General features: G+C 45.2%; 1 protein-coding gene across 1 annotated transcript; it reads right to left on the reverse strand.

Moving 5' to 3' along the window:
• Positions 1-973: 973 nt before the first annotated feature.
• On the reverse strand, positions 974-117,109 carry SDC3 (syndecan 3). Its single transcript, XM_083750891.1, has 5 exons — positions 116,478-117,109; positions 22,213-22,339; positions 20,995-21,593; positions 12,145-12,412; positions 974-9,758 (listed from the first exon to the last, which is right to left on the reverse strand). Exons 1-5 carry the CDS (start codon positions 116,577-116,579, stop codon positions 9,592-9,594), a joined length of 1,263 nt encoding a protein of 420 aa, XP_083607017.1. The 5' UTR covers positions 116,580-117,109; the 3' UTR covers positions 974-9,591.
• Positions 117,110-121,865: the final 4,756 nt, after the last annotated feature.

Consider the following 121,865-nt stretch of genomic DNA (forward strand, 5'->3'; position numbering starts at 1 on the left):
CATCTCAGAGCTGCTTTTTTTTGCAGGGTGGGGGGACTTTTTAGAAGGTATTACTTCAATTCACATCAAAACTTGATAAGCCAGCCCTGCTGTGTTTTGGGGGACCTTCTGCTCACCCTGAGTGGGACTCTGGTAGGGATGGGGGAGGAATTTGGTTGAATTTGGGTTTCAGTGTGAGCCTACCTAGGTTGGACTTTCAAAAACAATATGCAAACTGAAACACAGTTGTTCTTCAATACCTCTCAGATTTTGTGCAGCCATCCTCCTGTCAAATAATGCATGCAAAAGTGTTTATTGGGGGAAAGTGTGCCAAAAAGATTGTGCAATATACATTGTTGGAAATGACATACATCGCAGTATATGAAGTCAACTATCCATTGTCCTTGGATAGAGACGGGGGAGAAATATAATTCAGATTGCATTTAAAGGTGAACCTCTCCAATTCACACTTTTCCGAACCGTTCACAAACAAAAACACAGCCATTCATTGAAATCTGCCCTTCTCTGAATTTTGCAGAGCAGTTCTCCGGCCAAGTAATGGATACAACAGTGCATGTGTTAGGGTATATTGTGCATATAAATGCATATATTTGTGAAAATGGCATGGAAAGAGGCTTTATGTTAGGAGAAATGGCTTGCCCAAATGTGTACACAAGGCAAGAATTGCATGCAAAAATGTGTATATTAGGAGAATATTGCACTAAAATTCCTACAAGCTTTGTTGAGGACTTTTTATTTAAATAAAAATAAAAATGGCAGAGCGGTGCAGAAATGTTGAGAATTCAACTTAAGGTGGGGAGGGATGAGAAACCATGAAAAATAGACTGATCTGTCCATTCTTAGACATGTGCCCTGAAATCCCACCCTAATGGCACCACTGCCCAGAATAGCAGTCCACTCTACAATGGAGAAACCGCACATCTTTTGTCTTGCTCCCCAAATCATTACACAAACACTCAAGGAAAGACTCCAATGTGAACATTTGTGTTTATTTTGTTCCTTTTTATAAATGGGCACAACACATGAGTAATAAAAAAAATAGACATTACCATTACAGTGCTACATTGGCAAAGATTATTTTTTAATATTTTTTTTAAGGTTTTGGCCATCGACTCTGGACAAAAACAATTAAATGTTTTTATTATTTTTATTATTATTTGTTTCCCCACCCTCCATTCATAAAACAGACACTAAATAGCAATTTCAGTACTAAACTCTAGAAGAGTTATGTACATACAAAAAAAAATGATTTTAAGACATGTTTTACCTTTAAAAATATTTACATGCATTGCTCCCCCGTGTTAGCAGAATAGTACACAACTTGGTATTTTGCCTAACGTTAAAACTTTTCCATTATCCCGTGATTTGTAGCTCCCATAAGAGACTTGCGGAGGTATCTATTTGCTTGTCAAAACACTCCAGGAGGCAATTTTTTTTGGGGGGGGTGGATATCAATGCTTTGTTTTTATCTATTTATTGAAATTTTATACACGGGTTCCTATTTACAAGACAAGTGGGGCGGATTTTGTCTTTGAAGACACAGAAAACAATGAGGTTGTTCTAGCAAGCAGGCTGTTGCACTGGCAATTATTTTAAAAAAGCAGTTTTATAAAACAGTGTACAGAAAAGGAGTTGTAGCTGACTTCAGGATGCAATCCTAGCCAAGTCTACCCAGAAGTAAGTCTTAGTGAATTCAATGACTTACACCCAGGTTAAGTGATTCTAGGATTGCAGCTTGTCATACTCAAAGTAGGCCCATTAAAATGAATGGACACGACTAGCTGAAGTCCATTCATTTCGGTAGCTCTACTCTGAGTGTAACTTAGTCAGATACCACCCTCTCTTTTTTTGCTTTTAGTCTGATTTGATTGTCAATTGTAAAGATATTATATTCGATCCCAGCCACAAACACAACTACCAACGCTGCATCTGTGGCACTCCAGCTCTGAAGGCCTTGGGGAAAGAATCAAGGAAACTCCCACAGACATCACTAAATCTTGGGGCAATGACAATGTATTCAAAGTTGAACACTAAGGGCTTGCACCTGTTATGACCTTCTGGATAAGCTTGGTGGATTCCAACTCTCATGAGCTCCAGCCAACATGCCCAATGATCAGAGATGATGGGAGTCCAATAACACCTTGAGGGCATCAGATTGAGGAAGACTTCTTTAATCAGATGTATCAGGAGAACCTTTCACCTTCCACTGGATTCCAACCCAGACCAGCTCCAGCCATGCATGATGGAATTTGTAGTCCAGCAACATCTGAAGGGCCACAGATTTGGCTCCTATATAGTGTTCATTGTGTGGCCTGGCCATGAGGCATATTTAGGCTGCTGTCCTGCACCTACATTAAACTCAGTGGGATTTATTTACCAATAGACATGAGTAGGATTGCACTTTAAGGAAGATGCTTCAAACAGAGACTTGTGTATCATTAAAAGGTCCACAAATGATCTTTATTTTTAGAGATATTATGAAGTTGGAGGTACCATTTCTAAAAAATTGCCTCATGTTCCAAACTTTATTGATTTAGATCTAGGAACACAAGATGAACATTAACTGAGCCAACCAGGTGAGGTGGGGAATCCCCAAAGTTTGAGGAAGTACAAAGAAATATTTAGGGAAGGGGAACACAAATGGAGAAATGATATGAGCGAGAAAGACTGAACATTGCTGGCTAACAGTCAGAGAGCTGGAAAAGGAAAAATGGAAGTATGGAAGAAGTGGGCATAGCTGTCTGGCCAGAACCCTGAACAGAAAGACTCCACACTGCAACATTTTGTTACAGGTCCTTGTGCATCTTAATAGTGATTTTGACCTCCTGGAAAAGGAACTGGAGCTTCATCTACCCTTGTCAGTCATCTGCTCGGCTGGGCGTCTTTGAAAAATTTAGATGTCCTGGTGCCCACCAATATACACAGGGTTCTTCCTTGCTTATGTACACATTTTAAATTAATATTGTGTGTGTATCTATATGTACATACAAAAACATGTACATATATACATTAACTACATACATATACATACACACATATGCATACACACACCGTAACATATTCACATCATCCCCACAGTCAAACCTCTGCCAACTGGAGGTGGTTGGTATCCATTCAGTAGGGTTGTAGCAAAGCCCCTTGGTAAGACTCAAGCAAAATGTTATGTAATAGGAGTGCAGTGACCTTTCCAAAGAAACTGAAGGCCTTTTGAAGTCTTCAAGCTAGGAGAAGAGAGCATCCCATTAATCTTTTAAGTGGAGCAAAATTGCCAATTAACTTTGGTTGGTGGGATGAAAGGAGATCATGCTTTGTTGCAGAGATCATTTTTGAGTGGGAAATTTCAGCCAGTATCTAGAGGATCAAGATAAAGGATCAAGAGGGGAGAAGGCAAAAAGCACACAAGAGCTGGCAACACTGGCTGTCGCGCAACCATCAACCTTCATCATAGAAAGTCAATGGATTTGCAGGAGAAGAATATTTTACGTTTCCAGTAAGAACATTATTTAGATATTTGATTGCTAGGGAAATACAATTGCTTTGCAATAGAACTGAGGTGGGTAAGTTTTGGCCCTCCAGATGTTGCTAGACTACAACTCCCATTATCCTTGACTCTTAACCATGCTGTCTGGAGCTGATGTGGCTTATAGTTTAACGACACATGGAAGGAAGCAGGTTCCCAGTCTTTGCAATAAATGCATGCTTTGAGAAAGAGCATCTAAATTGTGGAGAACGGATCCGTTTTTCTCCACATTGCAAAGGCACCAGAACACTGCAGACCACTATTTCAAAGCCAGAAGAATCTCAGAAAGAATTCAGGATGTTGGACTGGCTTAATTCCAGTTTCCCTTTGCCTGTTCACTTTGGCCCTTAGAAAAAGGCTAACAGCATAATCAGTAGTCCCAGGACAGACCAAAGTGTTCAATGAGCTGTGTATGCTTTGGTCATTAAAACTGCTCAGATGTTATATAAACAACTTTTGAGAAGCACTTCCAGGTATATGTGAGTTGCTTCTGCTGATGTTTATTCCATTTTTAATGTACCTATCGGGATCACATAGAACTAAGGTAGGCAAAGTGGTGCATCTCCAGTTGTTGTTGGACTCCCAACTTCCATTAGCTCCAGCCAATGCTCAGGAATGATGGGAGATGGAGTCCAACAATATTGGCATGACACCCTGTTGCCTACCCCTACAGTAGAATGTTTGTGAAGAAGACATTTCCTGGTATCCACTTTTTGTCTTTGATGAGCCAGGGAGTGCAAGCTTTAGCTGCTCAAGGAACTGATTACAATATACACCCTCCTTTGTTCAAGGAGAAAGGTCCTCGTCAATATACAAAGCACTTGAGATCAGCATTCTTCATTTCAGGAAAGGAAGTCATCCCTGTTTGAATGAGTATATTGGAATGAATGAGGACTACTGTGTGGCTCTCTAGGCAGAATGGCATGCTTCACAGCATGCTGTATTTGGATTGCCTTCCTTTATCTTTTAATGCCTTCCCCCAACCAGGTAGCTTTCAGGCTAACATCCTCCCTGACCATTGGCCATGCTGGCACAGTGGCACACTCAGAAAAAGGACATCTTTGCGTAACAAATCACTTTTGTTTCAATTTCCTCATTTCACTGAGCTGAGTTTTCACGGTGTTGTAGAATCAATCAATCAATCAATCAATCAATCAATCACAGAGATTGATGAAGTTCCTTCCTCCAATTTAATCAGCCATGTTTCTATATTTACAAAGAATCCCCTTTTCTAATGTAGTAAAGGAGTCGACACCTGTAGAAAATTATTTTTAGAACTTTGTGTTGGAACATTTCCATTAACTCTGCCACAGCAAATAGGCCTGTTGTGTTGTCGGATAACAACAGCAATAGCAAAGTTTGGTGACCAAAGTGTGTCTTTGATTGCTACCTGCGTTAAAAGGCATCCTTATTTTTAAACATGCACTGTTTCTCTGGGATTAAACACATAAGGGCATCTCCCCTGCCGCTTAAAAAGTAACTAACTGTTGTAATGCTCACCTTCTGTCACTAGGTGTCGCTAAAGTGCAGCTGTGTTCAGCCTTAGCTTCTTATGGAAACAACACTACAGTGGCACCTAATAGAATGTGCATACTCTTAGAAAGAAGGACAATACCTTGGAAACAGCTGCTGCTTCATTGGCTTTTAGGAGGACCTAATAAACCTCTCCAGTTTTCCAAGAGACGCTAGATTTTTTACAAAGAAAAACAACTACAGGAAAAGCTGCATCAGACTGCAAGTGACTACTGATGAGAATTGCTACTCCAGAGTTATGGCAATATGTCCTTTTCATGAGTGTGAGTACCAATAATCAAAACTCACATGGAACAAAGTTAAACTCAGATCCATCAGTGCATAAACTCACCCAGAGTCTCAAAGTGTCACAGATACAGCAAAAGCATTGCCTAGTTTCTGCATTTATAAAAAAAGAACTCCATAATAAAATCAAGATATTAAAGAGAATTTTTTTAATCCCCCCCCCCCCGACGCATGAAATTTCTGGCTTTTACTGCCAGTTACTTAGACTTTGTCTCCTTTTCTGCACGCAAACCAGTAGGACCTTGCAGTGCTTTAGATATATTACAAAGGCTGAAGTCTTTAGGCACAATTATCTGGGAGTAAGCCCCATTTGAATGTAGTGAGGCTTATTTCTGAGTCAGCATGCATGGAATTACATTGGAAATCAGTGTAAAAACCATTAGAAACCAGACACAAAGATGCTTCTCAAGAGTTTCTAATCTGCATGCATGAGGATAATTGGTGTAAAGCTGGAAGAATTTTAAAGACACCCAGGAGTTCAAAGGAAAAGTGACAAGATTAATAGTCATGGAAGCGTTGGGTTGGATCCAACTCACTTCTACTCAGAGTACATCCAATGAAATTAATGGACCGAAATTTGTCATACCCATTAATTTCAGTGAGTCTACTCTAAGAATGATTGACATTGGATACAACCACTGAAATTAATGGGGGTTGGAACTAACTCAAGAGTAGCCAATGTGGTTCCCACCAAATGTTGAATTCCAACTCCCATCGGCCTCTGCCAGCATCGACAATGGTTTGTGATGATGGGAGCTGGAGTCCAATAATATCTGGAATGTACCAAATTGGCTACCGCTGGGCTAAACTGATTTAGTAGTTTCAATCACAAAAGCTCAATGATGCTGCTTTCATTTCCTTTGAGATATTAACATTCAGCAGGAAATATAACCTACAGGTAACCAATGCTGTTGGACTACAACACCCATTATCCCTGACCATTGGCTATGCCGACTGGGGCCGATGGGAGTTATAGTCAGGCAGCATTTGGAGAGCACTGTATTGGCTAGTGCTAAGCTGACCAGAAGAAACATGAACAATGAGATTTGTAGCTGTAATAGAATAATAGGATCGGAAGGTTATTGCCAAGATCTGCTGGTTCAGCTAGGCTGGAATGAATTATGGTTATTCATTGCACAACCTGAGAATCTACCATGAAGCCAGTTCCTTCAGCACATGGGCGACATTTTCAAAGTTTTCTGAATGGGAGACCAGCCCCCCCCTTATTCACACGCACCAAGGCAGCACAGTGCTGGCTACAAGTAAGCAAGACAGGCAACTCGACTCTTTGGAACCAATTCCTACATGAAGGCAAACTGCCAACCTCATTCCCCTCCCATTGTTGATTAGTGTAATGGCAATATTGATGGTGGGTTGGGGTTGACATATCTGCATTTGTTCAGCATTACCACCTTGGGATTCCAATGTACTCTTTCCCCCTTTTTTGCCTTAACACAGAAAACAAAAATATTGTTGGGTCAACTTTGCTCTCACTGTGGTTTGCTGGGGGGGGGGGGTATGATCTGTTTGCTGTTGTTCATAGATGTGCATGCACACTTCTCCATCAAAACTTCCAGAAACAGACAGCTACACAGCTTCCCATCCTCAAAAACCCCTAATTATTTCTAGAATTTTTTTCCCCTCCTTGGAGTATATCATCCTGCATACTTACCTGGGAATTGGTCCCGCTGAACTGAGTAGGCGCTCTTAAGATTGCAGCAGTTCTCTTCAGATATTCAAAATAGCATGTGAAGGTTTAAACCAGGCATAGGCAAACTCGGCTCTCCAGCTGTTTTGTGACTGCAATTCCCATCATCCCTGACCACTGGTCCTGTTAGCTAGGGATCATGGGAGTTGTAGTCCCAAATATCTGGAGGGCTGAGTTTGCCTATGCCTGGCTTAAACTATGCAGCAAATTGCAGGTACTACACCCCACATCCCCAGTGTGCTCCGCTCCCACATCCCCCTCTCCCAACTTTTGCACACTGAGCATGAGGTTTTGCTTGAACATACCTTACACAGAGTCGGACGGTTGGTACATCCAGTTCAGTATTGTCTATGATGGCAGCCAGCAGCTTTCAGGGGTTTCAGATGGGAGTCCTCCTCATCCCTACCCAGAAATGCCAGGGGTTGAACCTGGGACTTTCTTTCTGCATGCAAGTAAGGTGCTCTACCACAAAGCCATGGCCCTTCCCCAATAGTTAGAATCCTCAAAGGTTAGAATCCCCTACACACATCTCAGTTGCGTATCCTGATTGCACTAAATGTGTAAAAATCAGAGGTATATCCAATACTCATGGGAACATTGTGGGCAGGACCTGCATGCATGCCCCATTCTAATCCCAAATCCTATACATATGGACTCAGAAGTAGGTCCCATTGGCTTAAAGGGGGCATATTCCCAGGGAAGTGTTGATATGATCACAGCCTAAGTTAAATGTATTTTGCTGCTATAAGTCAGCTGTCTTAAACAACAGCTCCCATCATCCCCACCCAGCCAATGAGAATTGTTGTCCAAAACACCTGGAGGGCACCAGGTTAGCAAAGGCTGCCATATGTTCATTCTGCTACTTCCTTTACTGGTTTTGCCAGCCTGCTTTTTGAAAAGTTAAACAGAGTTGCCAGCTTTCCTTTCTATATCCAGTGTGCCAAGCTCAGTAGCAACTTTGTGGCTCAACTCTGAATCTTCCTCTGTTTACTTATATATCTCTGAACTGTGACCATCTGGCCTGCTGCTTCAGCCAAGGTGTGTATACAGCATTCAGTCAATGCAATTTGAATGGGCATTTGCCAATACATATTGGCACCTTGCAATAGCATCCTATTAGTGATGCATAATTTAAAACACCCTTATCACCCATTGGTGGTTTTCAATTGCATTTTCCCCGCCCATATTGGTTTTTTTTATTATTTATTTTTTAGTACCCTTGGCTTTCTGATATGTAAGAGTGAACATTCGTCTTTACTTGCCTTCATTTTTATTGCATACAGTTCAATCGCCAATTTATCCATTTGGTCCCTCTGTGGCATTTGGGCCATAGGTCATCTGCCAATCTGTGGGTCGGCACTATTCCCTCGCCTACGTTGCCAGTGAAAATGTGACATCTGCTTTAACAGGGAAGGTTTGGGTGAAATGTCACACTCCCCAGTTTGATGCTGACCTACAAATTCCTGCTTTGGAGATGCAGGTTTCACCCCAACAGTTGAGCACTGGTGTTTATTAACTTTTTACCACTTCCATTTATTTACAGAGTTATATGGAACCAAATATCTGCTGCAGCAGATCATGGACTCATGTTGTCCTCCTCCCTTCCCCCATATTCCCCCATACCCTTATAAAGAAGGAAAGGACCCACACCACTTTTTGAGAAGTATGACACATTATCTATTTCCTACAGTCTTCAGAAAAAAGCTTGCCTTTTCCACACGTATCCCTGTTTTCCCACAAATAATGTCTTAGAAAAGTGTTTCTTGGTCATCTGCCTGAGCTTGCAATACCATGCAAGTTGAGTCTTCAAGGTCACAGTGAAAGCCAGCTGAATGAATCTGGGCATAAGGTTTAACCGGAAACCTCTGCAAGCCTAGGATGGTCCTTCTGTAGGGAGATAGTTTCAAAGTGGTGGTTGTGAGTAGGGATGGGAGGAAGGGAGGTGCTCTCAGCAAGGAAACAATGCACAGCTGGGAAAAGGTGCTCTCTGTGGACCATGTGAGATCTCCAATGAAGCAATTAAAATGTCCACTGCAACTGACCGATTGCAGGAGGGAGCTGTGAGCAGCCCGGATGATCAGATGTTGCGTCTCCTTGCACTTGTAGTCGAGCGGAGTCAGCGAGTCAAAAAAGATCTCGTCTTGAAGAGTGCTGCAAAGTGCCAGAAACCAAAACGGACCACCTCATTCGAAACAAAAGAAGTCAAGGCTCTAGACCTGAGGGAGGTGTGAATCGAGACCGTTCCCGGCAGAGGTGCTAACTCAAGCGTTCATCCAGCCAGGAGTTCACTGTTTGCTCCACGCTCTGATGCTTTCTGATTCAACCTTCCCCTTTCCTTCTTAAAAGCAAAGAACATACATGATACTTTTTAAAAAAAAAACTGTCGGTTTCTTCTAGGCTTCTTTGTTAAAATTCACAGACTTGATTAGAAAGAGAGAGAAAAGAGGCTGGGTGAATAATAAGAGAGATTTTGTTTGTTTGTTTGTTTCTGTTTCTTAAAAAAAGGACGGCATCGGGACAGAAAAAGAGGTGGCGAGGCACTGATTTATGCATAGAATTCCTCCTGCTTGTCGGGTTTTTGGTACGTGACACTCGCCTGCTTTGGCTCCTCCAAGGTGTAGCTCCCCTCGTCCTTCTTTTTCATCCGGTAGATTAGCAGCATTACCAGGAAGGCAGCAAAGAGAGCTCCAACGACCCCGCCCACAATCACGGCTGTAAAGAAGACAGCAGAAGATGCAGAGTCAGTAATATCTCAGAAGGATGTGCCCCTCCTCCTCCAGGACAGGGGTGGAGCAGCTCAGGTCCAGGAAGCTCAGACTCTCCTGAGGCCATGCCCCTCTTCCCCCAGGGCCACACTCCTCACCAGCCTTGTTTTGCACCTGCCTTGGGCCCTTTTGTCAGGTTGAAATGAAATGCGTCCTTGAACATGGACCATTACTCTCTCGCTTGCCTGGATAGCAGGATGGAGATGGGTGTGGGTGGGTGTAGAAACTACAAAGGTAACATTTACAGTCCTTTTTCAAAACTGGAAATGGCTGGGATTGAATGGGGAACCTTCTGTGTGAATATTGGTCCCTCGCTATCTGAGGCAGCACCATTTCAGGGGGGAAAAGTGGGGGGTCCTATTCCAGAATGCTCCCCTGGTATACCTTGATTCTTGGTGAATTCGAGACCACCTCCTGCATGCTATTTTCTATTTACATGGAGAGTGTTTTGTTTTGTTTTGTTTTGTTTTGTTTGTTTTAAAAAAGTGGACAGGGGAGCAGCATTCAAAATGGCAACACACACACTGCAATCAGTAGTGGTACAATCCATTCTAGCATGTCAAAGCCCTCTCTACTGCATTTGTAAGTTATATTCAGATGTGGGAAATATTGCTTTAGTTTTGCTGATCTTAATGCTGACACTTCCAGTGTTCCTTTTCCAATGCAGTACCTGTTATGGAACGGTGGTTTTTTTTATCAATATACCAGCATGTTATACTAAATTTCATTTGCCACTCACCCTTCTTTACCTTCTGTTCCCCCGTGAAGACAACAGAAAAGAACTATAAACCAATATACCACCCCAAATTCTGTCCCTTTACTCCTGTGATTTTTCTGGACGAATGTTTTATTTGTTTTATCCCCCTAGAAGTTATTAACCTGGAAATGAATGCTAAACTTTTGCTATATTCCACTATATTTCCAGAAGCGGCTTTTATGTCTCTGGAAAGCTCAACTACAATGCAAAAATTAACAGTTCAGGAAATGTCAGGGAAACAGAATAAACTGTCCTATGAATGCAGTCATAGACTAGATTGTAAAGAAACCTATGGAGGGGAAGATACCTATTAGCTGCTATTAGCTGTGGTTGTTAAATGGAACCTTCAAGTCCAGCGGCAGCATGACAATCCCTTCATTCCAATTGCGCACACACACACACACACACACACACACACAAAATGCAATTGGAAGCAGTGCAGGGGTTTGCAAACAGTGAGGAAGGGATATCGCCTTTATGCCCTGCTTCTGGGCTTCCTAGAATAATCTGATTGGCTGCTGCAGGGAACAGAATGCTAGACTGGAAAGGCCATGTGAACTCACCCAGCAAGGCTCTTCTTAACGTCCTTCATTTTGTCATCCAAAAGACCGAATTGAAATAAGCCAAGTAATGAATTGGTAAGCAAGCAAGCAGTTGGGGACATGTGGTGGGCATATGGTCTGAAGGAATGTGGGGCCACCACCTTGCTGAAGCTAAACAGGTCTGGGTCTGCTCAGTACTTATTTGACTGACCACCAGGAAACCACATCTACATTGTCTTGGGTTCCACCATGGCATAAAGGTGGGATAAAGGTAAAGGTAAAGGTACCCCTGCCCGTTCAGGCCAGTCTTGACAGACTCTAGGGTTGTGCGCTCATCTCACTCTATAGGCCAGGAGCCAGCGCTGTCTGCAGACACTTCTGGGTCACGTGGCCAGCGTGACAAGCTGCATCTGGTGAGCCAGCGCAGCACACAGAACGCCGTTTACCTTCCTGCTAGTAAGCGGTCCCTATTTATCTGCTTGCACCCGGAGGTGCTTTTGAACTGCTAGGTTGGCAGGCGCTGGGACCAAGCGACGGGAGCGCACCCCGCCGTGGGGATTCGAACCGCCGACCTTTCAATTGGCAAGTCCTAGGCGCTGAGGCTTTTACCCACAGCGCCACCCGCGTCCCTTAAAGGTGGGATAGAAAACATCAAAAGACAACTAACCTGCTTTTAAAAAACAAAAAACCTCTGCTCAAAGACTATATATATATATATATATATATATATATATATTTGCTTTCGTAGATTTTCACGGGTACAGGAATGCAGGTTTTGGTGTCCTCGGGTGTATATATATATATATATATGCATAACAAGACAGAATCAGTAAAATGTAATTATAAAGCCATTTTAAACAGGTATGGGGAACCTTTGGTCCTCCAGATTTTGCTGGATTAAAACACCCGTCATCCTTGCCCGTTGACCATGCTTGTTGGGGATGATGGCAGCTGAAGTTCAGCAACATCTGGAGGGCCAAAAGTTCCCCAGGCCTGATTTAAAACACCCATTTCACCTCAGAATAAGTACCTACCTATGAGGACCTCTTTCCTTTCCAGGATGTTTTTCTGGGGGAGCTGCGCAGCCGAGTTCCCGGATTCTATTGTATTGTCTACAAGCCCCGGCTCAGCATTCTTCCTCAGCACCGGCCCGGCTGCTGGGGTAACCAGGGCAACCACTTCATTGCTGAGCTCCGTCTGAGCTGCCACCTCCTCCTCCTCACGGATTTCAAAGTCCCCGCTGACGGGAACTTCCAGTTCGTTATTCATTGACGTGGAAGGGGTCGCATCCAGAGGCTCTCCCTGTGAGAGAGAGAACAGAGAGGACTGAGAGAGGAAAGGAGGGAGAAAGGATGCTCCGTTGCCTTCATGGAGCAAGAAAGAAGACACATCTGTGGCAGGAATGGGGAGGCAAAGGTCCTCCAGATGCTGCTGGACTCCAACTCCCATGAGTTATCTCTCGCTTGGACTACTGCAATGTGTTCTGTGTGTGGCTACCTTTGAAGGTGACTTGGAAACTACAACTAATCCAGAATGCGGCAGCTAGACTGCTGACTGGGAGCGGCTGCCAAGACCACATAACACTGTTCTTGAAAGACCTACATTGGGTCCCAGTACATTTCCGAGGCACAATTCAAAATGTTGGTGTTGACCTTTAAAGCCCTAAGTGGCCTCGGCCCAGGATACCTGAAGGAGCATCTCCACCCCCATAGTTCTGCCCGGACATTGAGGTCCAGTGCCGAGGGCCTTCTGGTGGTTTCCTGGCTGCGAGAAGCCACGTTACAGGGAACCAGGCAGAGGGCCTTCTCAGTAGTGGCACCCGCCCTGTGGAACGCCCTCCCACCAGATGTCAAAGAAATAAACAACTATCTGACTTTTAGAAGACATCTGAAGGCAGCCCTGTTTAGGGAAGCTCTTAATGTTTAATAGATTATTGTTTTTAAATATTTTGTTGGAAGCCGCCCAGAGTGTCTGGGGAAACCCAGCCAGATGTTTGCCTATGCCTGGTTTATGCTAATATGTTACTGTTTGGCTACAATCTGTACTTGGTTGCCTTATTAATAAATCTGAAATTTGTTTGCTTATTGATTATTTAGAAGCGTTTCCAAACCACTGAATATTTTGTTTAATGATGTCTAAGCAGTGTACGCTACGTACAATAGAAGCACAATATCCGTTAAAAGAACCTAAGAGCATAAAAGCCATGGTATAAAATCATACAAAAGCAAATAAAATGAGATAGGAAGGATCCGTGCACATAGAACAGGTTGCAATCTGGTGGGTCAGGGAAAGTCTGGGTCAAAAGAGGTCTTCATAAGAAGAAGAGAAGAAGAAGAGTTTGGATTTGATATTCCGCTTTATCACTACCCAAAGGAGTCTCAAAGTGGCTAACATTCTCCTTCCCTTCCTCCCCTACAACAAATACTCTGTGAGGTGAGTGGGGCTGAGAGACTTCAGAGAAGTGTGACTAGCCCAAGATCACCCAGCAGCTGCATGTGGAGGAGCAGGGACACGAACCCGGTTCACCAGATTACGAGACTACAGCTCTTAACCACTACACCACACTGGCTCTCTGCTGAGGCAGCAGTAATAGAGAAAGGACCATAGCTCCATGGGGAAGAATCTGCTTTGCATGCAGAGGGTCTCAAGCTCAGTCCCTGGCATCTACAGCTTAGGCTAGGAAAGACCCTGTCAGAAATCCTGGACAGCCACAATGGTATGACTCAGAAGAAGCAGGCTTCCTGTTTTGCATTCCTCTTACATGAAACCGCAAAATCTAGGGCAGAGGCCAATTCAATGGGCACCTCTAGCAGAGGCCAATTCAATGGGCACCTCTATGTGGGAACAACCCCCAAAACGACAGAGAATGAATTAGAAAACTTTTTTTAAAATAATAACTTCACCTTCAACCATCATCATTCAGTGGTTCTTTAACATAAGAAGATTCTACCACCCACACTGCTTTTTCTGAGTCAGACTCAGACTTTTATGAGAAAATGGTTGGAATCCTCTTCCAAAGCTGCTCTCATGCTCTTCTGATTTATTATTATCGTGGACAAATAAGAAGAGGCAAAGTTGAGGGATCTTCACAGGGAGCATTTTTTTGAATGGCGTGGAACTGCCTGTTACAGACATTGGCCGGCAGGGGGAGGCAGAGACTAATGGCTTCTGGACACACCCACCCCTGAAATAAGGCTTTGCATGTCAGGAATCCAGGGCATCTGATGAGAGAGAGACAGAGAGAGAGAAGTTGTCCTGTGAACATAATGACCCAAGAAAAGTGAACCCTGATAGTTGAAAAGTCAACTATCTCAGGTGCAGGAGACAGGATATTTCAAAGCAAGAGTGGCATTTTAACAAATATATTTTTGGAAAAATGAAGAAGGGAAGGGAAGGGAAGGGAAGGGAAGGGAAGGGAAGGGAAGGGAAGGGAAGGGAAGGGAAGGGAAGGGAAGGGAAGGGAAGGGAAGGGAAGGGAAGGGAAGGGAAGGGAAGGGAAGGGAAGGGAAGGGAAGGGAAGGGAAGGGAAGGGAAGGGAAGGGAAGGGAAGGGAAGGGAAGGGAAGGGAAGGGAAGGGAAGGGAAGGGAAGGGAAGGGAAGGGAAGGGAAGGGAAGGGAAGGGAAGGGAAGGGAAGGGAAGGGAAGGGAAGGGAAGGGAAGGGAAGGGAAGGGAAGGGAAGGGAAGGGAAGGGAAGGGAAGGGAAGGGAAGGGAAGGGAAGGGAAGGGAAGGGAAGGGAAGGGAAGGGAAGGGAAGGGAAGGGAAGGGAAGGGAAGGGAAGGGAAGGGAAGGGAAGGGAAGGGAAGGGAAGGGAAGGGAAGGGAAGGGAAGGGAAGGGAAGGGAAGGGAAGGGAAGGGAAGGGAAGGGAAGGGAAGGGAAGGGAAGGGAAGGGAAGGGAAGGGAAGGGAAGGGAAGGGAAGGGAAGGGAAGGGAAGGGAAGGGAAGGGAAGGGAAGGGAAGGGAAGGGAAGGGAAGGGAAGGGAAGGGAAGGGAAGGGAAGGGAAGGGAAGGGAAGGGAAGGGAAGGGAAGGGAAGGGAAGGGAAGGGAAGGGAAGGGAAGGGAAGGGAAGGGAAGGGAAGGGAAGGGAAGGGAAGGGAAGGGAAGGGAAGGGAAGGGAAGGGAAGGGAAGGGAGATGCCTCTATGCAGAGGAACCACTTCAAGCCAAAGAGTGGGGGCTCAGTGGCATGTGCAATGTCACACACGTGGCGTGCAGTGCACTTCTGCGACATTGCATGCACGACACGCATTGCGCACCTGTGATGTCACACAAACAATGCGCTTATCACTGGGAGGAGGCGTGTCATCATGAGGAGGCCTTGACCAGTGCCACACAGCTTCAATGGCCATAGCTCCTTCTCATGCGCACTCAGGAAGAGCCTGCATTCGATGCTGCGCTTGGCTCAGCAGTTTGGCCTCTTCCACCCCCTCAATATTTTGGGGGATGGGGTGGAGCCCCCTGCTAAGGAATATTGAGGGGGCTGAAGATGCCTCTGCCCCCTAGAGTAGGCACACCTGCCTCTGTGTAAGATTGGGGTAGGAAGCCCTCCAGATATTGCTGGACTACAACTCCCATCATCCGTGGCCAACAGCCATGCTGACTGGGGCTGATGGGAAATGGAGTCCAACAACAACAGCAATTAATAATAATATTATGCATGTGTGAATGGAAAATGGCGCTAAGGGTTAAGATAAGGCTCGTGTGAGTCATGTGCCACATCTGCTGTGGATCCACTCCTTTTTTTGAAAGGCAGGCCAGCCTTCAAAATGAATTGTGCTTAAGAGCAATGATTCCTTCTCATTTTCAGGAAAAACAGAGCGCAGTCTGCTCATCCCTTCTGCAAATTGTGGAGGTGATACTGCCTCCATTTTCCAGGAACAATGTTTCAAGTTTGTTGTTTTGGTTTTTTTTAATAAAAAAAGATAAAGTTTAGTAAAGAAAGCACTAGGAGAGCTTTCTACAGCTGTCCCCAAAGAATCTATGGTGGTGGGTGGATGTGGGTGGGTTGGTGGGTGTGAAAATCCGCACCCTTTTGTGACAAGTACATGTGTGTAAGCTAGGTTGCTGTAGTGTAGAGGGTGGGGAACAATTGACCCTCCAAATGTTGTTGGACAACAACTCCCACGATCCTGGACCATTCGTCTTTCTGGTTGGGGCTGATGGGACTTGGAAGTCCAGCAACATCCCCACCACGGATGTAGCAGCAAGAGGGCTAGACCAGGAGTGGAGAGAGCCAGGATGAAATCCCCACTGAGCCATAAAGCAGGCTGAATGGCTCTGGACCACATAGCCTACCTCACAGGGCTGCTGTGAGGACGAAACTGCAGCGCCATATGACCCTCTGTGAGCTTCTCGGGAGCGAAGTCTGGACAAAATGATAATCAGCGAAATAACAAAACCACACCCAGCACTTTCAATCCGGCTCCTGGGATTCTTTGTGCTTTGGCACAATACATCCCAGCCATGACCAACCAAAATAGCCTCTTTCTTCATATTTAACAAGAGCAAAGAAATGCCGTCATCCCTATTTTGCAGATTGGGAGCCCAGACAAAGAGAAGGATTAGATTTCTCTGCGGCACCTGTTGTGTCTCTAACTGCCAGATTGTTAGAAAGAGGATAATGTGCTACGCACCAGGAGGGCTTTGAAACCCAGAAGATCCACCCAAAAACCAGCACATCAAAGAAAACTGCCATGCGCTGAGTCAGGCCACTGGTCCATCTACCTCAGCATTGTCTACACTGACTGGCAGCAGCTCTCCAGAGCTTCAGATATTATATGAATCATAGAGCTGGAAGAGACCCCCAGGGTCATCTAGTCCAACGCCCTGCAATGCAGGAATCTCAGTAGATGAAGAGCAGATGCTCTACTCCTGAGTCACAGCCCTCTAGCCATAGATCAGGGTTATTTCTCATCTCCTGCCCTCCTCTAAATGTTACAGTCACAATGCTGGAATCACATCTGCAGCCCAGCAGCCAACTGGTGGCATGACTTTGGGGAAGAAGTCCAGCCTGACTGAAAAGAAGTAGACTAAGAAGGAGGTCTCCAAACACAGCAGAGCTGGCTTACCACAAACAAGTCAAGTAATACACATTACTACTGAGGTAAAGGTAAAAGTGAAGGACGCCTGGACGGTTAAGTCCAGGCAAAGGTGACTATGGGGTTGCGGTGCTCATCTCGCTTTCAGGCCAAGGGAGCTGGTGTTTGTCCACAGACAGATTTCCAGATCATGTAGTCAGCATGACTAAACCACTTCTGGCACAACGGGACGTTGTGACGGAAACCAGAGCGCACGGAAAAGCCGTTTACCTCCCCCCCCCACAGCGGTACCTTTTTATCTACTTGCACTGGTGTGCTTTCGAACTGCTAGGTTGGCAGGAGGTGGGACAGAGCAACGGGAGCTCAACCCATCTGACCTTCTGATCAGCAAGCCCAAGAGGATCAGTGGTTTAGACCACAGTGCCACCCGCATCCCTTACATTACTATTAGAAGTAGGACACACACCAGCATGGTGCCTTTGAGGGCAGATGTGGCCAAAGCAGCCTTCCTTGATGCCTACGTGGTTCATTTTCTCTGGTGAAATAAGGCTTAAGAGAGGCATTCTATTGCCACTCATAGAATAGGGAGCAGCATTTGCTTGGTTGCAGTGGGTGTGTGGCACCTATAAGTTTCTCCAACTTGCAAATCTTTTTGACCTGTGGGTCAAAAAAAGTTTGGCAAACCCAGATCTGTTATTAGTATTAACTGCCCTTCACTACCAGGTTACAAATCTAAACTCATGGTCATCCAAAGAAATGAATGATGGAAGATTCGGGACAAGCAAAAGGAAGTCCTTTGTAGGTCAGCTATAGAATTCGCTCCCACAAGAGGCAGCGATGGTCACTTTAAAAGAGTATTAATGGAACTCATGGAGGATAAGGCTGCTAGTTGTGATGTCTATATTCTGCTCCATAGTTGGAGGCAGTGGCCATCTGAATACCACTTGCTGGGAATTGCAGGTGAGGCGAGTGATGTTGAACTCAGTTCCTGCTTGCTGGCTTCCCATGGGCATCTTGTTGGCCACTGTGAGAACAGGAAGGTGATTATATGGGCCACAGACCTTATCTGGCAAGCTCGTTTTCTTCTCCTGCCCTTTGCTTCAGAGAGGAAAATGTATTGGGCTGGCCCTGTTTCTGTTCCTAGGAGTCACTTCTTGGATTCTGTGCGCTTCCATCTAGGCATAGGATTGGTCTTTTCAATTGTGCCACCCCATAATTTTCAAATTTCCTCACCAGATCCTTATCTAGCACCTACTTCAAGATTCCAGGTGACAAAGGTGTTATTCTTTTCAAGTTTCAGCACCATTTAACCGGGATCTGTTGTTTTGGGGTTGGCCGGTTGGTTGGTTTCTAATGCTGGAGCTGTTGTTGTTTTTTGTGATCTAGCTAAATTGGCTTGTGTTCCACCCGTACTACTTTTGATTTCTGCTGGAAGCCTCCTTGGTGCCCATTGGCAGAGACGTGGGATACAAATTCCCCACCTAAATAAATTATTGGTTGGCTTAATTAAAAACTACAGTAGTACCTCGGGTTACATACACTTCAGGTTACATATGCTTCAGGTTACAGACTCCGCTAACCCAGAAATAGTACCTCAGGTTAAGAACTTTGCTTCAGAATGAGAACAGAAATCGCACAGAGGTGGCGCGGCAGCAGCGGGAGGCCCCATTAGCTAAAGTGGTGCTTCAGGTTAAGAACAGTTTCAGGTTAAGAACGGACCTCCAGAATGAATTAAGTATGTAACCAGAGGTACCACTGTATTTGATGGTGACAGCAGATCTCACACTATATGTCTGTATTTTTTAAAAAATCAAATTAACCTAAGCACTTACTCTGCCATTCTCCCACTGCTATTTCTATCTCCACAGTCGAGCCTCAAACTTGGCCCTCAAGAGTGTGGAGGGCACAGAGAAGGTGTTAAGAAACCAAATCAACTGGAATAAAAAGGTGCTGTGCTCTCAGTGGAAGGTAGGGAAAACGGCATCATCCACAACCCTTCAGAAAAAGAACCTTGGGTTGTATCCAATGCTAGACCCACTGAAATGAATGAGCATGACTAAGGATGTGTTCAAACAGGAGGAATGTTACATTAGTTTTCCTGATTATAATGCTAGGGCTTCTGCCTGTTTCTAATGTTCTTTACAGACTGCAGGACCTGTTGAGCTATGGAACTGTGGCTTTTTGACTGGCATGACACACTAAGTTTCATTCACACCAGTGGGCGTGGTGTGACACAACAATGAACATCACTGGGCATCGCTACTCCCCCATCCCTTCTGCACATGTGTGCTTCTGTTCCTCCATGAAAAGGGCAGGAAAGAATTGCAAACATTATGCCACCCCCAAATCCGTCAATTTACTCCCACAATTTACATGAACCAGGGTTAAAGTCTGATGTGCAACAAAAGATGATATTTGAAATTAACAATGCCGGCTTGTTCTTAAAACAAAGAAGTGTACTTCTCCCCCTTTCAAGAACCGTTATTTATATTTCTCCGCAAATTTAGTCAACTGGTTTACAATTCAGGTGGTAGCCCTAATACACGTCTGCAGTGTTTGCTGAACCCCTCACACCATGCCATTTCCCGGTTAATATTACAACCCCAAGCTTTTCTGGGTTAAAATTTTAAAAGGCAGTGCGCAGTGCCCGTCCTCCCTCCCTAACAAGGCTAGGATCATTTTTAGGGAAGAGATTTCGTCAGGAAAATGACATGCAGAGGGAAAAGTCATTTACCAGGACTGCTGCCCTGAACCCATTTGCCCCCACCATCCTGCAAATTCCTTTAACTTTATTTAAACATTTAAATAAACATAAGATGAGAAGAACCAATTACAGACTATCTGCGCCTTGTGCTGTTTAGCCCTGCTCCCTGTCCTGCATGTCTTTTTCCACCTGGCCTGGGAGGGTGGGGCCCTGACTGACTCCAGCTACAAACACCGAAGCTGAACAGACTCTTGGGATGGAGTATTGCTTAAGGGCTTTGGGGGGGGGGATGGTTGCTGTTATTGATATTATATTTTTGTATATTTTTAGATCTTATGATTTAATGTGGAAATTTTTGCTTTGCTTGTCACTTTGACAAAGTTTCGGGGGGGGGAATTAAACGCCCCCATCTATTGCCTCCTTGCAACTTGCCCTTTTGAACCTGAGGGATGATCAAACGGCAAGTTTCTGATCTAAGGAACTCCTTATGCGGATGCTGACTGCAGCAATAACTTCTTTGGCCCATAAATCAAAGGGCTTAAGCCTCTCATTTTGGCATGAGAATATGTGGACTCTGGCTAACGTCAAGAAAATAACTCACAAATTACATACTTCTAAGCGTAAGGAAGACCCAAAACCTTTCTGTGTTGTTTGGTGTGTGATAAATTCAGAAAACTCTCTTCCCCGGCCAAATTGTGCAGTTTGACTTCCATGATGTGTTCTACTGCTTTTATTTTTCTGCATTATTCGTTCTCTATTTCTTTGGGAAAATACCTCTGTGCTGCTCCTATGTTTTGTAACTTTGGTGTTATATATTTGTATTTTTGTTGCTTTGTTTGCATTTTGTATTTTATGTTCATAGAATCATAGAATGGTAGAGTTGGAAGGGATCCCGAGGGTCATCCAATCCAAAGGAATATCAACTACAGTATCCATGATAGAGGGCTATCCAACCTCTGCTTAAATACCTCCAAGGAAGGAGAGTCCACCACTTTCTGTTCCACTGTCAAACAACTCTTACCATCAAAAAGTTCTTCCTGATGTTCAGTCAGAATCCCTTTCTTCTAATTTGAAGCTTGCTCCCTCTTCCATGGGACATCCCTTTACTTAAGTTAATAAATCACAAGAACAACAAGCCATACCTGGACTGGTTTTGTCGGTGCTGTAGAACCTGAGGGTTGGGGCAGTGTGGTAGTCCTCTCACTGCGGTCTGGCTCCCGAGAAGTGCTTGGCTTTGGCACAGCCCTGCTCTTCGTCACACCGGTGGTCACCAGCGGAGCTGTGTTCAGTTCCGTCCTGGTGACTTCGGTGGCTGTGGTTGGCGTTTCAAGTGTGATCGACTGCGTCGTGGCTACAATGGTGATAAAAGGGGGCAGGACTCTCAGGACAGTCGTTGGCTTGGACATGGGCATCGTAGCAGAGGTGGTGGTGGTGGTGGCAGCAGTTGTGGTGGTGGTGGTAGCAATAGTACTAGCGGTAGCAGAGGCATCAAGGGCTGCGGTGCTAGCAGTGGTACCAAGCGCTTTCCGGATGGTGACCGCCGGTGCTTCGGTCACCCTGGGGATGTAGAGGCTGCTTGTTACTGGATCAGAGGTGGCTTCCTCCGCAGGGAATGGCGCAAAGGGGGTGGCTACTGGCTGCACAGAGGTGGCGGGCAACACAGGGGAAGTTGTAGGTAGGGTGAGGGGTGCATCTGTGTTGAGCCGCACAATGGTCTTGATCCCAGAGTCCTGCTCAAAATCTGTAAGGGAAGTAAAGGTTAGGATCTGACTGTTCAGTCACTGTAGGGACACAGGAAGCTGCTGTCTACAAAGTCAGCCATCTAACTGAGTGTTTCCTACACTGACTCAGTCTCCAGGGATCCAGGCTGGAGTCTTTTTCAGCCCTACCTGGAGGTGCCAAGGATTGAACATGGGGCCTTCTGGATGCAAAGCATGTGTCCTACCACTGAGCTAATGGTCCACCCCATTAATAATTTTATCTACACTGTCCTTGAGGCTTCCCACCACTGTTTTATTTGCAAGCTACCTTAATAGGGTTTTTGGCCTTTAAAAGTAAGCCTATAAGCATTTTAAATAAATGAGCCAGACATTCAGTAGGATGAGGAGAATAAATGCATTCAATGTTCTTTACAATGTTTGCTTCTGGAAGGCTAACCAGCTGTCTGCTTCTGAATTCCAAAAAAATTACATTCAACCTCTGGGCTTTTTTCTCCCCACCACCACCACCAAAACCCCCCACAAATTTTCCGTAATAACTCTGCCACCAATATAAATGGAGGAGGAAGAGTGATGTCTTCTATCCAGCCACACTCAGCAGAGCGACGTGCCTCCTTTTAAGGGTCTTAAATATGTACTCACATCCAGAGCCAGAGCCTGAGTAGAGTTCCTCGATTTCATCAATTTCTTCATCCTCAAAGGAGTCATCATCTCCAGAGCCTTCCAGGTCAATGGGCCGCTCATAATTTTCATTCCGCCAGTGCTGGGCCTGGGTTCAAACATCAAAAAAACAGACTTAATACTTTCCAGTGCAGCAACGTGTGCAGAGAATAAGAGTCAGCATAGGCAATAATTTTGGGGGCAGTGTTTTTGGAGCCCAGGGGCGTAGGCAAGCTGTCTTATATTGAGCTAGACCATTGGTCCATTTAGTTAAGCACTATCTACACAGACTGGCAGTGGCTCTCCATGGTTTCAGACTGGGGCTCACTCCCAGACCTACATGGAGATGCCAATGAATGACTCTGGGGAGCTTCTGCATGCAAAGTAGAAGCTCCACCACTTAGTAAGAGAGGAAACATACAAGGAGCTGCCATCATGCCTTACCAAAAGGGTGGAAACCTGTTGTCCTTCAGATGCTGTAGGACTCCTGACTTCCATCAGCTCCCTGCCAGCCTGATTAATGGTTAAGGATGGTGGGAACTGGAGGGCTCTAACCTCTAGAGAGCCACAGATCCCCCCCCCCCCTGGTCTTGACAGTCAGTTGGTGGTTTACAAATTCCATGTTAGCAGCATACGAAACTCCCATTGTTATAGGAGCATTTTGCAACAAGGAATTTCATTAGCACAAGCAGTTTCTGAGCTCTGGGCACAATGCCGTGCCTAAGATTTCAGATTAAAATGGCAGAGTGGAAGGAAAGGAGGGCGTTTTTCTGCCTCCCCACTTCCAACCACTCTCCGAAGATTGGAGAAAAGACCTTAAGAATACTAGCGGGACGGGCAGTTGAAGGACTAGACCATGTGAAAAATGAACATGATATTTTAGCTGTAGTTCATTCATTTCCAGCTTTGTATTCTTGTTATTTAAAAAGTGTGCCTAGACATTCCATTGTTGCTCCCATTACCTAGGTTTAAGGTGCCATTTAGCTCCTAGTGTTCATATCTCAGGTTCTAACACTGCATTTTAGTATATTACAAAACAGGAGGCAGGTAAAACCACAGAGTTTGTAGAAAGAAGAAAAATGTCACAACAGAAAAACAGTACCTAAGAACGCTGTTGTTGTTAATGATTACATTTATTACTTGCCCTTCATCAGCAGAGTCCAGGTCAGTTATAACAATTAATAATAATAAATAATAATAATAAATTTTATTTATATCCCGCCCTCCCCAGCTGAAGCCAGGCTCAGGGCGGCTAACCACAATAAAATAATACATCATTCTAAAATCATTTCATTAAAATTAATTCAACTCAAATTGATGGCAACTATTAGGCTAAAGTTCTGTGGAGATTGCCAAAGGAGGGAGTCAGGCTGTGCCCTGACCAAAGACCTGGTGGAACAGCTCTGTCTTGCAGGCCCTGCGGAAAGATGTCAAGTCCCGCAGGAAAGATGTCAAGTCCCACAGGGCCCTAGTCTCTTGTGACAGAGCGTTTCACCAGATTGGAGCCAAAGCTGAAAAATCCCTGGCTCTAGTTGAGGCCAGCCTAACTTCTCTGTGGCCTGGGACCTTCAGGATGTTTTTGTTTGAAGACCGTAAGTTCCTCTGTGGGACAATTAAAAACTGAAAACGGTTTAAACAGAGCCACAGAAATAAGGTAGGCCCTGAAAATACACGTCTCAAGCATCAAAATAAGTGAGCCTTCAAAACATAAGGAGAACCCTGTTGGATCTAGCCAATGGCCCATCTAGTCCAGAATCCTGTACTCACAGCGGCCAATGTGGGAAACCAGCAAGTAGGACCCGAGCACAAGAACACTCTCCCCTCTTGTGGCTTCCAGCAACTGGTATTCAGAAGCATCACTGCCTCCATCTTAAGTCCTACAGTATGTCCAAACAAAACACTTTGGCTTTCTGCTCCCCTTCCTCTCCCTGGATTGAGCTTATAGCATGGCCACCAATCTTTCAGCAAAAACCACTGCTTGGGTTTTACCGTACAGCAGGGGATAATGCCCTTTTAAACACTGTACTGTGAAATTCAGCCATGTGGCTTCCAGCTGTAGCTTTGCTGAGATTGCAGAAGAAGCAGAAGCCTGGGCAGTCCAGCTGCCACCCATTTATCACATGGAGATGTGAGGAAGTGGGAAGGAGTCCATGTTTAAGCAGCGAGGTTCCCCTCCCGGGTCCTGTCAGCGCTATTGTCAAATCAGCAGTCAGCCACCTGGATGGTGGCAACGAGATCCCAACTTCCTCCTCAGAGGAGAGCATGCTCAACTTAAGCCAAGGAAGCAGAAAGTTGGGGGGAGAGAAACCAGCAGAGAGGAGAAACTACGGTGGTGGCTTGTAGACATGCCTTGAAAATGTGTTCTCCTTTTTTTAATTCCAGAAGGATTTTTATAATTGATTTCTGCTGTTTTGAATTGCAGCTGGTTGAACTGTGCTGAGTTTTATAGCTGGAATTTTTTGAACTGTATTTGCAACAAAGTGGTGGCTTTGCACTAGTGCAGAGGCGGCAAAACGTCAGAGGGCCAAATGAAACCCTCTGGATCTCTCTATCTGCCCCTCGGGACACTTGCCAGGTCACACAGCCTCTCCTGAGGCCACACACCTGCCAGCCATTATTCACAAGGCCTTTGAGGGCTTCTGCTTGGCTTGAATGGTTCCTTCAGAGAAGGGCAACCAAAAGGATCAAGGGGATGGAGGGACTCCCCTGTGAGGTAAGGTTGCAGCGTCTGGGACACTTTAGCTTAGTTAAAAGGTGAGTGAGAGATGACACGGTAGACGTGTATAAAATCATGCATGGCATACAGAAAGTGGGGAGAGAAATGCTTTTCTCCCTATCTTAACACTAGAACTCTTGACCATGCAATGAAGCTGAAAGTTGAAAGATTCAGGACAGATGAAAGGAAATAGTTTTGCACTCTGTGCAGTTAAACGATGAACATTTACTCCCACTAGAGGCAGTGATGGCCACCAACTTAGATGGCTTGGACAAATTCATGGAGAATACAGCTATCAGTGGCTACGAGTAGCCACCAAGACCATATAACACTGGTCCTGAAAGACCTACATTGGCTGCCAGTACGTTTCTGAGCACAATTCAAAGTGTTGGTGCTGACCTTTAAAGCCCTAAACGGCCTCGGCACAGGATACCTGAAGGAGCGTCTCCACCCACAATTCTCAACCCGGATACTAAGGTCCAGCTCTGAGGGCCTTCTGGCGGTTCCCTCACTGCGAGAAGTGAGGTTACAGGGAACCAGGCAGAGGGCCTTCTCGGTAGTGGCGCCTGCCCTGTGGAATGCCCTCCTATCAGATGTCAAAGAGATAAAAAAAAACTACCTGACATTTAGAAGACATCTGAAGGCAGCCCTGTTCAGGGAAGTTTTTAATGTATGGTGTTTTATCATGTTTTTAATATTCTGTTGAGAGCCACCCAGAGTGGCTGGGGAAACCCAGCCAGCTGGGTGTGGGGTATAAATTATTATTATTATTATTATTATTATTATTATTATTATTATTATTACTATGTCATAATGGTTTTGGTCTGTATGCACAGTTGGAGGCAATATGCTTCTGAATCCAATTGATGGGAAGGAAAAGGAAGGAAAAGGGGTAGAGGCAGAAGTGTGAGTGTGAGTGTGTGAGAGAGATGGGAAGAGCGTAGGATGGTGAGCAAAGGAGGGAAGAAGTGTGTACATATGTGTGTAAGAGAGAGGGGAGGGGATGTATGAGAGAAGGTGAGCATGTGTGAGAGAGAAGGAAAGAGAAGGCTCTTAATCAATTCAAAATGCATTATTGTCAATTACAAGGACAAAGATAACAAAAGGTGGGATGGAGTGACCTCTTCCAGCTGGAAGGGTGGTTGAGAACAATCAATCAAACGAAAAGTGAGCAAGTTCCACACACACAAATGCAGACAGGGCTAAATTTGATTAGTGTGGAACGAGGCAGTTTTTCAAGAATTCTGCACATAAACGGACCAATGCTTGATAGGCAATCGTCCCTGGGTTGTGACAGAAAACATGATGGTAACCAGCACAGACAGAACAAAACTAGCATTGTATGTTCCACAAAGTAGGCTCCAGATACAACTATTTATCAGGCTGGAAATCTTATTTTGCATGAATTAAGGCCCTTGAACATTTTTCAGTGGTAGCCCCACATGCGATGCATACCAATAGTTCAGCCTAGAGGCAACAAAGGCGAGTGTGACAGCAGACAATTCTGCTTTCTCGAGGATGTCAAACACAAAATCAAGTCACATCACAGTGGTACCTTGGTTTTTAGAACAATGGCTATCATAACAGCACATAAGGGGAAAAAAAATTATTTATTATTTATTATTATATATTATTTATTATTATTTTCATCATCTACAATAGTGTCTTATTCATTTTACGGTACAGTGCAGTACATTGATTATTGCTTTCATTTTATGGATCAATGGCCTTGTTAGTAAAATTCATGTTAATTTGATGTTTTAGGGGTTGTTTTTAAAAGTCTGGAATGGATTAATCCATTTTGCATTACTCTCTATGGGAAAGCATGCCTTGGTTTTAGAACGCTTTGGTTTTGGAACAGACTTCTGGAACGGATTAAGTTCGGGAACCAATGAACTACTGTACTGTGTCCACATAGGTAGTTAAGAAAAGGGGGAGAGATTGCAGGAGTGGGGGTGCAAACAGAAGAGGATCTTTCCAAAGAGATCATGTTCCTATGCAGAAGAAACAGTAAATCAGCAGTATGCATCCCTTAGAACACCTTTCCTTCACCTGGTGCTCTCCCAAGTGTTTTAGACCCCAGCTCCCATCAGCCCTAGCCTGCATCACCAATAGTCAGGGGTGATGGGAGCTGTAGTCCAGCAAATAAATCTGGAGGGGGAGTAGGCTGATCTTCTACCACCTAACCACAGTATGCACTTTTTCCATTAATATTCCTTTCTAAATAAAAATAAATAATAGCAATTTAATTAGTACAAAGGCATCCATTTTCAGTTTATCATCCTAGCCAGCGAAGACAGGAATTGCAAGATTTGGGATATTGCAGTTGACCTTACATAAACCCTAACAGTATTCTGGGGTGTAGCTTTTTCGCCACTGAAAACAAAGAGAGGAAATGAACCACTTGAATGTCAACAAACCAGACCATCACACTCCCTTCAAACATTCTAACCTAGCCACCCACCAGGAAAGCCATTGGGATTGGCAGAGACTACAGTTGTGCTAAAATATTCATGGTCTAGAAGCATGTGAACTGGAAGATGTGCTGTTTGCATGCTCACAGAGAAGGAAATAAATGATCTGCGGGAGGAGAAGGACAGCAGTTTTCAGAGAAGATCTGGAGTCTGTGCAACACAGAGCTTCTCCTCTTACCTAGGGTACATGGAGATGTCATTTAGTGACACATGGGAAAGCTTTTCTTCCACGATGAATAGCAGGCATGGGGAGAGGGATTTGGATTGGAACATAGAATTATTGAATTGTAGAGTTGGAAGGAACCCCGAAGGTCACCCAGTCCAACCTCTTGCAATGCAGGAATATCAGCTAAATCAAGGGTCAGCAACCTTTTTCAGCCATGGGCTGGTCCACCATCCCTCAGACCATGTGGTGGGCCGGACTATATTTTGGAGAGAAAAAATGAACGAATTCCTATGCCCCACAAATAACCCAGAGATGTATTTTAAATACAGTGGTACCTTGCAAGACGAATGCCTCGTAAGACGAAAAGCTCGCAAGACGAAAGAGTTTTTCGTTTTTTGAGTTGCTTCGCAAGACGAATTTCCCTATGGAAAACGTCTTGCAAGTTTGATTTTCAATGCCTTCCTATGGGAATCCGTGCTTTGCAAGACGAAAAATTCGCAAGACGAAAAAACTCGCAGAACGAATTAATTTCGTCTTGCGAGGTACCACTGTAAAAGCACACATTCTACTCATGTAAAAACACACTGATTCCTGGACCATCCGTGGGCCGTATTTAGAAGGCGATTGGGCCGCATCTGGCCCCTGGGCCTTAGTTTGCCTACCCCCTGAGCTAAAGCATGCAGGACAGAGGGCCAGAATCTCCTTTCTTGTAACTTGAATCCATTTGTTTGAGTCCTGCCATCCAGAACAGGAGAAATCAAGCTTGCTCCATCTTCAACATGACATCCATTTAGATATTTGAAGATGGCTGTCATATCTGCTCTCAGTCTCCTCTTTTCCAAGCTAAACATACCCAGCTCCTTCAACCATTCCTCATAAGATTTGGTTTCCAGACCCCTGACCATCTTGGTTGCCCTCTTCTGCACACATTCCAGCTTGTCAACATCCTTCTTAAATTGTGGCGCCCAGAGCTGGACACAACACTCCAGGTGTGGTCTGTCCAAGGCAGAATACAGTGGTGCTACTACTTCTCTTGATTGGGACCCTAAACTTCTGTTGATATAGCATAAAATAGCATTAGCCTTTTTTTGCTGCCACATCACGCTGTTGAGTCATGTTAAGCTTGTGATCCACTAAGACCCCTAGATTCTTTTCACACTCTACTACTTCTGCTGATGCACCCTTGTGCCTTCCCCTTGTGCCACTAAATGACATCTCTATGTATGCCATGTACCCATGAATTAAAGCCACCCTACGCCCTTTGACACCCCCAGTTTGACTTGCATCCCCCTGTGCTGACTGTGAAAGAAAACTCAACTGTGCAGGGACAGGTGATGTGGGAAATGTCACATCTTGCCTGGCCTTAGACTTGCTCTCTGCTTGGATGCAGATATGCGGGCAATTCTCCCCCTGTTCCATTCAGAGCTGTTTGAGAGTCTAAACTTTGACTCCTGCCCCTGTACTCTTCTGCAAGCTTGAAGTCCAGTCTGGCCTACAGACTCCATTTGGAACAAGATAGAGAAATCCTTTTAGTCTCAAAAATACATTTCTGGATGGACCGGTGGAGGCCAAGGCACGTAAGAGACCTAATATGGAAGCCAATTGGCCTAAATATGGGGAAATTATTGAAAAGATTGGAGACAATTGGAGGTTGCAGAGCTTGGAAAAACTAAAAAACAAGGTGCGAGATTGGTTGCATTATGCACAAATTCAAGAGGTCTTTAAAGTAGATAAGAAGGTTGGATTCCAGGTGGAAAAATCGAAACTAGAGACAGAATTGTTAGAACCAAAAAGTAAACTACTTTCGAGAATGTATAACCTGCTGCTTAAATGGAATACTCAGGATGAGACAGTCAAATCCGCAATGATAAAGTGGGCGCAGGACTTGGGGCATAACATTATGTTTGAAGACTGGGAAAGGTTATGGAACACCGGGATGAAATTTACGGCATGTAGTGCCTTGAAGGAAAACATTATGAAAATGATATACCGGTGGTACATGACCCCAGTCAAGCTTGCTAAGATATATCACCTGTCTGATAATAAATGTTGGAAATGTAAGGAGGCGAAAGGGACATTCTTTCACCTCTGGTGGACCTGCCCGAAGGTGAAGGCCTTTTGGGAAATGATTCATAATGAACTAAAAAAGGTACTTAGATTTACCTTACCTAAGAAACCAGAGGCCTTCCTCTTGGGCATGGTGGACCAGAGGGTGTTTAAGAAGGATAGAACTTTTTTTATGTACGCCACCACAGCAGCAAGGATTTTGATTGCAAAATATTGGAAGTCACAAGATTTACCCACACTGGAGGAATGGCAAACGCAGTTGATGGACTATATGGAGCTGGCCGAAATGACTGGCAGAATCCGAGACTTGGGAGAAGAAACAATTGAGGAGGACTGGAAAAAATTTAAGGACTATCTGGAAAAACATTATAAGTTGTATGAATGTTAAAAAACGCACCTTTTAGGAAATTCTAGCTTCAGTAATGTTAAACTAAAGAAATGGAAATTAAGGTACAAGAAGTCAGAGATAGAATAATGAAACAACTTTATTGTGTTAAAATGAAAACGTACAGGATTTGGGTTATAATATATTTGAAATTGGGTAACATGATAAAATGAAAGATATAACAAGTATTGAAACAAGTTAACAAATTGCTGATGTTATGTATCACAGAGAATGCAGGGTTGGGAGGACGCGGGGAAGTCCAGTAGATTTGGAAAAAAGAACAAGAAAATTTGTAACTTTCTTTCTCTACTTTTATAATATGCTCTTTATTCTTTTTTCTGTATTTCATAAAACTAATAAAAAATATTATAAAAAAAATACATTTCTGGATGCGAGGTATCTTAACATTTCTCCAGTTGTCTCCCATTCCTCACCATAAACATTCAGAACATAAGAGCCCTGGTAGATCACATCCAAAGTCCATCTAGCCCAACATTCTGTTCTTGCTGTGGCCAACACAGGAGCCAACTCCTAGGGGCTGTGGGGGCTTTGGCCCCACAATAAAATATTTGAGGGAGTCTGGCCCCCACAAAGTTGATGGGCATTCCCATTCAAATAGTGGGTGTGCACTGCATCATGTGGTCGATTACATGGGGCGGGGCTTACCTGGGCTCCACAATATTTTAGTCAAGTTGGCACCCCTGGTGGCCAACTAGATGCCTCTGAGAAGCTTGAAGAAGCAGGACCTGAGGGCAATAGTGCTCTCCTCACTTGCAGTTCCTAGCATGTGAGGCAGAAACTAGCCATCATGGCTAGCAGTCATTAATAGCCTTCTCCTCTGTGAAGGAGTCTGATCCTATTTTAAATCTGACCAGGTTGGTGGCCATCACTACCATATTGCTAGGTGAATAACATAGTTTTAACCATGTGCTGTGTGAACATGGGAAGCTGCCCTATACTAAGGCAGATCCTCAGTCCGTCTAGTTGAGTACTGTCTACACTGACTCGGCAGGATTCAGGTATGATTCTCTCCCAGCCCTACCGGGACATGTTGGGGAATGAACATGGGACTTTCTGTATGCAAGCAGATGCTCCACTGCTGAACCACAGCCCTTCCTTGGACTTCTGTCTCTGCTGTAATTTCTCTCCTTGCATGAATACCCCACCCCAAAAATCTATCTGTGTATTTGTAAGAAGAAAAGGGTGTGATGCCAATCTATCCCTCGCAAACTCGGAGGGAGAAGGAGCTCATCACTGCAAGGATAAGTGTGCGGATGTAGCAAAGCACTGGAAATCCAGAGAGGGAGGATATCAATAAGGCCAGGTTTTAAAATACAGATAGATGGACTGGAGAATCCCACCGGGATACCATCCTAATAGTCACTTACATGACAACAGTAACCATAGAAACCAATTCCTCCATCCTAATGGCTGTGCTCTGATCTCCTTTTCAGACTTCAGAGAAAGACGAGGGAGAATGAACATCATTTTGAAGTCAAGAGATATTCTTGAACACTTTGATGTCTAGCTCCGCTTCTACGTACCAATAGGATGACCTTGGCTATCCCTGCTTAGCTCCTCTAGGAAAGTCAGTTCAAGCTGAGTTGGTTTGATGGAAAGCAAACCCATAAATGCTTCACGGGAGGATTGTGCTTTTTTAACTGCAATGGCAGAGTCAAATCAACATTAAGAGGGGGAGAAACCTCTAAGTCAGTTAGCCTATATAGCCTAACAATTAGTTTTTGACAGCAATCACATTCAGACACTTTGAGACATTTTAACAGCACAAAGCACTCACAGAGTAGCCTTCGTTTGCAATTCATTCTCTGTTTCTGGCTGACTAAGAAAATAAGGAATCCACAACACCCTTAGCATTCAAATAATTTCCAGTTACAGATAGGTAGCCGTGTTGGTCTGCCATTGGTATCTGAAGAAGTGTGCATGCACACGAAAGCTCATACCAAGAACTAACTTAGTTGGTCTTTAAGGTGCTACTGGAAGGAATCTTTTTTGTTTTGAAATAATTTCCAGGTTACTGGAGCAGCCTTTGCCAATCTGGAGTTGTTAGGAGACCCCCTATCCCCCTCGGAGCAACAATTCCCAGAATTCACTGGGAAGTCAGATCAACTGTTAAACCCCTCTGGGAAATGTAGCCCTGTGAGAGGAATAGAGGTTCCTTCACAACTCTCAGCGCACCCTCAACAAACTACAGTTCCCAGGAAGACATGACGGTTTAATATTGTATGGCATGATACTGTATTGGTATGATATTGCATTGAATGTACAGTGCAGATGAGGACAAAATCAATTCAAATCCAAAACAGATTCCAACTGGGATAAATATTTTAGAAGGCTTGTTGGAAAAGGAACATCTTTAGCAGGCATCAAAAATGCATTGGAGAAGGCACCTATCTGATATGCAGTGGGAAGGAATTCCAAAGGGTAGGTGTCACCACACTAAAAGCCTGATTCTGACATTGGGCAGAACAGGCCTCCTGATAGATCCCAACTCCATTCAGCCATGGTGGTTACAAGAGATGGTCTCCCCCTGGACTGCTGCAATCTCCTTTACCCCACAAGCTGCACCACAGAAGCAAAGGGCTCTTATCAAATTTGCATGTGATGATGATCTACATACAGGCTGCATGCTAATTCCTACACAGGCATCTCTTAACATGCAAAGCATGTCTTTCACTATGGGACCCTGAGCGGTAAGAGCTTAGTGACAGAAGACATGTTTTGCATAAACAAACGCAGCAGTTTAAACCCTAAGTATTTCGTTTTATTAATTTATCTACAGCACTCTTTGACCACCCCGATCAAGAAAGACGTCTGGACCACCCAGTCAACAAAGTTCCTAATCAGTTCAATTTCCTGCCTAAAACCCAGAACAAGTAGCAAAATAAGGTTTAAAACCCAGCAGAAATAATCTGTTCCAAGGGCAAAAATAGAAAAGGTTTAGGAGAATTGAAAGGTATTCATCTGAAAGGATTTTAATATAGGCACCAGTTGAGCTTTATGAGGGAGGGTATTTTGTCATTACAAAAAAGGTTCTTTCCTTTGCAACCCCCCACCTTGCCTCTTTAGGTGGGAGGACCTCTAATGACGCTCTCAAGGTCCAGCCAGTTATATCTGGGATGATCTTTCAGGTAACCTGATTATCTCTCCAGTTGAAAGCTCTGAGACAGCCCGGCTAAGAATGCCGTGTTTGATTCAGTGCTAGTCAGAGCATGGTACTGCTCTAAGCAGAGCAATGATCTGGCTCAGTATAAAGGTAGCTCTTTATTAGAGGAACGGGACACAGCTTGGCGATGCACCAGATGATGCTCAATGATGCAAACAAACTGCCAGCTCCCAAACTTATTCTGGATCACTGCAGGGCTGCTACTAAAAATATCGGCACAAATAGATAGGTGTAACATGATGGCCACGAGTGGCACTCACACCCTCCTCTGCTGAGAACAGGGGAATCTCACACCACCTCGGGATGAACTTAGAATAGAATGAAAATAATTAACATTTGGGCAGCACAGTTGTGCAACTTAGGTCTGAACAGAACAAGTCAATGAGAAACATCACCTCTGCGAGACATGCAGGCAGCAGAGTGCCACTCAATAGCATTGGTACTGTCTTTTGAACAAGAAAGTGTAAAATATAGGATTTACCACCATGGTGGGCTAGTAGTGGTCCTTCCAGATGTTGTTGGACTCCAACTCCCATCAGCCCCAGCCAGCATGGCCAATGCTCAAGGATGAAAGGAGTTGTAGTTAAGCAATGTCTGGGGCCCCTCAAGAGTCCAATGTTGCATACATCATTGGGGTGAATCAGGGGAAGGGTCTAGCATCAAGTTCTGTGGAACTACCCATAGAGTAGGGTTTCCAGATGTCCCCATTTCCCGGGACAGTGCCCAGATTTGCAAATAAGTCCCCGGACAAATTCCATCCCCAGAATGTCCCCGGATTTCATCTAATGTCCCCAGGAAACGCTACAGCAGCAGTCTCAGTAGCCCGGGGCAGTTGGCTCTGGCTGGCTTCAGGAGCTGCTCGGAAGTCCCCATATGATGGTGGTGCAGGGGCTCTAAGATGCAGCTTCTGGGCTGCCTCCATCTTCCCTGACCCCAGCAACTAAGCTGTGAAGGGTGCCTACATGCTGCCTATCAGAGCAGCCTCCTAACTCCTACTTGCATGCAAGCAGAAGCGGGGCGGGGATCTCTCAGCTGTGAAGGGAGGCTTCACACTGCCTATCAGAGCTTGCGTGCAAGCAGGAGGAGGCAGGGATCTCCCAGTTAGGCAATGGGAAGCCTCCATTAGAAGCTGAGGGATCCCCACCCCCTCCTGCTTGCATGAAACTAGGAATGGGATTGGGGCTGCTCCGATGGGGAGGGAGGCATCACCCTGCATCCTCCTGCTTCCACACAAGTAGGAGTTGGGATGGGGCTGCTCCGAAAGGCAGTGTGAAGCCTCACTTCCCAGCTGAGGGATCCCCACCCCCTCCTGCTTGCACGCAAGTAGGAATGGGATTGGGGCTGCTCCAATGGGAAGGGAGGCATCACACTGCCCGAGCCTCGCTGCCGCCGCCGCTCTCAGCCCTCCTTTTCCGCCTTCCATGCCTGACCCACTGCACACCGCTTCCCCACCACCACCGAAGAACCAACAACCCAGGGGCTGCCCAGGTTCATCGAGAAAGGAGATAGAAGCTTCAGAGGAAGAGGAAATGTGGCGGTTGAGGTCAAGGCGGTGGCCGCCCCTCTGCCACCGCCATTGCTGCAGCATCAATGTTCCGAACGTGTAGTAATTAATTAATTAATTAATGTGTCCCTGGATTCATTAAAAAAAAATCTGGTAACCTTACCATATAGCTCAACTTGAAGCAGGCTTGAATAGCACACACAGAGGCCTCCTTAGGGCAAGGGTTCAAATCCCTCTGAGAGCAAAACCCATTTAAGGGGCAGAGGGAAGCTTGGCGAAGTCAGTGGTAAAACTTCCATGAAAAAGTTCCCTGGTTCAAGTCATCTAAATCCTGGCAGCTCCAGGTAAAGGCTGGGACAGACTCTGGTTTGAGACTCTGGAAAGCTGCTGCTACAGACCAGCCTTTCCCAACCATATGTTTTAGACTGCAAATCCCCTCATCCTTGACCACTGGCTATGCTGGCTGGGGCTGATGGGAGCTGTGGTCCAAAATATCAGCTTGAAGAAGACCAATAAATATATAGCTGGACCAATGATCTAATTGGCCTTAAAGCAGTTTTCTCTGCTGTTCCTGCAGGGCAGTCATAAGGCAACAGATTCAACAAAAAGAAATGTCTGCTAATCTTAACACTTTTCTGATGAGGTACTAACTTTCACTGCAAGACACCCAGAACCAGCTAAATGGAACAGGACATGCAGATAACTGTGGACTATACAAGCTGTTTGCAGTATTTTCAGGTACAAATCATATTAAAATCTGCTGGGGGGAAATGTCCATATGGTAAAAATTAGTCTGCAACGAGTGTGCTTTAGGGGAAAATATATATCTTCTATGGCATGTTGAATTAAAAAAAAAATGTTAGGCAAATCCTAAATTGGTATGTAATACAATGGATATAAATAGATAAAATTGGCTTTATACACTCCCAAATTTATCAGGATTTATACACACACACACACACACACACACACACACACACACACACACCTATAAAATGCTGGTCACATGCCTGTTAACACCACATTATTTCCAAACTTGCTCTGTTCTCTCTCCTGGGAGGAGATGTGAAGAAGTCATCCACTGCCCCCCTGGCGTTAAAGTGAGATGAGGAATGACAAATGAGCAACCTGACTGTTGGCACAAATTGCATCAGACCGGCTCTGAGATTTATTCTCGGCTCCGAGGTTGGAATATAAGATTGCCACGAACAATTCATTTCCCCAAGGATCTAGTTCTCTGGGAGTGTTTTAAAATAAAATAAAAATCTCCCTGCCCAACCCTTTACAGTCAAGTCGCAGATTTCAAACACACAGAGTTTTGCTACTTAGACTTATTCATAGAGAAATAGGAGAATTCGTTTTATTTTGAAGGTTTACATTTCCTTTTTATTTATTTCTGGTAAATAACATTACAGTAGTACCTCGGGTTACATATGCTTCAGGTTACATACGCTTCAGGTTACAGACTTCACTAACCCAGAAATAGAGCTTCAGGTTAAGAACTTTGCTTCAGGATGAGAACAGAAATCATGCTCTGGCAGCACAGTGGCAGTGGGAAGCCCCGATAGCTAAAGTGGTGCTTCAGGTTAAGAACAGTTTCAGGTTAAGAACAGACCTCCGGAACAAATTAAGCACTTAACCCAAGGTACCCCTGTATTAGGGCCAAAAGCATACAAAAAACTATGCCCAAACATTATAGCCCCTGAGGCTGCACCTGGCTCAGTATTCTGTCTGTTCTGGCAGGCAGTGGCTCTCTAGGGCAGAGGTGGGCAAGGGCCACATTGCCTCATAGGAACCTTCTGAGGGCCATATGCCAGTGATAGGCAGGCAAAAGTGGCTGGCGAAACCTACAGGACTTTCATCTTCGTACAGTAAATAGGTGTTTCTAATCCAGGCATAGGCAAATGCATGCCCTTCAGATGTTTGGGACTACAATTCCCATCATCCCTGACTACTGGTCCTGTTAGCTAGGGATGATGGGAATTGTAGTCCCAAACATCTGGAGGGCCAGAGTTTGCCTATGCCTGTTCTAATCCAACAATTTCTGGAGGGTCACAGGTTCCCCTTGCTACATGAACCCTTTGCTCATCCAGCAGGGCTCATTTTGTGAAAGCTCGTGTTTGAAAGAAAACTGGTGAACTGAACATATTAGCAACCTGTTCCATCACTTTCTGGTTGATGAGAAACTTCTGAGCAATGACAGAAACGACATAGTGTTGATTATTGCATTCATTACTCACCCATGCATTCATTTCAGATGGAAGTCGGGCAAATCAGCCCTCGCAATCTCACGGTGCCAATTGCTCTCAAAATTAGCCTATGCCGTGACTGTTAAACAAAACTTGCAAGGGCAAACGCTTAACTGTGCAGGCATTGAACTCTGGGATGATGTGTTTGCTCATAGCCGGCAATATGATGCTCTTGGCAGAGCGTGCTCATCTCAGACAATTGGAGTCCTTGTCCAAGAGAAGAGACAGCTTCCGCCACCGTAAGCCACCAACATGGCGGACAAAGAGCTCCTTTGAACCGACAGCACAATGCTGTAGATTTTACCACACTTCAGTGAAATATATCAAAGCGTTCAGACAAAGAAATACTGGGAGATCCATTTCTTTAATGTACGTATGAGTAATACCCAGCAAGCTGGAGCAACTCCAATGTTCTAAGCAGAGGCAAAGAATTTGCTTTTCCATTAGGACATTTTTTTATAACAAAGCATGACTAACATGGTCGCATTGCTTTACTGTTCCGTATATTTAGCCAAAGGTTGACAAATACACCTGACAGTTCGCCACTGGCGAGTACATCTTTTAACCTAGCGATTATAACATCAGGGAGAAGCTATCAGTCCACATTTGCTAGATTTGTGTTGTGAAGGAACTGGATTCTTATGAGGTAAAATGGATATGTTAGAAATGCTGTTATGATATGAACACTGGTATGAAAACAGTTAACTGTGTGAAGAAGCAGGGGGGGGGCTAGTATTTTACTTCGGGATAAAGCCAGAAAATATACAGTTCATGTGGGTTTATCCGGTAGTCTGCCAAGAACCACCAGATAAGGCTGTTACAGTTTCAAAAGAGGTCTCTTGGTTAATAACTTGCCAGCTATTGCCAGTTATTTACAGTTATAGGAGTTAACAGCAAAATCTAGCTTTCTTTATGGGTCAGGAGAATTCAAAAGGGCTTACTAAATGGTGATTTGTCCTTCAGTGGACATTCTATTCAAAATGTACTGGTACTCAGTTACAGGCCAATGAGGGTTTAGAGCTCCAGGGAGATCCTGATTGGTCAAAGGATTCTAACTGGGATGAATATAAAGGTGGGCACAGGACCGATTGCTGGTAGTTCTGGGAGGTTAGGTGGATATGAGGGTCAAAAAAAGAGGGAAGGCAAGTTGAGGAAAGACAACCAGTCAGGAGGAGAAGTCTCAACAGGCAGTTATCCAAGATAGCTTTTGGCTAGAGTGAGAGCAGCTGACGTTTGGTCACTGGAACTGTGACATCAGGCAACTGTGATATCTTTGTGGCTGAGTTATGGTCTTCAAGTACCTGATCAGAAAGAAGACTTCAATGGAAAGCTGGAGAATGTCTGCCAAGGGGAAGACAGCAATCTTAAGAAGAGGACTCTGGTGTGAGTGACAGCCAAAAAACTCCTAGTGAGGTTCTCCAAGTTCCTGTCAGTTAACTAGGAGATGAGATAAGGGGGAATTAGCTGTGTATAAATATGACAACGAGGGTAAGAACTTAAAGAATTCTGGCAGGATATGGCTATCATGATGGCTCTGTTCTACCTCCGTGGTTGGAGGAGACTGTGTGCTTCTGAATGCCAGTTGCTGGAAAGCACATTCATTGCTTTCTTCTTGTGGGGTTCCCATAAACATCTAGTTGGAGAGAAGGATGCAGCACTAGATGGGCATTTTGTCTGTTCAAGCAAGGCTCTTTAAGTATATAGTTATCACTTTTGAAGCAACAGCATCAGTTTTTGAAGCCACAGTAAGTGGCTGTCTCATATTTAAAGCAGCAGCGACCTATCAAAGCAAGTTGATAGGTCAGTAAACCCTTGCTAGACCTAGCAAGGAGGACCTCTGATAAAGACCCCTGGTCCATCTAGCTCAGTGTTGACTACAACGTTAAACGGCCAACCTTTTCTGGCCAGAAGGCTGAATTCACTCTGGGGACTACCTGCCACCAGTCAATGTGACCACGCCACACTCTCACATGCAGGAAACAACAACCACCCCTCCTCCGAAGAGCCATACTCCTCAGATGGCCAACGGGGACAATCTGCACACACACCCCCATCAGAATGCCTAGCTGCATGGAGAAGTTTAAGCTCCCCACCGTAGTGCTGTGCCAACTTTTGTTTTCTTTTCGCCAACACTGATAAGATCGGGGAGGTGAGGAAAGAGAAATTTGATGGGAGAGAGGACCGGATGTTGTCCCCAGGTCAGGTGTAAGCCACGCCTGGTCCATATTAGCTGGCAGTTACCCCCAATGTTCCATGCAAGATCCTTTTCCAGCCATACCTGGATATGCTAGGAACTGAATCTGGGCCCAGCAAAGCATGCTCAGCCTCTGAGCTACAGACCTTCCACAAGCAGCCAGACATGAGTATATATTTGGAGGTAGTAAAGGTAAAGGGACCCCTGACCATTAGGTCCAGTCGTGACCAACTCTGGGATTGCGGCGCTCATCTTGCTTTATTGGCTGAGGGAGCCGGCATACAGATTCCGGGTCATGTGGCCAGCAGGACTAAGCCATTTCTGGTGAACCAGAGCAGCGTACGGAAACGCCGTTTACCTTCCCGCTGGAGTGGTACCTATTTATCTACTTGCACTTTGATGTGCTTTCGAACTGCTAGGTTGGCAGGAGCAGGGACTGAGCAACGGGAGCTCACCCTGTTGCAGGGATTCAAACTGCCGACCTTCCGATCGGCAAGTCGTAGGCTCTGTGGTTTAACCCACAGTGCCACCTGCGTCCCGTAGCATGCTTCAATTATTATTTGATTAACTATATTTTTATCCAGCTCTAGATGATCAAGATGGCTCACTACCACCACCCTTAAATCCTCACAACAACCCTGGGGGGTTGCTGGGTTAGGCTGTGAAAGAGAAAATGACCAGTCCAAAGTTACCCAGTGAGCTTCAGGGCTGAGTGGAGGTTTGCATGGGGAAATTTAGCCCAGCCAACATATCATTACACTTCACCAGATCTCTAATTTATGCCTGCACAACACAACACAATGTTCATTAGAAACAGGCACGCCCCGTCCTCCTAAATTAACCTAATCCTTTTTTTTAAAGAAAAGCTGGCATTTGTTTTATAGTTATTGTATGTGGTGGAACTTATTTATTAAAGCCTAGTATTAAATGGCACATGTAATTTATTGGGCTATATGCCCTGGGGTTCCCGAATGAAAGTCAGGAAAAATGGTTTGGTCCTTTGAATATTGTTCATGCATTTATATTTCCATTGCACCATGGACTGTAACACTATTTGTTATGCATAACTGATTGCAACAGTATAGGATTAATTTCACAATGGTTGACTAAAGAACCAAGCTACGCGTTGCATTAAAGGCCTGATTTCATCTGACATTATCTTTTAATGTATGTAGGTGTTTTTACCTCATGCAATTAAAGTCACAGGAGTTTTGGGGGGGGTCACTGGCCAGCCCTACCCCCCCCCCGCCCGCCTCCCTGGGACATCCCTGAAGGATGCTGTGCTTGTGGAGAGCTTCACAGATCCCTGGTTATGCAGGGCTCTAAACCGCACTGGGAGGTTCTGATTACAAGACACTGCCTACTGCAGGCATTTTGTACTTTTAACATGGAGGACTGTAAACAATAGGATGGTGGTGTAGAAGAATCACAGAATTATCAAGTGACCATGAGGGTTATCTGGCCCATCTTTTGCCCAACATGGGGCTTGAACCTACAACTGAAATATTAGAAGAAGAAGAAGAAGAAGAAGAAGAAGAAGAAGAAGAAGAAGAAGAAGAAGAAGAGGAGGAGGAGGAGGAGGAGGAGGAGGAGGAGGAGGAGGAGGAGGAGGAGGAGGAGGAGGAGGAGTAGTAGTAGTTTGGATTTGATATCCCACTTTATCACTACCCAAAGGAGTCTCAAAGCGGCTAACAATCTCCTTTCCCTTCCTCCCCCACAACAAACACTCTGTGAGGTGAGTGAGGCTGAGAGACTTCAGAGAAGTGTGACTGGCCCAAGGTCACCCAGCAGCTGCATGTGGAGGAGCGGAGACGCAAACCCGGTTCCCCAGATTACGAGTCCACTACTCTTAACAGCTACACCACACTGGCTCTTAAGAGTCTCACGTTCTTCCAACTAAGAATGGGGATTGCGGTCAAAGCAACAATGTGTCAGAGGGGCCAGTGCCGCCTCCACCAGCCTCCCACCACATGTGATTTTCATTGCATGTAGAAAATGGATGCCTAAATATGGCTGGTTTGATTTTTTAAAAAAATAAACCATGAGTGAGGTTGCATACATGCCCAGTCAGAACCGGGACCCTGGAGTATGTGTGGAAGAGTGTTACAACCTTTTCTCTCCAACATGTTCATGGGGGGAAACCCACCTTAAAGTAGATGCTTGTTGTGGGACAGAAACTGCAGTTGGGAAGCTCCCACAACAAATCTAACTTTTTATAAAATCAATCAATCACAGTTCTCATCCTGCCCTTCTGATCTCTATGTTTCTCTTTGTACAGCCTACTGTAATTTAAAAGACTCAAATAGAAACCAAAAGCAATGGCTTTATAATTGTATTTGATAGGTAAGGTAGATTTATTTTTTAAGCACATTCTTCAGAGGAGACATCTTCCTTTAAGGCAAAAAAACTTGCTGGAATGAAAATGTCTTCACCAGCTGAAAGAGGTCATCTGGATAAGGGGGTTTCTTGAGGAAAGGTGTTCTATAGAATTGGTGCAGCCACCAAGAAGGCCCCGCCTCTAGTTCCAATGAACAGTGGCCTCAATCACAAATAGTACACAGAGCAGGGTCTCTCCATTTGATCCTAATAAGATTGATACTTCCCTGGGTTCCATAGGAGGAAAGGTGGGGTATAAATGTGGTAATAAAATAAATAAGCAAACATTGGACAGGGTGATTCTGTGTCTCCTATGGCTCAGGGGCTATAGGATTGCTGGAGGTATTTTACTACACGGGAACAACCTTATATAGAGTAAGACCATTTGTGCATCTTGTTCATAGAACCACTGAATTGTGGGGTTAGAAGGGATCACAGCTAAGAAAATGGTCATCCAACCTCTTTTTAAAAACATCCAATGGAAAGTCTACCACCTTCCGAGGTATTCTGTCAAACAGCTCTTAGCATCAGAAAGTTCTTCCTGGTGTTTAGTTGGAATCATTATTCTTACAACGTTAATCCACTGGTTCGGGTCTTACCCTCTAGAGCAACAGAAAACAAACTTGCTCCATCTGCCATGTGACAGTTCTTCCAATATCACAAATTTGGTCTACACCAGGGTTTCCCAAGCTTGAGTCTCCAGCCTTTTTTGGACTACAGTTCCCATCATCCCTGACGACTGGTCCTGCTCGCTAAGGGTTATGGGAGTTGCAGTCCAGAAATGGCTGGACACCCAAGTTTGGGAAACCCTGGTCTACACTTAATGACAGCAGCTCTCCAGCATTTCTGGCAGGATTCTCCCCAGCCCTACCTGCAGATGGCTGAGCCTAAAGCCTGCACTCACCCAAGTTTGCATGCAAGCTGTGCTTCATAAAGAGAAGAAATGGAATCATTTGAAGCTGTAATCTGGATGCTTTGAGTGCAATAGCTACTCACGTTAAGATGCATACCTAAAACAGAGCAAAATAAAATCTTCCCGGAAGACAACTGTCAATAAATGGAGGTGTTATCAGCCAGTGGGAACTGCCACCTCATTAAAATTGAAGCGTGGTAAGAGTGTGCATTCATGCACACACATGTTTTAAATTGGAACGTTTTCCATTTGACAACAAAGTTGCCATTCTTTTAAACATATGCTGTTTCCCTTCAAAGCACAGTCCATTAGTATTCTCCCAAGGCAAACACAGCCTTTCTGCAATGAGAGAAAATCCTGCCAAGAGGAAATCTACAGCTTTTCTCTCTCTCCCCCACCTCTTCCTCTCTTTTTTCTGCACAGCAAAGAGATGGCATTTTCAAGACAATAAAAAAGGAGGTCACAGATTTGGGAAAGTTTCCTCCGCTGGCTTCATCTCTGGAGCAGGTTGCTTGTGCAATGGAGGAAATTCAGCCTCAACACAAGCTTTGTTAAATGTAACTTGCCCAGCTAGAAAAGTTCAGACTAAATAAGCTGAATGAAGGTCTGTGGGTCCAATGTGGTGAGCCCAGCATAAGGGGAGGCCATCAGTTATGATAGGCACAATGTACTCTACATGGAGCTGTCATTGAAAGGATTTGGAAGCCATGTTGTTATTGTTGTTGTTTAGTCGTGTCCGACTCTTCGTGACCCCATGGACCAGAGCATGCCAGGCACTCCTGTCTTACACTGCCTCCAGCAGTTTGGTCAAATTCATGCTGGTAGCTTCGAGAATACTGTCCAACCATCTCGTCCTCTGTTGTCCCCTTCTCCTTGTGCCTTCTCCATATTTCCTAATACCAGGGTCTTTTGCAGGGAGTCTTCTCTTCTCATGAAGTGGCCAAAGTATTGGAGCCTCAGCTTCACGATCTGCCCTTCCAGTGAGCACTTAGGGCTGATTTCCTTAAGAATGGATAGGTTTGATCTTCTTGCAGTCCATGGGACTCTCAAGAGTCTCCTCCAGCACCAGAATTCAAAAGCATCAATTCTTCGGCGATCAGCCTTCTTTATGGTCCAGCTCTCACTTCCATACATCACTACTGGGAAAACCATAGCTTTCACTATACAGACCTTTGTTGGCAAGGTGATGTCTCTGCTTTGGAAGCCGTAATAACTGGTGCAAAATTTGGAAGCTAGGCTCACTACATGGCATTTTACCAGCTTCTCCAAAAGAATATCATGGGGGACTTGTCAAAGGCCTTCCGGAAATCAAGATAACTACATTCAGAGCATTGATTCAACAAGCTTGTAACTCTATCAAAAAAAGATGAAATTGATGCATTGCATTGTATTGTATTGTATTGTATTGTATTGTATTGTATTGTATTGTATTGTATTGTAGTATGGCTACAACTCAGTGGTAGAACATCTGCTTTGCACACAGAAGGTCCTAGTTTCAATTACTGGCATCTCCAGGTAAGGCTGGGAAAAGTCCTCCCTGAAAACCTGATGCCAACCAGTACAGACTTTTCTGATCTAGATGGACCAGTGGTATGACTCACTATAAGTCAGCTTCCTATTCCTCCCCTGGCTCCTGGAACTTCCATGCTACCTCTCAGCTTCTGGCACTGCCATAGACTCCTGGGTGTGCCATCTACCTTCCTAGGCTTCCCTTCCATAACTGGAGTTATACATGCGTTTTTAACACAGCAAGACAATTGTTTGTCTGTCATCCCAGGTGATGCAGTCTCCACCAGGGCATACGAACTGAAGAGGAGCCAAGGAAGGGGAAACCCAACACCAAAAACATTAGGACAGAGATTTGCATACAGGAATGCACACATCCAGATGCAAATTTAGAAACAATTGCTCTTCATTTAAATAGCAGGCAAGGCTATGAGTTGGTGAGCTCTGTGCAGCTTGCTCAGTCTGCTCCCCAGGTGCTAGTTGGTGGTGGACAACTTCAAGGTCCCTGCTGCTCTCCCTTCCTTATGATGCTTCATCCTTAAACTGGACTCAGATCACACAGCCCTTCATTAAACTGGACAGCCCTTCCCATGGAGAGCAACATCAAATAGAGGACTGCCCCCTGAGAGCCCTTCAACTAGAAGGATGCATGACTACTCTGTTAAGGGGAAGAACACTGACTTCCTCCATGCCATGCATAAATGTAAAAACCCACTCCCTTCACACCCATTCTTATAAACACCCAGATACTTTAGCCACTCCTCCAAGGAAAAGGTGTCCTCGCCCCATCATTCATTTAGCTTGTCCTTTTTTGCACCTTTCCTATTATTCAGTGGACCGACCAGAACTGTACACACCAGTTGAGCTATGCCAGCTATGCTAGTGGGCAAGAGCCTGGCACAATCAAAGGCATCCTTCCAGAAAGAATGTGAATTACTCAATGGCAGGCAAAGCTCCAACTTCCATGGCGCCTATGACCCATTCATCTCCGCAGACTAACACTCCTCAAAGACTCGCTCCCAAGTGCTTCGTGTTCAGAGAAATCTGGAGAATGAGAGCGGAGACGACGCCACCATGAGAACAGGGCACAGCTACAGGGAACTGTCCCTTCTCTCTGGTGGGCCTTGCAGGACACATCTTGTACATGAAAGAAAGGGGGAACTGGCAAGACCCTGCTTGATTTATTCTGCATGGAAACATAGGGGTCATTGTGTTCAGCTGGGATGGGACACGCTAAAGAACACTAAACCATCTATTACCCTGTTTCTTGTGTCCCAATTCCTTCCTTTTTATTTATTTATTCATTTATCTTTTTTTAAAAGGGGGCGGGGGCAACAAGAAAGCTCAGCTGCTGGCATGACACCAGACAGAAAATTTCATGCAGTTTGCCTCAATGAACGCAAAGTCTAAGAATGGATGCTATTCAAACCACCTCCTTCTAAGGATCTAGCCTTCAGCTAAGATGCTACTGTTGTGGTTTCCTCTGAGCCCTTTGATCCAGGCCAGAGACCCATCTGCACTATATATTTAAAGGGGTATCATTACATTTTCACTAGTCATAGCTTCCTCCAAAGAATTCTGGGAACTGTAGTTTACTAAGGAAGCTGAGAGTTGTTAAGAGACCACTATTCCCAGCACAGAGCTACAATATGGGAGAGGGGTTGACTGTTAAACCTCTCTGGAAATCATAACTCTGTTATTCAATAAGCTTTTCTTTGAACATAATACTAAAAAGCTTGCAGAGATGAAACCCAGACCAAGAGGAGCTAGATAAACAGGAAGGGAAGGGCTCTGGGTTTACAAAGGACCTGTCAAGCCAAAAGATATGTGTGTGGGACAACCAGCAAGGACGCATTCACCCAGCTAAGCTTGAAACAAAATAAAAAAAAATCCTTCCAGTAGCACCTTAGAGACCAACTAAGTTTGTTATTGGTATGAGCTTTCGTGTGCATGCACACTTCTTCAGATACACTCATAGCAATAACAAACTTAGCTGGTCTCTGAGGTGCTACTGGAAGGAATTTTTTAATTTTGTTTTGACTATGGCAGACCAACAAGGCTACCTACCTGTAACCAGCTAAGCTCACTTATGATGCCTTTTTTACCCTGTACCTCCTTTGCTCCTCTTTGGTCTTTGCAAGGGAAAACCAGAAGCTTTCTGGTTGCTTCATCACCTCTGATTCCTGGTCCTTCTGAAGGTAAGAGGACTTCACCAAGCAAGCAGGGAAGGGCTATAGCTCAGTAGTAGAGCATCTGCTTTGCACCCAGAAGATCCCAGGTTCAATCCCCAGTATCTCCTGGTAGGGCTGGGAGAGAACCCTGGTGGAAAGCTGCTGCCACCCAGGGGGAACAATACTGAGCTAGATGAACCAACTCAGTATGAGGCTGCTTCCTACTTTCCTATATCAGGTGAATGAGTGGTGGCAAATGCCCAGCATCCCATGCAGTACACTACGGTCAAGCTCTCTGATTACTCTCCCACCCCCAAAGAAAACCATTGTGAGATTTTACTTATTTTTAATTGGTCTTTTAGTCCACGTTGGAATGGACCATCATCCTCTCCCAAGAAGCCTTTTCCATCCTCTTCTTGAAACCAGATTCCAAATGGAGCCATTCCTTCCTCCTTTGTTTTTGCTTGAGGAGCAGGGAGGGAGGTTATGTTCTAAAAGATGCTGCTCTGAGTTATGTGCCATCCCTGCTCAGGGAAATCTTTCAACAGCTTTGGCCTGAATGAGAGCAGGGGAGGGTGAGTGTTCTCTGGTTTTCAAATGAAGTGAAATGTAGGACACATTTATTAGGTGTGAGCAACTTGTCAGAGCTGTTGCCTGGGTTTTGTGGAGTTTGTTTGTTTGCCAACCCCAAGGGACATGCTTTTTTTGCTTGAAAGGAACAGAACCAGATTCACGTTTTCATTGACTCAAAGCCTGCACTCCTTCTTTCCAACCAGTTGCGTTAACCTGTGACAGAAACATGATAAAAAGTTCTGGTGCACCAATTTATGGTGGAAGAAGATCCTCTTCAGGCAGATGCATGAAATGTTACTCTCAGTGGACAGAAAAGTCATGTTGGACTTTCAAAAAATATGAAGTATTCCTGTCCAGAATTGCCACCAGCTGGCCAAGTCCTCTTCTGGGATACACCATTACACACATCCAACTACCAGTCAGAATTTCATGCCCAGAGAACATTTTTCAGCCCTCAGTATTATCAGCTCCTTGCTTTCCCCTAAATATTCTTTGGTTCTTCTTCAAATATGGGGTTAACCTAAGCATCATGGGACCTGCAACAATATATTGCACTGTGGATGGAGTGCCCCTGCTCAAAATTCTAGCCAGCCATGCCCTCTCTTCCAGCTGCTGCATTCTGTACCCATTTCAGTTTCCAAACCATGTCCAGAAACACCTGCACATAGAGTAATCTAACCTGCATGGAACCAAGACATGCATCTCTACATAAGCTAGATAGGCTAGTTTGGCAACAGCAGTCCTAAGCTGGTAAAGGGCACTCCTCACTATGGACGACACGTTGCTCCTTTTGAATACAAATCCATGCATGCTTACCTAGAAGTAAACTCCACTGAATACAGCAGAAGGTACTTCAAAGTAAACACACACAGGACTGCATTGTTAGAACCTATTTTCTTCCCTGCTGGGGACGCACTGCAATGTTCTTCAGCTTGAAGAGCACCATCTGTTCAGATTATATTTATAATAGATACCCTCTGTGATTCAGAAAGCATCTACTGATTGTTACAGAACTTGGGCCCAGTACTTCTCCAGGCAAAGTGATCCTTTCCATTACAGCCACATGGATGAGCCACGTACAACAGCCTCCTTCCCCCTTTCTTTAATTCAAGGTGGCAAGGCTCCTATGAGTTATCAGGAAGCAAGATGATCATGTCAGTTCATTTATTACTTCCTCTAAGGCTGCAGAAACACATTTTTAAATGAAACAAGCTAAAAGCAGGGCTGCATCTTGTTGTTGTTGCTGTTGTTGTTTTAAAAAATCTGCATGCGTGAATGTGGGCCACTTTTTTTATAACTTCTAACAAATCTAGTTGCTTAGGGTCCTGTGCATTAAAACAATCTAGCACCTGAGAACATTAGCCCCTCAGACCCCATGAAGAAGTCTTGGGTGCTGCAGGGAGAAACGAGCTGGTAGCTGTCGATCTAAGTTATGGATTCAGAAATGAATGCTATGGTGTTAACTGGTGGTGACAGCTGCAATCCAATTAAGGCAGTGCAGCTTAATTAAACCATTGTAAATAGAGACTTTAGCATTACTGGTGATTGGCAGGCTCAGTAACCTTCCGCAACAGTGAGATGGCCTGGATCCAAAGAACTACTTTATGGAACACCTCAGGGCTCAGACATGCCCAGTGCAATCTTTGAGTTCTTGCAGCCTTTCGACACCAGGTCCACTTGCCACATCTCAAGCAGCTTTTGAAACTCTCGATTTCAGAAATGACATGGCTACAGGGCACAAGGGATCTGCTTTCCCAGAAACAGGAGTCCAAAGAACAGCCTGAGCAGGAGACGTTGGCCAAGATGGAGCAGGCCAGGTTGCTGGCAGAGGAGGAGAGCCTAACATCTGCTTGGGTGCTTGAGTTTATGGTGGACCTTCATAGCCACCTGGAGCATGAGACTGAAAAAAAGGACCATAGGTCAGTGGTAAAGTGTCTTCCTTACAAGCAAAAGGTCCTGGGTGATACTGGAACAAACTGGGGCAGGTCACATGGTTAAGCCACAATCACAGCACATAGAGTGTGTTTGGCTTGTCATCATCTGTTTCCAGGTCCTGCAAACATCTCCATTTCATGATGCCCTGAATGCTTTTGCTGAACTCTTGTTTTTACTGAGATGTTGCTTTCCCATTGTTCATTTATTGCATTTCATAGAATTTGTGTTGTTTTCTTTTGTTGCGTCGCATATTGTTTTATTGTTTTACTCATTCCTGGTTGAACTCATACTATAAGCTGTCTGGGAAGTTCCCCCCCCCCCCCCGTTCTTCCCAGTATCTAAAGCACGGGGTATAAACTGGTTCTCTGGAAGGAGCAGCCACTGTGCTAAACTGCTGTCACTGCTCTTACATCGCAGACCTGCCATCTTTCCCTCCATCTCATCTCATTTCATACCTCACCCACTTCTGCTTAGTTGAACCCAGGTTGAGCTGATCCCTTCCCCCTCGCATGACAGAACTGATTCATTCCAGAGCTTTGTCTGACATATCTGGAGCAAACATGGGGAATCTTTGGCTCTCTGGGTGTTGCTGTACTATGCTTCCCATCACCACCCCCAGCAAGCATGGCCAATGGCCTGGGATGATGGGAGTTGTATTTCAGCAACAAAAAAGAAAGAAAGAAAGAAAGAAAGAAAGAAAGAAAGAAAGAGAGAGTGTGTTTGGGGAGGAAGCTTATTTATTTCCTTTTGTTCTTGTTTTTAATCATGTCTTTTGTGTTCTCAGTTCTCATTTTGAATTTTTATGCTGTGAACTGCCCTGTGATCTTTGGGTGAAGGACGGTATACAAATTTAGTGAATAAATAAAGAAAGTACAATAAAAATAGGGGACCATGGGTTCCCCACATCTGCCCTAGAGGAAAAGCATCAGTTTAATTACGTTTAAGCTTATTTTATTTATTTAAGAATATTTAAAAACAAATTCTCCCGAGTGATACACTGATTCAACTATATATAGAACAAGACTTTAAATACACTGACCATTATAAACAACTATACATTAAGCCATCACTAGAAATAAAGGTAAAAATCAATACAACGTTTAAAACAAATGCAACTAAGCCTCAGTTTCTAAGCTTCTGGGTTGGCAGTGATCATAACTTTTTGCTAAGATGCATCACTTATACGAGCAAGCCTTGGAATATTCACATCCTTTCTTTATCACTTCCAGACTGGCACCTTCCAAAAATGATTTTCTTTGCAACTCTCAGTTAAAATTGTAGCTCTGTGAGGGGAATAGAGGATCTCCTAACAACTCCCAGCACGCTTAACAAGCCACAGTTCCCAGGATTCTTTGCGGGAAGCCGTGGCTGTTCAGAGTGCAATGATGCTGCTTTAAATGCATAGTGCAGATGGGGCCTTTCATCAATGGTCCTATGGCTGCAGTATTTATTTATTTTTCTGTCACTGTTAAGGAATATTTATTTATTTCTCCCAGTATCGGTTTCAAGCTCTAGATCCAACTTCAGAAAGAAAGAAAAAATTCTATGGGTGCTTGTATGCTGTTTCAAGTGCTCCATGTAAGAAAAGCACTCCAAAAACATGTCAAGCAGTTGTGTCCTTGAATAGGTAAAAAGCTGCCTTTCCCAGAGACTTCAAAAAAAAAAATTAAATGCCAAAGAGCAGGGAAAGCCCTCCAGTCCAAGATGGCAGCTGAAAGTTTCAACTGTGGCACCCAGACTCTTGCACTGATCCCGACACCACCATAAACATTGTTCTGCAACGTCATAGCTTTTGTTACAATGCACTGGAAACATGACTGATGAGCTCAGTTTTAAGAATGTAAAAAACCCCTGGATGGTTAAGTCCTGTCAAAGGCAACTATGGGGTTGCAGCGCTCATCTCGCTTTCAGGCCGAGGGAGCCGGCGTTTGTCCACAGACAGCTTTCCAGGTCATGTGGCCAGCAAGACTAAACCGCTTCTGGCACTACAGAACACCGTGATGGAAACCAGAGTGCACGGAAACGCTGTTTACTTTCCCGCCACAGCGGTACCTATTTATCTACATGCACTGGCATGCTTTTGAACTTCTAGGTTGGCAGGAGCTGGGACAGGGCAACAAGAGCTCAACCTACTGCGGGGATTTGAACTGCCAACCTTCTGATCAGCAAGCCCAAGAAGCTCAGTGGTTTAGATCACAGCGCCACCTGGGTCCGAAGAATGCATGTACAGATGGAGGAGCTTTAACTATTGAACTGGGGGGGGGGAGATGTAAGAAGGGTACGGTTGCCCGTTCATAGCACTACCAGCCCACATGTTTAGCTTGAAAGAGCAAATAACAGATTGTGAGAGAACAAAGCTGCACGCCGAACTCCCTCAAAGCCGCTCTGCATTTAAATAAAGAGCTGACTGCATATGCAGCTATGTGCAGAAGGGACCACATGCTTAGCATGTAGAACATGGGTCGGCAAACTAAGGCCTGTGGGCCAGATCAGGCCCAATTGCCTTCTGGATCCGGCCCACCACGTGGATCACCAGCACGCTTGTTCTCTCCCTGTCTCTCCCTCACACAGCAGCACTTTCTCCTCAGGGACGTAGCAATCTTGTACCACACCGGGGGCCATCGACGGCGGGAGTCGGCTTGCCCACCTGCCCGCCTCAGCAAGGTGGTGCTGTGAAGGGGGCGTGTGACGCCAGCTGCCGGCTGCTGCTGCTGCGTTTTCCTCCTGCTGCTCCTCCCTCTCCATCAGTCGGACCTTCCATCCTTCTCCACACCCCTTTTCCACGCCGCTTCCTCACGCGCTTTCTTTGTTGTCATCACCTGCCTGCCTGCCTGCCTGCCTGCCTGCCTGCCTTCCACCTCCATTCCTCCCATGGTGTTCAGGAGAGTTGTTGTGGTGGCCACAGCTGCCACTTGCAGGTTGACAGGTGACTCTATCTTCTTCTCTGGGAAGCAGCAGAAGCAGGAGGAGGTGGTGGGTAAAAGTTCCGGCGACGCTCCAGTTCCCCTACACTCCGTCCGCAGCTCCTCCACCAGCTGCTGCTTCTTTCTTCGCTGGCCAATGCAGCCTCCTATCCTGCCATGGCGCCTGGCTGGCTGGAGAAGCCCAGCTGCGGCTACTGGGACAGGTAAAGCGAACCATCTTCAGGCCTCTTTGCGGACGGGCAAAAATCGTTCATCCCCCCCCCAAAAAAAAAATAGTCCGGCCCCCCACAACATCTGAGGGACAGTGGACCAACCCCCTGCTGGAAAAGTTTGCTGACCCCTGATGTAGAAGGGCCAAGGTTCAATTTCCCTCACCTCCACAGATCTCAGGGAGCAGGAAGATAAACAAAGGAAAATAAAAAGATCCCTGCAGTGTGAGGACAAAGATCTATCTAGATCTATCTAGTTCTGGATCCTGCATCCCAACCAGATATTTTTGGTCAGATTGGGGAAGACAACATGATGTGTTCCAGGTGATGTCATGGATGCTTTAGCTGAGATTCCTACATTGCAGGGGGTTGGACTAGATGACCCCAGGGTCCCTTCCAACTTTAAGATTCTATGATTCTATGTGGGAGTCCAACTCCTATCAGTCCCAGCTAAGCATGGTCAAGGATGATGGGAGGCGTTGTGAAAGGAAACCCAAAGGCACCCCATTGGCTACTCTCAGATTAGGTTTATATCCCAACTTTTGATCAGATCAAATCCTCAAGGAATCTTACAGTATGAACTAGATCTGAGGGCCAAGAGGCACATTTGCAAACTGGAGGAACTGTTGTGGGCACAACACAGGCACACACAGAACACCTATTCTGATGGCTATAACAGACTGCTTCTTTCAAGCCTTATTTCAACAGGGTGGGGAGATGGAGGGAGGGGGCCTTGTGGGCTCCAGAGATGGCCTTGGTGATTGCATGTGCATCAGTGGGCACTGTGTGAGTAATCCCTGCAAGAGGCTGTAGCAGCACATGCACACCTGCAACCCTGATTCCCCTGGCCAATGGATGAGAAACAGAGCATTTCCATTCAGCTCCAGGGCAATTAGGAGAAATTTGCACTAAGATGCTGACAAACTTTCACGATGACTTTAAAAATAAATAAATTCACAAACCAATGTGCAGAATGGAATCTGAGTTGGGAAAATGAGAAAAGTAGAGTAATTGAAACTGGCAGATTCACCCTACAGACAATAACCCTCCCCAAGAGCAGGCTGGGAAAGCCCCAGTCCAGATTCCCCACTGTGGTGAGAGTTCCTGTATTTTGCTCTTTTCTTTTCTTTTTAAGTTAATATTCATTAGTTTTTGCATAAAATTTCCAAACAAAACATCTCATCTGCAACATCTTTTTGGCTATTTTAGCCTGAGACTTCCATCAACCACATCTAATGATTTTCCAACATCCTATCTAAACGTGCATTTTGTTATTATAACTATTGCTTTTAAACATTATTACCCAAATACTCTCTTCATTAGTCTTTTCTGCAATATTTCTTACGAGTCTCCATACAAAACTACTTGTAGTCCTACATACGTACTCAGCTGCTTACAATTGTCTTTCAGATAGTCTGTAATTTTATTCCAGTCTTTCAGGAAGCTCTGTATTTCTGCTGAAACCACAGTAATCATTTCTAAATTAGCGTCTACCCATAACAATCAGCATACAGAAATGTTATGCAAACTGGTGCCCTCGTTCGTCCTCTCCTTTTTGGTAAATGTGCTGACAGCCACCCTGAAAAGAGGACCAGGTCTCTGCCACCTTTAATATTTACACTGAAGAGAGATTATCCGTTTGATACAGCTGATGGAAAGTCTCCTGCAGAATTATTAAAGTTGCAACTACCCTGTCCTCTTTTCATATGGTCACACTACTAGTGAGGAAAAACTGCTCATCGAGCCAGTAGTAAGAGACAGGTCAAATATTGAGCTTGAATGCTAACATATTCCACAGCAACACTTGGTCAGTGAATGACTGTCCTAGTCCCTTGGGAAGTCCAGGACAGGGACAGACAGTGAAATCCTTGGCCATTAATTTAGATTTTACACTACAGTAGCAGACCAGAGGCTCCAGTTCTCCTCTGGGTGCTGCTTTCGCTGCCAGAATTTACACTTGGTAGAAAGAAATAATTGACGCCACTGTGTCAGATGCAGTTGACACAAAACCCGGTGCTTTTAGAGCCAGGGAAACCACAGAACCAACAGCCAAGCCCTTCTGAGAGAAGCTCTGTTCCAAAGGACTGACCTCCTAAAATCAAATATAACTTAAGTTTAGACAAATCAGCCTAAATATATAAAACCTTCTTCTGCTTGCTTTGCTCAGCACAGGCCCAAATAGACAGAGGGCTGAGCAAGGATTAATTGATAGTGGGAAAGATTACACTGCAGCCTCAAAACCAATGCAGATAAGCAGATTGCAAGTGGGGAGTGATGTAGTTGGGCTAAAAGTTATTTTGATTTTTCATTCTCCTCCTTCAACTGTTGTTAAAGGATGTAGCAAGGTAGAGTGTTTGCCTAGGGGTGATTAAAGCTGCAGTCCTATACTCAGCTGGGAGTGACGATGTGGTCACATACCAAATACTGACTGTTTTTCCAGGGCTGGATTTTAATCTGTGTCCATATGACATAATTATGTGCACTGATATAAAACTTGTTTGATGCCTGCTTCTCAGATCAGCTTCCCAACAATTAGAGTCCTTAAGTCATTCCCTATTCTGTCACTACCCGAGGTGTGAACGTCTTTGCAGAGGGTAAATTATCTCCCCACCCTGTCAATTCCCCCCCCCCCAAATTAAAACACACACAATGATTCCAGCTCTAATGGAACCACACTGATGCGACCAGTTTAGTAGAGAAAGAGCTGCGAAATGCACGGGTGTGGGAGAATCGACTTCAGACTTGGCTTTTGTAACAAGGAGGATTCAAAGCCATCCTCCCTCGGGCAAATCTCCACCTTTTAATCATTACTGTCACCACAGATCACGCAACACTCATCCTCCAAGGCTGTTGCAAACTCTAATAAAAGCAACTTTGGTATTCAGAGGCTACACAAAGGGGACGAGGCAGAAGTACAACTGGCAACTGTTCCCCCCCATGGGAGATCTTACACAAGTCTCTACACTTTGAGCTATCTTAGGACATTGCAAACCTTATTTAGGGTGAAGGGTGCTTGTGTCTTACAAAGATGGGCTTACCCCATCTAGCAGGGACATTACGAGAGGACACCAGTCATAATAACCATTATCCGACTTACTTTCTCTCTGAGGCACCAACTTTATCTAGTCCCATTGTGCTTAACATTTTACACAATAGCAAGTTGCAGAGGTGTTAAAGCTGCCTGAGTCCATACTCTACAAGCTGTTTTGCACACATACCCCAAACAGAAAACCTCATGCATGCACTGTTTAAGCAGAATGCATTTATTCAGTGCTATTTTTCTAGGAAAAGGGGTGCTGGAACTCACCACGAACACCTCCCTTGTTCTCTTATAATGACAATGGCACCTACCTGAGAGGTGCCAGAACTGAGTTATGGTGAGTACTAGCTGGGGGGGGCGCAGAAGCCCTGCATTAACTCCAAACTAGAAAGTGCCATTTTGACTGTCTCCTCCAATCAGCAAAGGGCTGCCACCCAACCGCTTGCCCTGCATGGTGCAAACCAACCAAGCACAACAAGTCAAAGATGTGCACAAGCCCAACACATGCTCTCAGTCTCCCCACACTGAAAATGCACTCCCAGCTTCCATGGAAGGCTTGCATTTCCTTCTCCCCAGAGTTCTGGTCTTTGCTGAAGGAGGCTGGGCACTGAACATGCATCACTTAAAGCAGTGGTGGCCAAACTCGGCCCTCCAGCTGTTTTGGAACTACAACTCCCATCATCCCTAGCTAACAGGACCAGTGGTCAGGGATGGTGGGAAATGTAGTTCCAAAACAGCTGGAGGGCCGAGTTTGGCCACCACTGTGTTAAATGATCATCCTTAGATGAAACTTGTGATCATGTGGACAGGAAGCACAAACTGGTAGCGCTTCCTCTCTTGCCACTCTTTTCAAGTAAGGAAGTAAGGACCATAGAGCAGTGATACAGCATGCAGAAGGTTGCAGGCTCAATCCTCAGCATTTCCAGGTACAGCAGGGAGCCAAACCAGCTTGAAACCCTGGAATGCCTCTGGCTGTAAGTGTACACAATACTGAGCTACAAGGACCAATGAGTCTAAGGCTTATAAGGCAGCTTCCTGTATGTCAGCTTTCTCCTGACTGAAGTGCAGAGTGATTTGCAGGGAAACCAAAATGCTTGTTTACAAAGCTATTGTACTACCAACCTTACCGTATGCTTGTGAAATGTGGACCACTTATAAACACCATCTTCAACTCCTCAAAAGAGTCCATCAAAGGTGTCTCTTAAAATTTCTACACATCACTTGGAAAGACAGGTGAACTAATGCCAGTGTACTGGAAGGAGCAAAGATCACCAGTGTTGAAGCAATGATTCTTCAACAGCAACTTCGTTGGACTGGTCCATGTTGTGCAGATGCCTGATTGTCGTCTTCCAAAGCAACTACTCTATTCCAAGCTGGTGGTCAACAAAAGACGTTCAAAGACTGTCTCAAGGCAAATATTTTAAAATGGAGTATAAACATCGACAACCAGGAAACAATGGCCTGCGAGAGCTCCAGTTGGAGAACAGCCTTTACCAAAGCTGCTTTGAAGATGCTCAAACTCAGGACAAAAGGGAGAAATAAGCTAAGAGGAAGGCACACTTGGTAAACCCTCACCGTAATCAGCTCCCACCCGGAAATCCATGTCCCCACTGTGAAAGGACGTGTGGATCCAGAATTGGCCTCCATGGTCACTTACGGACTCATTGTTAAAATCGTGTTCATGGAAGTCAATCTTACTCAGCTATGAGTGATCACCAAAGAAAAAGAAGACGACGCAATTCTGGGCTAGAAGGACCTAGGAGTCTGAGTTATATAAGGCAGCTTCTTGTATGTCAGTGCTCACAGAGGTTTCAAGAAGCCCAGGTGTTTTGAATATAATATAGTCCATTAAAGGCAGCAGTTTCTTCATATTTTCCGAACAAAGAGCTTCCTCTCCTTATTATACCTGAAGCATAACAGGCATATTAAGAAATCAGAGTGCAAATAAATGAAGAGCCAAGTGGAGGGAAAAAATGAAAATGACAAACTGGTAACAAAAGAGTAGATAATTAAACAATTATGTGATTGCTAATTGAACAGCTAATAATTAGACAAAAAAATAAATCATGATGATTTAAATAACAAACATAATTATAGTTGTAGTTAGTAGGAGGGAGTTATTTGGAGAATGCTTTTTAGTTTGTAATTTATGATTGAGAATTAGGGAAAGCATTGTTTTCATTTATTTATTCAGTGCATTTATATCCCACCTTTTACTCCAATGAGCTCAGATGTGGTGTGTGTGGTTCTTCCACAACAACCCTGTGAGGTAGGCCAGGCCAAGAAGCAGAGACTGCCCCAAGGTCATGGCCAAGTGAAAATTTAGACCTTCATCTCCCAGGCTCTATTCTGACACTCTAATCACTATGCCACACTAGCTTTGTACTATAGTCCTATTTCCTCATAAAATGGGGAAAAAATGATAATAACTAATACCCCTTCTTCCGGCTATTCCACAGTTCTTAAAACACAGCCCATTATTACTCCAATCAATTTACTTTAAGAACCCAAGCTCTCCTGCTAAAGGTGGCCAACGCCCATAATTTAATATATCATTCCCTTATGTGGGGAAGTTCCTTCTGTTTTAAGGTAACGCATACACCCCAAATTCTTAAAATGTGCTCACCCCCTCAAAGTCTCCAAATCCTCTCCACCCCCCATGTTCACAGGAGATGAACAGCCCCCCCCCCCCAAATATGGAAGGTGTGATATGCAATCCAGTTTTAACTCCTAGCAAGTTACAAAATTTAAGACCAAAAAATGTGATTCACTATACTATGGTCTCACTGAACCAGTACTATGCATTACTAAAAGCCCTGGGCAGAGGGGAACGCCTCCTCTTGGGTGGTATTCAACAAAGCTTTACACAAAGTAGACCCACGAATCATCCTGGAACCTAACCATTAATTTCAATGGGTCTACTTTTGAGCAAAACCCAGTTGAACACCTCCCCTAGTAAATGAAACACACACACACACCCAAGTGACAGCATTAGAACCTGCATGTCAAATACCCAGGAGGCAAGCCAAGGTGTCTGCATCTATACTTTCCACTTGCCAACCATCCCTATATTTAACACACACAAAATACCCTTTATCTAATTAGCAGCCAACGCTAATCTCCTCATTGCTTCAGTTGCACAGTGTATTAAAAGCCATTGTCAAAGCTTTTGCTGTTCTCCCCAGCATGGATCACACCTATTCTTTTGTCTTGGGTTTTGCCTCCAGGTGTTTTTGGACTACAACTCCCATCATCCCTCGCTAGCAGGACCAATGGTCAGGGATGACAGGAACTGTAGTCCAAAACAGCTAGAAACCCAAGGTTGGGAAACCCTGGTCTCCACTGATTCACAGCAGCTCTCCAGGGTTTCAGACAGGAGTATCTCTTCCAGTCCTACCTTGGAGATCTGGGAGTTTGAACCTGAGACCTTTTGCATGCAAAGCACATGCCCTACCACTCAGCTACGGCTCCTCCTTAAATTTCAATGGAGGGCTACAATCTGTGATAGAGTAATGCACACACACACACACACACACCAAATCTGGTTTAGAATCAGTGGTGTGTGGTAGAACATTTTCCAGCCCCCCCCCTTTACCCACAGCTATTTTTTCCCTTTCTTATGTTCATTAGTAACAATGATTGGATGCCAATTGCAAATACAATAAATACCAAGCAAGCTTGGCAGCTTCCACTTTGTTTACTGCAATCAAGTACAATAAACAAGCTAAATTAGATCACCCTCTAAGGCGTCAGGAAATTTTCCAATGCAAACTGAACATTTCCCCAATGTGAATCACCCCATGTAAATCACCCTAATTTGCAGAGGGAAAATCTCCAAATAAATATTCCATTTTCTAGAGAAACAACAACAACACATCCCACCTTAACAAATGGAAACTAGGTAAGTGGGATGCCATTTGCAATGAGCAGGATAAGACCCAGTTTTATCCAAAAGTAGATGCAGAGTGTGCATAGCAGGGGAAAACCTGGAGCTCTGGAACTAGGTTAACTGCCCAGGCTGCAAAACTCTCTTGGGAATAAAATGCACTCAGGAATAAAGAGTGAAGTTTCAAGAAATCTCTCCATTGGGGGAGTCATATTTCTTCCACAGATATACAGTTTCCCCACTTTTGGAGATCACCTTCCTTCATTTGCATGATCATTTATGACTCCTTCATGGACAAGACCCTTCTTGTCTTCCCATTTTTGTTTACAGAAACTTTTATTTGTACAACCTGCCTGCCCTGAATGTCAGTTGGAATAGAAGCGGAATAAACACAGCATCAACCCTCCCTCCGTGTCGACCAATACGGTACATAAGAACGAGTCATCAGCAGCCAGTAGGTACCACAATGATGCTACAGTCTGCCAACGCAGCCAGCCAAGTATGCACTAACTAAATACCCTGTGGGCAGAGTTGGCACAACAGGAACAGCCCACAGGAAGACTTCACCCTTGAAATGTTATTTGAAAGTGTGGATCAAGCTTTCTCCGACACAGTGTCTCCCCTACAACATTGGAATACAACCCCACTAATCGTTGACTATTGCCATGCTGAAAAGGGGCAGACAAAATCTGGAGTCCACCAGGTTGGGAGAAGCTGGTGCAGATTTTAAGAAGCTCACTCATTTTCTCGGGTTTTTCTGTTTTGTTTTTGCAACAGACAAGAAGCAGACAATTATCACCACCCTGATAATTATACCGCTCTGAGGGGAATAGGGGTCTCCTCAGAACTCTTAGCACCCTTAACAAACTACAGCTCCTAGGATTCTTCGGGGGAAAGCCATGACTGTTTAAAATGGCACCACAGTGCTTTAAATTTATGGCGCAGATGAGGTCCTTGTTTCAGCATGGAAATTTGATTACTCTCTTTCTTCCTTTTCTGGCAGCTTCTAATTGAACTGCTGATCAGCCATGCCATGTTATTTTTTATGTATTTTGACCGCATCAAATTTTAGATTCAGTTGTTAGCTATGCTGTGAGGTGGGTTGCCCCATGACAGGAAAGAAACGTGGAGTACACAGATTTTGGCAAATGAATAAACAAAGGAAGAGTGTGTGTACAGAAAACTGTCTCAATAGGATGCCCAACCTGAATTTTGCAGGACTGCATTTCTATCATGGTTTACAGACAGAAGAAGAAGAAGAATTTGGATTTGATATCCTACTTTATCACTACCAAAAGGAGTCTCAAAGCGGTTAACATTCTCCTTTCCCTTCCTCCCCCACAACAAACACTCTGTGAGGTGAGTGGGGCTGAGAGACTTCAAAGAAGTGTGACTAGCCCAAGGTCACCCAGCAGCTGCATGTGGAGGAGCGGAGACACAAACCCAGTTCACCAGATTACGAGACTACCGCTCTTAACCACTACACCACACTGGCTCTCTTGGATTCCATTTTTGAAGCATCTTGACTGACTGACTGACTGACTGACTGACTGACTGACTGATTGCACTAATATCCCACCATTTTCTCCAAGGAGCTCCAGGTGACTTAGATGGTTCTCCCCACTTCATTTCATCCCCGCAATAACCTTGCAAGGTAGGCTAGTCTGAGAGGTAGCAAACAGCCCAAGTGAGCTTCATGGCTGAGTGGGGATTTGAACCTTGGCCTCCCAGGTCCTAGTCCAACACTCTAACTGTTATGTCACACTGCCTCTCAGATTCTGGAGGCATGCTTTAGAATTTTTCCCCCAGGAAAACTGAATTGCAAAACTGCACAGTGATACAGTGGGAATCCCTAATTAGCTCAACAGGGATGCTTAAAGACACAGCAACCCCTAAAATGTCTGTCACCACTGAATAGGTCACAAAAGGTCTTCACTCACAAAAGGTCTTCAGGCAAAACAAAACTGCAGCCCCTAAAGCAGTGGGTTGGAAGGAAATCAAGTTCTGTCTACTTGCTGAAAGTGGTGAGGACATACTTGAAAAGGTGAAATGGTAAACTGGATTTCTTTAATATGCTTGAAGAAGAAGAAGAAGAAGAAGAAGAAGAAGAAGAAGAAGAAGAAGAAGAAGAAGAAGAAGAAGAAATGGAAATAGTGCATGATCAAGATATGTCCAGTCCTGAAATCCAACCAGACTTGAATCTGAGCTGTAGCTCAGTGGAAGAGCAAATGTTTTGTATGTTGAAAGGTCCCTGGTTCAACCCCTGACATCTCCAGGTAGGGATGGGAAAGATGTTGTTGAACTCCAGATCCCATCAGCCCCAGGCAGCATGGTGAATGGTCAGCCATGATGGGAGTTGTAGGACAGTGTCTCTGACGCCCCACCATCACTCAGTGCTGGCCTATTTGGACCAATTGTCGGACTTGGTATAAGTTCCTATGTTCCACTTCCAATGTCCCTATTTCAATCATCCCTAAAATAAAATTCTATCTGGGTACAGGTCAAAAAAGGGGGAGGAGGGATGTTATAACAATGCCATAGATAGGCAAGCCTCTCAGCAAGCACAAATGCAAAGCCATGGAAAAGTTTAGCTAATCTCCATGACCCTCTGACCCACCCTCCCTTCCAAGAGACTAAGAAACTCTGGAAAGCAGGAGTCATGAGGACAGACTTCCCCAACCAAGACTGCATTCATGAGCTGTGCTCCAGTTTACCAGGAGGCAAAAGTGCTCTCAGTGAAGCCATCTCGGTAGTGGGAAACAGTTCTCCCCATGTGCCGCTACAAACACCCAGCTTGCACCACCCTTTTCAAGGCACCTATTTCATGCAACACTTGCAAGCATCCACAGCGCATCATCGTCCATTCTCAAGGAAACGGTTCCCATGGCAACCAACCTGCCGCATTCTAAGAAAGCAGGATTTGGGGTGGGGGGAGCGGAAGAGGAAGACAATGGAAGTCGTAGCCTCAGCGCCCAAATTGGTGGGGAATTGATGCTTGGGAATGAAAGCCTGCTGAGACCCATAGACAAGAAGGTTTGGTTTTGCTCCATAAGGGAGAAAGCAGGCAGGGAATCATATCCCAGAACTGCAAATGAGCCTTCATTAGTGGTGGTGGAGAATTTCATTCACAGTTCCCGAGCTTACATACACAGAGTGATCACTGTGTTCCAACTGCAGTTCTCCGAATTTTGTTACACAGTTCTGATTTTTTTATTTTTTTAAAAAAGATGTCTAGAAAGGGCATATAAAATGAGTATTTCTCTTTTTTGGGGGGGTGCAATTTGAATGTGAATGCATTTTACATTTAAATATGAATACAGTGGTACCTCGGGTTACATACGCTTCAGGTTACAGATGCTTCAGGTTACAGACTCTGCTAACCCAGAAATAGTACCTTGGGTTAAGAACTTTACCTCAGGGTGAGAATAGAAATCGCGCGCCAGCGGCGAGGCGGCAACATAAAGCCCCATTAGCTAAAATGGTGCTTCAGGTTAAGAACGGATCTCCAGAACAAATTAAGTTCTTAACCCAAGGTACCACTTCATATTTTAAGCAGGTTTTAACATTTAAAAGCTTAAAAGGGTGTGTGGGTGTGGGTGGGTGGGTGGGTGGGTGGGTGTATTTAAAGGTTTCCACCTAATGTCAAAAATACCGCAAGGCAGGTACCAAGCAAGACTCTTTCGGGAGCGATTTTCACAGCTCGGTACTATCACCAATTTCTTTCTCCAGCAGCCACCCACCACACCTCACCAGGCAAGGACACCCAGAGAGGGGCTTCTGAAGATGGTTTCCGTAAAGGGAAGGGCCATGGCTCTGTGATAGAGCATCTGCCCTGCATACAGAACAGGCACAGGCAAACTCAGTGCTCCAGATGTTTTGGGACTAGAACTCCCATCGTCCCTGACCACTGGTCCTGTTAGCTAGGGATGATGGGAGTTGTAGTCCCAAAACATCTGGAGGGCCGAGTTTGCCTATGCCTGATATATAAGTTCCCACGTTCTATCCCCACCACCTCCATGTACAAACAGGGAGAGGACCATACCTGAAGCCCTGCCTGTCAGTGCAGATAGTAATGATCTACTCATGGACCAATGTTTCTGATTCAGTATAAGGCAGCTTCAAATGTTCTTGCGTTCAGTTCCTGTGTACAATTGGGAGGAGGTGATCCTACAGGTATCCTGGCCTAAACTGCTTAAGGCTTCATTGGTCGTACCTAATGCTCTGTATCAGGCCCAGAAATGGACTGGAAACCAGTACACATGATGAAGAAGTACCAGTACAATGTGATAAAAAATCACTCAGTCCCTTGCACCTAAGAAGAGATTTCAGATCAGTTCCAAACACGTAGCAGTGATCCAAACTGGAGGTGACCAGATCATGGATAACTGGGCATGAAACTGATGCGCTCCCAGTGCCAACTGATGCACTCAGCATCCAGATTCCATGCACGCAACACATCCCTGCCTTTATAACTTCTTCTTTTTCCCCCTCCCTAGATCTCACTGGCCTAGGCAGAGCATCTCTGCTGCCAACATGTAATGGTAAATTTAAGAGGGGGCAGGGGGAATGGCTGGCACATTGCCAGTTTAGCAGGAGATGCTAGGCAGCCAGCGAGACTGATAATGACTGCATCGCCAGCCTCCGTGCAGCCCTCTCCCAGCCTCCTAATTGCTGCTTAGCAAGCAACTGAATTACTACTTTGAACCCAAAACAATTATCTTCAGATAAATGGAAAGCAGGAGCTCCTTTCAGTCGCAGGGCAAAAAACAAAAACAACCAATTAAAGGGAGATCGGGCAGGGAGGCAGGCTGTTATTGAGAACACCGAGGAGATCAGGAACCTCAGCTGGCATAAATTCCACTGGACGGAAGAAAGGAAGGAGGAAAGGGAGACAGAGTCTTTATAGCTTCCTCAAAGACAAAGGCCAAATTTATCCTCACACAGACGCTGGGTCAACCACATCCACCTGACCGCAGCAGGGCTTCGTGTTCCAAACCACCTAACTGTGACCAAAGATGAATGAAAACTCTGACCAAAGATGAATGAAAGGCTGGAGCTGTCTGAAGATCCAAAACCAAATCAAACCCTGCCTACAATTAAAAGGCTAAGAATGTAAGAGCAGTTCTGTTGCATCAGACTATAGAACCATCTATTCCTGCACCCTGTTCTCACACTGGCCAGCAAGATACCTCGCAAGGAAGCTCGGAAGCAGGACCTGAATGCAACAGAACTCCTGCCAATTGTGCTTCCCTGCAACTTGTATTCAGACACACATGCAGGCATGGTGTTGATTCAAACATGATGACATAGCATAGTTTAAGACAAGGTTTCCCAAATGTGGGACTCCTGCTGTTTTTGGACTACAACTCCCATCATCCCAAGCCAAGAGGAATTGTGTCAGGAATTATGAGAATTTTAGTCCAAAAGCAACTGGAGATCCAAGTTTGGGGAACCCTGGTTTAAGGACAAAAGATGAGCCTGCTGGATCAGGCCAATAGCCCACCGACTCCAGGAACTGGTTCTCACTTTCATAAACTAGATGCCTGGGGGAAGCACACAGCAGGATCTGTGCTCTCTCCTTCTGTGGTTTCCAGCAAGTGGTATTCAGAGGTGCACTGCCTCTGGCAGTGAATGCAAATACAGGGGTCAGCAACCTTTTTCAGCCATGGGCTGGTCCACTGTCCCTCAGACCTTGTGGGGGGCCAGACTATATTTTGGAAAAAATAATGAACGAATTCCTATGCCCCACAAATAACCCAGAGATGCATTTTAAATAAAAGGACACATTCTACTCATGTAAAAACATACTGATTCCCAGACCGTCTCTGGGCTGGATTTAGAAGGCGACTGGGCCAGATCCAGCCCCCGGGCCTTAGTTTGCCAACCCATGATGTGGCTACCTACTGTGGCTAGTGGCCACTGATAGAAAAAGTCATGGAGGACAAGACTTAAAGCAATCAAAGTTGGTGGCCATCACTGCCTCCTGCGCAAGCTTCAAAGTTTAACTATGTGCTGCGTGAAGTACAGTGGTACCTCGTGTTACAGACGCTTCAGGTTACAGACGCTTCAGGTTACAGACTCCGCTAACCCAAAAATAGTACCTCGGGTTAAGATCTTTGCTTCAGGATGAGAATAGAAATTGTGAGGCGGCAGCAGGAGGCCCCTTTAGCTAAAGTGGTACCTCAGGTTAAGAACAGTTTCAGGTTAAGAACGGACCTCCAGAACGAATTAAGTTCTTAATCTGAGGTACCGTTCCTTCTTTTAGCCAATGCACCTTGGCTTGGGCTGTTGCTCTGTCCTCAGAGACCCACAGATTATCAGAAATGGCAGGAAAAATGAGAGAAACTGCATAACTGCCTCCGGATGCTACTGCCACCCTAGATCCTCTCTTCTCCTTCTTGTGCTCTCCCTCAGAAATTTATTCCCCTCAGGTGCCTTATTTTTATTTATTTAATACAATTCATATACTGCTTAACTGTTTTTTTTTTTAAAAAAAAAAAACTTCTCCTTTCAAGCTGCCTGCCTGGGCTGCTCCTACCACACTTCCTGCCAGCCACCATAATCTTCTTGCCCTCTCAGTATCACCGTCACCTGCTGATGATGTCAAACACAAGCGCCATGGCCCACAGCCATTCCATGTTGGCCCTACAGGGCTTGCAGGGGTGGGGGACGTTCCAACTCCATGCTCCAGCTCACTTGGATGCAACAACGAGTTTCACACATCTCATAAACATCCATTCAACCTGCATGCCCAGTTTCAATTAAATGATAAAAATAAATATAGTCCACTTGCAAATGAACTGGCAACAGAAAAACATAAATTCAAGCAACCTAAAGGAGGAAGCCCAGTAAACCTGGAGGCACCATGTGGGATCTGACAAAAGGGGAGAAAGCAACTAAGTTGAAGGGTCAGGGAGAGAAAAATCCACGTATAGGGGAGCCTGCCACTAGAAGCCGCAAGTCATCAGTAATTGGGCCTCTACGATGGTTGGGAAATGCCACTGCCAGTTAGCACTAATCCCTTTGACGGATTCTCCAGGGAGTTGGCTGCAGATGCTCTACTAACCCAATTTCTGTAACTCTAATACAACGGCAGGAAAAATGCGACCCATCTCTCCGAAGCCAGCTCAGTCCCCATCTCTTCTGCTTCCGTGGTTTGCAGCTAGGAGTGGTTGAAACATTGAAGAAAGTTCCGAGATTTTGAGATGGCAGAAGGAAAGCATGTCTGTTACTTGTATTATAGTGCAGGAAGAAAGATAACCCTCTGCATATGTATTGCCACTATCTCCCAATGTCCCAAAACACAGGAAAAATGATTGACTAGGCTACACACACACACACACACACACAAACACACACCAAAAAAATCAGCTGTGCATCGTAAAGGTAATTCCAGGTTAGAAGCACCTCTAAGGGTTAGAAAGCTGACGGCATATCCCCAATGGGGCAGATGAGCTCAGCACAGGTCCTTTGGAGCCAACTGCATGTTGGACCCATCTGTTCACACAGTGGAAGCGAGAGGCAATCAACAACACACAGGACTTTTCGGCCGGATGGTGTTGCTCTATAAGAAGATTAGCTCTGTGGGCAACAAGCTAGTCTGCTTTCAAAGGGCCCAGATTCTTATTTTTCATTATTATTATTATCATGCATTTTCTTACATTCATATCCCATCATGAAAACCACAGCAGCATGCCTGTTGTTCTCAGGCAGTCAGCCAACATCACAGCTGACGAGCCCAGGACCTGGTGAGGTGGCCGGGCATTTAAGTGAAGGCAGAGACAAGGGAGTCACAGGAGATGAAGCCAGCTTGGTGTGGCTTTCACCCCACCCATAAGTGCCGCCACTTCTGCTAGGAGTGTAGAAGCACTGCCACTATCAGCATCAATTTGGGGCAAGATCATATCCGTCTGGGACAAGATCTTGCCTGAAATCACATGAGATCTTGCGGAGCATGCAAGATCTCACACGATTCTGAGCAAGATCTTGCCTCAAGTCACTGTCAATTGTGGCGGAGCTTCTCTGCCAGTGGCAAATGCGGCAGGGCGCATGGTGACAACAGAGCAGGCAGCATCAGGGCAGGTAGGTGGTGGCAGCAGCAATGGAGGCAGCAACACAGCAAGGCTGCACTTCCCATTTTGCCTCAAGCAGCGAAACAGGGCATACCATCCCTGCTTTCAATGGAGGAGTTTCCCTCCCCCAAGCCTATTGATACCTCTGGTCTTGGGCTTCCAGGTGACATAATTTTGGCTAAGTACAGAATGGCACACCTAGCTGGAACATTGCAAATGGAGGGCAACGATTCAGTAAACGCATTGGATGCCATTGCCATTGAGAAAAAACTACATTTAATCTAGCCTTTGAAACCATTGGTACTCAATGGTCCTAATCTCAGTTACTTTTACTTGGTTGATTGATTTTACTATGTGCAGTTAATATGCCACCTCAAAAATAAAAAGCAACATGTTTGAGGACATACTTTGCGTATTATTTTTGAAGAGTGCTATGGATTGCCTGAAAAAAACACATTCACTTGGAAAGGGCCAACAAAGATCAAGGGGATGGAGCGGCCTTTTCATGAGGAAAGGATGAGGAATTGGGGGGGGGGGTTAGTTTAGAGAAGAGGTGACATGTTGTTGTTGTTGTTGTTTAGTCATTTAGTCGTGTCCGACTCTTCGTGATCCCATGGACCAGAGCACGCCAGGCACTCCTGTCTTCCACTGCCTCCCGCAGTTTGGTCAAACTCATGCTGATAGCTTCAAGAACACTGTCCAACCATCTCATCCTCCGTCGTCCCCTTCTCCTTGTGCCCTTAATCTTTCCCAACATCAGGGTCTTTTCCAGGGAGTCTTCTCATGAGGTGGCCAAAGTATTGGAGCTTCAGCTTCAGGATCTGTCCTTCCAGTGAGCACTCAGGGCTGATTTCCTTAAGAATGGATGGGTTTGATCTTCTTGCAGTCCATGAGACTCTCAAGAGTCTCCTTCAGCACCAGAATTCAAAATGTTATAGACGTGACTGAAGTTTATAAAATTATGCACAGCATGGACAAAGTTCATACAGAACAGTTTTTCTCCCTCTCCCTTAAAGCTAGAATTTGTAGACTTCCAAGGAAGCTGAATGTTTGGAACATTCAAGGCAGACGAAAGAAAGAAGCAGTTCTTCAAACGGCATAATTGAACTCTGGCGAATAACTTGGTGGCTTTAAAAGAGAATGAGGCCAATTCATTGTGGCTTGGCCTATCAGTGGCTGCTGGCCATTATGGCTATGTTCTGTCTCCACATTGTGAAAGACAGCCTGCCTTTGAATAAAAGGTCCTGGGAATCCCAGGTGGGGAGAGTGCTATTGAGCTTCCCATATGTATCTGGGTGGCCACTGTGAGAAGAGGATCCTGAACTAAGATGGCCCACTGGCCTGATCAACAGGCTCTTTGTACATTATGCTCTCCCCTTTTTGCATGGATCCTGCATGTTTGTTTCTTCGTTTATGTTTCTGTAGCACAACATAACACAGATTTTTCTGGGCAGTTTCCAAGATATAAAGCTGGAGGTTTTCTTGTTGCTGCTACTGGGTTTGTTGGTTTCTTTGTTTGTTGGTTTGTTTTTAAAAAAGAGTTCAAAATAAGACAGGGTTAATACAGATGAGAAATTGCCCCATTGCTGTTCATGCTTCTGCGGCCACAATAAAGCTCCAACACAATGATATATTTCGCTAAGCTAAAATCTCTACTTATGCTTGTATTAAGCTAAAAAGGCTGTGAAAAGCTGTATTGCATAACGCACTGTTATCTGAATTCATTGCCTATTCCTCACATCGCACAGTGCCAATGTAACCATATGTCAACGGCACTCATGTTTATCCTAACTTCTGATTATACACATATTCTGAATTTTCCAAGGCTATTTGAGGAAAGGGGGGTGGGGAATAAGGCTCAGAACATATACTGACAGTAGATTTTTTAGATTGTTTAATTGATTGTATGAAACTGCTCTGGGAGTCTTTTTGGCTGAAGAACAGGGTGCAAATACTCTAAATAAATACAGACATAAATAAAGGATTCTTAAAGAGGCAGCTGCCATTTCACTTTTAATTCTCTTCACGTTTGGAACTTTAACCTCAGAGTCTTTTCCCATTAGTTGGTGAATTTGACACTTGAAGTTTGAAAATGTAAGAACTGCCCTAGCTGCAAAATCAAAGACCTATCTTATCTACCCACCTTGGCCAACAAGACCACCTCTGAGATGACAGAAGCAGGACATGAAGGCAATCACCCCTCTCGCCTTATTGCTCCCCAGAAGCTGGAATTTAGCACCAAGCATCAAGGGTTATGAATCAAGAACCTCACTCTCCTGAGCAAGTTTCCAGAGGACACATGCAAAAGTGGGTGAAGCAGCAAATAAATGCATTTATTTATTATTTTTGCCTTTCTACATTAGAGTACTTTCAACACACACAACCTCACCGTCTTCTCTCAGTTCTCCATTTCAAAGGGTATGATGGGTCCCCTACCAAACAGAATAGGAAAGCAAACTTAGCTCGACATTTTTTTATCCTATTCCAATTTATCTAGACCTAAATCCTTCTTAAATGTGCATTCTTCTTCTACTACTTCTTCTTCTTCGTCTCTGGCGAGCACTCATAGTTGAGTAAGATTGTCTTCCACAAACACGATTTTAACAGTGGGTCCATAAGTGACTGTGGATCCACATGTCCTTCCACAGAGGGGACATAGGTTTCAAGGTGGAAGTTGATCATGGTGTGGGTTTGCCAAGCGTGCCTTCCTCTTAGCACATTTCTCCCTTTCATCCTGAGTTTGAGTGTCTTCAAAGCTCGTGACACCTTTGGTAAAGGCTGTTCTCCAACTGGAGCGCTCGCAGGCCAGTGTTTTCCAGTTGCCGGTGTTTATATGTGAAATATCCAGAACTGGACACAGTGCTGAGCTCTTTCCAGGCTCAGATTCAAGTACTAGATTTGATCTTCAAAGCCCTGGAGCATTTAGGACCAGGTCTGAACCTGCATGAACTTCCCTGGGGCTCTGATATCAGGACATATTCTATGTCCTGGGGAAGGCTGATGCTCAGCAGTAAAGCCTTTGCTTTACACACTGAAAGTCCCAGGTTAAACCCCTGGCGCCTCCAACTATGTCTGGAAAACAGTCCCCTCTGAAAGAGAGCTGCTACAAGTCAGTGTGGGCATTACGTAATTTCCCCATGTCCTGCCACTGAGACCCATCGGATTCAGCGGGTGTGACCCCTGCATCCAGTCCTCTATGTGTGCAGAGTTCTTAAAACAGAAAACAGTTCTGTATCTAAAGAACCTTAGGACAGGCGTATTCACTTTCTCATGGCAATGGGTTGGCCAGGGTTTTGTGCCCTCTCCCTCACAGTGTCTCACAAGCACATGCCCAGCCAGCACATGATATTCAAGGCTTTAATAATAATAATAATAATAATAATAATAATAATAATAATAATATTTTTTATTATTTATACCCCGCCCATCTGGCTGGGTTTCCCCAGCCACTCTGGGCGGCTTCCAACAGAATATTAAAATACAATAGTCTATTAAACATTAAAAGCTTCCCTAAACAGGGCTGCCTTCAGATGTCTTCTAAAAGTCTGGTAGTTGTTTTTCTCTTTGACATCTGACGGGGAGGGCGTTCCACAGGGTGGGTGCCACTACCGATAAGGCCCTCTGCCTGGTTCCCTGCAACTTCACTTCTCACAGTGAGGAAACTGCTAGAAGGCCCTCAGAGCTGGACCTCAGTGTCTGGGCAGAACGATGGGGGTGGAGACGCTCCTTCAGGTACACAGGGCTGAGGCCGTTTAGGGCTTTAAATGTCAGCACCAACACTTTGAATTGTGCTTGGAAACATACTTGCTTTGCTTATTTCTTGCTTTGATTATAAGCAAGATTTTCCAAAACCCTGCCCTAGCCGAATGATTCCTAGTCACCTCCCTCACTGCCGCTCTTCTCCCTCCCCTTAGTTTCTTCAGATTAATCGTTATTGGATGGAATTGGGGCAAGTTTCCTGTGGCGGGCTCATTATAGCCACAGGGCCAGGCACCCCTGGCAGCACCGTGGGGAGGTTGCAAGGCTTGCTAACATTCCTTCAATTACCCGAACACTGTCAAGTACTTATTGGCACTGTCAAAACCACACAGCTGCCTCTCACTGCCCCTCTGCACCAGCTCCCAGCCGCACCTTGGGAGGTGAATGGGGTTCTTAATTGCTGAGGTTGTGCAGGAAAGGTGTCAGAAGTGCACAAAGTCATGCAGCAGGGAAAGGGCCAGAAGGTCATGCAAAGCAACCACAGGACCAGCGGTGGCACTGGGGACCCATGACAGCAACCTCCGCATAGAGCCCTCCAGGAAAAATAGGTGTGCTATTAAATAGCACACTTAAAAAAGGGGGGGGGAGTTCATTCTCTTGCCTCTTCCCAAAGCTTTGTGGTAGCTTTAATAAAACGTTTGTAATGGGATTGATGGGAAGCAGAGACAGAAAGCCAGGACAAATTCATTACAGAAAGGGCTGGCTGGCTTGCAGTTAGGGGTGGGAGTGTTAAATGTAATTTGGGGTGAAAGTTCGTCAAAATAACAGCAGCTATTTTTGTTTGGAAGGAGAACAGGAAGATGCCAGAAATAGAGAAATAGAGCAGAGAAGTGGGACCTGCAACAAAATGTTGCAGTGCAGAAGAAGAAGAGGAGTTTGGATTTGATATCCCGTTTTATCACTACCCTAAGGAGTCTCAAAGCAGCTAACAATCTCCTTTCCCTTCCTCCCCCACAACAAGCACTATGTGAGGTGAGTGAGGCTGAGAGACTTCAGAGAAGTGTGACTAGCCCAAGGTCACCCAGCAGCTGCATGTGGCGGAGCGGGGAAGCGAACCCAGTTCACCAGATTATGAGTCCACCGCTCTTAACCACTACAGCCCGAGTGCTTCTGCCCATCGTTCTACTCAATGTCATCTCCTCCTCCGCAGCTCTGCATTCCATTCCCCTCCCACCTGGCTTGCTGTCTCTTCCCCTCCCTCTCCACCCCACAACATTGGTCACCATTGTGTGCCTGGTCCTACTCCCATCATCCCAGGCCCTGCCCACCCACCTCCATACAATTACCCCTCCAAAAAACGTCAGTGTTCACATGCATCTGCTGCTCAGATGTAGGCACACCACATGATCATGGCCCTTAGTCACACAGGGGCAACCATCGGTGTGGCATGCCAATGGGTGAGCTTCTGCTTACACCAGCCACCCTTTTACAGAAGCCTCCACTCAATGCTCAGTCATCTGGGTTAGTAATTTATGCCATCTCACGGGTGATGAGTCCCTGCTTTGTGTCCTCCATAGGTACTCTTTACACGCAAATGACCTGTGAACAGGGTTTGTGTCTTTGGGTTGTTGCTGTGCGTCAGAACCCTCCAGGGTGGTCCAGGGCTGCGGGGAACTGAAGACCCATGACTATTTCTGCAGCAGAGCATGGGTAGACAAACTAAGGCCCAGGGGCCGGGGCCAGCCCAATTGCCTTCTAAATTCGGCCCGTGAACAGTCTGGGAACCATCATGTTTTTACATGAGTAGAATGTGTACTTTTATTTAAAATGCATCTGGGGGTTTATTTAAAATGCATCTCTGGGTCCGGGAATCTGTGTGTTATTACATGAGTAGAATGTGCTCTTTTATTTAAAATGCATCTCTGGGTTATTTGTGGAGCAAAGAAATTAGTTCTTTATCTTTTTTCAAAATATAATCTGGCCCTCCAGAAGGTCTGAAGGACAGTGGACCAGCCCCCTGATGAAAAAGTTTGCTGACCCCTATCTTAAAGGTAAAGGTAAAGGTACCCCTGCCCGTACGGGCCAGTCTTGGCAGACTCTGGGGTTGTGCGCCCATCTCACTTAAGAGGCCAGGGGCCAGCGCTGTCCGGAGACACTTCCGGGTCACGTGGCCAGCGTGACATTGCTGCTCTGGCGAGCCAGAGCTGCACACGGAAACGCCGTTTACCTTCCCGCTGGTAAGCGGTCCCTATTTATCTACTTGCACCCGGAGGTGCTTTCGAACTGCTAGGTTGGCAGGCGCTGGGACCGAGCAGCGGGAGCGCACCCCGCCGCAGGGATTCGAACCGCCGACCTTTCGATCGGCAAGTCCTAGGCGCTGAGGCTTTAACCCACAGCGCCACCTGTGTCCCGCTCCCCTATCTTAGAGCCACCCAATCAGCATGAATGGGGAGCTTCTTAGCTCCTAAGAAGGGGTCTTCTTGCCTGTTGATTCAATCTGAGTGAAAGGAGAAGAATCCACCATGGAGGGTCGGCTCCTAGGGTCACTCTGGAGAAGGCAAGTGGGAAGTTGGTGGAGTTGTACTTTATGTGCCAAAGCCAAGTATTGAGGGAACACGGAGAACACAAGGTTCTTCAGTTTCAAGAAAAGACTGCATCATTTCTGTTTCGTACAATGGAATTTTGAGGAAAGCACAACTTAACTCACTCTGAGAGAATATATGGGGGCACTCAGAATCATTTGCCCATGTACCCGCAGAGAAAATAGTAGATCTAACTGAAACGCACAACACATGAAGTTCTGCACTGATCATGGCAATGCATCCTTGGTTATTGCTATTAATTGTATGGTTACTGTATAATCTCAGAAGGGGAATAGCTGTGATGGGTGTGGTTGTGAGGAACCATGGCTGTGACTATCCTGAAGGGACCTTGCCCTTCTGAATTTGCCACTACATTACCGGAACCCCTTGACTTTTTTCAGGCCAAACACCAACAGGAGTGCTGCTTTTTTTTCTTGCTTTTTGAAAGGAATCTAGCCAAGATTTCCACTTTAATTCCCGTTTTCCTACGTCAATGCAGGATGAAATGTTTAAAGCTAGATTACACTCCTAAAGCCCACTTTTGCTTGGAGCTTGCAACAGGGCACACTTAAAAGAATAGAAAGGCCGAAAAACTAAATAACTCTTAATCCACGCTGTGAACAGATGTTGAGATGGGATGCTGATGTCGATACGAATGGATGGATTGCAGTTTTAAAAGGGAGCTGGCATATCTCAACTGGCTTCACATTTCCTCTTGATGATTCTGCCATTAAATAACACAGGGCTGCCATCGAAGAGAAACAACGGACAGCTCTGGGAACGGACCTTCCTCCTACTTTACATAATGGGAATTACAACAGGCAAGGTTTTAATGGCAATGCTGCCCTTGGGTTCTAATATGACTTGAAGGAGGAAGCTGGAGGCAAAAGAAAGAAAGAATGAAAACTCATTTTCTCTTATTGATCCACAAGATCAAGCTATAAGCCATCCTATTATCGCCTGTTAAAATGGAAAGCTTGGGAAAGAACAGTACTTGCAGACTAACCTGACTTGCCAGGACAGTTTACAAAACACAGAATCGACATGTCTGAGAAACAGTCTCTCTGCAAGACACTGGCTCAGCTCTAAAGACGGTCCATCTCTGAGAGCAGGAGGCTGTTTTCTAGCCAATCCCCTTTTAAATCTGCCCAGGTTGGTGGCTATTGCCACGTACTGTGGAACTCAGTTCCACAGTAGAACTAGGGACTGTGAGGAAAAAAGTCTTTTCAACTGACTGTCCTGCATTTCCCAACACTCAGCCTCGCTCTGGAAGGGCCAAACAAGTCATGGAGTTGCAAGAACACAGAGAGAGCCTTGCTAAATCACTCCAAATGACTATCACTTCCAGCATCATGTTTCTGTTGGTAACAGAGTCCAACCCACCTGCAAGGCAGGAATGTTTTGCCCAACGTAGGACTCAAACCTATAACCCTAAGATCAAGAGTCTTGTGCTCTACCCACTATGCTATCCCAGAAAACAGAAACTTAGTATGAAATAAGAAAGCCTTTGCTTACTGAAAATGCATTCTTGGACAGGAAAGGCTTCTATAGTCCTAGCTGACTAACCTGCCCCTTTGTTCTCAGAGAGAGAAGGTTCCAAGATGATCTCAGAACTCATGGTCCAAAAGAGAAGGATGAGAGAGAGAGAGGCAGAAGTAAGAGAGGATGCAGCCTAAGAAATAGCTTTTGAAACTCTGAATGACAGGTCAGCACAGAGATAAAAAGTGACAGACACAGTTAGGAATCTGGAGGTCCCCTATTCTGTTTTAATTCCCACACAAACCTTTCTAAGCAAGCTGAATGGCTTCCAACAGTTTCCCACATGGTTTGCATGCAGAAGGTTCCAGGTTCGATTTCTGACATTTCCAACTTAAAAGGATCAGGTAGCAGGCAACAGGAAATACCTTGGGCCTGAGAGGCTGGAAAGTACTGCCAGACAGAGTGGACAATACTGTAGTTGAACAAATTAGTCTGATTTTGGATGACAGAGGTGGGTGCTGAAAGAGAGCCTGCAGGCTCCCTTTACATACGACAGCCTTCTCTAACCTGATGTCTTCCAGATGTGCTGAACTACAACTCCCATCAACACTGATGATTGGCTACGGTGGCAGGGGCTGATGGGCCGTCAAAAAACATCTGGAGTATATCAGTTTGGAGAAGACCACTATATGGTAAGCGTGTGTGAGAGAGACAGACAGACAGACAGACAGACAGACAGACAGACAGAGACAGACAGAGATCCCTGAGAAGTATAACCATCTTCATAATCACAATTTCTTCATGGGAACAGGAAAACACCACTTAACTGAAACCTGGCAGATGTTCCCATAAACCACCATTCAAAATGCCTGCTTCCCATGTTATGCGTGCTGTTCAGCATTTCCCTGAGTTGAAAAAAACAACAAGCCATGTCCTTGGAACACATACAAAAACGGGTGATTGTTTGTGAAATCTGTGTTAGGACCATTCTTTTATTTACACAGACAGCTGCCAAGATGAAGACATCACAGGAATCTCATAAGGACGCAACACATGTCCCGCTTATCTGTTTCTGAGCTCAGCCGACTGAGATTCAATCGCCGACAAACCTTCTTTTGCACCTGATTATCTGGCTCGGAAGATTGCGCTAGGAAAGTGAAATATCTGAGATGGACACACAAAAGGCAACATCGGGCAATACATCTCCCCAATCTATTGCACAGAAGCGGAACGAGAGGCTGCGCACAAAACTCTCATTTGCTCTGCATCCCGTGTGCTCCCAAACACTGGTTTGGCAAGAGGCGTACACATGACATAAGCCACAATCCACATTATCTATCTTGTTGTTTCTTATGAAATGATTTTGATGCATTTCCGCCAATCTGAATTAAGGAAAAGAATGAGTCAGCTGTGTTCCAAACAGGCAATCGGTGCCCAGCCTGGGAGGGTCTTCACTCCCTATCCACCAAGTGTACCAGCTCTGCCTTCAATGTCCCCACAGGAACATAACATTCAAACACAGACTAATAATGCATCCAAAATCCAATAGGGCAAATGCACGCAGCTGGTTTCTCAATGTAAACTCTAGTCAAATATGCTATGCATTTGGAGTTTTGTATGTCAATGTCCCAGACAGATCGTGAAGCTGAGGCTCCAATACTTTGGCCACCTCATGAGAAGAGAAGACTCCCTGGAAAAGACCCTGATGTTGGGAGAGATGGAGGGCACAAGGAGAAGGGGACGACAGAGGACGAGATGGTTGGATAGTGTCTTCGAAGCTACAAACATGAGGGTGACCAAACTGCGGGAGGCAGTGGAAGACAGAGGTGCCTGGCGTGCTCTGGTCCATGGGGTCACGAAGAGTCGGACACGACTAAACGACTAAACAACAACAACAACAACATGTCAATGTCCTATTTAAAGGTTACCACATTGGGGGAGGGGTTCTTCATTATTATTTTAATGAAACTGATTTGATTAATATATTACAAAAAATTAAATAAATTCAGAAATGAAAGAATTACTCCAACCACCCTCCCTGGCAGGTGAAGTCTGCACCCAAATCTGAAGTCCGTTCTAGCTCACAACCTATATCCAGATTCTAGAAAAGGTAATGCAAAAAAATAGTCAAACCAATAAAAAATGCTTATGTGCAATCCATTCTTCACCGTATGCATAATAAAACTGTACCATTCTACCGTAAATGAGTCATTTCATTTTACACTTTCTGCCATTCTAAGTTTATGGGCGAGTTTCTCAACAACTGCCAATTTCCAGACCTTATTAAACCAATTCATCGGAGAGGCTCCTTCTATAACTTTCCAATACCCAGTTACAATAAGTCTTGCTGCAAATAATAGATACCCAGTTGGCAGCTTATAATGCACATCTGCATTTTACACACACACACACACACACACACACACACACACACACAAATTAACAAAGCCAATTCTGGGCATTTAACTACTCTTTGTCCAGTCATTTTGTGGATTTCATCAAATGCCTTGTCCCAAATTTGGCTAAATGTTACCACATGTGATCGTGCAGAGATGCTGGAGGCAAAAGACGCACACACTTGCTCCCCTTGACAATGGACCAGTTCAGGGAGAGCTGCTGCCTATTCTGTCCTGAAGCAAATTTGCAGGTCTACTTCCATTGACAAAGAGATGACATCTTAATCATCCTTGATTCCCAATAGACAAAAAAAACCACCCTTATTCCACTGCTAAGGATGCTTCAGGCACTTTCCTGGAGAAGCTCTGAAACGAACCATCCCCAACCACAATGATGTAGAGCAGGGGTGGACAAGTGTCAGGCTTGATGGATAGGCTTCAATTTGGATTAGAAACCCTGAGGTTACTAACTAGCAGGGAGGGCCATAGCTCAGAGGTAGAGTGTCTGCTGTGCATATATAACATGGGTAGGCAAATTAAGGCCCGGGGGCTGGATCTGACCCAATCGCCTTCTCAATCCGCCCCACGGATGGTCCAGGAATCAGCGTGTTTTTACATGAGTAGAATGTGTCCTTTTATTTAAAATGCATCTCTGGGTTATTTATGGGGCATAGGAATTCATTCATATATTTTTTTCAAAATATAGTCCAGCCCCCCCACAAGGTTTGAGGGACAGTGGACCAGCCCCCTGCTGAGAAAATTTTGCTGACCCCTGATATATAAGGTTCCCTGTTTGATCTCCAGTGAGGGCTGGGAGACAACCCTGGAGAACTGGTGCCAGTCAATGTAGACAAATACTGATCTAGGTGGACAAGTAGAACTGACAGCTAGGTGCCAAATAGTGGGACCCAGGGGAGGCAGAGCCATATGCAAAATGGCAGCCCAGAGGCAACGCCTTACTGCACCCATAAACCACATACTGGGAGAGAGAGAGAGAGAAAGAGAAGGATCCATCTTCCGTACAGGCAAGCAAGAGTTATTGTCACACACAGTTCAGGGGTGCCTCCCAGCCATGCAAAACTAGTTGAGAGCAGCACGAAACAGGCTGGTGAAGGTGTGGCCTCAGGAAGGCCAGTCAGAAGGCCTGGAGGGCCACATCCAGACCCTGACCCCGATTTCCACCCCAGCTGCTGACATATGAGCCCATGCTCTGCACCACACTCGAAGATATATACCTACACAAAACCACATATGGCAACACTTCAACCAATCCCCCACCTGGCTTCCCTCCAAGATGAACTGTAATGACTGTAATAGAGAAGTAACTGGAAACCTATTGTCTGCTTCCTTTCTCCCCAAATGCCAAGGCATCGTGCCAAGGAATCTGCCTCTCTGGCTAGCCAGTCTCCTCTTTCGCCACATCGCTTCGCCCTCCCTTTGTGCCAAAGCATCTGCAAAAACTAAAGGAAGGGGCTGAGCCTCCCGCCCCCTCATAATTGGACCAATGGGAAGAAGCATTCTTCCTGAATCAGTGGTTCTCGTATGAGAACTTTTGCCTTAAAGCTGGGTCGAAAGGGCCCCCGCTCACCCCCCGTTGCTAATCTGGAGTGGGGAATGATTCACTAGTTGTAGCAAATTTGCGGGCGGTGGCAGCAGCTTTTAACACCATTGTTAATTATCAAAATAACTAAAAAATTCAAAAGACGGTACTGACAGACAGACAGACACACACACACACACACAAGCACACTGCTCCACGTAGTATAGGTAAAGGTAAAGGACCTCTGACAGTTAAGTCCAGTTGCGAACGACTCCGGGGTTGAAAAAAAAATTAAAAATTCCTTCCAGTAGCACCTTGGAGACCAACCAAGTTTGTCATTGGTATGAGCTTTCGTGTGCATGCACACTTCTTCAGATACACTGAAACAGAAGTCACCAGACCCTTATATAAAGTGGGAGGGTGGGGAAAGGTATTACTCAGAAGGGTGGTGGGACTCTGGGGTTGTGATGTTCATCTCGCTTTACTGGCCAAGGGAGCCGACGTTTGTCCGCAGACGGTTTTTCCGGGTCATGTGGCCAGCATGACTAAGCCGCTTCTGGTGAAACCAGAGCAGCGCACAGAAACATTGTTTACCTTCCTGCCGGAACAGTACCTATGTATCTACTTGCACTTAGATGCACTTTCAAACTGCTAGGTTGGCAGGGACCAAGCAACGGGAGCTCACCCTGTCGAAGGGATTCGAACTGCCGACCTTCTGATCAGCAAGCCCTAGGCTCAGTGGTTTAGACCACAGCGCCACCCAAGTCCCTATGTAGTACAGAGCTCTCCCAAAAAACTGTCAATCCTTCACCAATGGAGTCACCAACCTTGTGCCCACAGACTCTCACCTCGGCACCAAACCAAGGATACTTGCAACTCCTAATTTTATGTTATTTTTAAAATGAGGGGGGCTTGGGGGGGTGCCTGCTTTTTTGCCTGCGTTTTGTTTTTTGGGGTAGGCTGTGTTTTCTTTACTGTTGCTTATTGGCATCTCTGGCACTGCCAGTTTCTCTTCTGTGAAATGGGTGTCCTGTGGTGCCCTTGACAGTTTTGCAAATATCCAAAACCCTACTTGGCAGGGCAGGTGGGATTCTTAACAACCCTACATGCAGCAAAGAATTCTAGAGCACAGAACCCCATCCCTGGCTGCAGCAAAGTTGGCAAGCAGAGATGAAGGAACGAGCCACCTCCGTTCCAGGAATATGGTACAATGTGGAAAGTTAAGATTGTCACCAAACATGACAGGTGGACAATGGAAGAAGAAAGCAGACGAGCTGGTGCACCCTCATTGCCAGACAGCCCTATTAGGTGACTGCTATGACATGAACAAAAAAAAAAAATCAGCATAACTTTCCCTGAGCTTGTCAAAAACCATGTAATAAGTTGCAATGGGCAATTTCCTCTGGGCTCAGCTCAGAAAGTGCTCATTATTTATGAGCACTCCCGGGGCTTTCTTGGGAAAGGTTTGTCAGTTTCCCGAGAGTTCTCTGCTGGCTCATAAAGTTGGGTTTCAGATCTGGATGTTGGCAAACAAAGGTCTGCCAAGAAACCCACAGAGAACATTGACCCGGAGTTCGGCCACTCCACGTTTACATGTCTCTCCCCACCACACCCCAGTTTTATCTTCAAGTGCAGAACCTTGTTTTGCATTCTAAGCTGGGGGGGGGGGAAATCTTGGAGGAACTGCGCTTCAAATGTGATAAATCCAAGAAGGGCTGGGCTCAAAGTTTAGCAGCAGCAGCCCCCAACCTTGGGTAATCCTCCCTCTGGACTTGCCTCAAGGCAGTGGCTGGCACTGGGAAGTGAACTGGTACTTCAGGAATTCTGGGGCATTATGGAAAATTTGACATGGCATAAATCTTCCAGCTGCTGCCTGCAGAGAAGCCCACTTCCAGAGGAGCAAGCAGATAGCAGGATCAAAAAGGAGTCAGTGGCTACAAGACATTTGACCCCAGGAGTTTCCCATGAGTGCTAACATCAGCCCACTGTGTTCCAAGCAGGAGAACTCCTAGGCCACATTCTCACTGTGCAGTTAAAGTACTGTGATACCACTTTAAACAGTTGTGTCTTCCACCAAAGTATCCTGGGAGCTACAGTTTATTAAAGCTGCTAAGAGTTGTTAAAGGTAAAGGGACCCCTGACCATTAGGTCCAGTCAAAGACGACTCTGGGGTTGCAGCACTCATCTCGCTTTATTGGCCGATGGAGCCAGCATATAGCTTCCGGATCATGTAGCCAGCATGACTAAGTCGCTTCTGGCAAACCAGAGCAGTGCACGGAAATGCCGTTTACCTTCCCGCCGGAGCAGTACCTATTTATCTACTTGCACTTTGACGTGCTTTCGAACTGCTAGGTTGGCAGGAGCAGGGACCGAGCAACAGGAGCTCATCCTGTCACGGGGATTCGAACCGCCGACCTTCTGATCAGCAAGTCCTAGGCTCTGTGGTTTAACCCATAGCGCCACCCACGGCCCGCTGAGAGTTGTTAGGCTATAATTCTCAGAGTTCTGTGTGAAGGGAGATTGACTATTAAACCACTCTGGGAATTCAAGCTCGGGAGGGAGGGGGATAGGGGTCTCCTAACAGCTCTCATCACCCTTTAAAAAAACCACAGCTCCCATAATTCTTGGGGGGACGGGAAGCAGCCATGCCTTTTTAAAGTGCTTTAAATAGTGCAAGGCAGAACATCGTGAACTTGGGCAATGACATTAGTTACAGGTAACAGATAAGGAGTTCAAATCAAGCCCGGGACTAAACAATACGCCATGGCTTGCACCTTGCACCAGGGCAGAACCGTACAAAAGCTCTCAGCTCAAGGCAAGTTGTTTCCGTGAAACGGAATAGTGGCTCCTGACCTTAAGCCACCTGATTGTGTTGTGGCAGGCAGTAGGCAGGGGGAGAGAGCTGGTGTATTCAAGAGAGCCAACAGAAAATGACCTGTGTTCTTTTTCTTATTGGGGAAAATGAGCTAGCTGCAGCTTATGCGATAAGAAAGCGCTCCCTTCCATCTGTGCCGGATTGAAGACAGACCGTGTCAGACACCTAGGAAAAAGGAGATAAATAGTCGCGGAGATTGCGGAAGTCTGTTGCACAGATACACACACATACTCCTTCGTTTCTGTATTTTGCCATAAAGTAATTGCATCACTCCTGGAAGGGGGAGCATATGCTTGCTCATCCTCAGCAGAATAGTCCCTGAAGGACACGTGTAGGCAAATTTTAGAGACCTGCCAAGAGGTTACAGCTAATCTCTCTTAAGAGTTAAAGTGACAGGCTGATCCTTAAGCTCTGGATTGAAGCAGTTTGGAAGAAGAAGCAAGCAGACAAACACAGGAAGCTGCTCTGTACCAGGAAAGGGCTCTGCTCCATTCAGCTTAGTACTGCGTACACTGACTGGCAGCAGCTCTACAAGTTCATGGGCAGAGGACGGTCTTCTCTGTTCTCTTATCTCTTTTACAAAATGAAGATTTCGCAGATTAAACCTGTGACTATCGCAGCCAGTTGTGCTTAGTCAAGCCATCGGTCCGTCTAGCTCAATACTGCCTACATTGGCTGGCAGCAGCTCTCCCGGATTTGAGGCAGGGGTCTTTCCCAGGGTCCCAGCCCTACCAAGAGAAGCTGGATATTCATTTTTTTAATGCAGTTTTTTATTACACTTGTTTTTATGCATTCATCTTCTCCTATCTGGTTATTCATGGACTTCCCAACCTATCTTTCCTTGACATCTTATCTTACCCTCTTTAGTTTGCCACAACTCCTTGGATTCCCCCCTCTTTCCCCCTCTATTCTTAACTCTAGTTGTTCCCATTCGCTTATCACTATCTTTCTATCTGTATTTCTTATTTTAGCCGTCATAGCGGCAAGTTCAAGATAGTCTTTTAATTTAAGAAGTCACTGGTCTTTGGTCAGGATATTCAACCTGGGGCCTCTGTATGCCAGGCAGATGCTCCACCGCTGAGCTAAGCTTTGAGTCCCAGAAATGTGTGGTGCTGGCATCAGGCGCAGTTTGCAGCTGCTGCCCTCGGTCAGCCCTTTGAGTCCAATCTCCCACCAGTCCCCAAGTGGCCATGATCACAGACTTAAAGCGTGTTGGCTCAGTGCTGCAGCAATGAACAAGGTGGGGAGAAGAAAGAGCACAACAGCCATCTGGAATTTGCTTCCCGCCACCCACCCAAGAACAGGCAAATCTTTGACTAAACAAAGCTCAACACCCTCCTACTTGGTTTTCAACTACAGTGAACTTTTTGAGAATCTTAAAAAAAGAAAGAAAGAAATGTTCAGGGGCATTGTCCTCTCCTTCTGCATCCGTCTGCATTTCACTCCGAGGGAAGGTTTCCAGGAAAATCCAAGTGTGAAGAAGGAAACATCTACCACTGATTCATCTCACTTAGTATGGTCTACACGGATTGGTAGTCGCTTACAGCAGAGGTCTCTTCTATCTTCACCTGCAAGGGATTGAACCAGAAACCTTCTGCGTGCAAAACAGGTTGCTCTACCAACCAAGCTACAGCCCCAAGTGCATTTTGGTGGGGAGCGAAACGGGTCCAAGGGCTGCCGTTGCTTCTGACTCAACGTCTCGCCAAAGGCCCTCACAGCCTCCTCATCATTAATTCAAGGCACCTTCTATTCCTGAAGGAAGTCCTTTGAAGGAGAAGAGCTGTGCAAAAACTTTCCTCCCGGTCACCTTGAGCCTGAACAAGACGCATACCTTTCGAGAAACGCATCTGCACATTAGCAAGGAGGAACCTGGACATGACAGGAATAAAAGAAAAGGAGGGAGGGAGTACTTGGTGGCCCAGAAACCAGATGCGGTCAGTGGAACAAACACAACAAGGAACCAATGAAGGATTTCCCACCTCCTCTCCAAACAGGACACCTCCTCAGGTGTCAATTAATCAATATGTCTAGCTCAGTGTCTAGCTCAGTGTTTCTCAACCTTGGGTCCCCAGATGTTGTTGGACTACAACTCCCATCGTCCCTGAGCTCTGGCCTTGTGAGCTAGGGATGATGGGAGTTGTAGGCCAAAAACATCTGGGGACCCAAGGCTGAGTAAGGCTGGTCTAGCTGATCCTTTATGGATTGCTAAGCATTTATTGGAGGGATACAGGGAACTGATTATTTACCCATCTAAGCCCAGGGGTGCCTATCCAAGAGACTGTGATGTGTCTCCAGATGTTAGTGGACTGCAACTCCCATCAGCTCCACTCAAAATAGCCAATGGTGAAGGGTGATGGGAGTTGTAGTCCAACAACATCTGGAAGACACCCATGTTGGCTGTTGTTTTTACCTGTAAGCCTCCTGGAGTCCCATCAGGGGGGAATGTGGGGTATAAAAAGTGAGGTTTGGTTACCTCTTGGCTTTAAAAAATGTTCAGAGGGGGAAGATGTAGCAAACGTTGTCTGCTGTTTCGCACACTGAGGTAACTCTGAAATTGACTTCAGTCTAAGAATAAAGGGTTTGGCTAAACATCAGAGAATCTACCTAGGCAGTGATGTCTCCATTCACTTGTTGTGAACCCGAAAGATGATGTAATGGCAGTTAAAGAGACTCCACTTTCTGCCAGCATTTGCTTACCTAGCCAAAAGCTATCAAGCAGTGATTGGTGAGCTCCAACAGAGACTGAATTATCCGTTTATTTTTCTTGCTGCAGGGCGTATTGATTTAAAATCACAAAAGGCCAATTTAAATCACTGATATAAATTAAGTTCCCCCGCTTTGCAATTCATAGTTTTCCTGAATGTGAATGCATGCGAATTTGGTTGCTGCTGCAGTTAAATCAAATCCGTTTGCAAAATGCATTAAAGCAAGCACTATTTTAAAAAATATATCTGGCCTTGTAGGTCATATAGCTTTTGCATGTAGATGAATCTGTTCAGAGTGAGTGAGATCATAATTATGTTTATTACTTTATTTCCAACAGTTTACATACCCGTTAATTTAGAGTCATCTATAATTGGTGTGGGAAGCAGGTGGCTCTGTGGGTTAAACCACTGAGCCTAGGGCTTGCCAATCAGAAGGTCGGTGGTTCAAATCCCAGCAATGGGGTGAGCTCCTGTTGCTTGGTCCCTACTCCTGCCAACCTAGCAGTTAGAAAGCATGAAGTGCAAGTAGATAAATAGGTACTGCTCTGGCGGGAAGGTAAACGGTGTTTCTGTGTGCTGCTCTGGTTAGCCAAAAGTGGCTTAGTCATGCTGGCCACGTGACCCGGAAGCATGCCAGCTCCCTCGGCCAGTAAAGTGAGATGAGCGCCGCAACCCAAGAGTCATCCGCGACTGAACCTAACGGTCAGGGGTCTCTTTACCTTCTTTTTATAATTGGTGTACAGCAAACTCAACAAATATAATAAAACTCCACAAAGATGACATCAGTTAAAAACCATAAAAGCAGTCAACAAGGACAGGACCTGTCTGATCTCGGCTGGAAGGAAGGTCCACAAAACTGAGCCCACAAAGCAGAACATAAGGTGCTTGGTGGACAAGAGCCATGAATCCAAGCCACAAGGGCTAGCAGTGACTCCCACAAAGTGATCAAGCCAGGATGTAAGGAATCCAGCAGTGCTTAAGGCATCATGGCCTCCCCATGTAAAATATGAGAACCTTGAACCTTGGTGACTGGGAGTGGCAGCTGAGACCATATAACACTGGTCCTGAAAGACCTACATTGGCTCCCAGTACATTTCTGAGCACAATTCAAAGTGTTGGTGCTGACCTTTAAAGCCCTAAATGGCCTCGGCCCAGTATACATGAAGGAGCGTCTCCACCCCCATCGTTCTGCCTGGACACTGAGGTCCAGCTCCGAGGGCCTTCTGGCGGTTCCCTCACAGCGAGAAGTGAGGTTACAGGGAACCAGGCATTCTTGGTAGTGGCACCCACCGTGTGGAACGCCCTCCCATCAGATGTTAAGCAAATAAACAAATACCTGACTGTTAGAAGACATTTGAAGGCAACCCTGTTTAGGGAAGCTTTTAATGTTTGATGTTTCATCATGTTGCGATATTCTGTTGGGAGCCGCCCAGAGTGGCTGGGAAGACCCGGCCAGATGGGCAGGGTATAAATAAATGTTGTTGTTGTTGTTGTTGTTGTTGTTGAACCTAACATAGTAGTGTATGGGCAGCAAATGCAAGTTATGTGCAATGGTATCAAAAGCTGCTGAGATGCTACAGAAGCAGAGACACACTCCTCCCCACATCATGTACCTGATGCAGGTCATCTGGGTGACCAAGGCTGATTCATGCCTGAACCCAGACTGAAATGTACCCAGTTAATACATATCCTCTAGGAACTCCTGCATCTGGATGGCCAAACCTCTCTCCACCACCTTATCCAAAAAAGGTGCATCCAACCAGCAGTTGTTATAAACTTTATTTCTTGATTATTGACATTTCTTTTCCAAGGAAAAGATAGGCATGGATTTGGTGTGTTTGAGAGAGGGGGATGAATTGAGCTTTAAGGGATAATCACAGAACTTAACATGTTTTTATTATTAGAGTTGAAACCAGTGCTTTTTTTCTTTAAAAAATGTTTAGTGGTACTCAAGAAATTAACCATTTTATAGTTCAAATTGGGGGAAATAAATACAGTAAATGGACAAAAGGCAACCATCAGGGGTAGCAACAGAACTGATGATTCCCTGTGCAATTCAAAGGAACCAACAATTCACCGTGCTAGAGAAGAAACAAAAAAAAAATCATTTCTTTTCCTGTTAGATTCACAAAATGTTTAGGGGTATGCATACTCCTGCGTACCCCCAGAAAAAAGCACTGGTTGAAACCAGGTGGTTTTTTTAAAGCCACATTTCATGCAACTTTTGTTTTTATTTTTTTATGGAGCGTGCTTCAAATGTAGAAATTCATTTTTTTAAAAAATAATCTTCATGCACCCTGTTTTGCTTAAGCTATTCTGTTATGATGTTCTATTTGGAATCACCACACCTGGGCCTGTGTGAGTGAGCGAGCACAAACATGCAATGTAAATGTGTTTTCCCTTTTTCCAGGAAAGCACACAGGCAGGTAGAGAGGAACATTTTCTGGGTGATTCTGCCAACTCCAGAGTCCCCACTTCTCCAGTGCCTCATTATCTATTGGTGGGCTACACATGGAAAAATTTCCTGCAGAAAATTTGACAGACCATAAGTTCAAAAGATGCCAATTTAGGCAGCCTCGCCAGTTTCAACATTTTTAGCTTTTTTTAACTTAAATGCAAGTAAAATAACCAAGATAAATTATATCACTCTCTAGGTCAGGGGTAGGCAACCTAAGGCCCCGGGGCCAGATGCAGCCCAATTGCCTTCTCAATCCAGCCCACGGACGGTCCGGGAATCAGCATGTTTTTACATGAGTAGAATGTGTCCTTTTATTTAAAATGCATCTCTGGGTTATTGGTGGGGCATAGGAATTCATTCATTAATATTTTTTACAAAATATTGTCCAGCCCACCAGCCCACGGCTGAAAAAGGGTGCTGACCCCTGCTCTAGGGCATCAGAATTTTTTCTGATGCACGCAGGGGAAAAAAAACTTCCTATGCAAATTGCCCTTGTTTTCAAATACCAGATTTCAGAAAATTTTCCTATGCAAAATCTTCCGGAAAGCCTGTATCTAATAAAGCTAGGATGCCACTGTTGCTTCTAGGAGTTTTGCAGGTGTGCTTAGGGAGAAACGGTGGAAGAATAAATCAAAATAAATAAGTAAAGTTCTAAACAGTTAGATAAAAATGAATGGAGACAATCATATTGAAAGAATGGTGCAAACAGCTGTATATGTTAAAGAGGGGTTTGCCCTCACCTCTGGATCCTCTCCCAACCCTCCTGGAAATTCAGCTAGCTTGTTCAAGGGAAACACTAATTTGATGGGTTTAATTAAATTTTCTCCTAGAGAGTAAGCATGCTATGACCGTAAGCTATTAAAGAGATAACCATTCCTGGGGAATATGCCCCAAGGGGACTGCCTGGGGACTGCACCAGTCAAGGGCAGCCAGGTTGCAAAGTGGTGACCTTCCCCCGTCAAATTTACCGAAGGCTCATCTGACAGGAAGCATTACGTTTCATAATGGGCAATCTGCAGATTTAAAAGGATGCACAAACTATGCCTCCTGGGCAAAGATCTGAGAAATGACAGACACGCCTCCTGCTGAGCATGCTGAATGGGACTCCCTCCAGCCCAATGTAGCGTAAAAAAGTCTATCCAGTGGGATCCTCGCTTGAGGGGGTTGGCAGCAGCAGCAGCTCAGTGTCTTAGCTCTACAGAAACAGGCCGATATCTAGTCGCCAGTGGGCCAAGCAAGACACGGCATTAATTGTGTGTGAGCAATTAACATGCACGGCAAGCAATTAACATGCATGGTTCTTTTAAAATTGAAATGGTTTCTGCTGGGGGAGGGTGCCATGCAAGTTCAAGACCGAAGTGTGGTTGGGGTGGAGAGGAAGGGAGAGTTTAAACCAAGGGTTGGGGAACTTTTTCAGGCTCATATTCCCTTCTGTGGGCCACATTCCAGGAGGTGAGCTGCAGGTGCAGAGGTGGAAGTGGATGTAGCAACTGTTGTTGTTGTTGTTTAGTCGTTTAGTCGTGTCCAACTCTTCGTGACCCCATGGACCAGACCATGCCAGGCACTTCTGTCTTCCACCACCTTCCGCAGTTTGGTCAAACTCATGCTGGTAGCTTCAAGAACGCTGTCTAACCATCTCATCCTCTGTCGTCCCCTTCTCCTTGTGCCCTCCATCTTTCCCAACATCAGGGTCTTTTCCAGGGAGTCTTCTCTTCTCATGAGGTGGCCAAAGTATTGGAGCCTCAGCTTCACGATCTGTCCTTCCAGTGAGCACTCAGGGCTGATTTCCTTCAGAATGGATAGGTTTGATCTTCTTGCAGTCCATGGGACTCTCAAGAGTCTCCTCCAGGGATGTAGCAATAGGTGAACATTTTACCCAGTTTCTATACATCCCTCTTCATTGTCAGCATCTGCCTGTCTCAAGAGACAATGGAGTGTGCCTCTGAGGGTGACAATGAAGTGCACCTTCGCTGAGGGAGTCAAACTACTGCAGTCACCTCCCCAGGGCGCAAGCCTGGGCAGTGTGTGTGGAGGTCCTGGGCTGCCCAGATGACTACACACACACACATAACTCCTTGGACTTGATCATGCGGTTCAAAGGAAAGCAGAACAGTATGTTTGGCACAAGCTTGGCTGCAGGGGCTGCCAGAAGGAGCCATACAAGGAAGGGCCGGATTTAGGTTTGATGAGGCCGTAAGCTACTGAAGGTAATGGGGCCCTTTATATGTCTAGCTGTCCTTTGTCAACAACAAATTGTTGTTGTTTTTTGTGTTGAATATATGCTATATGGTAACTTATGGACCTAATAGGTATCTAAAGCCATTTGCACATAACAAATAGGAGCCCACACAACACAAAACACTGCTGCTGTATGTAGGTTTTATTTTATTTGTTTTTTATCTTATATTTTGGAAATGTACATCCAAGTTTTTTTCCTTTAAATTTTTTGGGGGCCCCCAAGAGAGTGGGGCCCTAAGCTGTAGCTTGTTTAGCTTATATGTAAATCCGGAACTGATACAAGGCACCATCCAACCATCTTAGGGACTCCAGATTTGTATAGGATTTACTCCTTAGCCTCTTCCTCTCCCAAAAAGATCCTGCAAGGGAGAAGCGGTGTAGGATCGAAGTTTTCCATCTCTGAGATGGGCTACCTTCCAACATAGGTTGCTGCCTGGAGATCTCAGCTGGTTAGAGAGTGGTGTTGACAATGCCAGAGTTGCAGGTTTGATCCCCATATGGGACAGCTGCATTTCCCTGCATTGCAAGGGGTTTAACTAGATGACCCTCAAGGTCCCTTCCAACTCTACAAAACAATTCAACCTGCAGGATGCGACAAAAGCTATACTATGTAGGTGCCAGAACACACCTCTCTGGGGAGCGAACTTAGGGACTGGCCAGAAAGCCCTATCCTAGACCACCACCCCCTGAACTTCTGAGGGTATTGGAACTACCAAGAGAGTCTCTGTTCGCCAGTCTTAACACCCAAGAAGCTCTGTAAGGTTAGCTGTTGGTTGGAGGTTGTTAGCGTATGGATTTGAATGTATACATTGCTACCTCTGTTGTCAAAAGCAATTCGTTCCAGAGGACCGTTCGACTTCTGAAACATTCAACAACCAAGGCGCAAAGGGAACTCAACAAAGTCAATGGAGAAAAAAGAAAATGAGGCAAGTTCGAAAACGAACTTAATTCGTTCTGGAGGTCTGTTCTTAACCTGAAACTGTTCTTAACCTGAGGTACCACTTTAGCTAATGGGGCCTCCCACTGCCGCCGCGCCGTCGGAGCACGATTTCTGTTCTCATTCTGAAGCGAAGTTCTTAACCCGAGGTACAATCTCGGACTGTCTCGCCAGAGTGGTGCATGCTCTAGTTATCTCACGCTTGGACTACTGCAACGCGCTCTACGTGGGGCTACCTTTGAAGGTGACCCGGAAACTGCAATTAATCCAGAATGCGGCAGCGAGACTGGTGACTGGGAGTGGCCGCCGGGACCACATAACACCGGTTCTGAGAGATCTGCATTGGCTCCCAATACGTTTCCGAGCACGATTCAAAGTGTTGGTGCTGACCTTTAAAGCCCTAAACGGCCTCGGTCCTGTATACCTGAAGGAGCATCTCCACCCCCATCGTTCAGCCCGGACTCTGAGATCCAGCGCCGAGGGCCTTCTGGCGGTTCCCTCATTGCGAGAAGTGAGGCTACAGGGAACCAGACAGAGGGCCTTCTCGGTAGCGGCGCCCGCCCTGTGGAACGCCCTCCCATCAGATGTCAAAGAGATAAAGAATTACCTGACGTTCAGAAGACATCTTAAGGCAGCCCTGTTCAGGGAAGTTTTTAATATGTAATGCTGTACGGTTTTTAACACTGATTGGGAGCCGCCCAGAGTGGCTGGGGAAAACTCAGCCAGATGGGCGGGGTATAAATAATAAATTATTATTATTATATTATGGGTTAGCGGAGTCTGTAACCTGAAGCGTCTGTAACCTGAAGTACCACTGTACCACTGTACTGTGGAATGTTGGTCACAGGAATTATTTTCACTTTACATTGCTTTCACTGTTGCTTCTTTGCCACCTTGAGTCTCTGGAGTAGGCATTTTAAAAGCTATAAACAAATGTGCAGGACTGGGCAAAGGCACACTCTTGTCAGGAAGCGATTCATGCCACGTGTGTGGGTTCAGCTTTGCTTTCCCCCCTCTCCTTTCTAGTTGCATTTTGAAGCCTGTGGGATTATTTCAGTTCTAAATAACCATTTAAGGAGAGGGCCTGCAAAGCTGCTTAGAAAGAGTAATGCTTTTGGAAATTACAAGAACACTCAGCTCGCGCGGCACTGGCAGCCAGACAAAACAGAATATCAACATGCTCAGCGCTAGGCAGGAATGGTCCCATCCATAATGGAGCAACACGCTTGGCATCCGTTCTCCAGTGGCCTCTCCTTCTCTGTTTGGAAAAAGGTGTCAAGAGATTCTGAGCCAATGGGAGAGAGGAAAGCTTCTTGGATATGACATGTGCTTGGCATGCCAAAGGTTCCAGGTTCGATCCGCAGAGATGGCTGGGGGGAAATCTCTGTCTCAGACCTGGAAAGACGCTGGATGTCAGCATCAGCAGCACAGAGTTAAATGGACCAGTGTTCTGACACAGTATATTATTATTATTATTATTATTATTATTATTATTATTATTATTCACTTGATTTATATCCCACCCTTCCTCCCAAAGGAGCCTCAGGCAGCAGGTAGACACACAATTTTAAAATGAAGGAACAGTATTTTTCAGCCACCCAATGCAAACAGGAATGTTTTCACATTCTTCCTCAAAGTTAATAATGATGGAAACGGGTGCATCTCACCAGGGAGGGCATTCCATAACTGGGGAGCCACCACTGAAAAGGTCCTGCCACAGCTCAGCACCAAGCAGGTATGGAATATTTATTCAGTTTTTTTCTTACATGCATCTCCCTCCCCTCTCCCCATCACTCAACACAGGTCATTTCCTGCAGCCACTCATCCTGGCACTGCCAAGACCTGCTTAGCTTCACCAAAGGGTGTGACCTATGTTGTCCAATGCTCTAAATTCCTTCTGATGTGGAGCAAAAGGAGAGGAAAGCCTGTCAAGAAGTCATTTGCAATTCAATGTCTCCCTCTTTCAGGGGTGGGGGGAGAAGAAGGTGCCATCATGTTTCTAGTAGGCTACATGGAACGCAGATGTGCGTAGGAGATACTGCTGGCAATGTAATTTTTAAAATAAATATCTATGATCCTTTGCCGTCATGTTACCAGAAACCATTTCGGTCCTTAATATTTTTTATTTAGGAGAAAGAGAGTGCCAAGGGAGAGAGGCATTCAGCATCTCTTGTTTGTTTGGATCCAGATTTAATTGCCAGCATTTGAAAGCAGCACCATGTTCCCAGATGCTTTAAAATTGTCTAGTGTGTGTGCATATTTTTTATTGTTCATTGAAAGGGGGGAGTGGCAGGAGACATTCTCATCTCCCTCTTTGTTTAAAAATGGGCCATTTATTGTCAGTATGCGATGCCAGGCTTATGCTTCCATAAGCATTTTTTTAATGGACCATTTTTCACTTTGTTTCCTGATGGGAAAGGCTGCAACTCCCCCAAGAGTTTGCCGGTTTAAATCAGGGGTGGGGAACCATTTTCTTCCCAAGGGTCACAATCCCTCCTGAGCAACATTTCAGAGGCCGCACAACAATGGTGGGCAGGTCCAGAACCAAAAGTGAGAGGAGCAAGAAATGTAAATTGTATATACATATGCATGCATGCATAATTTTATTTCCATGCTGCCTTTCCTTAGTTGAAACCATGCTCAAGGTGGCTCACAACTTGAAAAAACTGCACAATTGCAAATACAGTGGTACCTCGGGTTACATACGCTTCAGGTTACAGACTCCACTAACCCAGAAATATTACCTCGGGTTAAGAACTTTGCTTCAGGATGAGAACAGGGCGCCCCGTGCTCCGTGCTGCTGGCTTCCGCCCGCAAGCCTTGCGCTCTTGGGGGGAGATCCCCCGGGTGTGCAAGGCTTGCCGACACCAGCGCGGAGCACGGGGCGGCCTCCGAAGAGTATCCTGCAGCCAATCGGAAGCCGCAGAAGCTGCGCCAGAGGCTTCCAGAAATCGTTCAAAAACCAGAACACTCACTTCCTGGTTTAGATCGTTCGGGAGCCAATTTGTTTGGGAGCTAAGGCATTTGAGATCCAAGGTACTTTATTCATCAACAGGCTGATACTTACAAAACAACAACAACAACACCAAGTCAATGTATTGTTACTGTGGAACAAATTATGGGAAGGGCCTTAGCTTAATGGCACCTTATTTGCATGCAGAAGGTCCCAGGTTTAATCTTTGGCATCTCTAGGTAGAGTTGGGAAAGATACCTGCCTAAAGTCTAGAGAGCTGCTATCAGTGGTTCTCAAACTTTTTTCTGTGGGCCATACTTTCAGAAGAAAAAATTACTCGCACCATACTGATTTTTTTAATTGATAAGAAATACATTGGAAAACAAGAGGAAACGACTCCTAGCAGTTCTTGAATTGTAACATAGAACACAACTGCTTTGTAATATGATCATGGGATGTCCAGAAAGTACGAAACAATGCAGCTACATAAGAACAGGAATCATTCCCAAAATACAATGATAAATGAGCCTCTTACACATGCACCTTAAGTATGTATACAAACGCCATGAGAGGTATGAGCTTGCTTTTGCTGGGTAATCTCGTATATATTAGGTCTAATTTGAGACAGGCAAACACTCATCTCCCCATCGACTCAAAGAAGTCTTTCCCTTTTCCGATCTTTCATATTTGTAAGAGAACCATTGGCTTTGGCAATGAGATGAGCCTCTGGTTTGATTTGGTATAATGTGATAACATTATTGTAATTACATTGGGCAAGTTTTCTATCAACAAGTGATGTTTCCCATGAACGTGAATGTGTGTTTTGCTTTGCTTTGGTATTGGTTGCTGAAAACCTGGATCAAGTCCACAGAGTGGGTGGAAGGTTGCAGGAGTGAGGATACTTTGTGTGGCTTAAATGTTGCATTGAAATGAATTCAAAGCTTTACTAGGGAATTGTTTTTATTGGAAGGCTTGTAAATGTCTTAAGGTGTGGCAACTCAGTAGCATACACTTCTCCTTTACTTGTATTTATATTTTAAAGGGAAAAGCTGAAGAAGACTGTGAAAATGGTTAATGTGCTAATTTTAGCATGCCTGGAGAAATGTGCTCATAAATATATGGACTTCTTAGGGATACTTCCCTGAAAGGAGTTAATTACAGCTAAGATTTAATTGGCACTGTAACCCTTCCGATTTCTTAATTGGATTTGTATTGTGTTGATTCATTATTATTATGGTGATGGTGATTGTTATTATTGAACAATGCATTTTTTACCATGGAAAATTGTCTGCCAAAGAAATAAAGCACTGGAAATATTTTTTCTCTGTCACCTCACCGGTTGGGTGAGAACTAATCTAGACCCCATGCATTTTAGGGGCCCTTTCGACAAAGAATCAAAACAATATTGATTTGATCCTGAAAGAAAATTACAATCAAGCTTTCTTAGTTCAGTGTTATCCCCCCAGAGGATGCGCATGAGGGAAGCCTCAGGATTTCGACTGCCTAGGGGCCTCCACAGGGTTTGGTCTGGCACTGAGAGCAAGCGATTCAAATGGTGTCCTCCCCTCAGTTCCAGCCAGCATGTGCAATGGCCACAGTCCATCTACAACTTCATTATACCCCTCTAGGCAACAGTGAGAGGGACGTGAGTGGTGCTGTGGGTTAAACCACAGAGCCTAGGACTTGCCGATCAGAAGGTTGGTGGTTCGAATCCCCATGACGGGGTGAGTTCCTGTTGCTCGGTCCCTGCTCCTGCCAACCTAGCAGTTCGAAAGCACTTCAAAGTGCAAGTAGATAAATAGGTACCGCTCCGGGGGGAAGGAAAACGGCGTTTGTGTGCACTGCTCTGGTTCACCAGAAGCAGCTTAGTCATGCTGGCCACATGACCCGGAAGCTGTACGTCGGCTCCCTCGGCCAATAAAGCGAGATGAGCGCCGCAACCCCAGAGTTGGTCATGACTGGACCTAATGGTCAGGGGTCCCTTTACCTTTATGCACCAGTGAGAGAAATATTTGCATTTTTTTCATGGACCTTGGTTGTTGGGGACAGGAGAGGATTTAGTGAAGGAGGTTACTGGAGGGCAGAGGGCATGCAGGTTGTATTAGGTTGAAGAAATCTTGAGTTTGAGGAAGCACTGAGGCAAAGGAAGCAATCTTCTGCTAGTCCTCCGTGCTGGCTTCACCATTCTGACCTAGTGCAAACATGTATTGTCTGCAAGAAAGCTCTGGTTGAGTTTCTGGGCTGAACTTCTTTGCACGGTTTGTAGAATAAAGCAAGCTTTTGTAGCCATTCAGGACGAGGAAGGGAAGTGGGGTTTGCAAGTTTCACTTCCTTTTTCTTTTTTAATGGAGAGACAGGCAGTGATTTAGTGAAACCCCCTTGAGAAGCCTCCCTCCACCAGGACTGTTGGTGGAGATTACACAGTGTGGCTGCTAAGTACAGCTTATTTCACTATTCTGGTCAGACATAACCCTTTCAGTCTATCTGGAGCAAGCGTTTTCAGCAGGGGGCTGGGGTTTCTTAAGTTTCTCTTCATGCATCTGGTGGTTGTTGTTGTTTCGTCGTTTAGTCGTGTCCGTCTCTTCGTGACCCCATGGACCAGAGCACGCCAGGCACTCCTATCTTCCACTGCCTCCGGCAGTTTGGTCATACTCATGTTTGTAGATTCAAGAACACTGTCCGCATCTGGTGGAGCGGACTGTAAATCCACAAAAGCTCGTACCGTATGAAATTTGTTGCTCTCTGGGTTTGCCACACAAGGCACTTGGTTGACTGGTAATACAGTGGTACCTTTGTTCTCGAACGGCTTAGTTGTCGAACAAATGGGCTCCTGAACACCGCAAACCCAGAAGCAAGTGTTCCGGTTTGGAACGTTTTTTGGAAGCTGAACGTCCGATGTGGCTTCTGCTTGTTGTGCAGGAAGCTCCTGCAGCCAATCGGAAGCTGTGCCTTGGTTTTCGAATGGTTTCAGGAGTCGAATGGACTCCTTGAATGGATTAAGCTCGAGAACCAAGGTACCACTGTAGTCCTCTTTTGGTTAGAATCTTGCAGCTCGTGTTTCTTTGCTTCATAGCTAAGCAGGAAGAGCAAAAGAGGAAAGGCAGCATTTCAGTGGTAGAACATGCAGAAGGTTTCAGGTTCAATCTCCAGCATTTCTAGGTATGGAATGTCACATGTCTGAAATTCTGGAGAGGCACCTGCTGTTCAGTGTAGACAATGCTGAAGTAGATGAAACAGTGTTCTGACTCAGTAGATGGCAGTTTCCTGTTCCTGAAAGTAGAACTCTCCATGAACCACCAGTTCTCAATACTGACTGACTAGAACAGGTTTCTGACTCCAGTTGTGCTGCCTACTTTTTAAAATTTGCTTACGTTGGTCGGACACAAAGAGGTTATTGCGGGACAATTTTGAGTGACAAGGGTGCAGATATTGGTTAATGCTTTGACCCACACAGACCCTCTTTGACAAAGAGAGTTACCCATGTTCCACTTAATGCACTTAAAATACTGCCATGCGTTGCGTACGGGGGCTGCCCTTGAAGACAATTCGGAAACTGTAGTTGGTTCAGTATATGGCAACAAGCCTTGACTGAATGGGAAATGTCATGCCAGCTTGAGATAATGACACTGGGTTCTGGTCGATTTCTAAGTACAACTGGAATGCTGGAATGGGCTTTTAATGGCTCTCCCAGGTTTCCATACTGTCTAGTCTTACATTCCTTCACTTACCGGGGGCTATTATAATTGTTTACTAATATGTATGTTCCATTAAATGGAATGCTTACTCTTAGGTTAGATTACTGCAATGCATTATACGTAGTGCTGTCTCTGAAGATGGTTCAGAAACTTCAGCCAGTGCAGAATTCAGTGGCCAGGTTGCTCACCGGAGTAAGACGGTTTGAGCATATTACACTGATCCTGGTCTGACTGCACTGGCTACCAATTAGTTTCTGGGCCCAATTCCATGTGTTGGTTTTGACCTATAAAGCCTTAAATGGCTCAGGGCTGCAATACCTCAAGGACTGCCTCTCTCCATATGAATCTATCCAGACCCTGAGATCATCTTCTGAGGCCCTTTTTCATATGCTTCCTCCTCGAGAGGTCTGGAGGGTGGCAACACGAGAAGGGGCCTTCTCTGCAGTGACTCCCCATCTGTGGAATGCTGTCCCTGATGCCTTCATTATACACCTTTAGGCAACAGGCAAAAACTTTCCTTTTTAACTAGGTCTTTGGCTGACCTAATCAACATCCTATACCCTTTATGTGGCTCTTTTTTGGGGGGGGGGGTTGTTATTGGATTATTGTTTTTATTTTTATTTAATATATTGTGACCTTTTTTGTGAACTGCCCTGAGACCTCTGGGTATAGGGCGGTATTTAAATGTAATAATAATAATAATAATAATAATAATAATAATAGTAGTAGTAGTAGTAGTAATAGAATATAGGATTGCTATTTTAGGCTGTAATCCTATAACCACTTATCTGGGAGTAATCTTTGCTGAACTCAGGAGGCCTTAGTTTTGAGCAAACTTTCTTGGAGTTGCACCTTTAGTTTAAAAAAATAGGGAAAATTTCCAACCTTAGTGATCCCAGAGCTTGCAGGCTTGACTATATAAGTCTCTTTGAGCCTTGTGTAAAGTGAAGGTAGCAGTTTTTTCAGTTGTGAAACATATGAGTCACCCTCCTAGCCCGAACCTTGAATTTCTTTTTCATCTTGTCACGACCTATTTGTTCAAAAAACTTTTACCCACCTTTTCAATAGCCTAAATTTCTGAGGGGGCTACAACTCAAAAAATTACATTTTTTTCCTGCTACGAAACAATGATTCAATAACTGATCTGCAGAAAGGACTTTATCATCTGAAAATAGAGACAGTGTACGTAGGTTTGAAATGCAAGAAAACCTTTAATAAAAACAATATTTTTTAAAAAGCAGTGGAACAGGTAAAATTAAAGCCACTTCCACACTCTTTTGCAGGAGAGATTCCGTTGCAAACCAGCAAATGTAGGCTGTCACAATTAATTAATTGCTTCATTAGTTTAAGAGCATTTCTAAACCTCTTAATATTTTTTTTAAAAAAATTCTAAGTGAGATACACGATGTACACTATTAAAAACAATATCCATTAAACCCAAAATACAACCTAAAGCCAATAAAACTATATAAAAGCATATAAAGTAAAACAGAAATTCAGGGGATTCATATACCATAAATCATGGTCTAATCTCATGAATCCATGAAAGCCTGGGCCAAATGATAAATCTTTACAAGACTTGTGAAGCCACTGGACTGCTGCTTCACATATGGCCAAAGGAAGACCATTCTACAGAAAAAGAGCAACAGCAAAAAGAAGAAAAAGAAGAAGTCTGTTTTCAAGTCCACTGCCCTATGGGACCACTGCCCACTGTAGGGAGCGGCGCCCTGAGTAGAATTTCTGCATATGTTCTAAATGATTGCATGGGCCTGTATGTGGGCAGACAGCCTTTTAAATTAGGTTAGACTGTGGGCTCTTGTGCATCAAAGTCATTTTATAAAAAGAAATGGACTTTCTGCAGTAAGGAAAGTAACAGGGCAGGGCACTAGAAAGTGTGAGCTAATGTTTGACTGGCAGGAAGTTGTATGCAAGCAAATCAGGATAGATGCCCAATCAACAGGTCATCTGAAAGTGATAGCACATTTTAAAAAGACCTGGGTTAAAAAAGAGGGTGGGGATTGCCTGGTGTCAAAACAGTAATTAGATTTGGTTCATGCAGAGTATTTTTTTTTTTTGATGGGGTGGAGAGTGTTCCATATACAAGGCTCCACATCTGAAAAGCATGTTTTTCCCATTTACAGCTAGCTTAATCTCTGAATAGGAATACCCAGAGAAGAGCTTCTGATGAGCTGAGCTGACAGCTCAGTTGGTTGGAGCATGGTGCTGATAATACCAAGGTTGCAGGTTCAATCCTGCGAGAAGTGAAGTTACAGGGAACCAGGCAGAGGGCCTTCTCGGTAGTGGCGCCCGCCCTGTGGAACACCCTCCCATCAGATGTCAAAGAAACAACTATTTGATGTTTAGAAGACATCTGAAGGCAGCCCTGTTTAGGGGAGTTTTGAATGACTGATATTTTAATGTACCGTATTTTTCGCCCTATAAGACGCACTTTTTCCCCTCCAGAAATGAAACTCCCCTAAACAGGGCTGCCTTCAGATGTCTTCTAAACATCAAATAGTTGTTTCTTTGACATCTGATGGGAGGGTGTTCCACAGGGCGGGCGCCACTACCGAGAAGGCCCTCTGCCTGGTTCCCTGTAACTTCACTTCTCGCAGGATTGAACCTGCAACCTTGGTATTATCAGCACCATGCTCCAACCAACTGAGCTGTCAGCTCAGCTCATCAGAAGCTCTTCTCTGGGTATTCCTATTCAGAGATTAAGCTAGCTGTAAATGGGAAAAACATGCTTTTCAGATGTGGAGCCTTGTATATGGAACACTCTCCACCCCATCAAAAAAAAAAAATACTCTGCATGAACCAAATCTAATTACTGTTTTGACACCAGGCAATCCCCACCCTCTTTTTTAACCCAGGTCTTTTTAAAATGTGCTATCACTTTCAGATGACCTGTTGATTGGGCATCTATCCTGATTTGCTTGCATACAACTTCCTGCCAGTCAAACATTAGCTCACACTTTCTAGTGCCCTGCCCTGTTACTTTCCTTACTGCAGAAAGTCCATTTCTTTTTATAAAATGACTTTGATGCACAAGAGCCCACAGTCTAACCTAATTTAAAAGGCTGTCTGCCCACATACAGGCCCATGCAATCATTTAGAACATATGCAGAAATTCTACTCAGGGCGCCGCTCCCTACAGTGGGCAGTGGTCCCATAGGGCAGTGGACTTGAAAACAGACTTCTTCTTTTTCTTCTTTTTGCTGTTGCTCTTTTTCTGTAGAATGGTCTTCCTTTGGCCATATGTGAAGCAGCAGTCCAGTGGCTTCACAAGTCTTGTAAAGATTTATCATTTGGCCCAGGCTTTCATGGATTCATGAGATTAGACCATGATTTATGGTATATGAATCCCCTGAATTTCTGTTTTACTTTATATGCTTTTATATAGTTTTATTGGCTTTAGGTTGTATTTTGGGTTTAATGGATATTGTTTTTAATAGTGTACATCGTGTATCTCACTTAGAATTTTTTTAAAAAAAATATTAAGAGGTTTAGAAATGCTCTTAAACTAATGAAGCAATTAATTAATTGTGACAGCCTACATTTGCTGGTTTGCAACGGAATCTCTCCTGCAAAAGAGTGTGGAAGTGGCTTTAATTTTACCTGTTCCACTGCTTTTTAAAAAATATTGTTTTTATTAAAGGTTTTCTTGCATTTCAAACCTACGTACACTGTCTCTATTTTCAGATGATAAAGTCCTTTCTGCAGATCAGTTATTGAATCATTGTTTCGTAGCAGGAAAAAAATGTAATTTTTTGAGTTGTAGCCCCCTCAGAAATTTAGGCTATTGAAAAGGTGGGTAAAAGTTTTTTGAACAAATAGGTCGTGACAAGATGAAAAAGAAATTCAAGGTTCGGGCTAGGAGGGTGACTCATATGTTTCACAACTGAAAAAACTGCTACCTTCACTTTACACAAGGCTCAAAGAGACTTATATAGTCAAGCCTGCAAGCTCTGGGATCACTAAGGTTGGAAATTTTCCCTATTTTTTTAAACTAAAGGTGCAACTCCAAGAAAGTTTGCTCAAAACTAAGGCCTCCTGAGTTCAGCAAAGATTACTCCCAGATAAGTGGTTATAGGATTACAGCCTAAAATAGCAATCCTATATTCTATTACTACTACTACTACTACTACTATTATTATTATTATTATTATTATTATTATTATTATTATTATTACATTTAAATACCGCCCTATACCCAGAGGTCTCAGGGCAGTTCACAAAAAAGGTCACAATATATTAAATAAAAATAAAAACAATAATCCAATAACAACCCCCCCCCCCAAAAAAGAGCCACATAAAGGGTATAGGATGTTGATTAGGTCAGCCAAAGACCTAGTTAAAAAGGAAAGTTTTTGCCTGTTGCCTAAAGGTGTATAATGAAGGCATCAGGGACAGCATTCCACAGATGGGGAGTCACTGCAGAGAAGGCCCCTTCTCGTGTTGCCACCCTCCAGACCTCTCGAGGAGGAAGCATATGAAAAAGGGCCTCAGAAGATGATCTCAGGGTCTGGATAGATTCATATGGAGAGAGGCAGTCCTTGAGGTATTGCAGCCCTGAGCCATTTAAGGCTTTATAGGTCAAAACCAACACATGGAATTGGGCCCAGAAACTAATTGGTAGCCAGTGCAGTCAGACCAGGATCAGTGTAATATGCTCAAACCGTCTTACTCCGGTGAGCAACCTGGCCACTGAATTCTGCACTGGCTGAAGTTTCTGAACCATCTTCAGAGACAGCACTACGTATAATGCATTGCAGTAATCTAACCTAAGAGTAAGCATTCCATTTAATGGAACATACATATTAGTAAACAATTATAATAGCCCCCGGTAAGTGAAGGAATGTAAGACTAGACAGTATGGAAACCTGGGAGAGCCATTAAAAGCCCATTCCAGCATTCCAGTTGTACTTAGAAATCGACCAGAACCCAGTGTCATTATCTCAAGCTGGCATGACATTTCCCATTCAGTCAAGGCTTGTTGCCATATACTGAACCAACTACAGTTTCCGAATTGTCTTCAAGGGCAGCCCCCGTACGCAACGCATGGCAGTATTTTAAGTGCATTAAGTGGAACATGGGTAACTCTCTTTGTCAAAGAGGGTCTGTGTGGGTCAAAGCATTAACCAATATCTGCACCCTTGTCACTCAAAATTGTCCCGCAATAACCTCTTTGTGTCCGACCAACGTAAGCAAATTTTAAAAAGTAGGCAGCACAACTGGAGTCAGAAACCTGTTCTAGTCAGTCAGTATTGAGAACTGGTGGTTCATGGAGAGTTCTACTTTCAGGAACAGGAAACTGCCATCTACTGAGTCAGAACACTGTTTCATCTACTTCAGCATTGTCTACACTGAACAGCAGGTGCCTCTCCAGAATTTCAGACATGTGACATTCCATACCTAGAAATGCTGGAGATTGAACCTGAAACCTTCTGCATGTTCTACCACTGAAATGCTGCCTTTCCTCTTTTGCTCTTCCTGCTTAGCTATGAAGCAAAGAAACACGAGCTGCAAGATTCTAACCAAAAGAGGACTACAGTGGTACCTTGGTTCTCGAGCTTAATCCATTCAAGGAGTCCATTCGACTCCTGAAACCATTCGAAAACCAAGGCACAGCTTCCGATTGGCTGCAGGAGCTTCCTGCACAACAAGCAGAAGCCACATCGGACGTTCAGCTTCCAAAAAACGTTCCAAACCGGAACACTTGCTTCTGGGTTTGCGGTGTTCAGGAGCCCATTTGTTCGACAACTAAGCCGTTCGAGAACAAAGGTACCACTGTATTACCAGTCAACCAAGTGCCTTGTGTGGCAAACCCAGAGAGCAACAAATTTCATACGGTACGAGCTTTTGTGGATTTACAGTCCGCTCCACCAGATGCGGACAGTGTTCTTGAATCTACAAACATGAGTATGACCAAACTGCCGGAGGCAGTGGAAGATAGGAGTGCCTGGCGTGCTCTGGTCCATGGGGTCACGAAGAGACGGACACGACTAAACGACGAAACAACAACAACCACCAGATGCATGAAGAGAAACTTAAGAAACCCCAGCCCCCTGCTGAAAACGCTTGCTCCAGATAGACTGAAAGGGTTATGTCTGACCAGAATAGTGAAATAAGCTGTACTTAGCAGCCACACTGTGTAATCTCCACCAACAGTCCTGGTGGAGGGAGGCTTCTCAAGGGGGTTTCACTAAATCACTGCCTGTCTCTCCATTAAAAAAGAAAAAGGAAGTGAAACTTGCAAACCCCACTTCCCTTCCTCGTCCTGAATGGCTACAAAAGCTTGCTTTATTCTACAAACCGTGCAAAGAAGTTCAGCCCAGAAACTCAACCAGAGCTTTCTTGCAGACAATACATGTTTGCACTAGGTCAGAATGGTGAAGCCAGCACGGAGGACTAGCAGAAGATTGCTTCCTTTGCCTCAGTGCTTCCTCAAACTCAAGATTTCTTCAACCTAATACAACCTGCATGCCCTCTGCCCTCCAGTAACCTCCTTCACTAAATCCTCTCCTGTCCCCAACAACCAAGGTCCATGAAAAAAATGCAAATATTTCTCTCACTGGTGCATAAAGGTAAAGGGACCCCTGACCATTAGGTCCAGTCATGACCAACTCTGGGGTTGCGGCGCTCATCTCGCTTTATTGGCCGAGGGAGCCGACGTACAGCTTCCGGGTCATGTGGCCAGCATGACTAAGCTGCTTCTGGTGAACCAGAGCAGTGCACACAAACGCCGTTTTCCTTCCCCCCGGAGCGGTACCTATTTATCTACTTGCACTTTGAAGTGCTTTCGAACTGCTAGGTTGGCAGGAGCAGGGACCGAGCAACAGGAACTCACCCCGTCATGGGGATTCGAACCACCAACCTTCTGATCGGCAAGTCCTAGGCTCTGTGGTTTAACCCACAGCACCACTCACGTCCCTCTCACTGTTGCCTAGAGGGGTATAATGAAGTTGTAGATGGACTGTGGCCATTGCACATGCTGGCTGGAACTGAGGGGAGGACACCATTTGAATCGCTTGCTCTCAGTGCCAGACCAAACCCTGTGGAGGCCCCTAGGCAGTCGAAATCCTGAGGCTTCCCTCATGCGCATCCTCTGGGGGGATAACACTGAACTAAGAAAGCTTGATTGTAATTTTCTTTCAGGATCAAATCAATATTGTTTTGATTCTTTGTCGAAAGGGCCCCTAAAATGCATGGGGTCTAGATTAGTTCTCACCCAACCGGTGAGGTGACAGAGAAAAAATATTTCCAGTGCTTTATTTCTTTGGCAGACAATTTTCCATGGTAAAAAATGCATTGTTCAATAATAACAATCACCATCACCATAATAATAATGAATCAACACAATACAAATCCAATTAAGAAATCGGAAGGGTTACAGTGCCAATTAAATCTTAGCTGTAATTAACTCCTTTCAGGGAAGTATCCCTAAGAAGTCCATATATTTATGAGCACATTTCTCCAGGCATGCTAAAATTAGCACATTAACCATTTTCACAGTCTTCTTCAGCTTTTCCCTTTAAAATATAAATACAAGTAAAGGAGAAGTGTATGCTACTGAGTTGCCACACCTTAAGACATTTACAAGCCTTCCAATAAAAACAATTCCCTAGTAAAGCTTTGAATTCATTTCAATGCAACATTTAAGCCACACAAAGTATCCTCACTCCTGCAACCTTCCACCCACTCTGTGGACTTGATCCAGGTTTTCAGCAACCAATACCAAAGCAAAGCAAAACACACATTCACGTTCATGGGAAACATCACTTGTTGATAGAAAACTTGCCCAATGTAATTACAATAATGTTATCACATTATACCAAATCAAACCAGAGGCTCATCTCATTGCCAAAGCCAATGGTTCTCTTACAAATATGAAAGATCGGAAAAGGGAAAGACTTCTTTGAGTCGATGGGGAGATGAGTGTTTGCCTGTCTCAAATTAGACCTAATATATACGAGATTACCCAGCAAAAGCAAGCTCATACCTCTCATGGCGTTTGTATACATACTTAAGGTGCATGTGTAAGAGGCTCATTTATCATTGTATTTTGGGAATGATTCCTGTTCTTATGTAGCTGCATTGTTTCGTACTTTCTGGACATCCCATGATCATATTACAAAGCAGTTGTGTTCTATGTTACAATTCAAGAACTGCTAGGAGTCGTTTCCTCTTGTTTTCCAATGTATTTCTTATCAATTAAAAAAATCAGTATGGTGCGAGTAATTTTTTCTTCTGAAAGTATGGCCCACAGAAAAAAGTTTGAGAACCACTGATAGCAGCTCTCTAGACTTTAGGCAGGTATCTTTCCCAACTCTACCTAGAGATGCCAAAGATTAAACCTGGGACCTTCTGCATGCAAATAAGGTGCCATTAAGCTAAGGCCCTTCCCATAATTTGTTCCACAGTAACAATACATTGACTTGGTGTTGTTGTTGTTGTTTTGTAAGTATCAGCCTGTTGATGAATAAAGTACCTTGGATCTCAAATGCCTTAGCTCCCAAACAAATTGGCTCCCGAACGATCTAAACCAGGAAGTGAGTGTTCTGGTTTTTGAACGATTTCTGGAAGCCTCTGGCGCAGCTTCTGCGGCTTCCGATTGGCTGCAGGATACTCCAATCGGAAGCCACGCCTTGGTTATTGAATGGTTCCGGGAGTCGAACAGACTCCCAGAATGCATTCTGTTCGAGAACCAATGTACGACAGGATCTTTTTATTGTTACAGTGGTACCTCAGGTTACATACGCTTCAGGTTACATACGCTTCAGATTACAGACTCCGCTAACCCAGAAATAGTGTTTCAGGTTAAGAACTTTGCTTCAGAATGAGAACAGAAATTGGGCTCCAGCGGCAGCAGGAGGCCCCATTAGCTAAAGTGGTGCTTCAGGTTAAGAACAGTTTCAGGTTAAGAACGGACCTCCGGAACGAATTAAGTATTTAACCCGAGGTACCACTGTATAATAAAAGTCATCCTTTAGTACCTGACCTTTACTTGACAATAGTTGACGAACCCTTTTTTAACTGCTCCACTGCTCTTTGGTACAATGCAGCTCCCAAGTTCAATTCCATGGATCTCCATGTAGGATTGGGCATGTTCCTTGTCTGAAATCCTGGAGGTACACTGCCAGTCCGAGTTGGCAAAACTGAACTAGATGGACCAGTAGTTTGATTCATAGGCCACTTTCAATATTCCTATATTCTGAGCTATGGCATTTGTTGGATGGGTGGGAATGGCAACAAGAGGTTGGGTTGGCGATGTGGTGAAGTTATATTTTATATCTCCAAGAGATTCATCATGTATATAAGATATTTTTAAGGATATTTTTTTTAATACATTAAAAACATACACTTCAACATACTGTCACTCAGATTCACTTCCTGCAAGCTCATCAAACTTCTCAGAAAAGTTTTTTATGGCTGCCTCCTCAGCAGCCCTAAAGTCCAGCCTCTGAAGCCCACACACAATTGGCTCAGCAGACAATGGAAAACAAACATTTTATTGTTCAAAATGGCATGCGGCTCCATCGCCTAGAACAGAATGTGTGCAAATGAGATTCTCCTTCAGAAGCTAACTCCAAGCACCTTCCACAAATATTAAAAACTTCTGAAGTGGTCCCTTCTACTGCAAAACTAGGATAATTCAGGGACTCAGATTTTTAATTTTTTTTACTCAGAAGAGATGCAAACACAACGCTATCTGCAGGACTAGGGGCTGGCAGACATGCTCTACAGGGAGGTGACTTCAGGCACCAGGCCCATTGGTGGACCAACTCTGTGCTACAAAGATGTCTGCAAACATGACACGAAAGCTCTTTGTGAACATCCCTTGCAGATGACCACAGTGCCTGAAGATGGACAGTCAGGTTGTGTATCCACAGCAATGACCAGAGGAGGAATGACCCCTGGGAGGAACGTACAGTGGAGAAATGCCATGGTGCATCTGCAGCAGCACAACTGGATGCCTTCATCTGCCCTAGGCTGCAGCAAACCATCTCTCTCCCATATCAGTCTCTACAGCCACAACAGACACTGTAACCTTCTAACAGCTTGACCTCACCTCCATTGTCTCCCGAGACAGATGGGTGCCAACCAGGGGCAGACAGCACTTTTGAACTCTCCATCTAGCTGGCCGCTGTTTGAAAGAAGAGATTGGGCCAGATGGGCCCTTGATCTGACCCAACTGAGCCCCTGTATATTCCTAGGCACCCACACCTTAACTGTAGGCATTTTTTACTTAGAAACAAAACATGTTCAAAGACACATACCCCCAAGAATTGGATGCCGGCCTGAATTACAGAACATTGGAGAGGGTCCAAAAAGCTACTTAAATTCTACCCAAGAGCTTGGACCATTGTGTGTAAAGTTTTTCCCCCTTTGAAAAGCAAAACCCCATGTCATTTTTTAAAAGTGCTTTGGATTTCAAAAGTGCTTAGCTATGTAGCATGCAGTGGGGTAAGGAAAGGAGAATGCACAACAAAAGCCCCTTGGGGGTGTTATAGAGAACTAGCTGTATGGTTCTCTGGATCCCAAACATTCATGATTATGAATGATTATGAACGCAGGGGGTCTCCTCTGTTTTGCATTGCACTCGACACACTGCTACATCTGCACCACTGACAGGCATCATCTGCTTGCACCCTGTTAGCTCAGTTGGTTAGGGCACGGTGCTAATAACGCCACGGTCGCAGGTTGAATCCCCATACAGGCCACCTAGATATTCCTGCATTGCAGGGGGTTAACTCTAAAATACAATGATTCTATTATTCGATGCTGAGAGATGTACTCAGTGTTCAAAACTCCCATTGTTCTAGGCGCATTTTGCGACAGGGAATTTCATTAGCACAAGCAGTTTCTGAGCTCTGGGTGCAGTACTGGGCCTAAATTTTCAGATTAAAACTGCAGAGTGGAAGGAAAGAAGGACCTTTTTCTGCTTCCCCACTTTCAGCTAATCTCTGAAGACTAGAGAAGAGACCTTCTTAAGATTATTAGGGGGTGGGCAGGGGAAGGACTAGACCATGTGAGAAATGAACATAATATTTGAGCTGCAGTTCATCCATTTTCAGCTTTATATTCTTGTTACATATATAAAAAAGTGTGCATAGACGTTCCTTTGTTGCGCCCATAAGCTAGGCTTAAGGTGCCATTTAGCTCCTAGCTTTCATATATCAGTTTCTAACACTGGCTGTGCTACATGACAGTGTCTTGCTGGACAGTAGCATTTCAGACTGGGGTATCACCTGTGTTTGAATTCCATCATAAAAAGATTCCCTGCTCACACAACACAAAGCCTGCAGGAAAACAGCTGGGTGAGAGCTCTTCTTCGCAAGGTGCTTGTTTTCTGGCTTAACTATAGTTAAGAGAACAAGAGCGATCTATGTACTCCTTGCCACTTTCTAGAGCAAACTCCCCCCCCCTCTCTGTTTTATTAAATTCATATTACACATTAGTTACCGTACAATAGGGTATAGGGTTAGATGTCGGGAATCCATATATATAATATATGTTATGTACAGTGCTGAAATTGTACAACTAAACTTCCCATCTCTTCCCTTGTTGGTCTTAACCCAGGTTAAGGATGGTATGATGGCAATGCTAAGCCAGGGGTCACTAACACAGAGCCCACGGGCACAAAGGTATTTAGGCATATGCACCCAGCTGCTGAAGCAAACTTGAAAGAAGCATTCCAGTGTACCCAATAGTGTGGCTACTGGTTGTGGTGAATGCTTGGTTGTGGGGGTGGGAGCCTGCAACAGTTTCTATGGTTTGCAAATGTGCCCACAGGCCAAAAAGAAAAGGTTGCTGAACTATGTGCTAAGCTCTGTGGTTTATAAGAAGAACTACAGTGGTACCTCGGGTTACAGGCGCTTCAGGTCACAGACTCTGCTAACCCAGAAATAGTACCTCGGGTTAAGAACTTTGCTTCAGGATGAGAACAGAAATCGTGCAGCGGCAGTGGGAGGCCCCATTAGCTAAAGTGGTACCTCAGGTTAAGAACAGTTTCAGGTTAAGAACGGACCTCCAGAAATAATTAAGTTCTTAACCCGAGGTACCACTGTACTTACAGCAAGCCTTGGACCCATGTGCCCCTCCCTTCTTCAGCAAAAGCACAAGGAGAAGTTTGGAAGCTTTTGCTGTTGTTTTTGATTAACTGCAGCTTGCCATATTGTGCCAACCAGGGTCAAGTGTAGCTAACTAGTGGCTAGCAGAAACAAGCCAGTTTCAAAACATGGGTTATGAACCTGACTTGTTTTCTCTAACCACAGTTAAGATTAAACACAGCTTAGAGAACAGACAATGTACTAAGCTATGGTTGCTCTAAAATGGAAGAGGAGGCTTTCAATTTCCTATTTGCAACTGCTCCAGAAGAGAAGAGAGGGAGGAATGTGCAAACCTGAGAGGATGTATGGTTTTTTCCCCTGTAACACTAAACCATGGTTTAGTGTGATGGCCAAATGCAGACAGAGCCACATCTGCCCATCGCAGCCCCCCTTAATAAAAAATGAAAAAGACGTTTCAACACAAGTTGACATGGTAATGATGAGTAGTACTGAGAAGATACAGTCCTGAACTCTAAGGCTTAAAAGGTAACAGAGTGAAAACCTTACTGCTGCAGAAAATGAGAGAGCACAGCCCACTCAAAATCTATTAACCATGGGTAAAAGATTGTGCCATGATCTAAAGCAGTCCAGTCCAGCAAGAACTGATCTACTTGATTCTCCTGACAATGAAGATCAGGCTCCAAGTCACTGCTTGCACCCAGCTAATTTTTGGAACCCAGCAGACTGGAGAAGGAAGTAAATTCCTGGCCTCAAGGAAGCCAATCCTGATGTACCTCAGACAGAAAGCGGGGTAGTAATCAACTCCAGCTTAAAATGTATGCAGATAGACTTAATTTGTTTTCGACTTACCTCCAGGCAAAATGTTTAACCCCTGCTATTAGCTTAACAACATTGCCCATGGTTGGATGGAGAAATACAATATTTTGCTCAGTACGTTAAATACTAGCACAAGAAGGAAGCGAACAAGAGCTAGTTAGGTATCTATTATAAGAGAAATGCCACATATAAAGCAGAGATTTGCTCCTGAAAATAAAATTACACATCTAATTGCAGATTCGATATCTGGCTTACCAGCCTCATTAGGAAAATTTTAAAAGTTACATCTTATCTCGTTTGAGATGATCATTAAAAAAATAATTGGGTAGCCCATTTGGTTTTAGATTTATTTTTCAATTGGATGTCTATGACAAAATACCAGACAATGTTAGGCCTGTTTAAAAGTCCATATTTATCGGGTGTTAGCTGCTTCCTCAGTCCTCATTGGGCTGTTTTGGACACAATTAGTCATTTTCTTTTATATTTTATTTATTTATTTATTTGTATTCTGAAAGCCTCAGAACTCCCCCAGTGTTCTTCACTCTTTTTCTAATGACTACAGTGTCTACACACACAAACACTTTTCTCTTCCCCAATGAGAAAATGAGCCATAGCTTGAAGCAGTGGAGCACAACCAAAGGAGATACTTTGGCATCCCACCAGCCCAGAGTTACAGAACTGTCAGGGCATGAGAGAACCACCCCAAGAGCACAGGATGTGCTGTTCAAGGCAAACTAGTTTCTGCATCTCTAAAAGGATGTAAGAGGAGGCCAATGACCCATCTAGTCCAGCATCCTGTTCTTACAGTGGCCAACCAGACTGCCTGTGGGAAACCTGCAGACAAGACCCAAGCACTCTCCCCTTCAGCAATGGGTATTCAGTAGCATTCCTCCATCCATAGAAACAGCCCAGCCGAGCCATAATGGCTCATAGCCATCAATAGTTTTCTTCTCCATGAATTTGTCTAACGCTATTTTAAGGCCTCCAGGCTGGGGGCCATGACTGCATCCTGAGGAAGAGAGTTCCACAGTTTAACTTGGCACTCTCATTCCCTTCCTCCCCCACTCCCTCCACACACACACCACTTGCTCTTAAGGAGAACTTTGATTCACATAGAAAAACCAGCCTCCTTTATCTTCACCTGAACCAAAACAATATGCAAACCCAAAAAAATACAGCCCGTTCTTGAAAGTAACAGTTCTCCAAATTCTGCCGTGCAGTTCTTCAGCCAAGTAATGTGTCCAGGAAAACATAAAGTGTACATAAAGGTAGAGTGTGCATAAAGATGTACATTGGCTCCCAGTATGTTTCTGAGCACAATTCACAGTGCTAGTGCTGACCTTAAAAGCCCTAAACAGCCTCGGCCCAGTATAGGAAGGAGCGTCTCCACTCCCATCATTCAGCCCAAACACTGAGATCCATCGCTGAGAGCCTTCTGGCAGTTCCCTCATTGTGAGAAGTGAGGTTACAGGGAACCAGGCAGAAGGCCTTCTCGGTAGTGGTGCCCACCCTGTGGAACGCCCTCCCACCAGATGTCAAGGAAATAGTAAACAACTATCTGACATTTAGAAGACATCTGAAGGCAGGCCTGTTTAGGGAAGTTTTTAATGTTTGATGTTTTATCATGTTTTTAATATTCTGTTGGGAGCTGCCCAGAGTGGCTGGGGAAACCCAGTCAGATGGGCGGTGTATGTATGTATGTTTGTATGTATGTATAAATAAATTATTATTATTATTATTATTATTATTATTATTATTATTATTATTGCATATATCCATGAAAATGACATACAAGTGGACATTATATTCAGGGAAATGTACCGTATTTTTCGCTCCATAAGACGCACCAGACCACAAGACGCACCTAGTTTTTGGAGGAGGAAAACAAGAAAAAAAATATTCTGAATCTCAGAAGCCAGAACAGCAAGAGGGATCGCTGCACAGTGAAAGCAGCAATCCCTCTTGCTGTTCTGGTTCTGTGATAGCTGCGCAGCTCACAATCGCTCCATAAGACGCATACACATTTCCCCTTACTTTTTAGGAGGGAAAAAGTGAGTCTTATAGAGCAAAAAATACGGTATCTTATTTGGTGAAATTTTCCCTGAAATACTGGTGAATTTTCACAAGGACTTTAAAAAATAAATAAATCACCAAGTGATTTGGAATTGTGCGGAACTGAATTTAAGACTGAGAAAAATGAGAATCTGAAAGAAAACCAAATTCACCCATTTCCCCCCACCCCAGTGCAGCAGACAATTTATCTCCATCCCTCTGGTAGGAATAAAACAACTCCAGCCACTTTCCACAGCTGTCAGCAGTGCTTGAAAAGCCACCTCTTTGCCAGCACCAAGTCCCTTCACAGCTGCCGGCCCCTGTGGGGGGCGGGGGGGAGAGCGGTCCTCCCATTAACTCAAGCTGGACTCCCTTGGTATCAATCTCCAGCTGCTCAATATTTCTCATTACTTCTCTATGCCACCTACAATGTTTTGTTCTCATGCGCACAGGGTGAGGAAGGGTGTGTGTGGAGACATTTGTTAGAAGCTTTTGGAAGCGATTGCAAGACAGATTCCCTCCCCCCTCCCCTCCAATCAATAGATTATTAGAAGCTTTAAGTTGTGGGTGTTTGGGCAAATATCCAAAGGAACAAGTGGATTTTGGGGGCAGATTTGGGAGGTAATTGACAGTCAACAAACAGGGCAAGTTAAACCCTATCAATATTTGAGTTTTTGTTTTTAAACTGCACTTGACTGAAGCGGATTGTGTATCCAGTGGAATTTTTAGACACTGGTTCCACCACTGAGGTAAACAAGTTATTTCTGCTCTAAAAATATTTTATGTATTTCCAGCTGCTCGGCTGATTTTGTTCCCAGTAACTCCCTGCTTTCCTGTCATCCAGGCTCAGAAAGCCACATTATCTGGGGCCCCACAGCTATTGCAGCCATTCCTAGAGTACATTGCTTCTTTCTAAAGCCAAGCACAGACTTCACAGTGTCGACAAGTCTGAGTTTGGGGACTTTTCCTTTCCTGTGAATGGACAGCTATTCACAAAAGATGCTTTCCCACAAGCCTCTGGGGCTAGAACATCAAGCCCAGAATCGTTGCCTTCACCCAAAGGAAGTACCTCATCTGGTTATTATTTCAGTTACTGGCAGGTAACATATGGATTTATGACAGAATATTGGAAGCCGACTATTTCTTTGTTTCACTACAGCTGTGAGGGAGAAGTTACGGCCTTCCAACAGCTCGCAACAGCCTCAGCCAGCAGGGTGAGGGATGATGGGAGTCCAACAAAACATGGAGGACCACAGGACCATAACTCCCATCAGCCCCAGACAGGATGGCTAAAGGTCAGGGGAGATACAAGCTGGAAGGCAGGAGGCCTGGGAAGGTGGCTTTAGAGAACAAAAAGGGAACAGGACCCTGGATATGGTTTAGGGATTAACAATGCATGGGAGAGACATGGCCTCCACCCCAGCCCAGGAACTGGATTTGGGAAGGACAGAAAGATGCACGGACTCTCTCGTGAATTGGGAATGGCCCCAATCAATGGCAAAGCAACTGGAAGATTCAGGACCGATAAAAGGAAAGCACTTATTTACACAACACACAGTTAAACTATGGAACTCATTGCCACAGGAGGCAGTAATAGCCACCAACTGAGATAGTTTTCAAAGAGGGTTGGACAAAATCATAGAGTAGAGGGCTACCGATGGCTTCTAGCCATGATGGCTTTGCTCTGAATACTACTTGCTGGAAACCACAGGAGTGGTCTTGTGCTCAGGGTCCTTTCTGAGAGTTTCCCACAGGCTTCTGGTTGGCCACTGTGGGAACAGAACACTGGTCTAGATGGGCCTGATCCAGCAGGCTTTCCTTATGTTCATATGTTTGTTCTGGCACACAGAAAATGCAGCAGCCAAATATGGGGACTGACCTTTTCTTTTCTTTTCCCTTTTTTTAAACAAATGATCTAGGCATTTCCCATCATTGACTTTTGCTAAAGGAAATAAGAGTGCTTTGCAGAGTGACCTCATCGACATTTTAATACAATGCATAAATCAGGCTTTTAAACAGCAGTGCTCAAGTAGACATTAGGGATGAGACACATGGGTGTCTGCCGCTACAGATCCCCCTACCTCTTGAAGCATCTAGCTGAACTCAAGTGTGCAGCATGATGCCATCCACAAAGGGCATTGACCCTCCACCTTGGCCCAAAACAGATGGCATGGCACAGGGGCAAAGCAGCAGTGCACAGGAAGTTATCTTCAATCTATGTGTTCATCTATCTCAGTAACGCCTCCTCTGATAGGCAGTGACTCACCAGGGTCTCAGGTAAAGGGTCATTTCCAACACCTGCTACCTGTTCCTTGCAGCTAGAGGTGCCAGATATTGCACCAGGGACTTTGTTCATATGAAGTATGCACTCAGCTAGAGTTATGGGCTGTGTACACACCATACATTTAAATCACACTTGGGAATTGTAGTTTAAGGGTGCTCGGAATTGTAGCTCTGCGAGCAGTAAAGTACAGTTTGCAGGATTCTTTTTGAGTGATGGGAAGGACACGCCTTAAATGTGCTTCAGATATATGGTGTGCATGTCTCTTCCCTTGTGGGCCATCCAAGGAAGCTGAATATTGGAAGACTCAGGACAGATAAAAGAAATGAATTTCTCTGTTCAGTACATACAATGGAACTCCTTCCCACAGAAGGCAGTGATGGATGCCAACGTAGATGCCTTCAAAGAGGATTAGACAAATTCATGGAGGAGAAGTCTGCTGAAGGCTATTAGCTATCATATCTATGTTCTTTCTCCACTGTTGGAGGCAGTCCTGCTTCTGAACACCAGTTGCTGCAAACCACAGAAGGGGAGAGTACTCTTGTGCTCAAATTTCACTTGCAGGTTTCCCAAGGGCACTATGAGAACAGGATGCTGGACCAGGTAGACCACTGGCCTGATCCAGCAGGCTCTTCTTGTGTACCTATGAAGATGCCCCATTGCCTTTGTCTCTAGAACATTGTATTATTTTTTACTTTGGACCATCACCTCTTGCTACCAAGCCTGCAGAGCATGGAAATTCCAAGCATCATCTTCGCTGATCCCCAGAGTAAGAGCTGTTTGACAGTGGAACAGTCTCCCTCAGGAGGTTGTGGACTCTCCTTCCTTGGAAGTTTCCAAGCAGAGGTTGGATGGCCATCTGTCATGGATGCTTTAGCTGAGATTCCTGCATTGCAGGCGGTTGGACTAGATGACTCCTGAGGTCCCTTCCAACTCTACAACTGTATGATTCTATGAGGGGCAGGGCAGGAAGAACACCGACCATCCTACAAACCGAGAAACTGTTAGCTCCTCAACCCTCTTGGCAATATAACCTTTCCCCTATAATATTCCATATTACGTGGTAAGTTGGAGGAAACAAGGTATGTAAGCTGCCTTAAACTTCCCCCAGCTGGTGCTGTTGGGACTCTGACTCCCTTCAGCCACAGCTGGCACAGCCAATGGTCAGGGATGATGGGAGCTGTAGTCCTCACAAGAGGGTGGCCAGGTTGTAGGCAGGCTGCCTTAAGCAACCTTCCCCCCATCCACGCAAGGGACCCGGCTTGTGCCACAGGCAATAATGACAAGGCCCTGCGGGTAAAGAGAAACTAGCAAGAGCTTGAGCGCCCCAGAGGCCAAACTGCGTGCAGAGAATCTCAATGGGCCAACCTCACCCCGCTCCTTCCCTTTTAAGCAATCAGCAAGCATCATCTCCATCATTTGCTGGAATGACAGCCAGCATTTTCTTCAGGCAGGAGGCTTGACAATTGAGGGGGAAAGCAATGGCAGGAGGAAAGCAATGGCAAGAGAACTGGTCCAGGGCATTGATATGCAGTCCACAGGGGCACATCCCTTGGCACACGAGAGCGCACACACACACACACAAATAGGACTAGCCAGTCAGACTCCCTCCCACACAGAGAACAGAATGGCAGGGAATCAGCTTAGAGAGGAAAGGCAGGGACAGCAACTCCCACAGAAACCAGCCTCCTCCCAACATTTCGCTGCAGTTCCAGCAAGTCAGACGGGAGAGAAGAGGGGCGGGGGGAATAAACCTTCACCCACCCCATGGAAAAAAACCCACCCAAAATAAGGCATGCAGAAGGAACAACAACAAAATTGCAAAGGAGAAAAGAGAATGCCCTCTTTATTTGTAACCCTACTTCCCAGCTGACCTTCAAATGACATCTAGATATGGCTTTCACCCACCCCGCCCCAAGTGCCTGGAAGCCCCCCCCCCCCCAAGAATGGAAATCTGGGACCAGGAAGAGCGAGAAGTGCCTTTATTTATTACCACCATCTGACGTGGCTGAACGATTCCTCTGAGGGAAGCTTTGCAATCACCGAGAAGATTAACGCGAGACGGGGGTCCCACCTCTCCCCCACCCCCAACAAAGCCCTTTGCAACTCCAGCTGCGATCCTGGCCAGTTATGTGGGAGGCTGACCCCGCCCCCTTCCATGGACTAAGGGGGCTTATTCCCAAACAAGGCTGCAACACTAACATGTCCCAGAGAGAAGGCACCGGAGGCCCCATTCACAAAATAAACGCAAGAAAGGGGGAGAGGAGACTGCAGTCCTTACGCGCGTTTTACCTCGGAGTAAAGCCCCGCTGCTCTTAATTTCAAGCAGGGCTGCGATGCTAAAGGCGTGCTTTTCCAGAGAAATATGCCCCGCTGAACACAATCGACTGGGCCTTAAATGCCGAAGAAACTCGCCTGCGCTCTGGCAGCAAGGCGCACGTTTTACCTGGAAGCAAACGCCACGGGGCTAGAGGACTCGTGGATGAGCCAAAACTGCCTAAAGGTCGAGCTAAGCGAGGAAGTGGGGGGAGAAAGCGCACAAGATGCGACCCAAGCGGAGAGGGAGGCCGCCTCCTTGAGCCAACACGCCCACCCAGGGAGCCACTTGTTTCCCCACGAATGCAAAAACCCGCAGCTGCTCCTTCCTCTCCCCCATCGAGGGGCAACCAGAAAGGCTGGGGCGGGGCGTGCGGGTTGCGCCTAAGGGTCCCCCGGGAGGAAAGGCCGGGGGGGGGGAGGCGAAGAAGCCCCCTGTCAGGGGAACTTGGCACGGCAGGCCCAGGATAGAGGCAAGGCGTCCAGCCGCGGGAAGGAGGAAGGCAGCGACGTAAACCTGGAAGCATTCAGGGAAGGGGGGTGCGCGTCCTGTGGGGAAGGAAGCAGGGCCTGGTGCCGTCGAGGGGGCGTCAGAGATGTCACTTACCCGGGCGACGTGGCCGTCCAGGAGCAGGAGCAGCAAGAGCGGCAGCAGGAGCCCTCCCTGTCGGCGGGGCCTCGACGGCAGCAGCCGAGGCATCTCCTTCATGCTGGGAAGGGGCGATCGGGGCGCCCACGGCGGCTGCTGCGGCTGCTACGCCCGTCGGGAGTCCAGAGGGACGGGAGGAAAGGAGGGGGGAGGGAGGGAAGAAGGAGGGAGGGAGGGCGAGGGGGGGAAGCCTTTCCTTTGTTCCCGATGCAACCAGAAACCCACAGCAACGAGGCAGGGGAGGAGGCGGAGGAGGTGGAGGAGGGCGGCAGCGAGCCTGAGGATGCAGGAAAGGCAAGGAGCGCGCCGGCGGCGGCGGCGAAGCTGCTTCTGCTTCTCTTGGGCTGGAGAGATGCTGCGAGGAGGAGGCGGCAGGAGGAGGGCGGAGGCCAGGGCTGCGGGGCTCGCCAGTCCGCCGGGCCCACGGCGACGCCTCCCCGGCTCCAGCCCACTCGCACCCCACCGGCGCCGGACTGCAACGATCAGAGCGTGCTCCGCCGCGGCTTCTTCCCCCTTGCAGGAAACGTGCGCTCCGGAGCCCAGTCCATTCGCTCAATGGCTGCGGGGACAAGGAGGAGGAGGAGGAGGAGGAGGGAGAGAGGCTGTGGCGCCCTCTAGCGGAGGACTGGGTCAGCGGCTAGTGGCCAGGATGTGCCCCCCGACGCACACAACTCCCAGTGCGCTTTACTTGGAGGCAGGTTAGGGGGGAAGGGGGAGGGGTCTGGAAAGGAAAAGGATCGAGCTCGTTGTGAACAATGTGCAAGGAGGAGGAGGTGTTCCGCACGTTTAGGCTGCAGGAGGTTGGGGCGAGTTTGCTCCCCCCCCCCCTTGTTTGAAAACCTCCTTGAAAGCACACCGCTAACACAAGGGCGAGAAACTAGTTTGCAATATGCCATAAGAACGTAAGCAAAGCCTCTGGGTCAGGACAATGGCCCGTCTAGTCCAGCATCAAACCAAGGGCCCCCAAGGAGGACCCGTGACAAGGGCAGCCCCTCCCCTCTGTGATTTCCAGAAACTGGTATTAAGACGCCTCCATGGAAGGGAGAGCATAGCCCTCAGGGCCAGTAGCCACTGATAGTCTTACCTTAAGGTTGCCAGACGTCCCCGTTTCCCAGGGACAGTCCCCAGATTTACAAATCGGTCCCCATGCAAAATCCATTAAAGTTGAAAGGTGTCCCCGGATTCATTGAAAAAAATCTGGTAACCTAATCTTACTTCCCATTGATTTTTCTGAGGATATTCTAAAGTCCAAATTAGTCTCCAAAGTGGTGACCATCACTGCCCTTCTGCGGGAGCAAGCTCTGTGGGAGCAATTTAACTATGGGCTGCATGAAGAAGTTTCCTTTTGTCTGCCCTGATTTTTCCAACATTCCACTCCACTCCCTTTGATCATTTCGGTTGCTCTTTCCTGAACCTTTCTCCAACTCTGCAATATGAGTTGAGGTGAGCAAAACTGTATCCCAAATGCTGTCAAAAGGGGGGCCGCAGATTGTGTGGGACTACCAACAGCTGCAGCAGGCATGATGATGAGGGTTACAGGTTCACTGGAGTTTTCCAGAGGGGCTTGATCTAAAAATGAAACAGCCAAATGTTTCCTAACATGAATGGGCTGCAAGGACTGGTAGCTGAAACATACAAAAGGCATGGCAAAAGGATAATGTCCTCCAAAAGACATGAGAGCAATAGGCTAGTTTAGCCAGTATAGGATGGGTCACATGGCACAAGCAGCTCCTTCAACAGAGGAGAGCAGCAGCCCAGAATTCAGGAGAGTTGGCATCTGTTGCCTAAGGCACTCTGCCAAATGGTAGGGCCGGCCCCTGCAGGAAGACACTATAGTGAATGAGAATGAGAAGATCCCACATTGCCAAGACTTGATGAAGAATAAAATATTAAAGATGACATTTCCTTCTAGCAAAGAGTGCTTGCCTTTTTTGTTAAACCGTGCATTATTTTGTGCTCAAAACTGTCTCTTTGGGATCCTCAGACCTCCTTCTCTTAGGGCCTTAGGATCAAAGAATTGCAGAGTCAGAAGGGTCATCTAGTCCACAGGTGAAACTTATTTAAATTACTCAGTGCATTGGTTCAAAGTCAGTTAACCAACAGGCAAGGCTGCAATCCTATCTACATTTGCTGGGGAGCAGTGCTCATGTTACAGAGGGAGTCCAGGCCCCTTAACTACTCATTTACAACGCTATGGAGGAGGCATAATTTGGCTAAGTGTTGGTGATTACCTTTCAAGCAGGGGAGGAGAACCTGTGGCCACCCAGTTGCCATTGGACTACAACTCCCATATCATTCCCCACTATTGGCCATGTTGTCTGGGACAGAGTCATATACACACATTTTGCATGCATGAGATGCTCCAGGATATATGTAAGGGATGACATTGCCTGATGCCAATGCTCATGCAGGGCCAGTTTGAATCCCGACTCAGCTATGAAACTCGCTGGGTGATCTTGGGCCAGTCAATGTTGCTCTGCCTAACTAATCTACCTCACGGAGTAGTTATGGGAATCAAAATGGGAAGGGGAAGAGTTCAATAAATTGTTAGAATATATATTTTCCTTACCAGGCAGTTTGTCACACTGCAATGTGAAATGCTAGTGGGGCTCTAGGAACCTGCTGTCTTGATTTTGTCAAAGGCATATATACATATAAATTAATATATGGGCATTTGTGTCACGAACCTGTCCAAGTCCTTTAAGAGCATTGCAACATCCCTGGTAAGGAAGTACAGAAAAGATACTATCTCCTTGCAAAATTGTCTGCAGCAACTAGCAGTATCTCTCTCTCTCTTATGTTTAAATTTGTTTTACTTACAAACTGTTCAAAGGTCTGGTTCATGTGCTTTTCCATACAGCATTCAGAAATGTAAAGTAAAACTTGGCTTAGTGACATTGCTGAAAGTTCCTAAATTATTGGTATAGGAACTCAAGAGTGGCTTGTGAAAGCGACACAGTTTGAGCTTGGAGCAACATTCTCTTTCCCCCCGCCCCACCCCATAACATTTTATTAATTTTCCAGCAATAACAAAAATAAAATAAATTTTAAAAAATCAAAGCAAAACAGTTTGACTTCCCACTATTCCCTTCCTTGGTTCCATTGTATATCAATGTAGTACATGTCCATTGTGAAATTTTAACCATTTGAATTACTTATTATCCATTCATAATAAAATTACAAGTAATCTTAAATCCCTGCTAATGTATTAACTGTGTACATTGCTTCTGTATGTATGCAATAAAGTCCTTCCATTCTTCCTTAAATTTGTTGTCATCTCTTCCTCTTAATTTCATTGTCAATTTTGCCATTTCAGCATATTCCATTAATTTAACTTGCCAATCCTCTTTAGCTGGGACACTTTCTTCTTTCCAATGTTGTGCTAATAATGTTCGTGCAGCCGTAATTGTGTACATAAACAAATTCTTTTGTGATCTTGGTAAATCCACTCCTGTAATGCCTAGTAGGAAAACTTCTGGTTTCTTAACAAAGGTTATTTTAAACATCTTCTTCATTTCATTATAAATCATTTCCCAATATTCCTTAACAATTTTAAGAAGGATTTTTTCATATGTGGTGAGGCTAGCAGTATCTCTCTCTGTCCTACTGCAAATGTTGGAGACTGAATCTGGGACCTTTTGCAAGCAAAGTATGAACTCTACCACTAAACTTCAGGGATTGTTTTGGGGAAAGATTTTGGTTACCTCTGGAGTCTTGACGCTGCAGATGGTATCCAAGAGGTCTGCAGTGAAGGAGACCACCAGGATTCTAGAGACTATCAGTATCCACCAATGCCTTCCTCTCTTGGGAGAGCACCAGGGATACTGCTGATGCTTTGCTTTGGTCACATGATTTATGACTCTTGTTGCATTCAAAATTCTACTACACATTCTACTACACAGAATGATAAACTTTTATACTGCTGGTCTTATAAAAATCTAACGTATGGGGCATGATGAACAAGACAACACACGGCTCAGGTATGTTCATATTTTCAAAGGACCAAATGGAATGTTCACGGATGGAATTGGCTGCAGGAGAAAAGAACCCCACAGAACTTGGTCCCAGCAAAGTTCATGAAGAAGGTCCAGTTGTCTCTTCCTCCTATTTTGGACACTTCCAAAATGGCCACCAATTCTTGGAAGGAGAACCCCAATGGCAGTTAATCCCAGACAGGCTCATGAAGAGGGGTTGGGTTTCTGTTTAGTCGGAACCAGACAGGTGCCTGGAGAGGGTTGAAGTTTCTCCCCTTCTCTTTCTGACCGTTGTTGGGTGCAGTGGCCACTGATGGAGTCTTCTCTGATCGGGAAGAGCTTGGCTTATGGAGAACGTCTGCCTGCTTCTCCACCCCCTTCTGATAATTGTCAGGTGGAATGATCACCAGTGGACTCTGCCATAAGGGAGTGACTCCCAATGGTATCTCCTCCCAGACAGTCTCATGAAGTGGGCCTAGGTGTGTCTTTCCTCCCTTTTGACAGGTGCTAGGGGCAACGGCCACTGATCGAGTATGTTCTGGGACGGAGTTATGCAATGGCTGTTGGGGCAAGGTGGGATTATGGAGAGGGTCCAGCCGTCTCTCCTCCTTGTAACTGCCTTGTGGAATGGCCGCTAATGGAACTTGCGCTAGGAAAGAACACCCTTCATCTGTTTGCTCCCAGACAGGTTCGTGGAGAGGACCCGGATACTTCCTCTCCACCTTCTGACAGCTTCCATGCTCAACAGCAACTGATGGAGACTGAGCTTTGAATGAAGAACCCAATGCCTGTTTGTCCAAGGCAGACTCATGCAGCGGGTCTGGCAACTTATCACTTCCTGTCTGATGATTGCACGGTGTAATGGATTCTGGAGATGAATAGCCCAATGGTGGTTGCTCCCAAACAGGTTCGTGGAGAGGGCCTGGGTATCTCCTGCTTCCTTTCTGGTGGCTTCCATGTGCAGTGGAAACTGATGGAGTTTGTGCTCTGTAGGAGGACCTCAATGGCAATTCCACTGGTGGAATTGTCTGTATAGGGCAGGAGTCCAATGGTTGTTGCTCCCAGACAGACTCATGGAGGGGACCCACCTGTCTGTCCATCCCCTTCTGACATCTGCGTGGAGGAATGACCACTGTTGGGATCCAGTCTTGCTCAAAGGAGTCCTGAATTGGATGCTCCTGGACAGCCTCATGGAGAAGACCTATCTCTTGTTTCATCCCCCTTGGATAGCCATGAGGAGGAACAATAACTGATGGCACATGTTCTAGTGGGGAAGAGCCCAGTGGCGGTTGTTCCCAGACAGGTTCATGGAGAGGGCCAGGCTCCTTGTTCATCCCCTTCCAGCTACTGTCTTGGGGAGCTGTCACCAAGG

The sequence above is a fragment of the Podarcis gaigeae genome (assembly GCF_964106915.1).
Source record: "Podarcis gaigeae genome assembly, chromosome: 8".
NCBI classification, from domain to species: domain Eukaryota; kingdom Metazoa; phylum Chordata; class Lepidosauria; order Squamata; family Lacertidae; genus Podarcis; species Podarcis gaigeae.

Bases quoted from the DNA above. Each gene is read 5' to 3' on its own strand.
- SDC3 (XM_083750891.1), bottom strand. From the start codon at position 116,579: ATGAAGGAGATGCCTCGGCTGCTGCCGTCGAGGCCCCGCCGACAGGGA. The intron at 22,340-116,477 runs GTAAGTGACATC...GTTTGAACCCAG, and splicing joins TGGACGGCCACGTCGCCCGG to GCCCAGCACTGGCGGAATGA. The intron at 21,594-22,212 runs GTGAGTACATAT...CTTCCCTTACAG, and splicing joins CTCAGGCTCTGGCTCTGGAT to ATTTTGAGCAGGACTCTGGG.